Source organism: Peromyscus maniculatus, chromosome 9 (genome assembly GCF_049852395.1).
Source record: "Peromyscus maniculatus bairdii isolate BWxNUB_F1_BW_parent chromosome 9, HU_Pman_BW_mat_3.1, whole genome shotgun sequence".
Taxonomy (NCBI): Eukaryota; Metazoa; Chordata; class Mammalia; order Rodentia; family Cricetidae; genus Peromyscus; species Peromyscus maniculatus.
This window is the reverse complement of record NC_134860.1, coordinates 63,530,917-63,675,095: the sequence shown is the minus strand read 5'-3', so window position 1 is coordinate 63,675,095 and position 144,179 is coordinate 63,530,917. Positions and strand designations below refer to the sequence as shown.

The following is a 144,179-nucleotide window of genomic DNA, read 5'->3' as shown; positions in this document are numbered from 1 at the left end:
AGGAATCTGAAGAACACTGGACAAATGAGACAACTGAAGAAAAGGGACAAATCATCTATCCCAAGAAACAGAGTGAAACGGTGTATGGGTATATATTATCTAAAAAAATTTTATGTCTTCCTAAATGTTTGTTTCTGCTTTTCTCTAAAGATTTAACACTCTTGGTTTTCTAATAGTCCCAGTTCAATTAAAATTTAAAGCTGACTTTGGAGTTGGAGAATGGCTCTCTCCTTCTTTAAAATCAAGCATGTTGTTAAAAGGAAAATGCAAACTCCCTGTATCATGCCAGAATAAGAGCCATCTTCTGCTATGGTACAGGACAAAAGCAAAATTAATTAAGGGACTATTCTATTACTAATCTCAACTCTTTGATTCTATTCTGATTCTTTAAACTTTTCTCAAAGTATAAATTTTATATCAAAATTTACAAGATTAATATATATATACACATTTTAAACTTTGTTAAGATATGAATGGTCACATAGAGTACTAACTAATTCTAGAAAAAAGGCTAGCTGCATATATATGTTTTTGTGTTCGAGTCTCTTATCAGTTTTCTGCAGGAAATCACGGCCTGGCCTAACATCAACTGAAGTCTCCAGAAAGAAGATGGGGCCCCACAACAACAACAATTCCACGTGGACAATAATAATATCATTAAGCTGACAAACATCATCCATAGATCAGCTTTGAACTACAAGGTGCTCAGAGCAAATTTGAGATGACTAGCTGAGATGATCCAGTCTCAAAGACTACTTGAATAAGGACTTGAGATAAACCCTCAACTTTGGCATTATACACAGACTGGATAATGAAGGATATAGTTACCTCTCCTAGAATTTGACAATTAACCTAAAATTTTTCTTTCAGGATAAAGAAAACTTCGCCCATACCCAGCAGGAAGCAATTTTAAGAATACGACGCCCACATTCCCAAAGAGGTGGTGTGGGGCGGGTGTTTTTTTGGTCTTTTTAATGGGTTTTGGGTCTGGGATAATTTTCAGTATTTAGGGGGGGTTGGTTACAAGTTATTGTCAAGGGTTAGGAAAAAGGCTAAGCAAAGGAGATTAGATTTAAGGTTCTTGTTTAAAAAAAAAGAGAAAGAAAGAAAAGAAAAAGACAATTACTAGTTTTAAATACTTTACATTGGATTGAATTGTTTTATATTGTACACAAATTTGAAACTGATATTGTTAGAAAATGCTATATGTATATTTCTAATTGTATTTATTCCATCCATTTAACAATGTAATGCAAATTTCTGATCCTTGAATGTTATTATTATCAACTATTAGGATATAAAGAAATGAAAGCTAGTAGTTAGACATTATCATAGAACTTGTAGTCATATTAGATATGTTTTAAAAATTGAGCAGAGATGTTTTAGACAGGTCATCTTCAAACCCTTCAGAGATCTACAGAATATGGCATTTAAAATGTTTTAATAACTTAGAAAATTTTTCTTTTTTGAGACATGTCGGCTCCTGGCAGTACCAATCTACTTTAGAGAAAATATGGGCATTGAAGAAACTGCATATGGAGTCAACTTTCATTCTGGCAAAAGTTAGCCACTGGACAACAAAGTATCCTCGAATCAACAGGACAAAATGGACAGACAGATCACGAAACAAGGGACTACTGATTCTTGCCAAAACAAGTGTGGTTATGGCTTTATCAAAAGGCATCTTCTGAGGCCAGGACAATATGGCCCCATCCCTGAAGTGGCCTTCGCATCCGGAAAAGGTACGGTGCCCTTTTCTTCGAAGGCAGCTTAACAGGCAGAGGGCCGATGGATTCTGTTGTACAATGGAACAGCAGCTGAAAGCTCATGCCTCTCAAAAGTAGACTGGCATTTAATAGAGGGATGTGGAGAAGAAGGGGATGCTGAGATGAAGCCATATATACACAGCCAAGAAGAGTGGACAGCTGAATTAAAAAACTGTCAACAATTTCCAGAATTTAAAATCCTGAATCATGACAGGACACTAGTGGAATTCAGGTGTTTCTGGTACGTGGACTGCTCTCACCCAATGTGAGGTTGAACTGTTGACCTTGTGTACATCCTACTTCACAAATGAGTCTGTCAGATACACTAAGCCTATAGGCTGAAGATGATGCCCCAACACTGCGGAGAAACCTCAGGTGACTGCCCAGGCAGCTGGCTGTTTCTGTCAACTCACAAAATTTTTTGGAAGTTGCTTTCATGCACTTCCTGTTTTTATTTTTGTTAGCTAATATTATTCCCTTCTTGGGTCTCTGAGGGAGTTGAAGATTAGTTAGTTATGGTTGAAGATTAGTTAGTTATAGTTGAACATTAATTAGGATAGAAAGTACATTAGATACATCTTGGAATTACCAAAATAGGATAGATAATGGAATTATTTTCTCTGATTTGTCAAATACCTGTTTAGGTATTTATTACTTGTATATATTGTATATAGTTATTGTACTTTTGTATATAGTTTTTCTTTTGTTAGTCATAACCTTTTGCTTTCTTTTTCTTTTTATTAAAATAGAAAAGGGGAAATGTGGTGATAATCTAATTGTACTGAATTATTATTTTGATTGTATGTTAATAAATAAAGTTGTCTGGGAGTCAGAGCTATTAGAGCCATAGCAAGAGTGTGGCGGTGGTGGCACACGCCTTTAATCCCATAGATATCTGTGTGTTCAGGGTCAGAGCTATTAGAGCCATAGCAAGAGTGTGGCGGTGGCGGCACACGCCTTTAATCCCATAAGATCTCTGTGTGTTCAGGGATACAGCCAGCATTGGAGACATATGCCTTTAAGACCTAGGGGGCTGTACATTCAGACAGTGACGAGGCAGTCATGTGTTTGGGTTTACAACCAATGAGAAGGCAGAACAACATACTTTAAAAATACGAACCGACAGGAAGTAGGTCTCTTTTCGCGAAGCTGGGACAGCAGGAGGAAGGGTGAGATTTTAGCTCTGAGCTCTGACTTCTCGGCTTTCTCTTTTACATTGTTTCTGTGTTTCTTATTTAATAAGACGGTTGGTTACATCTACAGACGGCCCCGCCTCATATTGGCAAAGTTCATCAATTGCTTTCCTCTGTGTCCTGCAGAATGTCTGGCAGACTCTTTCATGCAGCAGGAATCTCAAAGGACTGCCCTGCCTTGCCTTGGCAAAGTTCAACAGCCTTTTCCCTGTGTCCTGCTTGTGCAGTCTTTACAACATACTGTTAAGCAGTCCAGGCAAGAGCAGTTTCTTACCCAAATGGCTAGCTTTGCCACAATGAAAGCAAACTCCAAATGGAGTTTCTTCAACACCCATCATCCTTTTATGAAGTAAATTGGTGCTGCTGGAAGCAGATATGTCTCATTGTCATGAAAAACCTTTGGTTATTAAACATCTTAAATGCCATATTCTGTAGGCCTTTGAAGTGTATGAAAATCATCTGTTTAAAATATACCTGTTTAACCTTGAAAATACACTAAATGTGACTACAAATTTGATTGTAGATTAACTACTAATTTCATTTCTTAATTATGCATTGCATTTTTAAATGAACTGCATAAGCACGATACCCCAAAACAAGAGTAGAAACATACATTCAGTATAACAAAAATAAATTTGTATCAACATATCAAAATCCATGCCAATGCAAAATATCTGAGATTAATAGTTGTCTTTTTATCCTATTTCCTTATATACCCCTAAGTGATAACAAACATCTATAACCCACCAAATAATCAAAGACCACCCAACCCATCTCTTGGGAATGTGGGCATCCTGTTCTCCAGACTGCTTCCTGTTGTCTGTGGTCCCTGAGAAAATTTCAGATAATGGCCAAGTCCTGGGAAGACCAGCTATAACTTTTGTTGATAAATGTCACCTGTCAAGATTCAAGAGGTTTCCCTTGACCAAATGTGAGTCATATTAACCTGGAACAATCCACACCCTCTTGTTTCCTGTGGAAACAAAAGTAAAATCTCTGCTCCAAAGCATTTTTTTTTACTTCTATTTGACAAATACATTTTTTACTTCCATTTTAAAGTTAAGACATTCTTAAAATATCTATACTGATTTATTTCAGCAGTCCCTTCAATCCCATGTCTCTCAGCAGCTGTTGTTTGCTTATCAACAATCAAAAAATTCAAAATCAACAGAATAACATACAGGATTCAGATTCCTTGTGTATTTCCCATCTTTACACGGCATATATATATATATATATATATATATATATATATATATATATTCCTTTACTTCTCTCTTTAAAGACTTTATTATTTTTAAACTATTCCTTTTTTTATGACTATATCCTTTTTCCTTTTTCTTTTCTTAAGCCTGCACACATTGTTAAATATGCTGTAATCTGTTTAGAGGTTTTTTTGTTTTTTGTTTTTTTTTCCAATCTGGATCTCTCGTACTGCGTACCTTTTAGCCTTTTTTGACAGTGTGAGTAAACCTGAGAGTGCTAAGGTATGTCTGTGCTAAGGTATGTCTGGGACCTCTTCATGACTCTGGGCTGGCTCCGCCTGCTTCTCTGTTCATGAGAACCAAGCCTAAATCTCGGAGTCCGGTTGGAGGTTCATTTCACCAGGAATTGCATTCAACACCCCAACTCTGGAATGCCAGTGCCCTGCACTGTGGAAGGCATTTTTAACTTAGTTTTTGTTTCTATTTAGCATGAAAAAGCTATCTAAGTGCTCTGCTGTACCGCAGAACTTCATAAATAAGCCATATCTTTTCTTTCTTTCTTTCTGTTTTCTTTTCTTTTCTTTCTTTCTTTCTTTCTTTTCTTTTTTTTTTTTTTAACATTCTCAGGCCCTAAGGATATTCGAGCCTCATGTTGGTATGCCAAAATGAAGTTGGTTGTTTTTACTCTTTGTTCTTTGTTTTTCACTCTTTGGGGGCCCCAAATAAATCACACAGAGGCTTATTACTACTTATAAATGCCCAACCTTAGCTTGGCTTGTTTCTAGCCAGCTTTTCTTAAATTATCCTATCTTTTGCCTCTGGGCTTTTATCTTTCTCTATTTCTGTATACCTTTCTTTACTTCTTCGTGGCTTGCTGTGTAGCTGGGTGACCGGCCCTGGAATCCTCCTCTCCTTCTCTTCTCACTCCTTGATCTTCTTCCAGATTTCTCCTCCTATTTATTCTCGCTGCCTGCCAGCCCCACCTATCCTTCCTCCTGCCTTGCTATCAGCTGTTCAGCTCTTTATTAGACCAATCAGGCGTTTTAGACAGGCAACGTAACACAACTTCTCAGAGTTAAACAAATGCAACATAAAAGAATGCAACCCACCTTTGCATCATTAAACAAATGTTCCACAGCATAAACAAATGTAACACATCTTCAACTAATATTCTACAACACTTTCCTCTATGCAAACTAAGTTCCTTGCTCAAGGCCAAGTTGATTCTTCTCTGAAGGCATGGCAGTACTGCTCTTCCCCAAGCCTCTGTGCCCCCATTTCATTGCCCACTGGCCTTGCCCCTCCCTTCAAGTCCCTGACCCATTTCCTACCCTCTTCCTCCAGGACTGAGAAGGTTAAAAAAAAAAGTGGGAAGGCTTCAGGAGGCCAGATAAGGCGTGCCTCCTGTGTGGAAAGCTTCTTTCAAAACACATTAGAAATAAGGACCCACGGGGCTTTTTTTGAAAGCTGAATTAGAGGATTTGTTCCAAAACTCATTTTCATTTAAAAATGTGTGGCATGTTAGCTTGAGGCTCCTTCAGAACACAAGGCAAACACAAAGCTCGTGTTATGAGGCAAACAGCCCATCTGCACAGGTTTGATCTGATCCTCGGAACAAACAATGAAAGATCTCTATACTTCTCCCTCTTTGTACCAGAGGTGACTGGGCATTGGCCCCCAACAGCACCAAGGCCCTGAGGGATGAGGACAAAAGATAGACAGATGGGTGGATAGATTTGACCGAGTGAGGCAAAGAGACATATATCTGTCCTACTGAGTGTCCCTCTGGGAACCCTACCCCATCCTCACCTCAGGCACCAATAGACCCCAGGAGGAAGTAAGCGACACACAGAGTGGGCCTGGACAGCGAAGACGCTGCCACAAGTTAGAGCTGTGACTGAGGGCACCGTCTCCCCACCTACCTCATTCTTCTATCAACCAAAGAACCTTTTCACCATGCCAAGGGTGTTTGCACCATGGCCCCGGACACCATTCTGCTTAGATCGGTGATCATCGCGTCATTATTGACACTGGAGGGAAGGTGGGGGCTCTCCTGAGCAGAGTCAAGCAGCTCCCCTCTTGGTTATGAGGAAAGGCAAAGAAAAGCCCTTGTCCTCCACTGTAGAATGGAGCTAAGGCCAACCCTAGGCTGACAGGGTGACTTCAACGGCAAGACCAACTAGCTCATGCTGCATAAGCTGAATTCCTGGAAGTAGGAGTCAGCCACTCATCATTACCTTAGTCTTTTTTTTTTTCGGGACACCGTTGAAGTGAAAGGGACTCAGCAGGCTGAGAGAAACTAGCAGCCACCCACCTCATATGTACCAACTCATCGATTCTCACGGTGACCCCCGGTGCATTGTTAAACTACCTTTATTTATTTATTTTTTCATTTATATATAAAGAAACCAACCTGAAGTTGAGGCTTGGCCCAGATGCCACAAATTGTAAAGGGGAGGGGGAGGGGGAGGTCCAGCAGAGGTTACGGGACTCTACCTACCCCTTCCCACCCACTGGACCCTTTGCTTGCAACATCTGAAAGTGACCGCTCTTCCCCAAGGCCATGTGAAGTGACAGGGGCCTGGGACCAGGGGATAAGCAAAGAGGACAGCAAGCAGGCCATTTTAGTTCATAAAAGGATAGTTTCAAGGGATGTTCAAGAATGTATAAATTATAATAAAACACAGTTCGGCCTTGCTACAGCACAGCATGCGAAAATCTGCATGTATTTTGAGCTTAGCGTGACACACACACATACAGCTGACAGCTGGACTCTGTGATGAAGTGTCCAACCTCATACCCACGCCCCCAAATCCTGTGACCCCCCAATCCAAACCAAGCCTTCAGGGCAAAGGTAGAGCCACAAGCCCGCCACTGTTCTCTGCTTCCTTTCAAAGAATGAAGTCACGGCCTTAGTCCCCATTGGAGACAGCAGAGATGAGTGCTTTCAAACATGTCCGTGGGCTCAAAGGCTGGGCTCGCTTTTGGAGTCTGGCCTGCTCCTCCTCCTCCTCCTCCTCCTCCTCCTCCTCCTCCTCCTCCTCCTCATCTTAACAGAGTGGGCAGCCCTGCCCTGGGGTCTGGAGTCTCACCGGACCCACTGGGATAAGCTTCTGTGAGCACCTGAGGCGAGGACAGAAGAGAGATAAGGAAAAGCCCGAACAGCGGCGGACGTCGTGATCCAATTTGAAAGTCGGTTTTAATTCCGAGTCTACAGAAGCCAGAGCCCACTGGATGTCAGATTGAGCCGGTAGATTAAGGGTTCAGTCAGAAAAGCACGGATTTGTTGCTGATTAGAGGAGACCCCACAATCACTTGCAAAGAGCAATCACAGCAGCTAGAAAAAATGCAAATCAAGAGCTCCCCCAGCTGAAGCCCCTCCAAGGTACACCTGCTGTAATGAAGAGGCGGGGCTCAAGGCCTCTCTCCCTCTGCAGCGGCAGACTGTTGCCCAGGCTCAAACACCGCACCATGCTCGGTTTCTGCCTCTGAGCATCTGTGCAGAGGGTTCCTCCTGCAGCGTGCTTCCCACCCCCGTAGCCTTGCCTGCCACCCTGTTTAGTTTTCCTGTTCCTTTGTGTGTGTCTCTTCAGGGGTAGTCTGTTCAGCTTCTTTATGATGGTCCTGCCACCCAGAGAAATTCCTGCTAAGGACATTGTCCCTGGGCCACTCTCTTTCCTGATTGTACATTTTGGGAGGGAACGGCTGACAGCCTTGAGTTTCAGACCATCTTGTTGAGGCTGTTTGAAAACAGAACGTACTGCCCCCAGACTAAAGCCAAAGCCACGTGAGCCAACTGGTCCGTATAATGAAGCCCAGTCACACAAGGGAAGCCTCCTGCCCATCGTCGATTAAGCACAAAACAAGCAAATCCAGTCAAAAACAGCAAGTGGTATCCGGGATGCACATTCACTGAGTAGACTCTGTTTTTAAGAAGTCAGGAGATAGCAAACGCGAACGTCATAGTACAGCCCTGATTTGGGCAGAGGGAGGTGTCCTAACTAAGTTAGTTCCTGACTTTGATGTTATCGCTGATCTCCGCCAGTCAGCCTTTCAGCCCCAGATCAAATGCCTCCTTCTTAAAGCCCTCTCCCATGCTCCATGCCATGCTTCAGCTGCCGACAGCTACTGTCTTGCTTGACATCTCTGCCACCCTTCCATCTTGACCCCGTTGCTGGTTTACAACCTTCTCAGGTCAAGGACTGTGTCTTATTCATCTTCGTAACCCCCACAGGCTCTCACTCAGCACCGTGCACATGGTGGACTTTCAACAGGTGTTTATCAAACTGAATGTAATTTAAACTAGCTCATCATTCAAGTCTATTGCTGGAGGGGTGTGTGTGTTACATTCATTCAAATAAGCTGCGGGGATATTTGCATTTTTAGTCAGTCCAAACTGGAAGTACGATCAAAAAATAAATACTTTTTTTATACTAAAGCCAATGTGGTGGTTTGAATGTAATTGGTCCTCATAATCTCATAGGGAGTGGCACTATTAGGAGGTGTGGCTTTGTTGGAGTGGGTGTGGCCTCATTGGAAGAAGTGTGTCACTGTGGGGGTGGGCTTTGAGGTTTGCTATGCTCAGGATACCACCCAGAGTCTCAGTCAACTTCCTGTAGCCTGCAAGATATAGGACTCTCAGCTCCAGCACCACATCTTCCTGCACACTGCCATGCTCCCCTTCATGATGATAGTGGACTGAACCTCTGAAACTGTAATGGAACCACCCCAATTAAATGTTTTCTTAATAAGAGTTGCCGTGGCCATAAAAACCCTAAGCAACAAATAGCAATAAAAATCCTAACTAAGGCAGCCGAAAAGTAATGGATGTTGTTTGGAAATAAGAATAGGCATGACTTTTCTCTCCTGCTTCTCTATGTTTTCCTAATTTTTATAAATAAATGTATGCTTACTCACAATGAAGTTAACTTTGAGATGATTAAGTCAGAAAGCAGAAATCATACATTCATTTGTGACATTCTCTTCCCTGAATTACTAAGGCTCACATACTGGCTTCTCTGACCCGAAAGAATCATTCACCAGTTTCCTGACACTATCAGCTAAGTATTTCATGCAAAAGAAAAGAATAATATATTTTTCAACTCTCTGACACACAGAAGTCAAACATCTAATTGCCAATCAAGATCAGTTGAGTAGCTGAGAGGTAGAGCACTAGTGTGCATGAAATCTTGGGTTCCAACCCCTGAAACACACAGAGAGAGAGAGAGAGAGAGAGAGAGAGAGAGAGAGAGAGAGAGAGAGAGAGAGAGAGAGAGAGAGAGAGAGAGCTAACCAACCTACATGCCCAGCCAGTCAGATACCCTGTCTACAATTTGTCTTCATGGTTTTTTTGTTTGTTTGTTTGTTTGTTTTTTGTTTGTTTGTTTTTTTTTTCAAGACAGGGTTTCTTTATGTAGCTTTAGAGCCTTTCCTGGAACTCACTCTGCAGCCCAAACTGGCCTCAAACTCACAGAGATCCACTTGCCTCCACCTTCCGAGTGCTGGGATTAAAGGCATGCGCCACTACCGCCTGGCTGTCTTCATGTTTTTTATCTTGGTCCCAGATTTACAATTTTTTTATTTTTTATTTTTTTTTTGGTTTTTCAAGACAGGGTTTCTCTGTGTAGCTTTGCACCTTTCCTGGAGCTCACTCGGTAGCCCAGGTTGCCTCAAACTCACAAATATCGGCCTGCCTCGGCCTCCTCAGTGCTGGGATTAAAGGCGTGCGTGCGTGCGTGCGTGCGTGCGTGCGTGCGTGCGTGCGTGCGTGCGTGCGTGCGTGCGTGCCTGCATGCGCCGCCACCGCCACCACCCGGCAGATTTACACATCTTATCTCAACATTTGAATTGCATTCAAAAGTCATTTCAAAATTGTACTTCCCCAAATCCCTCTACTTTTATCTTGGAAGACTTAATCTTGATCTTTCCTTAAGAGAGTCTAAATTTGTCTTTAAGTTGAAATAAGATACTTAGTTAAATCAATGGAACATAAAAATCCTTCCCCTGGTTGAGTCCGCCTGTCAACCTCATCTCCTGGGGCCCCTGAAGTAGTTTCTTGGGGTCAGCTGGAGTGCCCACACTGGAATCTTAAGAGTGATGATGATTACCTAGGCTCCCAGGACCATGGGCTGATCCAGAATTGAGTACGAATCTCCAGGTGACATTGGGACCCTGGGGCTCTCCAGTTCCCAGGTCATACAGTATGACTCATTGTTTTACATCCTGTTCCCAGAACACTCTTCTTTGCTCTGTTTTGATGTCTGCTTGTTTTTCTAGGTTTGTCTCAGATGTCACCTGTCCTCTGAAGTCTTCCCCAACCTCCCAGGCAGAATCAATTAGTTCCTTGAGCAGTTCCCACACTTAGCACTTGACATGGCCACAGGCTGTGCATCTTTCTGCTCCTGAACTCATGTTGGAAAGGAAAGGCTATTATCACCACGTTAAGAGGCAGGTCTAACAGGGAGGGTTTGAGGTCAGAGTTCCACCATAGTGAATGCGTTCCTGCCTCTATCCCTGGATGTGGGCCCTGGCCCCCGACTGTGAGTGGCTGCTGCCTTGCTTGCCGACCTTGACCAGATGTCCTCCCTATGCAGATTTCCTTCTTCCTGAACACTCACCAGAGGTTGTTTGTGTACCCTGTATTTGGTGTAAAAAGCTTAGATGCAAGAATGTAGACCATTGGGTAGTGAACTTCTGCCCTCCGGGGATCCTCCATTGTGCTGTAAGCCTGTATTTAAGGTTTCCTCCCTCTTTCAATAAACGGCATTCGGCATTCTGCTGTGGCGAATGACTTGCTGTCTCTTGTCTCTTATTTTTTAATCTACAGCCCCTCGCTCGGACATGGTGAATGGGTGGCGGTCACCGCAACACCAGGAGCGGAGAGTCATAGCAGTGGGTGCTATGAAAGGCGGCATTAAACATCCTCTTCTCTCCTGCTCTGTGGTATCTTCCACACACAGTCTGTGGATCCAAAGGCCTAAGATGCCAGCATCGCTGACCTGGCCGCTGCAGGACAGGAGCCTCTAAAGAATGAGACCAAGAACTTTGAAATGCTTCAGATGATGCACCTTCTCCCTGGCTGTGGGACTGACTCAACTCCCCATCTTCCTCCCTCAGAAGCCTGGGGTTAGGGCCACCTACTCCCCAGGTGAATAACCAGAGAGAACTCAGGCTGTTTCATTTGCATTTGCATCCAGACAAGTCATCTTTTTAGTACAAGTATGTACAATGCCATATTTGGAACATGCTTTTGTTGTTGTTGTTGTTTTTGGTTTTGTTTTGTTTTTACTATTTATATGACATTCAAATGTAACTGGGCATGTAATGACTTTTCCCTAAGCCTGGCAACCATACCCAGGAGTGTTGCAAGGATGAAAGAAAACGAAGACAAGGTTCTGTCAGTGACATGCACACAGTAGGCGCTCAGTGGTGGCATCACAAAACAACAGGAAATCATTAACATGATTTCAGCAAGAGTCCGACAGAACCATCCATCTCCGAGGTGCTAAATTTAGCTTTGGCCAGAAACAATTACTTGAGATTTCTTACATGCCCGGAAGAAGTAGAAAGCCAAGCTCATTGAAAATACATCACGTACGTAGCTTTCAATTATAACTTTATCTTCCCAGGTTCTGCCTCAGCAACTCTCTAATCTAGCATTTTTCAACTGTCGGGAGAACCTGAGCATAATGAATGAGGATAATCATCCTTTCCCAGAATGCCTTGGCTTTGATGATACAGTGTGTCAGACATAAGGTCTGACTCGAATGACAATTGACTAACTCATTGTTTCTGTTCAATGAACTTACAGCCCTCAGTAGCTGAGCCAGGATTCTGAGCTCAGGTCTCCTGGCAAGCCCCCTCTCCTCAATAAATCTCCCCCAGATCTCAACCTAAGCTTCAGCTCCAAGGATAGGATATAGTTTCTGGTCATAGGTGACTCTTCAGCAAATAAAAATTTATATACATTAACAGAGGAGTTCTTTAAAAAAAAAAAAAAGATGTGTTTCTTTCAGCCTCATGAAATAATAAAACGTGGAGGTTCTGCCAGGTCAGTGCCTTCCCCCCAAACTTTCTCCCTTCCTGTCTAGATATTTGGTTGGGTAACTAGGGATGGATTCTTCCAGGAGAATAGAGGACGATGACGTGCAGCTCTCAGGTGACTTGTTGAGAGTGGCCCTTGACAAGTTAGACCTCCTCAGTGAGGCCATGATGTGGAAGTCACCTCCCTACCCCAAACTAAAACATGAGAGGCATAAACGTCTCTGTACTTGAAGCCGTACACGTCAATGGGTCTTTATTTCAACATCTCAGGCTTCAATCCACATAGACTGCACAACCCAGTGTTCTCAGATCAGCTGTGCACAGAATGAAATCCAAACAGTACCTTGAGCAAGGCCTGTAGGGTTATTAGAAATTGAATGTGCCCCCCCCATCCATATGTTAAAGTCTTAAGCCCCAGTGTCTTAGTTATAGACAATATTTAGAGATCGGGCTTTAAATGTAGGCTCAGCATGGTAGAAGGAGGCTGTTAGGGTGAATCCTAATCCAAAATGGCTATATCATCATCAGGAGAGGTTAGAACATAATATGTACATGGTATAGATGCATGTATAGATGGTATAGATGTATAGATAGGGCCGAGTACCCAGAAGCCAGGGGCTCTCAGCAAAGATCAACCTGTCTATGTTTGGATCTATGATATCCAACTGTGAGAAAGTAACTTTGTCTGTTACTCAAGCCACCAGATCTGTGGCACCATGTTAGGCTCACGTGTGCATCTCATATGATCCTGTGCTCTCCTATCTACAAGGGTGGTACCCACACTTCCTTCGCCCCACCCGCCAGAACTTCTCACCTGGCCTCTGCTCTCCAGTAACTGTCTCATTCCCTGCACCCCTCTTTAACCAGTTCTCTCCTTGGTACTGAGCATATTCTACACTTAGGTTTCTTATCCTTATCCTCATCACCATGGAGACCTCATGAGTGGCAACTATCCTGTCTCACCTGCTCTTGCCCTGTCCCAAGCACCTTGCCTGATGCCCGCAGTGTAGGAGTACCCAGGGATGAAAACAATGCCTTCTTAGTGACTGAGATTCAAGTGTGTGTCTAGAGAATCAGAGCAGACTAGACAGAAGGCAATCTTCAGGGAAGTGGGGAGGCTACAGGGCCAGAAGGAGGAGAGGTTTGTGGTGGCCGAATTTTTCTGTTAGTTTGACTGGGCCACAAGGTGCCTATATTTTTGCTTAATTATTATACCATTTGTCTGTGGGGAGTGCTACAGTTTAAACTCATGTGTCCCTTCAAAATTCAGATCCCCAAGATGAGCGGTAGGGCCTCTTAGTAGGAGCACTCTGGTTCGTTTCGTTTGGTTGGTTTTGCCTCTCAGCCATCCACCGTGGAGGATGGAGCAGGAAGCCACCCTGGAAACAGTGAACATCCCTCACCAGATGCTGAACCTCCTGGTACCTTGGTTTGGGGCTTCCCAGCCTCCGAAAGTACAGTCAGATAAATTTCTCTTCCTCCAGTCTTGGGTTTTGTTACAGCAGCACAGAGGGACTGAGACACAGATTCTTCTGGATGAGGTTAACATTTCGGTTGGTGGACCGATGAGGGCAGTGTGCCCTCCCAGTGTGGTTGGACCTCAGGTGATCCCTAGAGAGCCTGCGTAGAAGGAAAGTCAGAGCGGAGGAGAATTCATGCTCTTCTCTCCCCGTGTCTGCTTCCCGCTCCCTCTGCCTACTGCCTCCTCCCACCCTTTGTCAAGACCTACACCATGGGCTCTCCTGGGCCTCAGCTCCTCAGATTTCGAGCAGGATAAAAATCATTGCTTTGGGCTCTCCTGGGTCTCGAGCTCGCCGCCCCCTTTGCCACATGAGCTAACCACATGAGCTAATCAATCAGTAGCCAATCGATACCACAATGGTTATGCTTCCCCAGAGTGACTTTACTAATACAGTTTAGGGAGATGAGCTGAACCCAGAATGGGCACTTGAGGGGTAGAAAAGAAAGGGTGTAGCTTGTCCTCCAAGCCTCCTGAGCCCAGGCACCTTAGTGTGGATTGCAGCTCCTAGGAGGGTCTGAGGCAAACCAGAGTGGCTGCGTGACGTGAGTGTGGTCAGCAGTTGCCCTGGGACCCTTCCATTGGTCTTCTTTTGCCCTCAGGACAGGGCTGAGGCATGAGAGCAACATGGTCTTCAGGTGAGATGGGGAAGGGACCAGCCACCTCTGGCAGAGCTCAGAACAGCATGAATGGAATCCAGCCTAAAGTTACAGACCTATGGGCCACGATTCCACATGGCGGGACACCTCTCTGTGCACATGAGAGCCCCTCATATTCTGTGAGGATTCCTGGGAAGCCTGAAGGGAAAGGACCTCTTCAGGGAGAGCTAACCTGGGTCAGCTAATGAATTATGTTCATTTTACTCTCCTGGAGACTCAAACCAGGCGAGAGTCCACAAGTATGTGTGATGTAAATCTAACCATCATTTTCCTACAGGGCAGCAAAGATTGTAACAAGTCCCATCACAGACATTAGCCAAAATCCTGTGGAAGGAATAAAGGGAGGCAGGAAACATGGCTAGGAATAACATTCACAGTGTTCTGATAGAAAAAAACTGAATTTCCAGGTGCTAATGATGGGTATCCGTTGGGCCACAGTGACACCAAATTAGCTCCTTCAGGTGATGAAGACAAGCGTTCACTAACAACGGTACCTTGTGTAGTCAAAATACTCCTTGCTGCTATAAACTGTGTGCGTTGAAGTTGTACCTAAGTAGTACTGAGAATGTCTGCATGGCTGAAGAAATTTCACCCTTCGTTGACTCTTCCCACCAAACCTACTGAGGTTGCTGCTTCCAATTTAGAGGCCGAGCAACCAAACTTTGGGAAGAGAGATGTTGACCCAAGCCACAGCTAGTTAAGTAAGAGTGAAGATGAAGCCAACGGCTGCTTGACTCCAGAGTTCTCTCTGTCCTACCGTACGGCTACCCAGGGTCTTGGGTCCCGCCATCTCACCCTACTGATGACCCAACGTGGCCCGTGGACGCACAAGCCCATTTCACAGCTCAGACCGCCAGATCAACACTGTCCCAGGTCCTGAACTACCACCTTAGGCTAGGGTCAGTGTCCTCCAGTCAGAGTTCACTAGGACACACCTGTGGCTGAACAACCTAAGTCTGTCACATGTTATAGAGAGGAAGCACACACACACACACACACACACACACATGTGTGAGGCATTGAAAAGGACTTTGCCTATGATGGGGTTTAAATGAGGTGATCTAGGGAAGGTTTAAGCCAGTAGGGCTTTGCAAGGGATGGATGATGCCAAGGTGCAGAAGTGATTGGGGGCGGGGGGCAGGGGTGTTCTTAGTAAAGAACTAGATGAGGCTAAAGCTGTAAGCAAAACAGAAATTTCTCCTTCTGTGGCTTTATAACAAGTCACCACAAACTTAACTGTAAAATAACCACAAACATTATTTTTCCGTTTCTATAGGCCAGAAGCCCAGGCACAAGACAAGTGATACTCTGGAGTCTCTCAGGCCGGGCTGGAGACATCTTCTGAGACTCTGGGACTCTTTCCAAGCACACTGACAACTGGTAGAATTCATTTCCACATAGCCAAGGGTGACTGTCATCTCCAAGAGATTCTTGCCGCGAGAGTCACCTGAGCAGGACTCTCAACACGCAGCTTCCTTTCTTCCAGGGAAGCCAGAGCATGTCTGTGATGGGTAATTGGATGAGGAATCACCTAGGAGGCTGAGGTGTACCTCTGGATCTGCCAGTGACAGTATTCCCAGCGAGACTCACCTTGAATGAGTATGGCATGATCCTGTGGGATCATGGGGGACCTGGACAGTGGGGACAGGAGGAAGCTAATGGAATGTCAGCAATTCCCATCTCTGCTCGCCAGCCTCCGGGGACATAAGATTCCACCACGCCCTCGTGACCACAATGGAGCAAATCCTCTGAAGTCGTAAACCAAGATGTGCTATGTCAGGAGTTCTGCCACAATAACAAGAGGGTGATTAATACAGTGTCCCCCTTCTGTGACCAAAGAGAGGAAACTCTGCTTCTGAAGGGTTCACGGAGTAAGGCTGAGCCCACCTGGATGAGATCCTTAGCCCAAGGTCATCTGAAATGGATCTTAATGACACCCCTAAGAGCCTCTCACACAGTACCTAGGGTCATGTTTGCTGGGTAACTGAGAGCTGGTATATGTGCACCAGGAGTCTAGGGCATGGAGTCCACTTAGAACTTCACCTGCTCCAAGGGGCTATGTGGTGTTCTGTGCCTTGTGCTCTGTTCAGGTGTTTCTCCAGAAACAGTTGTGAAGTGATTCTTGGATCTTGTGATGATGGCTCTTCATTGTCAAGTTGTCAACGGTTTTAAATCACCCCTGGGCAGGTCTATGAAGAAGGTTCCAGAAAAGTTGAACCAAGATGAAAAGGTACACCCTGAATATGAGTGGAACCATCTCACGGATGGGGCCCAGAATTGAACAAAAAAAAAAGAGAAAGAGGAAAGGGCAAGAGGGGGGCACAAGGGAGAGAGGGAGAAAGAGAGAGAGAGAGAGAGAGAGAGAGAGAGAGAAAGAGAGAAAGAGAGAGACAGAGACAGAGACAGAGACAGAGACAGACAGAGAGAGAGAGAGACAGAGAGACAGACAGAGAGAGACAGAGAGACAGAGAGAGCGCACTGAGCACCAGCACTCATCTTGCCCTGTTCCTGGCTGCAGATGCAGTGTGACCAGTCACTGCACGCCATCCTATCTTCTCCAGGACGGTGGACTATGTCCCCTCAAACTTCAGCCCCAAATAGCCCTTCGTTCCTTTCCTTTGTCGGGTGTTTTGTCTCACCAATGAGAAAAGTAACTACTAACAGACCTAAGTCCTTCACCACCACACGGCAGTCTGTCTGAAGCTGATACTGTATGATACACAAAGGATCCCAAACGCCAGACCTCCCTGGCAGCACCACAGCTCTGGAGTGCGAGGGCTGTTCATCTTTCTCATGTGGACGATGCCAGGGGCATTAAATGGGGAAAAATTAGCTGATACAAAAAACATTCTCAAGAGAGAGAATACAAGTAGCCAACAGACACACGAAAGGACGCGCTGTCTCCAGGCGTGAGGAAAATACAAAGGAAATCAACCGTTGAGTGTCCTCACACGCCTCTGACTGACAAATACTGAAAACTGAAACAAGCAAAGCTTGGCGAGGATGAAGCAAAACAGGAAGTCCCACAGTGCAGAGGAGTTGCTCTAACATCCACTCGACACACCTAGCTAGAATCACCTGGGAAGAGAGTCTCAATGAGGGACTGTCATTAAACTGGCTAGCAGGCATGTGTGTGTGTGTGGGGGGGGGGTCTTTATTGATGCCACTGTGGGTGGCACCATTCCCTTTTCAAGGGATCCTGAACTATATAAAGGTGGAGAAATGGAGCTGCGCACAAGCAAGAGAGTGTACCTGCATGCACTCAGCTCTCTCTGCTCTTGGCAGTGACTGGGATGTGACCAGCTGTTTAACGTTGCAGCTTCCTTGACATCTCTGCTATGGTGGATTGTAACATAAGACAGTGAGCTAAAATAAATCCTCTCTTGCCCAGGTTACTTTTGTCAGGTTATTTTTTATCACAGCAACAGAAATGGAACTAGAACATGGGTCTATGAGGTTATGATGCCCCTATACGTATGTGCATGAACACACAAACACATACATAGACACAAAAAGTTCTTGCACTTGTACACAAAACGACATGAGCCAGAATGTTGATTGTGATGTAATAAAAAATAGAACACAAGTTCCCTCCTTACTCCAGGGTAGTAACCCAACTCCCAGCCACAGGAGGATATGGATGAGTACATTGTACCACAATCCAACGCTGGAGTACCCTATGGCATTTAAAGATGACGGCCCCAAAGCTGCATCCACCCGCTGTAAATAAATCCCTACAACAATGATGAGTGAATGAGTGGGACATTCGCAGCAAAATACTCTTTATACAAGCATTTAAGACAGGCGAAACAATGCTTTAGAGTTCTTGTGGATACATAGCATATGTAGCAAAAGAAAAAGATATATTAAAATGTGGATGGAACTGATAAAATCTGAATGTATGAACACGCTCCCTTCTGGGGAGGGAGGGAAGTGGGGAGAAGAAAAGATTCACGAAGAGCACACAGGAGACCTGGATAGTGTGTCTGTAATGTGTTGTTTCTTCTAAAGAATTCTAAGTCAAGAGTAGCTTAATATCGAGATGATGAAGGCACGCAATGTGTCTGTGGGTGGTTTTTATTATATTCTCCTTTTCATAGCTGTATAATTTGAATCAGGAAAGTTTCTCTTTGGCCAAGTGGGGGAGAGATGAGTTCGTTTTTCCTAAGCAGAAACAATAGAAACAGCGGGGGAGGGACCAGGAGGGCTGCGGTTGATGTGGCGCTGGAGCAGCTGGGGGAGGGGCTAGGAGTAGAGCTATAATGCTTCAGGACAACGCCCCCCACAAAGCCCAGCACACCAAGCAAGCTATTCGTGATGCTCCCCCAGCCTCGGGTCACAGCACCAGCTGTGTTACTTGCCTTTCTCTCCACTGTGACCAAGTGCCCACAAGTCAAAGGAGTAAGGATTTCAGAGGATTAGTGTATCACGATGGAGAGGGTTGGGAGGAGCAACATGTTCAACCCATAGTGGACAGGAAGCAGAGACAAGGAATACAGGCAGGGCTCAGGGCAAAATATAGCACCCAGGATATAATTCTTCCATGTAAGTCCCACCTCCCACCTTCCACTGCTTCCCAACAAGGCCACTCTATCATGAACCCATCAAAGGATCAATCCGTTCTTTCTTTAATCAGAGCCCTTACAATCTAATCCTCTCTGAAGATGTCATTGCAGACCCACTCAGAGGTGTATGCTTTACAAGTCTCCTAGGTGATTCTTAGTCAATGTTTTTGACAGCTGAGATTAACCATCATGTTAACTGTCTCTGGAAGACTTTCTGTTTTAGCACCCATAACAATGTCCTATCTGTACAAATAATTGTTACTTGAAGTGGTTATCCCATGGGAGCAGGGCTGCAGATGATTTCTACTTTCTTTTTCTTTTCTTTTCTTTCTTTTTTTCCCCCAATTTTTAAATACCTCTTTAAAAACCTAAAAGTTCACTGAATGGAAAAGAGATGTTGTGCTGTGACTGTCCTTGGTTTCTGATTTAGTAGTTTTATGTGGACCCTGATAACTTGCCTCTCTCTCTCTCTCTCTCTCTCTCTCTCTCTCTCTCTCTCTCTCTCTCTCTCTCTTCTCTCTCTGTGTGTATATATGTGTGTGTATGCATGCGTACCCATGGATATATGCATGGAGGTCAGAGGACAACTTCTGGAAGATGGATTCTCTCCTGCCACCATTTGGGTTCTGGGCACCAAACTCTAGTCATCAGACCTGGCAGTGAACCCCTTCACTGGCTGAGCTACTTCAACGGCCACAGTTAACAACTCTGATGTGATGCTGATACAGCTGGCCATGTAACCCTATTTTGAACCTTGGCGCCAAGATGTGAAAAAGCTCTTTATTACTTTCTTTGCTTCCTTCTCAGCACTGATCTCACCATATTCTCAAGCACAGAAGTCAAAACACTGTGTTCTCACATATTTCCATAAGGATCCTATGCTCACTCCAGAACATTCTTCGTCACAACCCCATCTCCCCATCACAACCCCAACTCACTGACAGTCACATTCAAGATTCATTGCAAACGTACCTTCAGTCTCTCTTTTCACTGTTTTGTCCTTTTGATCTTGTTTGAACATTCGCAAGTTAAGAAAATACAATATTTAGACCAAACAGAAAAGAATATTTAAGACAGGCTCTCATGAAGTAGCCCAGGCTGGTTTTATACTCAGGCAGGACAGAAGGACTGCATTCTCACAGCAGAGTGGTTGGACAGGATCCCCAGAGTATGACCTGACAACACGAGGGGTATGAGCAAGGAGCAGCTAGTGTCAGAACAAGTCTGCACGGGATGAGGGCGAGGCCACTTTCAAAGGGAAGGGACTTGCCCTACACTCTGCATAGAATACATCGCTCTCTATGTATGTGAGAAAGAGAAAGAAAAAGAGACACTTCTTATACAATTGAATCAAAATAAAGGTTAACAAGCCTTAGACACATACAACTCTGGTGTTGATATCTAACCAAAGCAGGCTAGGGAGATGGCTCAGTTGGTAAACTTTGACTTGCTATCACAATGACCTAGTTCAACTCCCCAGAACTCATGTTTAAAAAAAAAAAAAAAAAAAAAAAAAAAAAAAAAAAAAAAAAAAACAGACATGGCTGCACACACTTGTGATTCTAGTATTGGTGAAAGACAGGTGGATCCCTGGGGTCCGGTAACTTGCCAGCCTAGTCTATTTGGTGAATCCCAGGCCTGAGAGACCCCGTCTCAAAAAAAGCCAAGGTGGACAGCTTCAAAAGAACACCTAAGGCTGACCTTCAACCTCCACACACATGTGTATGCACATGAATGCATACATGCACCCACCCCCAACCCCTACTCACACACACATAGGCACACATGCGCGAGCGCGTGTACACACACACACACACACACACACACACACACACACACACTCACTCAACACCTCCCCAGAGACTCACACCTAGTAAGCCAGTCTCTGAGGCTCCTGAGTCCTGAGACCATGGACAAAAAGCATCAGCTCTTCTGGATACCTGGAATGGCCTCCCCGACAGCCGCCCTGAAGGACCTCTATTTCGCTCTGCCGCATCTTGGCCCACACCTCGGTCCATGTGGGAGTGCTGATTGTTCCGCCGGCTTAAGAAAAGCCAGTGCTCACTCCCCCAACCCTGCAGAGGGAGCTCAGCCTGGAAACTGACCACACAGACCTCTGGGGGAAAGTCCACCATTTCTTTCCCCTGCTGTTTATTTTTCTGTTCGATACCATCGGCAGGGCTATGTTACAGTAAAAAGTTATGCCTGTCTAAAATGAGGATTTTTCTCTCTACTGAACTGCTGCTCTCCAGGTATCCAAAATAGAATCATATCTAAGCTGCAAGGTCATATTGCTCACCCACTGACGCCTTCGGATTTGCTTCCCTGAAAGGAACTGTCTTAGCTATGACCGGCCATAATCAGCCATGGCCTCTCACTCTGCTTCTTGTAGAAGGTGGAGTAACTGAGCTCCCCAAGAAAAATGAAATGTCTCTCTCGCCACACTCAACTCAGGATGACATTTGTCCCTTCAGAGAGACAGGGAGGAAGCACTAATATTCACACTAAGAGCACGAGCAGCTCTTTCAACAGAGATCATTCCTGTCCGTCCCCAGCTCATAGGCGTCATTCAGAGAAACACAAAGCAAGAAGAGAAACAGACACAAGCCTGAGAAGCCTAGTCACTAAAGGAAAGAAGAAAATAACACGGCGGGGGGGGGGGCCGAGACAGCAGCAGAGTGTCGATGGAGAAAGAAGGGGAGAAGTAAAAACAGCTAACCCAGGGAGGATGGGGCTGAAGAGATGGCTACCCAAGTGTCTGTGCTGGTCCTGCAGAGGACTCCAGAGAGGTTATTTGCTTGTAACCCCCTCTCTCTGCCTCAACCATACCTATTAGGTTCAACCATGGCTACCCCAAACTTCAACCATGACCTTCTATAGCTCATTCATATCAATAAAGCTTAGGCACTATCCACTCAACATAATCCCTCACTTGGAGAATTTACAACATGATAAAGTAGTCATTCATACACAGAAAATAAAGGATCTTCCCAGGAACCCTCCAGGAGCAGTAACTAAAGAAGCTCTTCTCTAATCCATGGAGGAAAGCCCAGAAGAGGTTGGTGAGACTCACCCGAGGTCCCTACAATCAGCTACCGTGCGGGTGGCGCCCAGAAGCCTCTCCACCAGACTCCATTTCTTTCCGCTCTAAGACCTTGGCTGTGTCTTTTGAGCAACAGAGCTTCTGCCCATAGACATTCCCTCCTTCATTACAGTACGACATTGCAATAATTGAGTCCAAGCTCAACCTATCATTTTCCCTACCCTGAATTCAGCATTCTCCATGTGTGTGTGCGTATTTAGCAATTTGAGGACCTGTGGGCACTCCCTATGAATACCACATGGAGTTATTTTTGCAGATTTCAAAACCTCATTCTATGACTGGCTTTTTGTTCTTTCTGCCGTGGTGCTGAGTTTTGTCACCCACCCCACCCCGTTAGCTCTGCCCCCATCAGGATGGTTAGTCTACTCCACGGTCTGGCCTTCCGTCCAACAGCCGGAAGCCTGCACCTTCCTTCCCCCTTCCCCCTCAGAACTGAGCATCGGTCTTGGAAGCCAGATGGACCCAGCTGTCCCTGTGGTCCCTCTGGTGCTCCAGTGGACCCATCCCCTGCCACATTACAGCCTTGACTCAGCTCCATCAGCGTTTGTACTGAGTGGTTGGATTAATGAGAATACGGATATAGTCATTTCACCACCATCTTCATAATGAGTTCTCAGTGGAAGCTGTGTGAGTCACGATCCTTCTCAGTGGGAAGAAGGGGAGAGGGGGGAAACGTAGGAATGGAGCCTTTGGAACAACCTGGGACAGGAAATCTGCAACGGGACCTGACGAGTCTATCTCAAAAGAACACGGAGATGAGGTCAATAGAAAGTCAGAGGGAAGTCGTGCTTGGGGCATGTTGGGAACTATGGTTCGGGAAGGTTCATTTTCTCAAAACGTTCTATTCGAATAATTAAGCAATCATTACCTGAACACTCATTTGTTAGGAAAACCTTAGGAACTCGACAGTGGCAGATGTTCTGCTCTTGGGACAGACAGCAGGAGAGATGTTTATGCGCACTGCAGCTGTTGGGTTCCTGGATGTCTTACAAGTCTGTTCCTACAGCCACCAACAGCCAGTGCCAGGACCGGAGGATTCATGTCAGTCACCCCCGATGCTGAGCTCACATCTGATATCCCATTTGTTCAATGAATTGTTTCATGAGTGGAAAGCTAGTGAGTGTGCAGCCCAACTGGCATGTAAAATTCTCCTGGAGGCTGTCTGTGAACAAGAAGGATGGCCCCAAGATGACAGACTTGCCAGGGAGCAAGCTGGACCAATTTGACATCTGCTAAAAACAAGGGGAAGCCAGGCCCCAACACGGCAAGTGCCTTCTGAGCCCAGAACTGGTGTGTGAGGAACAGAGAGCTTCCAGATAGGGGAAGGATTGAGAGAGATGTCTACCAAAGGCCTCAGCTTTCACACTTACAGAGGTGTGGCTGGAAGCACCTACTGCGACTGACCTGGTCAGCTTGGGGTGCAGCCGAACGGCAAAGCACATGCCTGGATCATTCAGGGTCCTAGTTCAACCCTCAGCCTACCACAGACAGACAGACAGAAACAAAGACACGTAAGTGAGCAGCTGGAAGACCCAGGATCAAGGCTCTGTTCCTCCTGGACTTTTCTAGAGAACATGGCATCTTTCCAAGAAAGGAATAGTCCCCACTTTGAGGAGTTTGTGCCCCCCCCCAAAAAAAAGGACTTTTCAGTTTAATAAAAGTCATAATAATCAAGAAGTAACTGTGAACACAACAGATTTCCGTGTTCTTTATGCGCAGGAAAAGTTTGGCCTATTTAATTTTCTCCTCCATTCTCCTTCACCCCACCCATGCTCTCAAAAAAACTCACTTCATCACTTTCATGTCGCCTGGTTCTTCTACCTCAGACACCTATTTTGTGACTTGTGGCCATGTGTAGTAAAGGTTTGTCTTGGGTGGTTTCAATGTTCAGGATGACACCAAATCAGGACCTTTGCCCAACATCTGAGTTGCTTCCAGCCTTCCGAATTTTAGTGGCGGGAGTCCGTCTCCCACATAATAAGCTGAAAGTGCAGCTGGTTTTCTCCTCAGTCCCCCACAGGTAGGCCATGACCCAGCCGTGGGAGCTCTGCACGCTTAGCACACTGCTCCTTGCCTTTGAAACAGGAGCAAATGGGGCAGACGGCGGAAAGACTCCTGCAATGTTGCCTGCAAGGTAAAACATCACAGAGCAAGGGGAGGGGTCCGTGCTGGGGCAGGGCCAGGCGTCCCAGCAGGTCCCAGAGGGCCCATTTGCTGTGGGATGGTCTGTATGTCAAATCTGTTGCTCTGATTGGTCAATAAATGAAACACTGATTGGCCAGTGGCCAGGCAGGAGGAAGTATAGGTGGGACAAGGAGGAGAAAAATTCTGGGAAGTGGAAGACTGAGTCAGAGAAACTGCCAGCCGCCACCATGACAAGCCGCATGTGAAGACGCTGGTAAGCCATGTGGCAAGGTATAGATTCATGGAAATGGATTAATTTAAGCTATAAGAACAGTTAGCAAGAAGCCTGCCATGGCCATACAATTTGTAAGCAATATAAGCCTCTGTGTTTACTTGGCTGGGTCTGAGCAGCTGTGGGACTGGCGGGTGACAGAGATTTGTCCTGACTGTGGGCAAGGCAAGAAAACTCTAGCTACACCCATTCGTTGTTCAGAGGTGTGATGGGAACAGTACCATGACCCCAAGGACCACTCTAAAATGGAATGCACTGGTGTTCTATCCTTTGGTTTGCTGGAACTGCGAGAGAAGGCCAGGGCGTCTGACAGGCAATATCACTTTCTTAAGCTTGAATTTACTGTGCAAAAGTTAAGGCAAGGAGGATTCACAGAAAAGCTTCAAAGCAGTTGAGCGACAAAGCCATGAAATCCCCAGAGCGGCAACACTTGGCTGTGTCTCTTTAAATGCTCCACTGCATATGCACGAACCCCTAAGCGACGGCAATCATCTTCCTCTAAGTAGTGGCACAGCGCACATATCCTTCTGGCTCTCCTCACTCAGCACTGTGATTATGAGATTTCCTCCGGATGATGTATATGGCTGTTTGTTCACTTGGTTTTTGTTGTTGCTGATGTTATTTTTACTGCTGTGATACTATAGACTACTACTAAGCAGAGGCAACACAATTTGTACACACACACACATACACACACCATAGACATATGCATGAGTTATTTCTAATATTATGTAAATATATGCTGCTATACATGCCTTTGTGCATGTCTCCTGGTTTCCCTGCGCAAGATTTTCTGAGAAGTAGAATTGTTGAGTCCTGTCAACGGACTTTTCCATTGTCACTCTCTATGTCCTATGTCACTCCCTGAGTCAGTTCTGTCAGGCCAGCACCAGCTGCCTCCGTGCTTTGTATCAAGAAATCAAGACATTTCCATGAAGGCCTCCGGATCCAGCTAACTCCGTTGCGATTGGTTCTTTGCTGCTGGGAAATTTCCATCTCAACAAAACCAGGTGTAGCTGTTACTTTTTTGTTGTTGCTGCTGCGATAATACACACGGACAAAATGCAAGTTAGGGAAGAAAGGCTTTATTGTGGCTTGCCATTCTGGAGGGAGACAATCCGTAAAGGCAAAGACGCTATGATGGCAGAAACAGGAAGGAGAGAGATCACGTTTCATCCGCACACAGGAGGCAGAGAAAACAGAAAATGCGGCAAGGCTACAGCCCTCAAAATCTGCCCCAAGTAAAGTACTTACTGTCTCTAGCAAGGTTCTACCTCACAAAGATGTCATGATATTTCCAAAGAGCACCAGAAACAGGGGACCAAGTGTTCAAATGTGTGAACCGTGGGGACATTTCTTTTTTATTTTTACTTTTTCTTATTGTGTGAGCATTTTATCTGCATGTATGTCTGTGCATCACGTGAGTGCCTGGTGCCTGTGAAGGCCAAAAGAGGATGTCAGATTTTCTGGGACTGGAGTTTCAGACAACTGTGAACTGCCGTGTGGGTGCTAGAATTGAAACCGGGTTCTTAGGAAAAGCATCCAGTGCTCTTAACCACTGAGCCATCTCTCCAGCCCCTGGGGGGAATTTCTTTCTGTTGGTTTTTTGGTTGGGCAGGATTGGTGTTGTTTTGGTTTTTGGAGACAGGGTTTCTCTGTGTGGCCCTGGCTGTCCTGGAACTACCTCTGTAGAACAGGCTGGCCTCGAACTCACAGAGATCTGCCTGCCTCTGCCTCCCAAGTGCTGGGATTAAAGATGTACACCACTACTGCCTGGCCACACCACGTTTCTGTAACCGATAGAAACAGAAATTTTGTGGCGCACGCCTTTAATCCCAGCACTCGGGAGGCAGAGCCAGGCGGATCTCTGTGAGTTCGAGGCCAGCCTGGGCTACCAAGTGAGTTCCAGGAGAGGCGCAAAGCTACACAGAGAAACCCTGTCTCGAAAAACCAAAAAAAAAAAAAAAAAAAAAAAAAAAGAAACAGAAATTTTTATCAGGGACCCAGCAAAGTCTGCCACAGTCCACCCATGACATTAGACAGTCCCTCTTCCCTAGTCCAGTTACTATACCCAGCTCAAAGTCCACACTGGTGGGTTTAAATGTGCCTTCTCAGGTCTGTTTACCTATCAGATAAAATAATACATCATAAAATTCATCCAGCAAACAATGAGAAAGTAGGAGCAAAGTAATTAAGTCAATACTCAAAAATGAGAGGAATGGCATGTCAATCACCAGCCTAAATCACACACGAGGTCCCAATGGAGCAAGCAGACAGGAGAACCCTAGGTGACCAACCTGGCAGCCCCTGGCTCTGCTCTAGGAATGACCCTTCCGTTTGATCTAAGTGCCCCTCATCCTGGCTCCTGGGAGGAGCTTCACTGCCCACCATGTCAAAATAGCCCCTCTGAGGTGGACACTACACAGGTTACCTGCTGGGAACCATACTATCTTCACCAGCTGCTTTTTATTGGCACAACAATGATTAGGGTTACAGTATCTTTTCTTGGACAAGTGAATGTCCTTCACCATCAGATGAGAAAAAAAAAATCACAAGCTTGATATTGAATTTGTTGGCAAGGTTGCATGGGTAGGCTCTCCAGTGTCTTGCTGATGGGAGCATAAACTTGAATTACTTCAATGGAGACCAATTTGGCTAAATATATTACTCATGGATATATGAGTAACTTTGAGATATATATTTAGGTCTCTATCTATACACATTTGGCTATATTCATATGCATTACTCATGCGATATCTTTGTCAAACTTCACTTCTAGGAACAGATCATACAAATGTTTTCAGATATAAAAATGACATTTCTACAAGATTATTCATTCATTCTTGCAGCTGTACTTCCAAAGCTCAGAATTGGAAACCCTAAATGTCTGTCAATCAGTAAGGAATGGTTAAAGAAAGCGTGGTACATCCATACAACAATATTTGACAAACCTAGGAAAAGAAGACTGTTCACAGAGGTGGAGAGATGACTCAGCCATTAAAGGCACATCCTGCTCTTGATGAGGACCTGGGTTGGATTCCAGGCATCCTCATCAGGAAGCTCACAAACAACTAGAACTCCAATCCAGGGGATCCTAGACAAGTTTCTGGTATCTGCATGTACACAGTGCATATAAATCCTTGTAGGCACACACACACACACACACACACACACACACACACACACACACACACACACTTAGATAAATAAATTATATTTTTAAAAAGAATCTCTTAATTTAGACATCCAAGGAGCATTGTTGAATTAAAAAGATCGAAAGCAGATGAATATTGTAGATGTAACCAACCATCTTATTAAATAAGAAACACAGAAACAATGTAAAAGAGAAAGCCGAGAAGTCAGAGCTCAGAGCTAAAATCTCACCCTTCCTCCTGCTGTCCCAGCTTCGCGAAAAAGAGACCTACTTCCTGTCGGTTCGTTTTTTTAAAGTATGTTGTTCTGCCTTCTCATTGGTTGTAAACCCAAACACATGACTGCCTCGTCACTGTCTGAATGTACAGCCCCCTAGGTCTTAAAGGCATATGTCTCCAATGCTGGCTGTATCCCTGAACACACAGAGATCTTATGGGATTAAAGGCGTGTGCCGCCACCGCCACACTCTTGCTATGGCTCTAATAGCTCTGACCCTGAACACACAGATATCTATGGGATTAAAGGCGTGTGCCACCACCGCCACACTCTTGCTATGGCTCTAATAGCTCTGACTCCCAGACAACTTTATTTATTAACATACAATCAAAATAATAATTCAGTACAATTAGATTATCACCACAGAATATCAGTGTACAACACTGTGTCATCCATGTCAGTAAGGAAATGAAGCCACGCTATAATTGGGAGGATATAGAAGAAACAGAATAGAACTCTAAGTACAGACAGGAACAGGGGGCTGCTGTGGGATGGTCTGTATGTCAAATTGCTCTGATTGGTCAATAAATAAAACACTGATTGGCCAGTGGCCAGGCACGAAGTATAGGTGAAACTAACAGGGAGACACTGCTAGCCGCCGCCATGACAAGCAGCATGTGAAAATGTCGGTAAGCCACGAGCCATGTGGCAAGGTATAGATTTATGGAAATGGATTAATTTAAGCTATAAGAACAGTTAGCAAGAAGCCTGCCACGGCCATACAGTTTGTAAGCAATATAAGTCTCTGTGTTTACTTGGTTGGGTCTGAGCGGCTGTGGGACTGGTGGGTGACAAAGATTTGTCCTGACTGTGGGCAAGGCAGGAAAACTCTAGCTACAGAAGGCTGTGGGAATCCACAGGAGGGAGACTTCTCACTGGGTATCCAAATTTTTATTAAAGTCAAATAAATATACTCACATCAGCTATTTAACATTTTAAGTGAAGGACTTGGTAGGTCAGGGTTGAAGTCAGCATTGGCCACAGTAGCCAAAGGGAGGAAGCCACTACCATCCTAAAACAGGTGAATGAGTAAACAAGGCACGGTGTATTACACAGGATAACGTTTTCTTGAACCCTGAAAAGATTCTGTGTCGGGATCTTTCTGCGGACGTGCTCTGAGGGTATGACGCTAAGTAAAATAAGCAATCTACAAGAAGAACACATACTATAGGACTTCACTTAGAGGAGGTGGCTGCAGTGGTCAGAACCAAGGCAGATGATAAAGTAGGGGTTACAGGGTCTAGGAGTAAGAGGGACAGATGTGAGAGTTCCCTGAGTCTGAAGTTTCAGTGGGGAAATGAGAAGGTCCTGGAGATCAATAGTGGTGATAGTTGTGCATCCATATGAATGTCTTAATGCCAATGACCTATACATCAATTTTATGCATATTTTACTGCAGTAAAAAAAATTTAGCTCAGCAGCCCACATGAAAATCCATTTAATTGTGCAATTAAGTGGATGAGTTGTATCTCAGGAAGGGCATTAAAATAAAAACTCGGAAGTGAAAATTATCAAAGTGTATTATATGCATGTATTAAAACATCATAATAAAACCCATTATTTTGTACAATTAATGTATGCTAATTAATAAAGACTTGGGAGGTGTCTTAGTTAGGGTTTCTATTGCTGTGAAGAGACACCATGACTGAGGGAACTCTTATAAAGGAAAACATTTAATTGGGACTGGCTTACAGTTCAGGTTTAGTCCATTATCATCATGGCAGGAAGCCCCAACCACCTATGTGACTGTATCTACAGATGAGGCCTTCAGGAGCCAAATGAAGTCAAATACGGTCACAACGGTCTAAGGGAGTCCTTCCATGACACTATAGTGTTCTTTCCTCTTCACAATATAAGGACTCAGTTGGGAATTCTCTATTGTTACTTGACTGTGGGAGAATTGATTAGAAGCCTCCTGTGGTGGTTTGGAAGAAAATGGCCCCCATAGGCTTGTAGGGGATGGAACTATTAGGAGGTGTGGCCTTGTTGGAGTGGGTGTGGCCTTGTTGGAGTGGGTGTGGCCTTGTTGGAGTGGGTGTGGCCTTGTTGGAGTGGGTGTGGCCTTGTTGGAGGAAGTAAGTCAATAGGGACAGGCTTTGAATTCTCAAATGCTCAAGCTAGGTCTAGTGTGGCATTCATTTCCTGCTGCCTTCGGATCCAGCTGTAGAACTCTCAGCTCCTTCTCCAGCACCATGTCTGCCCCCATGCTGCCATGCTTCCTGCCATGATGATAATGGACTAAACTCTGAACTGTAAGTCAGCCCCAGTTAAATGTTTTCCTTTATAAGAGTTCCCTCAGTCATGGTGTCTCTTCACAGCAATAGAAACCCTAACTAGGACAAATTGTCAGTGATGAGAGCTGGATTTCTCAGTGTTACAGAGGAACGTTATAATAAGCAAGAGGAAAACGCTAGAGTGAGCCTGTGGCGCTGGATTAGAACCGGGATAGACACGGTGCACACATGGGTGGAGGTGTGTAGATACATATGTTTTCTAGCTCCGCCTGCTGGAGGGAGACTAAAAACAGTGACTCCTGGTAGCGCCACCATCCTCAGATCCAGCTCTTATCTGCTAAGTACCATTCTACCGGACCTGGAGCCAATGCTCCTTGGAGAACCAGCTGACTCCAGGGCTGAGGCAAATGCAGGTGAGTCCGATGATCTGGAAGCAGCACATAGAAAGGCCATGGTCAGAAAAGTAAAGGGATGGATCTGTCTGAGGAACATAAGAGCTGCTAAAACAACAAATGTCCAAAGCTGGAACAATTTGAGCAACAATCTGAATAATACAGAATTAGATTATAACCCAAGGAAATCATAAACAGAAAATAAATAAATAAACAGAAAAGAAGAAACAGACTTCCTGACAGACAGATTCTATAGTTTATATTGGCAATCCTCTGCCTGTCCTCTACAGTATGTATGTCTACCATCTACAGTATGTATGCCTGCCCTCTACAGTATGTATGCCTGCCCTCTACAGTATGTATGCCTGCCCTCTACAGTATGCATGCCTGCCCTCTACAGTATGCATGCCTGCCCTCTACAGTATGCATGCCTGTCCTCTACAGTATGTATGCCTGCCCTCTACAGTATGCCTGCCCTCTACAGTATGCCTGCCTTCTACAGTATGCCTGCCCTCTACAGTATGTATGCCTGCCCTCTACAGTATGCCTGTCCTCTAGTGTGCCTACTCCACCCCCAGCACAGACTGGTTTTAAGACCTGCTTAAAAGAACAAAGTGTGGGGGTACAGCAGGATGAAACATCGCTTTAAAGAAACCTGGCAAATAGTCACCTGTACCAGTCCGTGCTCACAAATCACTTAATGAGCATTTAGAGCACAAATTGTAGGTCATTTCTAAAGAGGTTCATCATGGTTTTAACAATAAAAATAAAATGGGTTTGTTCTGACTCACCACTTTCAAGTCTCCGGTCCTTGGTCATTTGGCCTCATGTTTCCAGGCTTGTGGTGAAAAACCTTAAGGCAGAGGGAGCATGCTTGTCTGGTGTCAGCCAGGAGACGGGGGAGGGGAGAGGAGGAAGGGGAGGGAGAAAAAACCCAGGACAAGGATACCTTTCAAAGGCACACTCCCAGTGGCTTCCTCCAACAAGTCTAGTCATCCACTCAGCTATGAATTTCTCAGTGGATTAACCCACTGACCAAGTTAGAACCCACATTAACCAATCACCTCGAAAAAGGCTATTAGCTAACCAACACACCCTTAACCCACTATGCTTCAGGGGAAATCTTTTAGTGTGTGTGTGTGTGTGTGTGTGTGTGTGTGTGTGTGTGTGTGTGTGTGTGTATGTGTGTGTATAGTGGTTTGTGTGTGATGTGTGTGTGTGTGGTGTGTTCATTGTATGTAGTGTGTGTGTATGTGTGTGTATAGTGGTTTGTGTGTGGTGTGTGTGTGTATGTGTGTGTATAGTGGTTTGTGTGTGATGTGGTGTGTGTGTGTGGTGTGTTCATTGTATGTAGTGTGTGTGTGTGGTATGATTTGGTGTGTGCATGTGTGTGTAGTGTGGTATGTGTATGGTGTGTGGTATGTGATGTGTATGTATGTATGGGTGTGGGTGTGTGGTGCATGTATGTATGTGTGTGGTGTGTCTGTGGTCTGGGTGGTGTGTGTGTGTGGTGTGTGTAGTATGGTATGTATATGGTGTGTGGTATGTATTATGCATATGTAGTATGTGGGGTGTGTGTGTGTGGTGTGTGGTGGGGGGGCAGACACATACCACAGCATGTGTGTGGCAGTCACAGGACAACCTCAGGTGTTGATGTTACCTTCCACCTATTTTAAGACAGGCTCGTCTTCACTGCTGCGTGTGCCAGGCCAGCTGGTCCAAGGGCATCTGGTCATTCTTCTGCCTCTGCCTCCCATCTTGCCCCAGGAGAGCTGGGACTGAAGACACAAACTGTCACATCTGGCTTTCCCTGGGTACTGAACTCAGGGCCTCACACTTCTGAAACAAGCTCTTGACCCACTGAGCCCTCTCCATCGGGAATGGTTTAAAATGCAAGCAGAGGCTAAATCTGAGCTCTTTTTATTTTTTGGACTGATGACACAGTCCTCGCCACCAGAAAGTCACCGTATTTGATTGGCTTCAACTATTTCCATCAAGCATGAAATTTGAAGTTATTGAGTCAAGCGGCAGGAGCCCGGCTCTGTTGGACAGTGATGGATACACAGGTTGAGTGGGGACAGGGCGGTCATGGAGAGTGCGTGACTCACCAAAAACACTCTGCCTCCTATCAGATGCTAAGTCGGTAAGTGTATCGCACATGGGAGCTGCAAGGATGAGTCTCAGCCTGAGAATCAGTGCTGAGTGGATTTCCAGTTCACTCTATGGAAAGCAGCTTCTCCAGCTCCTTCGCTGCTCTTCGGGGTAATCCTAAGATATGGCCAATCATCATTGATTTCTTTCTCTCCAAGAAGAAAAATAATCAGATGCTGGAGGAAAGACCAACTTTCTCTAACTGAGCTATTTTGCACCCCCAGAGAGATACTGTTGTCTCATCTTCAGTATTAAAATTCATGACTGTTCAGCCTCAAGGCAATAGGTTATAAAGACAAGGAACGATAAAGACAAGGAACACATGGCTGGATACATGAGTCAAGGAAAATGCACAGAGTCTCAGAAGTGGAGTTATAACACGACCAGAGTCGTGAGAAATGCTATTATTGCATCCTGATTCAAAATCTCTTGATCGCTGCTTGCTTTTTCACAGCTGGATTGCCTCCATGTGAAGAAGTCTTGGAAAGAGGCCCCTGTTTCTTGACTTAGCCTATTAAAATGATATGCCATCCGTGGATACATTTGTATGGCTTCAGTTTTCACTGTTTTCACACTGAACTTGAATCGAAATCCAGATGCCTGGTCATTCTCAGCACACAGTCAAAGCTACCAGTCAAAGCGACCCTGTGACTGTTCATCAGGAAAGCCCTAGGATCCTCATGAGGCACACCTTTGGGTATGTCAGTGAGAGTATTCCCAAAGAGGGTTAACTGAAAGGGAGATTGTCCTGGTGGTGCACAGCACCATCTCATAGACTGGAGACTCAGACCAACTCAGTTAGAAAAAGGGGGAAAGAGGAAGTCAGCCGAGTGTCAGCATCCCCCTCTCTACTTCCTGCTCCATGGAGATCTTAGGAAGCCACAAGGCCAGTTCCAACCAATCCAATCCCAGCTTCTGTCCCTTCTCTGCCATGACAGACTGTATCCCCTTAAACCATGAGCCAATATAAAGCCTTCTTGCCTTAAGTTGCTTTGTCAGTCTGTCTCAGCACTGAGAAGAGTAACTGATAGAACCCCGACATCTCTCCATATACACAGAGACAGAAAGGACAATGTCCCTAACACCCTCCTGGATATCACACACATCTCACCGGGTCATTCACACTCTGAGCATGATGCCTGATGCTAATTGTGCCTTTGTGTTGCCTAGGATGCCCACCATGTTTTAACATCATTTTTCCAGTGCCCCCTTAACACTGGTTTTTCTTTAGCTTTCCATCAGCACATTTCTCTTCGGTGACTGGCTGATTTGCTAAGCTTCCCGCTCTGCAGTATACCTAGCGCTTGCTTCTTTTTCCTACAGCAACTGCAATCCTATATGGTGTCTCTGTCATTCTTGTGCCTCTTCTACCTATAGCATTAAAATTGGCATGCTGGGAGTTTACTAGGCCGGCGGCTGGGCTAGATGCAGAAATAACACAAGAACTTGGGCGAATCCATACGGGACTTAGAATCCAGCATATCAGTAACCAGAGAGAAACGATGGCCCACCATAAAATCCAATTTCTAACTCATTATCAGACTCACTTGCATTGCTCTTTTAATAAACTGTGCGCTTCCTCTTGTCCCACACGGTCGCATTCCTCATGTGCACATTCTGTATTCCAGCTGCAGCATTTATTTGTCTTTCTGTTCTTACTTCAGAGCCATTGAGCTCTCTTTGTGGACTGGGAAAATAGAACAATACATTTTCAGTCATGAATATGACCATAAATGTTGCTTTCAAGTTTCCAAATGGGTTTTGATTGGGAGTATTTTCATCTCCGTGTCACTGTTTTTCTAGATGTTATGATACAAAGGTGCCGAGAATGGGTACAGATTTCAACCCCCGAGAATGGCATGTAAATGGCATATAAACGCACTCACCTGAAGAACGGAATTCAAATCACCCAAATGTTGCAGATGGTGGCATTGTGAAGCCAAGCACAGCCTTCCTCCCAGTACAGACTCAAGAAGAACAATGAAGCTTAAATCACCATCAGGGGCCAGCAAGATGGCTCAGTGAGGAAAGGCATTCGTGGCCAAGTCTGAAGGCTTGAGTTCAGTCTTGAGAAACCCACATGGGAAGAGAGAATTCATTTCCAAAAGTTGTCCTCTGACCTCCACACACACCATGGCACACACTACACGGGTAAGTAATGGAAAAATAAATCACAGTTGACCTTGCACATGTGTGACCTGTACAGGAATACTGTTGTTCCTTCGGGCTTGTTTATTTTCACAATGCCGGTGACTCGCTGATAGCTGAATGAGGGACCTCATGTAATCAGAGAGCTACTCACTCTGTGTCCCTCCCGATCACTGAATCAACCTTTGTTTCACTTGGTGGCTATTTCAGTTTTTGTAACTGAGACTGCTCTTAGGGACTGGAAAATAACTTAGTAGATAAGAGTTTTTGCTATGAGGGCCTGGGGCCGGAGTTCAAATTTCAGTGTGTGCCTGTAAGACCAGCGCTGTGGGGGCACAGAGGCAGGAAGATCACGGCTTTGGTCATCAGCCTAGCTTCAGGTTCAGTGAGAGACCCTGTCTTAAGGGGATAAGGCGGAGAATGACAGAGAGGGGCACCCTCTACCTCTTCTGCTCTCCCCTCATGCACATACATGCAATGCATGAGCGCTTGCATACCCACACAATAGTAATAGTAATAATAATTATGATTTGGTTTTGCCCCCGGATTTGTTTTGTTTTGTTCTATAACCATCCTTCGGCATAATATTCCAGTGGCCAAAGGATGGTTAGAGGACATCCTTAAGAAGTAAGAGTTGTAAATTTGTGTAATCTTGCTTTTCCTAAATCGAAATAAGAACTCCCAGTTCCGGTTTGATTAGGTTTCCCTCCAAGCTGCCAAGTCCAGCTATGTGTATGTCTCCATGTAGGCCAGGTTGGAGGACTCTTATGGGCCCTGGAGACTGCAGCTCCTGTGAGCCAGAGAGATCAACTTCAGTCAGGAGATACCTGGGCCTCCTGACTAAAGCATCTGAAGGTCCGTCCTTCTCCAGCCACATGGAAAGAGGGCCAACCAAACAGAGAAGTTCCTTAAGGGGACAGGAGTCAATGGAGGCAGAAACCTATGCCCTGAGGAAAGTGAGCACTGGTTGACAGGAAACCTGGCCCCTCCCAGGTCTGTAGGCTTACCTGTCCTCAGCCATACAGAGAACAGGGTTTCTGCCAGCCCACACCCGTGCTTTCTCTTGCACTCAGTGCCCCGGACTCCCGCAGGGAACCACATTGTCACAGGTCCCGTTAACCCAGCAGAGGGAAGGGAACAGGAAGTCACAACGGTATACTTCAGCCAACATCTTCTCAGAGTCCCCAGCATCCTGACTGGCTCCCGCAGAAATCATCCTTTAGGTTTGTCCAAAACAGAAAAACATCCCATCCCAGGGGTACTCTGTGCTTCTCCCTAGCAGAAGGGAAAGCCCACGCTGTGTGACAGGTTGTCCGGCCTTCCACTCCAATCTTCCAGACACACGACAACTAAATAGACAGACTGGGGTCCAGCATCGGTGTGGCACGTGGGTATGGCACCTTCACCCAGCTATGCCTCTCTTCCAATGTCTTCTTACTTGGCTCAGGTTGACAGCTCCTGTAGGAAGCTGTCCCTAGACCCTGAGGTTAGGTTAAACACCCTCCTCAGAGTTCCCACTGCACTTTGTGAGTCCCTGTCACAGCTTCTACCATCCATGAATTGACCTGCTGGCTGTCCTGTGTGCTGTCCTCTGCCAAGCTCTCAGTGCTCATGGCTGGAAGCTTTGACTTGTTTTTTGAGCCCTTGGTGCCCAGCATGATGCCAGGCCACAGTCACGTGGAATTAAATCAAACCTCTGTCACAGTTTCTAACTCCATTGAAATTCCACCCTGAAAATGTTCTAAGAACGCTTAATGAGTTCAATTAAAATGTGTTATTTACACGAAGAATTTTCCATCACTTGACACGCGATACTGCATTTCAGAACCATTTGAAAAATCTTTCATCTCAGCACTAGGGAGGTTGAGACAAAAGGCTCGTGAGTTTAAAGCTAGCCTGGGCTACATAATAAGACCTTGTCACACACGCCATTTAAGATTAAAATATCACCTGGCCTCGGGTTTCTGCAGAGAAAAAGCCTCTGCCAGGTGATCAGAAACTCTGGCTCATCTAGGCCAGAAGAATTTGCTCACATCAAGTTCTTTGAGCTGGTCCTCGGGGTTGTAAAGTCACGTAACACACTGTGAAGTAGGCCAGTGCACCCGCCATCAGCAGAGAAGAGCGTTTATCCTGGCAGAGGACCTGGCCACTTTGCCAGCGGGATCCAGTCAACCAGACTGGTGTCACTCAGTCTCTGAGTAATGCAGACTTTCCAGCCCATTGCTGTGCATCCCTCCCCAAATCCCTTTTCACCTGGCCTGATTAACAGCTGTCGCCTACCAGCGTGAAATTGCCACCACACACTTAGCCCTAATTGTCACGGTTCACAGACACTGGGGTGAAAGAAGAAGAGGAAAAAACAAAAAAACAAAAAACAACTTTGGAGTGTCCAAATAACTAAGTTTGAAGGAAAGGAGAAAATGGAGGGAAGACTTGCTCAGAGTAAATTTTTACCCTTAGCAGAAAGTGTGTTTCATTAAGGTGACCAAAAGCCTCCAAAATTGCTCTGTTTCCTAGGTGATGAGAACTGAACTTCTGTGGGTGTCTGTCTGTCTGTCCGTATAGATACCACCACTTCAGGCCATTGTCAGAGGATCTAGCTGTGACCTGCTCCCCCCAGGCTCTCTCAGGAAGCCCCTCTGATGGGAGAGATGTTCAGATGAGAGGGCCAGAGTCCCTACTGCTGACTTCCCTCCTTAGACACCAGAGCCTGCTTCCCCTGCTCGTCTCCTGCTCTACATGAGGGAGCCTTGTTCATGGAACTCACTAGAATCTTCAACATCAGTTGTCATTGAGCTTGGAAATATTTCCAAGAGATGTCAGTGAAAGGTGACCCCGTTTCGGTTACAAATCTCATTATTTAAGGAAATTATTCACTAGGGGTAAATGTAGAACTAGGTGACTCCGTGACAGAGCACCTGCCTGGCATGTACAAGACCCTGGGTTCAATCCCCCAGCATAGCACAAAAAATTATGTGACATTTATAATAATAATAATAATAATAATATAAAAACTCCTATATGAAAGGACATCTGAGAGACCCACAAACCAAATTAAACTGGTGAGATCAGGGGTCAAAATTCAACAGAGATCTTGGGACAAAAAAGGACATTGGTGTGAAACTGGCGATACCCAAACCCAGTCTGGGGTTTAGTCAATAATTACCAGGATTGATTTCTTGGGATGGGGAAAGGTTATATAAGACACACGTAACGTTGGGGAATTGGGAAAGGTGCATAGACGTCTCTATGACTATTGCAATGTTTCTGTAAATCTGAAACTACTACAAGATAAAACGTTTGTTTCCATTATAAAATGCAGAAGAAGCCTGAAGTCCAGAAGAAAATGCCTCCCCTAAGAGTCTCCTGTGCATTCTCCTTTTTAACAACAAGTCCCTATGCTCACTGTCTTTTTCATTGTACTTTTGCTGGGGCAGCAAGATGGCTCAGCATGTGCAAGCCTGGCAGCCTGAATTTGATCCCCAACACCCACACAAAGGTAGGAGGTGAGACCAGACTCCACAAAGTTGTCCTCTGCCCTCTACGACACCCACCGTAGCAGGCACAGCCCCACCCCACCCCCATACACACACATCATTCACACTATAATAACAATTTAAGAATTAGTATTCAAAACAAACAAAAAGAATGCTCAAAGCCAAATCCTGTGCTGGAGGGCATCAGTTCCATTATCCCGTAGTGTTGCCGTGTTTACTGCCTTGTTTCTCGTGATCCCCGTTTCTCTTTTGCATCAGAAACAAAAACCTCACCTTGCTACGAGTCTACTGCTGTTGTCATAAACCATCTCTAATTCTTTTAGGAGGGAGACTCTGCATTAATCATAGACCTGAAAATTGTCCAAAGGAAGGAAGCGAGATCGTGAAGGCTCAGGAAACTGTGGGTCACGATGTGCGGCTGGAGGAGTCAGGCTCCTTTAGGCAGAGAGATGACTCAGGGGAGAAACGATAGTTATCTTCAAAAGGCTGAACATTGCCCTTGAGCAGGCAGGAGCGGCTTGCTCTGTGCTGCACCAAAAGGCCCAATCGCAAGTCTGGGTGTGCAGCAAGGGACAGAAGACCTCACCTGGGGGAAGGAATCCCTGAAGAGGTCTGAGGGTCACATGAGTGGGATTTCAGGTGTACACACAATGTCGTCCCTGCTGATCAAAAGCCTGTACTAATGGCAAACCCCAAGTCCAGACCATCTGACAGAAAGTCCTCCTTGAAAAGGTTAAAGCACAGGACCGCTGGGCTTTTCCAGCTGCAAATTCTGAGGCAGTCAAGGTACTTCGCCTGACATTCTGAGTGATGGCCATGAAATGCAATGCTTCCTCTAGTCAGGAACTGGAGGCCTTGTGCCCCTTGTAGCGATGACCTCTTTAATCTTTCAACATCTCAGATTGATCCCACAAGGAAGTTCCTATGCCTTCCAACTGCTCTTGCCTACAGCAGAAGGTCTGTCAGCTGATTGCAGTGTGACATCTCAGAGGGAGAGCCTAGAGCACTTCCCAAGAGAGTGATGGGTGACTGAGCCAGGTGACCCATTTAGTCAACAGCCACAGCCCTTACAACTCACTTAAGTGTGTTTAGAAGATACCAGAAGGAAACCCCCTTGCCTGAGTATCCTAGCTTCAAGACCTTCCTCTCCTCTGGGTTTGGGTTAGAGCTGTGTCCTATATCAGTGCCACAGTGTGATCCCCACTAATTAGATGACCTAACCTTTGAGTCATCAAGTATGTCTACACTTTGCATTATCCAGGGAAATTCATGGGTATTCCTGAGGACTCTTAGTTGATGCTGTCTATTATAAATGAAGTTGAATCCATACTCTAACATCTTAAACTCAATAATGAGCCAAGAATCATTTAAATGCTTCTGAAGTGGAGAAGAGAAATAATGGAGGCATGAGGTCTAAGTGGGGGAGGGGAATGTGAAGGTAAGGAAGAGGAGAGATGATTACCACTAAAGATGTTTGAAAAGACAATACAGAAACCTACTATTGTATAAACTTCCTAAGGGGGTGTGTCTGTGAAGCTACATGAGGTACCCTACATGAGAGACAATGCTCCTCTCAGAAGCCATGGAGAGCCAAATATAAAGCCCAGTGCTCCAGTGACCGGCGTAGGGGGTCTGAGAGATCCCCAAAACTATTGCCTAGCCTCTTGGTTTCCCACTAGAACCTGATGGCAAGAGTCTACTGCTGGAGCACTTCCTACTTTGATTACAGGACTGAAATCAAGCTACTACTAATCCGGAAGCTTCCTACCTGCTGGCTAATCTTCATGGTACCAGAAGATACGACACAGGCTGCTAGGGGAGAAAAATCACTGATAGTCTTATCCTGCTAGGGACCCTTTGAGCTGCAATAACGACTGCCCTGGGGAGACAGGCCAATGAAGGCAACAGTGGCATGATGTTATAGGAATAACCAAGTCATTTCTGATTGGCTTTAAGTCCCACGGCACAGGAGGAAACTCATTCCTGGTACTGTGAATTTGGCCAAGAAGTCATGGCTGGGAAGCTCAGAGACCTGAAGGGTGAACCTGCGACTGGGAATTTGGTAAATGGATGCTGTATCGTGAGCTTCAAGCTCTCCTTTATGAAGTCTTCTGTCACCCGAGATCTTATTTTTATCCTTGATATCTCCTGAGAAGTGATTCTTGATTCCCATTTTTAACATCTGCAAAATGGTTCTATGGAATTCACCCAGTGACCTACTCTTGGGATGCTGGTGGGTCACCGTGCTCAGCTACAGCAGACAGGAAAACAACCATGTGTGATCACAACTCCTGCAGCAGAAAAAGGGGTGATGTTATTGACTGTTTGAATAGGTGGAGGGGGAGAGGTCTTGATCCTATGAAGAATCAAAGAGTTTCAGAGAAATGGATGTCAGTCACCAAGAGGAACATACACAGTAGGGAAAAGTAACTGATGTCTGCATTTCCGACAAGTGAGTGATAAGAGGTTTGGCAGTTTGTCCCAGAATGTTCAAGTACCATGTACAAGCTGCTGATGGAGAAGACAAGAAAAAAAAGCAATAAACGACACCTCAGGATTACATGTTATTATAGCATTACAAAGAAATGCATTCTGCTCACAGAACTGTGGGTAAGTTTATTGGACTAGACCTTCAAGACAGCGAGCATTTTATCAATGAGGCCGCAGGGGAAGGCCGGGAAAAGGAGGAGATCTGAATCAGGATGGTGAGTTATAAATAAAGACACAGAAGCAGCAAAATTGGAAGTGACTTTCTGTAGGATTAGATGCAGGAGATCAGAGTGAGAAGGAGGCCTGGAGGGCACAATGCTTGCTAAGGAAGTTCTGTCTGGCTTGGAGACTCAGAAGGGATGGGGGTGGTTCCTCATCCAGAGCAGAAGTCTCCAGGAGCACCGAGGAGGCCATAAGCACCAGAGACATGGAAAGGAAGCTCTTTACAACTGAGTTCATGGTGTTAGGGATTCAATGACCCTGGGGGCAGTAGCTGGAAATGTCCCATTGTGGAACAGTCAGGACGTTACCAGGCTCTGAGGTCCAGTGTCCTTGAAGGTCATGATGACGACATTAAGAATAGATATCACTTTCCTCCATCCTTTCATACCCAGGCTACAACAGTGTCCCTGGAGTGCCAATACCATCCAGTGTCTTCCCTGCCATCAGCCATTCCCCAGCCTCCCTTTCTTCCCAGGCTCACGGACTTCGTGTAGTTCCTGCTTCAGTTCTTCAGGTTCTAGAAAGACAATGAAGAGGAAGTTCATCTGATTACTAGCCACCATTCCATTTCATCAATCCCCTTTTCCATGTGGGCTGTCTTGCCAACCATGTCCTGGTCGCCAACACAGATAAGCCCTGGCTAGATACTGGCCCTGGCGTCTCCTTGTCTTAATCTGCCCTGTTCCTCTGTAGCCTGTCAGGGCCCCTCACATTCCTCAAAATGCCTCACTATGGTTTGAAGTAGGTTCATGTTTAACTTTTGTTCCCTAACTGGTGGCACTCTTTCAGGAGGCCATGGAACCTTGAAGTGGGGCCTATCTGGCAGAAGTATGTCCTGAAGGGTGGGCTTTTTAAAGGTTGTGGACTGGGGACTGGAGAGATGGCGCTGTAGCTAAAAGCTTGCTCTGCTGTTATATAAGACCCAAGTTCAATTCCGTTCCCAGAACCCACATCAGGCATCTCACATCTGGCTAGAACTCTAGTTCTAAGGGATCTGACACTACTCACCTCTGTGGGCACCAGTACTAATGTACACATACTCCCACATAGATACACACACACACACACACACACACACACACACACACAACTGTGAATAAAAGTGAATCTTGAAGGTTGTAGATGGCCTTCTGGTCTACCACTCTGCAAACAGTTTCATCTACTGTGTACTAAGCAACTTTACCATTTGCTATGATGGACTGCAATTCCCTGAAATGACGAGTCAAAAGCAATCTTTCCTCCATTACATCATCTGTATCAGGTATTTTGTTGGTGCAATGCAAAAGTAATTAACAGACCTGTGGTTGATATATTGTGCACCCCAATAAACTTATCTGGGGGTCAGAGAACAGAACAGCCATAATATTAAACATAGAGGGTAGGCAGTGGTAGCACATGCCTTTAATCCTAGCATTCCAGAGGCAGAGATCCATCTGGATCTCTGTGAGTTCAAAGCCACACTGGAAACAGCCAGGCGTGGTAACAAGAGCCTTTAATCCCAGGAAGTGATGGCAGGAAGCAGAAAGGTATATAAGGCATGAGGACGAGGAACTAGAGCTGGTTAAGCTTTTAGGCTTTTAGCAGCAGTTCAGCTGAGATTCATTCTGGATGAGGACTCAGAGGCTTCCAGTCTGAGGAAACAGGATCAGCTGAGGAATTGGTGAGGTGAGGCTGTGGCTTGTTCTGCTTCTCCGATCTTCCAGCATTCACCCCAATAACTGGCATTGGGTTTGTTTTTATTAATAAGACCTTTTAAGATTCATGCTACACAGACCCACCTTGAAACTCACCTCTGGGAACAGCATGTTGGGGGTGACTGCAACTCTAGCACACAGATGATACGAATGACCTAGATGTAAGCTCCCAGTTTGGACTCCTTAGTCCCCTTCTCACTGCTGAAAACTAACAGCCCTAGGGTTGGTCCTACTTCCCCAGAGGCTTCCTTCTAGCTGGTATGCTCACAGCTCTGTCAATCATTTGCCCTGCAGATGGTGGAAGATGAAACTCTGCCTACTAAAGCAGAGGTTTCCACCTCCCCAAGTCTCTGACTCCATCTTCCTACCCATCCTCCAATCAACTAGCAGAATGATCAGAGATGCAGCCTGACTGCCTGGGGGCCCCAGAGTAACCCGCTGTCCTTAATAGCCACAGACTGACAGAAACAGTGAAGGCCCAGATTTCACCAGCAATGCAGAGCAAGATAAATCCTGCCGATAAGTGAAGCCTTGAAACTCCTCGGTGGCAGCCGCTGTTAATGACCTTGGGACCAGGAGATAAGAGGAATCAAAGCTACAGATAACCCCTTAGTTTAATGATTTTTTAAGAAGACTTTGCACATCAAATCTGCCACTCCAAGCTGGCAAGACACAAAGCAGGCCAGCAAAGGGTTTTCAGGAAGAAAGTAAAATTCAAAGGCTAGGAAAGACACAATAGATTCTTGGCAAATGCTAAGGGTGGCCCAAGGCAGTTATTAGCCATAGTTCTGTACATATTTGCTCCCGTTAGTGGGATGGCTCAACTGACATCCCATCTCTCCTCAGACAGTCTCTTCCTTAGCCACTTAACAGTCATAATACATTTTTCTTCAGCTCCCTTTAAAACATTATCCCCCAGGGGGTATTCTAGTTTACTTTGAGCACACGCTATAACAAATATTCTCAGCCAAGAGCTGAAATGGCAGAGAGAAGAGTCTGCCCAGCCTGAGAAACTCGAGACGCAATGGTGGGGTTGGGGTGGGGAGCCAGGCAGGCTCCAGCTCTAACCCCCTCACACTTTTAAGATGAGCACAGAGAGTTCCAAGCTCTCACACCCACTCAATCTGCCAGACTGGGTTCCTTAAGTCTCAGACCACACCTAATGTAAACGATATTCTCTTCCTGTTTTCCACGTGCTTCTAGAATAGCCTGAGTAGTTGGAGGATGTGGCTTCTCCACCACCTGCGTCAAGGAAGGGTCTATATTCATCTGTGGGCAGCATGGCTGGCTTTGGCTGCCAATGATCAGCTGTTTTGTGTTCCGTCTGAACAAGAGGAGTCTGTGCCACTAAGGCCACGCCTTTCCCACACACCCCACAGCCACAGGCAGTGAAGCATGGGTACAGGGTAAATCCTTTCTTCCCACCAAGGGCTACGGAGATCCCTCTGCCCCATCTCTAGGGAGTAGCTTCCTATCTCCTTAGCCCATGATGCAATCCACCGTGGAAGGAGGATGGGATGCCTAGGACAGTAGAACATCTTCTCAGTCTTCTACCCATTTGTTCATAACTGTACACAGTCCCCAGACAATGAGCTGAGTTCCAGAAGTCACTAGGCAATTGCCTGTGAGAACACTGGGAAGCAATGGTCTGCTCTTATCCCAAGGTGTAGTGAACACTTTGATTAAAGAAGTGGGAAGGGGCCATATGTATGTATGTATGTGTGTGTGTGTGTGTGTGTGTGTGTATGTATGTATGTATGTGTGTGTATGTATGTATGTATGTATATGTGTGTGTGTATGTATATATAGCAAGATAGAGCACCTGTGTAGCATATGCAAGGCCTGGGTCTCATTCCCAACCCAGCAAAACATATACATACATACAAACCAGAGAGGGGATAAGTTTGAAAATTAAGAAGCTGGTATACTGGAAAGTTAGAAGATAGTTGGGTTCCAGACAAGTCTGGCTACCTGTGGGGAAGATGACCACAGGTCGAGAGTGCCTGTAACGGTCTTGACTGGTTCCTGTCACCCCCAGGTCAAGATTAACAATGTTGCCTTTTGCCATGGCTGTCTGTCTGTCCATCGCCCTCCATCTCACATACACTGAAATGGCGGCTCTTGGTGTTGAGTGGAAGGCCCACTGTCCCAGACCAGCCTGGAGTGTGACTGACCTCTGGGCCAGCCACCAGCATGGGGCCTGTGGATGAAGTTCTGGGACTTTTATTGCTTCAACTGAAAGGTGGAAGTGATAAAGCACACCCAGCCCCTCATGTGTGGTTGTTGAGAATACCGATTAAAATAATGGAAAAGCATTCACTGGCTCTCCCTTGGTTCAGACTGCCTCCCAAGGGTGTGGGAAGGTAAGCCTGCATCCCCAGGCACCTGGGAATAAATGGCCCTGACCACAGCCTCTGCAGGCAGGCCACCAACAGCACGCAGGTTCTTTTTATGGCCAATTATAACTGTCATTTCTACCTGCACCTTAATCTGAGAACTTCATTTTGCCGATTCTGTCACCTCTTGGGATAACGGTTCTGTCAGCTTCCTCCTATGAAAGTCCTTCCAGGATTTGCAAAACAAACGTGCGTCCTCTTGATCCCCTGCGCTTACCAGTTCAACACGATGACCACATCGCTGCTTCCACTTCAGTTTGCAGCCTAAGGCATCTTGCCCCTAATGGCAAACCAGCATGGTCCTAAACCATCAAGCTCTGCTCAGTCAGTGCTAATGTCCAGTGATAGAGTTTAACCAAGTCGCTTATGTATTGAATGTGAGCAGGTTTTATCCAGCATTGAAGACAGAATGTGGGTTTTAATTTGTGTTGTTGAATGCAAGACCCATTGAAGTACTTTTAAATAAATGTGTACCGCTCTGACTGAATGTTGAAGTTATTGCACCTGATTTCTGTTACACATTCTAAACTAACTTTTCACCTGTGGGAGTAAGTGTCATAATTGTAGCAGAAAGATGCTGGAAAATGTCTGCATAAATCAATGCACCATGCAACCCCTGCTTAAGACCCTTCAGGGGTGCAATAGAGTACCTGCACAGTAGTGTTTGTGGCATTGGATTGACATGTGACCCTTAATCAGACCCCAGACCTGATGTCCCCACTCTCTGCAAAGCACCAGTTATGAGGACTCCGAGTCACCTGCTCACTCCCATCCAAGCATGCCACATTGCATGTCCCTGCTGCACACATTTGCCAGCCCCACTCACCACAACTGTGTGCTCATCTGTCCACTCACTCTGGCAAGTCTCCCAGTTGTGTCTCTCGCTTTGAATTCTAACTCTTCATAAGAAGTGGTATTTATGATTTTTTTTGGTGGGAGATCTTCCAAAGAAAACAGTATTTGCACACATTTTCATTGAATCAAACTTTCATCTTGCAATGACCCTACCAATCCACTGAAACCCATTTCACCCAAGGACAATATAGCTAAGAAATAATAGGCTCACACTGGTCCCTCTTCTCCTAAGTCTTGAAACATCTTACTACTTGGTTATCCTGGAGATTATCATCTTTTACTGTTACAGCTGTGCCAGATGTGGCAAAAGTAACTTTTTAATGGAAGAGTGATGGCATCACTTGAAAAGATGGCAACATGAGGAGGGAGAACATACCTTGCATTTTTCCGAGTGTGTGTGTGTGTTCATGTATGTGAAGGTACACATTTGTGCACACGTGAAGGCCAGAGGACAACGTCAGGTGTCTTCCCTCAGGTGACATCTACCATATTTTCTTTTGAGACAGAAGTCTCACTGGCCCAGAATTGACCAAATAGACTAAGTACAATGGCCAGTGAGCACCAGGGATCTGCCCATCTGTATCTCTCCAGTGCTGAGATCAAATTCAGGTCCTCATGCTTGCCCTGTAAAAGCTTTAGCAACTGCGCTACCTCCCCAGCTCGCCTTCCTGCTTTCCTATTGCCAAAAGAATGACATCATCTTTCATGGAGGTGTGAGAGAAGGCAGGAGATACTATCTTTGTGGTCTACTTTTAGCCTTCATGGAACACAATTAACAATTCAGAATTTTTCATTTTCTACCTTGAAAGGCCAAAAGAAAAAGAAAATGGACAGAGAAAGACTTCTCAAATTATTAGATGAGCCAGAAGATAAGAGGAACAGCACTCTCAATTCTAATAATGGAGGTAAAATGTACTTTATAAGTGAAACCTCAAGCATTGACTATCAGGTGACTCTACCCTGAGTGAATTTCTCAAGCAAAAGAGTTAGTGCATGAATAATACATATTTGTGGAGAGGGAGAGAATATAGGATATTTTACCCTGCTAGACAACAGGAAGGGCTTCATCATGCTATAATTTGGGGCAATAACATGGACCATCTCATCTTGCTGAAAGTCCACGTGACCATTTCACTTTGTATGCTTTTTGCACATGGAAGTTCACTTGATGCGAAGAAGCCTGGACACTTGAATTCCCACCAACGTTTCTAATGGGGTTGTGTTCAATACTCTCTGTTCTCAGTTCTGTGTGATAGTCAAAGAATGAGTTGAAATATAAAAATGAGGAAATTATCCACTGGTCTCTGATGGTAGAATAAATAGCGGTGCTCTGAGGGTTGAAGTCCTGGTATAGTACCATCCACCTTCTGGAACTTTCTGTTGCTGTTCCAGTCCACCTAGAACTTTTATTGTTCCAAGAACCTCCGCCAAAACAAAGGCTTAAGGTGAGCTATATTCTCTCTCCATCTCCTGTGCTATCTCTCTCTCTCTCTCTCTCTCTCTCTCTCTCTCTCTCTCTCTCTCTCTCTCTCTCTCTTGCTCTTAGTCTAGCTTCCTCTCGTGTGTGTGTGTGTGTGTGTGTGTGTGTGTGTGTGTGTGTGTGTTGTACATGCAGAAGCCACGGGAGGATATTGGGTTTCATACTCTCTTTTTCTCTAGCTTATTCCCTTGAGACAGTGTCTCAGACTGGCAGCTCTTGGCCTGTCTCTATCCCACTCTAGCACTGGGGGGCAAAGGCCCGTGTCATGGGTTCTGGAGATTTGAACTCAAGTCCTTATGCTTACATAGTAAATGCTCTTACCCACTGAGCCTCTTCCCAGCCTTTAACAACTTGGTTTCTTAATCTAAGCCGAATCATAAGGCTCTCTAGAGCAAAGATACTCATTCAACAAACATTTAGGGCTATGACCATCCATAGAGACACAATGGTGGGAAAATTAAATATCATCTTCACCCTTGAACCTCTTTCAAAAAACAAAAATCTCCGCCTCAGTGTGACAGACTTATTTCCACACTCTGCCCTCCCACTTCCCCTCTGCAAGATCTTGAAAATTTTCTTCAACTCTCTGAGCTGTGTTCTCTTCTCTGACCAGTGGGGATCCTCCTCGATTTTTTTTGGAGGATGTGTGCTAGTTTGCAAGGTCTGCCATAGCAGACCACTACAGACGTGGGGAGCGAAACAGCAGGCCTTTGCTCTCACAGTTTCGGGGTCTGAAAGTCCCCAGCATCAAGGGGTCAGCAGAGCGCAGCAGCCCTCCTCCAGGCTCACGGACTCTTGGTGTGTCCTCGTGGCCTTTCCACAGCGTGTGTCCCTTCCTCTTTGTATAAACACACCGGCTGCATTGCATGCACTAGGTCACACCTACATGACTTCTTTTTTTTTTAATTTTCCTTAATCACAATTTAAAATAACTATCTCCAATTACAGCCATATCAGAAGCTAAGACTTCAGTGTGCGTGAATTGACACATGGACGGGAGTGGGGGTGCTAAACTCAGTGCACAATAGAGCATATATATTACATATTTACATATATTAATATATATTACATTCATTATACCTTATATAATGTTTTTTAGTGCACCACAGATGCTCAATCTGAAAGTATCTAATTATCACTTGTGTTGATGTCCAAACCAACATTCCTGTTGTGAAATTCTTTGCACAAACGGAAAGAACAAAACATATTCTATTGTCATGTTTGTGAAACCTTCTCGCATTCTCCAAGCTAACTGCAGACATTTCTTCACTTACATCTTTTCCTCTTGCCCCTCACTCACAAATGAGACCATAAAGTTCTGAAACAAGGTGAAGTTTGTCTTTCATTCATTGGCTAGATCAACAAATGTATCATTATTGGCTCATGGTCAGTGCTTGCCAACTACATCTTCGATTTCCTCATACAGCAGTGAACACATAGTAGGTACTTAAGGATGTCTGGTGATGGACTCAGGAAAACAGGTTGTTTTTACACCCAAACGTGCAAAAAATAGGAGGGAAATTGACAGATTTGGAGTCTGGCAAGTTGGATTCAAATAAGAACTCGGCTGCTTACCTGCCTGTGGCTATCTATGAACAGGTTATCCAGTCTGAAACCCCTTTTTCTATCCTTGTAGACAAATAGCAGCACCCGTCTAGCATAGCTGTTTTGAAGCCCCTGTCTTTGAAATCCACTATTCTGGCATGGAGCTGGAGGTCAGTTTTGGCCAAATGTTAAGGTTTATCCAAATATGCAGCTCTTGGGAGGTAAAGGCCAAGAGAAATAAGACTGTGCTGTGCTTTGACTGGATTCAAATGAACAGTAGATGCAAACTTGAAATGGGAAGATGAGGTGTTCTAAAGGAGTGATATGATAAAGGGTTGGACTAGAGACACTTTGTCCTTGTCTTGGTGTCCTGGGGTACTAAACCCTGCAGATTTTTCTAGCATCCATGGAGTGCGCGCACACACACACACATAAATACACACAAGTAGGAATATGTATTCTGTGAGGCCCTTTTCCTGACCCATCCTTCACCACATCCTTTGGAATAATGTGAGTGATGGGGGAATAGAGTCCTGCTGAATCATTCAGGTCCTCTCTTGCAGTTGCCCTCTGATCTGTGGCACTAAAGGTCATGGTAATTCTGAAATATCTTGTGCCAAAAAAACACAGCGTTCCATCTAAGACTAATAGAGTCAGTCTGAGGCACAGGAGTAACTGTAAAATTTGGGGCAATTTGAACATCAAAAATTAATATTGTACTAAGTGTGTATGACCCATGAAGGATCTAAGGGTGGGGCTCATCGCTAGACATCAAACCCAGGGCTTCATACACTCTTCCACGGAACTACATCCTTAGACCGTTGTTGTAAGATCTGTACATCTACAGGGACCATAAAAGTCTGGAGATCATAGCTTGCCTCTAATATGCACATAATCTTGGGCTAGATCCACAGCATTGTATCAAATAAACAAAGACAAACCAACAAATAAATGTACTGATAGAGAGAGAAAAAAAGAAAGAAGAAATGGGGCTGGAGAGATGGCTCAGAGGTTAAGAGCACTGACTGCTCTTCCAGAGGTCCTGAGTTCAATTCCCAGCAACCACATGGTGGCTCACAACCATCTGTAATGAGATCTGAGGCCTTCTTCTAGTGCGTAGGCGTACATGCAAGCAGAATACTGTATATATAATAAATAAATACATATTTTAAAAAAAGAAAGAAGAAATGAAAACCAGAAGAGAAACCATTAAAAAACAAGAAAGGAACCAGAAAAATGATCATTTTGCAAATCTCAAGAAAAACCTCTGATTCAGGTGAAGATCTTTCACCTTTTTTTTAAAATGCCGAAAAAAATGTTATACAATAAGAGATGGCGCTGCAGTTAAGACCACATACTCCTCAGATCCCAACACCCATGTCATGTGGCTCACAACTGCCTGTAACTCCAGCTCCAAGGGCTCTGAAGCCTCCTTCTAGAAAAAGAACCCTTTGAAAGTTATACAGAAACAAAAGATGCTCGCGATCTCCAAGTTATCATCTCACGGTCTCTAAATGACTAGAGAGACATTGTGCTCCATCACACTGGCCGGTCAGCTGCTCCCTCCACTAAAGAATCCTAACAGCAGTTGCTCACTGCACAACGATGCAAGAAATACACAGTGTACGTGTACATAACTGTTTTTGCAAGGAAGAGTTTAATGTGAATCGAATCAAAATGGGGAAGCACCAGGAAAATCCACAGTGATGAGCGTGCAATAAGACAGCTGAGCAAAGAACTTCAGAAGGTCATTGTCAAGCATCAAATCAGACATGACGACCGCTCTAGATTTTGATGATTTAAAAAGTGGCCCCCAAATGCAATATTTAACAATTGGATCCTGGATTTTCTTTTAAGTCGTGAAAGAAATATTGGAGAAGCTCTTGGGAAGCTTTGAATATATATCGGATCTTAGATGACGTTGAATTGCGATTGATGAGGGTGTGGTGTTGAGAAATAGAGTGTGTTAATCTTAGTTGGTACCTGACAGGGAAATCCCATAAGAAATGTGAAAATGCATGATTCCACCGTCAAATGGTTCCACTAGCAGTGAGTAGAGGGGGAGGGGAAGTTGGGAGCAGCTGTGATCAAGTTACATCGTATATGTGAATGGATTGTCAAAGAATAACTTTAAAATATTAATAATAGTAATTATGCAGTGACCACGGGGTTTAAAGATGTATACATTGTTTTAAGTTTAAAATTGATACTACTAATAGCAATCGACTGCCTCTGAGGAAGTCCAAATGATTTTTTTTTCATTTTATAATTGTGTGTAGTTTGAACTTCTTCTCAAAATAAGTATGTATTGGTTGTATAGTTGGAGATAGGGGGACATTCTTATTTGGGAAGAAAATACCATTTTCCGTTCCGTAAGTGATCTTTCCAGCTGAGGGTGCTCCTGGGGCAGTTGTTCTGTGGTGGAATGCTTATTCACTCAGCAAATATTTCAGCACAAAGGAACATCATATTGCTTGCAAAGACTAGCTATATTTTTAAGTCCTTGCTTCCCCTTAGCGTGTTCCAGTTTTAGTGCATAAGTATCACTCTAATCACGTCAAACAAAATTTTGCAAAAAGAGACCACCACACACACGCTTGTATGCACATCTCCTACCAGTCCACATCTGTAACTCCTTCTCCAGCCCTTTTCTGAGTCTATGGCTCATTAATTTAAAACCATCTGGATACTGCTCACATTGGGATGTGTCCTGCTTTGTGTCCCTACAAACTGCATTTGACAAACTCAGAGGGGTCCAGGATGTCATCAGATGGCTCGTGTCTCAGTTTGTGTGCACAGCCCTGGGCCCAGAGCCTGGCACCTGGAAGCCTTGCTGCATATGTATTGATGAACAAAGAAGAATACACAGAATCATGCTGGCAGAGGAGGCTTGCTTGTAGCCTTGCGGAAAGTATACACAGGCAAGAAGCTATGGAATACAAATCAGAATGCTCCCATGCCACCCCTGAGCCCCACACAGAGCCCTCTAGTGCCTTTTGTCTCCAGGCAGCAGGGAATTCAAGCAGAAAATTCACTATTAATGGTTCCATAAAACATTCAGGTCCCAGATGCAGCCCCATGGAGGCCGCGTGACAGCCTAGAATACAGATGTGTTTCCTCAGTGGGGAGCCTGTTCTCAGTCAGTCCTCTGTGTGTTATGGTAGGAGTCTGGCTTCCCAGAGCCGGGCCTGGGGAACCCTGACCTCTTTAGTGGGCAATAGATATGAAGAGACGGAGCCAAGGGACTCTGGAAAAGTTCTTGTCCTGGAGCAGGTGCTGGGTGGTATGACATTCAACACAAGAGATTAATCAGCTTCCTTCCCTTTGATAAACAACCCTGTCATCTTACGGGACCATTCGGCTCCGTGTGGATCTTTGGTGGTGTGCTTATGTGTTTCCACGAGTAAATTCTAAAGATGTCAGCTTGTGTGCATGAGCGGTAAATGCCTTGGAATAATGTGGCCATGTGCCCATGTAGGCAAGTCCATCTATAAGCCTGCAGTGTCCCACAGCGAGAAGAGAACCATGGAGGCCCAAGAAGGTTGCTATCAGATGCTTAAACCATTGACTTTCATTGAAACAGAAAGAAAAAAAAAATGGACTTCAAACCCTGTTGTTTTATATTACAAAGGACTGAAACTACTTTGTCTCTTCTTCCCCAAAAAAATTGTATTTTGTATTTTCCTCTTCAGAACCAGGAAATCGCTTGGGGAAGATGGTTATCTCACATAAGAACACAATTTTGTGAAATGGCACCGTCCCAGCTTTAAGCCAAGCACTGTCTGATGTGAGGCAGGAGGAAGGAGGGTGAGGGCTCTTCCCCACTGAAGCACGGGTGGGTGACGTCACACCTCGGATGAGGGGGAAGGGTACGTTGGAGATGTAGAAATAGGAAATGTCAAGAGAGTCAGAGATCTTTTTTTCCCTTCATGTCAAACTATTTTCAGGAGGCATAGGTAGCTTTGCATGCAGTCCTTGACTATTTGTTTATTCTAGGGAAACTCTGAAACCGCAGGCAACCCCTCAGAGCCAGCCACAAACACAGGAACACACACACACACCCCCACTCTCTCCTGCTCTTTCCAGTCGGTAAGTAGTGTGTGCCCAGCTGAAGGCTCTAATATGTAAAGCCACCTTTTCTACGGCCCAGGAGAAGCCTGAGCTCCCGAGGCCACTCCTCCAGAGTCTGCTGCCTTATCAACACTCAGTGGAGTCCACACCTGCCTGCTCAGGTCTGACCTTGCTCTTTCAGACCCTCTTCACTTCCTCCCTATCCACGATCCCTACGAGAAGGGATCCAAGTCCTTCCAGGGCCCAAGTATCTCTGCAGACACGTTAACTGCCTTGCATTCCTCTGTTACTTCTAGGCCCTTTTCCAAGCCAGACCATGAGCTCTATACCGCATTATACTGGGCCCCCACCCCATCTATCCACTTTTTGTGTATCAAGAAATATTAGGTGGGGCTGAGGGTGTAGCTCAGTTGGGAGAGCACGTGTCTAGCACCTGTGGAGTCGTATTCAGAATCCCCGACTCCACACAAACCAGGTGTGGTGGTGCGGGCTCATGATCCCAGCGCTCGAGTAAAAATGGGAAGGTGGGAAATTCAAGACCACCCCTCATCACATAATTGGTCCTAGGAGAGAATGGGATACTAGAAGCTCCGACAAATGACAATAAAGGTGAATTAATTGCACCAGATAATACCTGGAAGCAAGGATGAAGGAAAGTGACATATATATATTTTAAATACCATATGAGGCTGGAGCAATTGTTGAGTGGTTAAGAGCACTTACTGCTCTTGCAAAGGACCTAGGTCCCATGCCCAACACCCACACAGCAGGTCACAACTGTCCATAACTGCAATTCCAGGGGACCTGATACTCTCTTCTGGCTGCCACAGGTATAAGGCTCACACACAGTGCACATACACATACTCAGGCAAAATACTCAGACACGTGAAATCAACCTTTTTAAACCTGCTATAAGCTAAGGCTGTGAGGACGTGACTGTGGCACAGAAAATTTGGACAGGGGCTCACAGGGGTATGACGTCATTGTGAACGTCAACACTGAGAGCGTCCTGAAGGCACGGGGAAATTTGTGAAGAAGAGACTTGGGATGCCAGAAGAATGCAAAAGTGGATGCTGTATAAAACTTTCTACTAACAAAGGAACAGGAGGAAGTGGGGCCCCTGTGAACAAGGGGAACATGTGGATATTTCTGGAAATATATAAAACCCAAGGATATCCGAAACTCCTCCCTGCCTTCCAACCAACAACATTCCGCAGAGTTTTCCCGGGACCATGCTCAGGCTCTGACATGGCCAGATGCCATCTTATTCTAGACGCCACCAATTCTAATGCTTCCATGGTCTTAGCAGTCAAGGTTCAGTGTGGGGAGTGAGGATGCAGACTGAGCTTTAGTACTGCAAAGTGCAGGGTACAGATCTTGTAGTGACGAGACCACTAATCCAGAGCCACAAGAACTATATGCAGGGCTCCAGGCACACTCTGAAAGAGCCAACCAGGGGACCGTTGGCATTGTCATCTTAGGGCCGGCAGCCCCCAGCTCCTGTGGACAGCAGTGTGGGAGGCGTGGCGGGGCAAGCAATAGGAACGTCACTCTGATCATTATTCAGCCCGTGTCCCACTGTGGACTTCCGTTTCCTCCCAGTGATCGTATCACCATTCTCTGGTGGGCGTGGTTTCATTTTTCCCCATTACAGGATGAACTATATACCCTCCCTCCAAATTCCTGCATTGATCTAGCCCCAGTATTCAGAATGTCTTCGAAGTCAGGACCTTTGAAGATGTACTTAAGAGCAAATGCAATCTTTAAAATAGACCTTAGGACGATATAACTGGGGTCCTTGTGAGGAGATTAGGACAGACAAAAAGAGCAAACGTGTGAAGAGTCAGGGAGAAGAAGGTGGCCGTCAACTCCAGAGCAAACCAACCTGACCTCTAGAACAGTAGGATACTAAATACCTACGGTGGAATCCACTCAGCCAGCAGGCCTCTGCTACAGCAGCCCAAACAAGCGACTACACCCCCTGATCCTGAGCCTTGGCTGTGTTGAAGGCAAGCTGACACTTTTCGGCCCACTGAGAACCTGTGATTTATCTTTAGTATCTTAACATTTGGTTCAGAAATGATAAACATCATGTCATTTCTCTCCTGACTTGAACCTCTGTGTCATCCCCATCCTGAATTACAATCAGAGCCTATTGTGGGCCTTGTAACTCTCGACATCTGAGCCATGGTGGCACAGGCTGTGTGGATCGGCACTCATTAGTGGAATTGTTGTAGCCCAGGTGAGCCTCTCGGGGTAGGATCCCTTCTGCTCTCCCAGCACTGAGCACTGCACTCACTCCCATGGTCAATTCCACACTTTCAAAGGCAATCACTGGCTCTTTGCATGAAAGTTCTACTCACTTAAAATCTAGCGTTTATGTGTTCTATCCCAGTTAAAAGGTCACCAAAAGAGGCGGGGAGTAGAGGGGAGGGGTATGGATAAAAGAGAATTCACCTGACACTATTGGTAGGAGTATAAATTAGTAAAGCCCTTATAGAAAACAGTATTGAGTTTCCTCAACAACAACAACAACAACAAAAACAAAACTGAAAAATAGAATGAATGTATGATCCAGCTATCCATCCCTGGACACGCATCAATGACACTAGAATCAGTATGTCAAAGAGATAAGGAGACTTCCACATTCAGTGTTCGCTGTTCACGGTAGCTAAGATATGAGATACATGTAAATGTTGGTGCACCCATGAATTTGTTTTTTTTAAAGTGATCTATCTCTAGAAGAAAGCAATGGAATCCTGTTGATGCAGCAATGTGTATAGGACCGCAGGTCATCATGTTAAGTGAAACAAGCTAAGCACCGGAAAACAAGCTCCAAATGTTCTCCTTCACATAAAGGAGCTGTAAGCGTTGAACCTAAGGACTGCCAGAGGCTCAGGGGATGAAAGCATCGGCAATGCAGACCTAACCACCTAAGCCTGACCCCTGATTCCATGGTGGAAGAAGAGAACCAGCTCCCGAAAGTAGTCCTATGACCTCCACATGCACACACGTACTACTAATAAATAATAAAGAAACACTTTAGAAAACTGCTAAGTGGAGCTTAGCCTGCTGTGGTGGTGCATGTCCCCAGTCCTTGATACTTGGCCAACTGATGCAGGAAGGTAACTGAAGCCTGAGAGTTTGCAACCAGCCTCAGCAACATAGCAAGACCCCATCTCCACAGCAGAATTGACATCCCAGTAGTAGAAAGCAGAATAGCGATTACCCGAGAGTGAGGAAGGAAGTGGAGGGGACTCGGAAGTTGGTTACGAGGTACAAAAACACAGATAAGAGGACTATGTTCCAGCGTTCTGTGACACCATTGGCAATGATTTAGTGTGTGTTTTAAAATAGCTAGAGCAGAGGGTTGGGGTGTCCACCACAGAGTAACGACAAATCTTTGAAGTAGCAAAGATGATAGCGTCGTTCCACATCATAGACATGAATCATGATCACATGATGCTGTGATGAAGTTGCTAACTACCCTGGCTTGGTCATTCCATATTGTAGACATGACTCTCAACCACTCAGAAAACAGTTGTTTTCTTGTTTGTTTGTTTGCTTGTTTTTGTTTTTTAGTTTTTCGAGACAGGGTTTCTCTGTGTAGCTTTGGAGCCTGTCCTGGATCTCACTCTGTAGACCAGGCTGTCCTCGAACTCACAGAGATCCACCTGCCTCTGCCACCCAAGTGCTGCGATTAAAGGCGTGTGCCACTGCCACCTGGCACCAGAAATCTTAAATATGGACAATTCGTATGCATCAATTAAAAAAAAAAAACATTTGGGGCTAGAGATGTGGTTCAATAGTACAGCACCTTTCCTGCATGTGTAAGGCCTTGGGTCCCATTCTTAGCACCTACATTAATAAACAAACAAACAAGCAAATGAATGAATCCAATGGGGGGGGGAACCTATTTCTTAGACATCTCTGGCATCCACCTTGCCCTCAATACTTCAAAAGCCCATCCTTATTTTGACACAGAGTTGTGGAGAGATGTGTCTATTTTTAATGTCCTCTTATGTTGTAACTTGAAAGAGTCTTAAAATGAGAAGCCGGGTTGCCCTCTTTGGAAAAACAGAAGCAGCTTTTCCAGCCGGGACCCTGCTGCTGTGGTTACTAAGGAGACCAATTGGCTGGAGGCGCCTTAATCCATCAGTAACTCCCAGGCGGCCACGTACCTGGGAGGAAGGTGATTTTGGCCTTGAGAGGGGAAAACAGCTGGGTGGGTGGAGGTTAGTGGAGTTGTCCATAAGAATCAGCAAGGTTCTGAGCTCTTTCTTCCCCCAGCGGATCCTCTCTAGGGTGGGTCCGATGCCTGTTCTAGAAGTTTTCTCAACCCCTCAAGACATACCTATGGGAACCACTGGAGTCCGCTCCCTATTTACCACCTCCTACAGCCCTCAGCTTGGGTCCTTCTGTAAGAGGAAAATCAGCCGCAGAGGCAGGAGAGATGAGGTGAGGTGACCTCCCTCACCAGCTGCATTGGTTGCTTTCTCATTGCTGCAATAAACAGCTGGCGGAACCGCCTTAAGGGAAGATGGGCTGGCTCATCAGAGGGCAGCAGTCCATCATGGTGGAGGTCATGTCAGCAGTAGCATGTGGTGAGCATTCCCCACAAAGATGGTCAAGAACCAGCCCCACCTCCCAAAATCTCCACAGCTTTTCAAATAGCAGGGGACTGGATATTCAAAATAGCCTATGGGGGACATTTCAGACTCAAAACTAGAATATGAATGTGTGTGCACAGACATGTGTAGAAGAAAGGACAACCACGATATCAACCCTCAGTTGCCGACCACCTTGTTTTTGAGACACAGTCTCTCATTGGCCTGGTATTGGTGCTTGCCAAGTAGGCCAAGCTGACTGGCTGACCAGACCCAGGATCTACCTGACTCTACTCCCCAAGGCTGGGATTATAAGTGTACACCACCATGCCTAGCTTTTTTTTCTTTTTAAATATAGGTTCTGGGGTGTCAAATCCAAGTCATCATGCTTACAAGGTAAGCACTTTACTGAGTGATCCTCCCAGGGCGTCTGTTCAGTCAGGAAAACAAAGGACGGCTTGTGACTCTCTAACCAGTCACCCTGTTTGTGCAACAGGAAAGACAAGGACCTCACAGCGTGATGAGTCTGTTACCAGGAACACAGGAGGAAGCCATCGTGGAGTGACAAACACGTACTCTGCTTTCTGAGGGGCGTGTTCCCTCCCCGGGCTCACTCTCTCCCTCAGCTCTGTCTTAGAAATAGCCTGATGTGATGCGCATCTTCATTGACTCCCAGAGAACCTCCAGGCCCTGGCTCCACCTCTCCCATGTGATAAACTAAAAAGAAAGCGTCAGAGGTGGTGACTCTCCACTCTCTCTTTTTCTTTCCTTGGCTATGGGGTAGGAAAGTATTTAGAGCTCACAACATTCTTTTTTGTTTGGTTTGCTTTGGTTTTCTGAGACAGAGTTTCTCTGTGTAGCCTCTGGCTGTCTTGGAACTAACTCACTTTGTAGACCAGGCTAGCCTCGAACTCAGAGATGCACCTGCTTCTGCTTCTGCTGGGATTAAAGGCGTGCGCCACCACCGACCACCAGCATCTCTCAACATTCTAAGAATGAATGGCAGGTATGTTATTCAAGACTTTCCCCTGGGTATAACATGAAATCCAAATCAATGGCTTAAACAAAAGTGTTGGCTGGCTCTATACAGCTGTCCTCTTTGTGTCTTGTGACTGTAGTGTCCAGCCTACCCCGTCCTGGACAGCCAAGACATATGGCAAAATCCATGGAATGCCAGCTCCTCAGTGAGGCCGCCCTTATCTGGTTGGTTTTGTTTACAATGGCATTTCAGTCTGGCTGTGAGATGGTGTGTGCCGGGCCGATGGAGGGTACAGTAAAGAAAGAATTCAGCAGGAAAACTGAGACAATCTCTGAACGCCACCGCCGCCGCCTTGCAGCTGAGAGCGCCACGCTGAGACCGGAAGAACTTCCCTGCTGAGCCAAGCCTGAATCCCTAGTCTGCAGAATTGTGAGACAAGCAAGGGTTCTGTTGTGTTAAGCCTCCACCCTTGGCATTAAACGTAACACAGCAACGTATAACTGAACTCTGGGTGACATTGGAAATGAAGGTTTCAGGGGTTTTTTCCTTTCAAAAAAAAAAAAAACAAAAAACAAAAAAAACAGCAGTCTGATGTTTGGAAGTCTAGGATCGTGACGGCAGGTTCATGGTTATGGGGAACCCAGAACTTTCTATATTACGTTGAATCGCCTTTAGCCTATGAATTTTGTGATGGATAGATAATATTGATTGTCAACTTAATGGACTTTGAAGTCACCATAGAAACAAACCTCTGGGTATGTCTGTGAGTGTTTCCCAACTAGGTGAACTGAGGCCAAAAAAAAAAGACCCATCCCAAGTGTGGGTAACAACATTCCTTTGGCTGGGATCTCAGACTGAACCAAAAGGAGAACCTGAGCTGAGTACCAGCATGCACTGCTCCCTGCTTGCTGACTGTGGCTGCAATATGACCAGCTGCATCAGACTCCACCCAATTGCTTCCTCCCACATGGAAGACTGTACCCTCAAACTGTGAGCCAAAATATACCCTTCCCCCTTGGCTTGTTTTTGTTGGGTATTTGTTTCCCAGCAACAAGAAAAGTAGCCAGGCAGCTTTCAACTCCCAAGTTACCTCAAGATCCAGGACGGCGGCTAACGCTCCAGCGATTGGATTTGTGTTCCAGGAAAGGAGGAACAGGGGAGAGAGAGAGACTTAAAAAGAACTTCCTCAAAATTCCACCTAAAAACCAGTGCTTTGACTTTAACCTGCTATCTCAGCTGCACCCAAAGCCAGGAAAATGCAGGGTTTTCACCTAGCAGGCTGTCACTTTGAATAAAATCAAAGCCCCTGCTCAATAAGGAATAACAAGGGGATGGGAACATATTGGGCAGGCATCCAGCAACATCTGCCACAGCACATACGAGATGAGGCTGCATATCCAGGACCCCAAGGTACAGCACCATGCAAAACTGCCCCCCCTATGCCCTATGTCATACGGAGGGCATGCTGATTTCCCAAAGAGTTTGTACTGGCTGCTTTGACCCGTGGCGAGCAAGTGGACTTCGGAGATCTCGGTGCCGAGTGGGCATGCTGGTTCCCTGGACCTTTTTTCACTGGGAACATGCATGAGTGGGAATTTTATTCTCAGGACTTGTCTTAACCTGGGCAAGTAATGGCCGTTTGCTTTTTGTTCAGATATAATTTCAATAGGACAAAATTCAACCATTCTAAAGCACGTTTCCATCACACTTAAAAGAAATTCTGTGCCCATGAATGGTCAGGGTAGGCGCTTCCCTCAACTCTCGTCTGCCAAGCCCCCAGTCCACCAAGAGCTAGACTTGCCACTTGAGAGGGTGCTTGCTCTCACTGGCTGATGGAAGTCTTGCATCCTAGGATATTTTAAATCTTCTTAGGAAAATGATGAACAGGGTCTCGGGGCAGTCCTCCCGGGGCAAGGAACGGGAATCCATGGGGTTAGGGTAGACTCTGAGCTGCCTGCGAGCCACCTGTCTGCAGGCTGCTCCTGCCTGAGCTAAGAGAAAAAAAACGGGGCTCTGCATCAAGGGCTAGGGTGTCTTCAGCAGCCTCCCATACCCTAAGGTGCAGCAGGAGCTTGGAAAGCCCCTGGACGCTGATGTCAGACTTCAGGTCGTACCCATTAGCGTGAAAAGACAGTGAGACGGGCAAGAACAGGGCACTAGCATTTACTAAAGGCCTGCATGCCCCCAGATTGCAAACAGAATCTCATCACTCTACTCCCGTCTTGCAAGTCGGTGCTCCCATTCTACAGAAGGGAACCTGAGGCTCACAGGAGACGCCCCTGCTCTGAGGGAGAAAACGGAGCTTGTGCTCTGTGATGTGTACTGTGTCATGCTGTGGGCACCTGTGGAAAAATGCCTCCAGAATCACCCTGGTGTGGCCTCGAGCTTGCCAGCCCAGTGGGGCCAGGACGTTAGGAGGGGGTTTGGCTCAGCCCTTCTCTGAGCCAGTGGGAGGTGGGCATGAGCTCCCCCTACCCCACGCTGCCTGAGCCTCACTCCTCAGGCAGAGAGGTGACGAAAGAAGACTCCAGGATTTGGGGTCTGCCTCATCCCTTGTCACCGGGAGTCTGCTTTTCTGAGTGACTTGCCAGCTCTCCCCGGCTGGCCATCCTCACAGTGGCTCTGACAGCAACGGGAGAGGCAGCTGAGGGATCCTGGCTGATCCGGAGTCCAGGTGAAGCAGGCTAGAGGCTGGATGGATGGGGAGGTTGGCATGTCACCAGTCTGGATGCAGAGCAGGGGAGGGGGCCGGCCAGGCAGGACTGTAGTTGGGTTGTTTGGTTGATGAAGGGGGTCAGCGTAGGCATGTGTCATCGTCGAGGTAGGCAGGGAAGGGGAGGGCTGTGCGTGGGGAGAGGATATATAGGCTGGTGTGGCTGACACAGAGGAACAAGCCTCACATCTGAGAGAACCCTGTGACAGACAGCGTCAGGTAGGCAATGCATGTGGCCCCGGCACCAGCCGGCCGGCACTATCTGTCCGGAGCCTCTCGGGAAAACAGGGCAGCCTGGCCGGCTCCTCCAGCTCTGTCTTTTGTCCACTGTGGCTGCTTGCCGGCCTCTTGCGAGATTATGGTTTCATTCATCTTATTCTCGGTGTTCCGATGGCAGAGAAGGGGGAGGGCCGAGGGCTGGCTAATCTCAAAGAGAAACGCGAAGGAAAGCTGAACTTGGAAATGAGGAAAAGTTTTGCTTTCCCAGTTGTGGCCCTTACTGGGTGACAGATACACACGAAAGAGGTGGCTGCAGGAGAGAGGGCAGACCCCGGGAAGGGGCTTGCCGTTCAGAGAAGCCCTAGGAAGCCCCTGGCACACCTTACGGGGATTTTTTCGATCTGTGGCTTCCTGCCCTTTGTGCAAGCTGCTGCTCTTGTATCATTGAATCTGATGTCATTCTGGTCTGAGTTCTCTTACACCTTCACGGAAATTGCTAACAATACGGGGGAAAAGACAGACTCGAGGTTTGAGCTTCACCTGTGTGCATGGCTGAACGCAGTCAGTCGCTGGCTGGGTGGATTTCACGGGCGTTTCTGAAGGCATGACCTTGGTCCTCCGGATCCTGGGGTGTCTCGAGGTGTCCTTTCTTTCTTGACGTCTTTCTCTCCACTGCCCACCCGGAGGTCTCTCTGCCCAGGTCGCATGGAACTCTCTCACACGTCAGAGCATCTGAACTCTCTCTGCCCTCTCTCAGCCTTCTCTTTCTCCTCCTCCTCTCTTTGTGAGTCTCTCCCCCTCCCTTCTCTCCCCAGCCTCTCCTCTCCCCCAGCTCCCTTTGAACACGGGCAAGTTCAGAGGGGAATTTCAAGTAAGGCAGGATGATTCGGAAAGGGGGCTATTTAAAGCATGCTGCTTTGGACTTGAATACCCCAAGCCTGGGCTTAAACATCTGTGTTTAGCTTCCTCCAGCAGCTCATAATTGCCCCAATTATAACCAATAACATTGTTCAGCAGACTAACAAAAGCTGAGCTCCACACGGCATTTGCCAGCAAGCCCAAACGAGAGTTTTCATCACAGGGAGAGAAAAGTAGCTGCCTGGCTTCGTATCCAAACCTCCCAAAGAGAATGCTGTGGTTCCTCGCTGCCTGTGGGTGGATGCCGCGCGCGCACACCCTCCTTTTTCTCATTTATGCAGCCTAGCAGGGAAATATTCCACAAGCTTCCATCAGTGCCATGATACCTTAACAGAAAGGATTCGCTTTCCTTGGGCTTGCTGAGTCTTCTGCAGGGGCAACTGCCCCCAGACGTCACCTGAGTAAAAGGAACAGCCGCACTTTTTCCAGGTGACACCCCGCGCTGTCCGTGGAAGGTGCTCTGTGCAGCTGAGGGTCGTCTTCTCCAGGTGCAGCAGCCCTGCCTTATCAGCTGAAGTCTGAGGGCACTTAGGGCTGCAGAAAACTCAGCAGGTTCTGCATTGCCAGTGAAGGGAGTAATTGCAGGATTAGACGTTAGTGGAGCCTGAGAACGGAGCTGTCACCAAGCAATTCCATCTTCAATCAATCAGGTATTTATCAGCTACACCCCGCCAGGCAAAGGAGGCATGGGGCTCTATAGATTCAGCAGAGGTGCTAATAACAGCACTTTACTTTGTGCAATGATTTACGCGCTTCGCACCCATTATCTCCAGCAACAACCCTGGAAGGCAAAAAATCATTATCTCGGAGTTGCAGGAACAAGACCCTGTGCAGTAAGCAAGCACAGCCCAGGGCAGCCCGTCCTAGGGCTGGTGCTGGCTCCCCTTAAGGTCTGTGGTGCTGGTAAATGAGTAGCAGGCACACAGCACAGACAGACAGGAAGCAATTCGAGATAATGGGATGATACAGGGCTGGGTGTGATCAGTCCTACCCGTGTGGTCCAGAGTGTCGATGCTGGAGGGACTTGAGGAAGGGTACCTCCTCCAGGGATTGAGGAGAGTGGGAAGAGGGCTAGAATCAGGATGGATCGGAGGTTTGAAGGGAGCGAGGACAATAGCACAAAAGAAAGGCAAAGGAATTTATATTTTTTGAAGTCACGAATGGCAGGTAGTAAGCTAAATTGGCTATGTGCTTATACACACACACACACACACACACACACACACACACACACACACACACACAGTGATAATGAGAGAGAGGTTTGCTCCCGTTTTGTGTACCTGCAATGATATGGTTCAAAGACCCTCCCCTCCCTTCCCCCAACTCCTCAGGTCACCCAAACCATAAGAAAAAATTTTAAGTCTCCTGTGCTCTGGGTTACCAGGTATTTAAGGGAAGGATGAACACATCTCAGAAAATGAGAGCCATCATAACCTCAGCTTTTGGGGGCTTTGAGTTCTTGGGATCCCACTAGACAAATGGGATCTCTGAAACACTTCTCTTTCAGTGCCTGTCGTCACCCCCACCATCTCATGGAGACCTTGCATTCTAACCACAAACTCTAGTTGTGAGGCTTGGAGCACACCATTGGTTTTTGGTGGTGGGGGCGGGGAGGGACCACAAGTTGATTTTCGGAGCATCATCCCCCCTCAATAGGCTACACCCGCTTTAATCCTCAACTTTCCGTGGTCCTGGGTCTGTGAAAATCCTGGCAGCCGCTTCGTTAGGCGCTGCAGACGAGCCGAGTGGGAGACGCTGGACTTGCCGCCCTGCCCAGCAGCCAAGGCTCTGCAGCCTGTGGTGTCACGGTCAGCCTCCTCCCTTCTCCTCGTGCTGGTCCTGTGATCTTCCCCCACCCCGTCACCCCATTCATCCTTCCATTCATCCAACCGAGGACGTGCCCGGTGTTCCTGATAGGAGCCGGACAGGGCTCGTGCGGGAAGTCGCCGGCTGTCATCAGCTTTCTCCCAACTCACAGCCAAAGTCTCAAAATGTGAATGAGCCCAGACCAGCGGCCTCCAAAGGGGCTCACCTACCCAGATACCTACTAGGTTACTAGAAACTGAGATGTTAAATTATTTGTTTTTTAATTTTAGCACACACAACACACACATACACACATTCTCCTGCAGGCACATGTGTGTGTATAAGCCAGAGGTCAACACGAGACATCTTCCTCCATTGTTGTCCACCTTACTTATTTGAGCAGAATCTCTCACCACACCTGGAGATCCTGGTTTAGCTAGACTGGCCGGAAGCAAGGCAGCAGGATACACCTGTCTCTGCTCCTAGCCTCAGCACTGGGGTTACAGGCATGCAATACCACTCCTGGCTTTTTATATGGGTTCTGGGGACCTGAACTCAGGTCTTTGTGGTTGTGCAACAAACATTTTATATACTGAGTCATCTCCCCACACCTAAATCTTACCTTTCTTAATTTGCATATTAGTGGAGTTTACATGATGTATGTAACATTCATAAAGAGGTTGGGAATGTATATTCAAAACTGATTCCTAGGTTAATGACAATTAATTATTTATTTCAAAATAACTAGTGTAGAGGATTTAGGATGTTTGCTACACAAAGGAATGGTAAATGTTCGAGGCAATGGATGTACCAACTACCCTAATCTGATTGTCACACGATGCATGCATGTGTGGAAAAAACACACTGTACCTCCATAAATATGTATAATTATGTCAATTAAAACTTTCTTTAGAGCTGGTTGCTAGAGATGCAAAATTAAAGAAGTTGAAAGAGTATGTGAGTCTAGATTTGCCATTCTCTTCCTATCTGGGTTTTCTGATCATTTTAAAAAGAACACAGAGTGATTTTATTAAAGTAAATAAAAGCTTTTAAAAGTCCATTTAAGCTATCTTGACAGTGTATGCGGCAGCATTTGCCAGAATGAGGGAGGTGAACATTAAGAGCATTCCCTGGCGATGTGCCACAGCCAAAAGGACCTGTGTCTGGCTTCCCTCGTGGCCCTTTGTGAAACCCAGATGCATCTTCATGGCTTCATCTGGGGCTGTCTGAAGCCAATGCTCTGTGGTCTCCTCCCCTTTCCTCCTTTCTTCTCTTCCTGGTAGAGAACAATCCTGGCCATTCACAAAATCAAAGGATACTATCAACCATCTCTCGCAACTGCTTTTTATAAGAAGAGAAATTGAGGACCAGGAAAAGAGAGTATCAGGCCCACAAGTAACAACAGAACCAGATCTAGAACCCAGGACCTTGTCTCCAAGCACAGGGCTCCTTCTCATTCACAGCTCTGCCTGGGCACCCTTGGTCCACACAGGGTAGGCAGGTGCCTTGGTCCACACAGGGTAGGCAGGTGCCTTGGTCCACACAGGGTAGGCAGGTGCCTTGGTCCACACAGGGTAGGCAGGTGCCTTGGTCCACACAGGGTAGACAGGTGCCTTGGTCCACACAGGGTAGGCAGGTACTTTGTGCCCTAGCCCCCTAGCCCTTCCCCTTCTCTCTGACTGGAAATTGAGAGCAGGAGAGAGACCTTTAAAGAGCAAATGTATCCATCAAAGGAAAGAAAGCGAGCAGTCTCCCTGGGTAAGAGCAAGCCATACTCTATGTGGAAGTTTTAGCTGTTGCTATTTCAGAGTTGAGTTCCCTGGGCTATGGGAAAGCCTGAGACTCTTTGGTGCTTCTATCAGAGGATGAAGATGAGACTCCTTCCTCCTAGAGGCATGTGTGGCCACTTCCTTTTCATCAGCGCCATATAAAGATTACCTTTCTTTACAGGTTATAGATGACCTTTGTATTCATCTATAACCCTGTACTCTGAAGGTAACGATCTACCTTTCTAGGGCAAATACAAGTTCATGGGGGTTAAGCAGCTTGCCTGGTTAATCAATAGCAGAGTCCTGCCTGTGACGGATCAGAGGACCAGGATGTGAGGAACACCCTGCACCCCTGATGATGCAGAGCCGGTAGTCTGTGGGTGGCGCTTGCTGAACCAGGGGAAGGGACTGAGCCAGTCCTCCAAATGAATTCACATGAAGACAGATCATCAGAGCTTAGGCTTGAGGGTCCCGTCCCAGCTCTGCCCCTCCACAGGACATCCCTCCCTGCCTCAGTCTCCTCAACTGTAAAGTGAAGTGGGCAGCACAGGGTAGAACCTCACAAAGCTGTTGGCTCTCAATGGCTTTCAGTCATCGGGATTCCTTCCCAACAAGATCCCATCACAGTTTGCTACCCTTTTCAAAGCGTAAACCTTGTATAGAGTGTACGGGCGGTCAGAACACAGGTTCGAATACCCAACTTTAAGTCCTAACTCTGCTACTTATCATCTGGATCGTTTTTAGGCAAATTGCTTAACCTTTGTGAATTGATGTTTATGTATCCCGGAAAGGAGGGTAAAATTACCCCCAAATGATAGAGTTGTAGATGAAAATAAGTATCATCTATAGCCTGGAAGGAACAATGTTCCCTGTGTGTCACTGATGGAGAGAGAGCCCCCTCCCTTCTTCACCGATAGCATCTGGGTCACAGGCTTTCTCCTCGGTCAGGAAGTCTCTCTTCAGCCCCTCTTGCACATGTTCTCATCCAGCAGAAAAGCAGCTCATTACGTTGCCCTTGGAGGCAAGAGTACATGCAAGTAGATTAAGACTAAATCACAGTGGTATCTTATCTTTATACACAGCAAGATGCAATCAAATTTATAAGGTGCCATCCCCTAAATAAAAGGTAATTAAACCTTTCTTTATTCAATACAAAACGGCCTGATTATAGAATTGCCACTGTGAGTGGCTGATAGCGGCTGGGCTCCTTTATGAAATGGAAGCCATTAAAAACTCAAACATCCTCAGGTACATTGTGCTTACTGATGGACGGTCAGTCGCTATGTCTGGATAATAAACAAATTGGGGGGGGGGAGGTGCATCATCTTCAAATGAGGGCCTATTCATCATCTTCACCCTGCAGTTGAGAAGACCAAGGCTCTGGGGAATAAATTAAGTTGCCCCAAATCACACAGTTACAAAGTGTACAGTTGAAGCATAACTATGACCCCAGAATTGTCTAAGTACTTGGTTCCCTTCTACTGAACACCTGTGTGTGTGCACAGCTCCAAGCCGGCACACAGGTGGTGTTCAGGCTTCCAGGCTTCTTTTAGTTGTTGTTATGGTTGTGGTTGTTGTTGGTGGTAGTGGGGGGGGGTACTTTTTGGGATAGAGTCTTATCTGTAACCCAGACTGGCCTCAAACTTGTAGCAATCCTCCTGCCCTCCCCCGCCCCAAAGTGCTAGGGGTTATAGGCATATGCCACCATGCCAGACATGTTGTTCAGACTTCTTAAAAACTAAAAAAACTTTCAGAGTTGGGGATGTGGTTCAGGTGGTGGGGTGCTTGCCTGCCATGCACAAAGCCCTGGGTTAGGTCCCCAGTATCACATAAACTGGGTATAGTGGCACATGCCTGTAATGCCAGCACTTGAGAGGTAGGGGTAGAAGGGTCAAAAGGTCAAGGTCATTCTCATAATAAGCTCAAGGGCAAACTGAACTATATTACATGCTATCTCAAAAATAAAATAAATCATTACTTTAAAATTTAAAACTTCGCCGGGGGGTGGTGGTGGCGCACGCCTTTAATCCCAGCACTCGGGAGGCAGAGCCAGGTGGATCTCTGTGAGTTCGAGGTCAGCCTGGGCTACCAAGTGAGCTCCAGGAAAGGCACAAAGCTACGCAGAGAAACCCTGTCTCGAAAAACCAAAAAAAAAAAAAAAAAAAAAAAAAAAGAATTAAAAATTTAAAACTTCTACTAGGCTTTCTATTTTTTAATGTAATTTTATAAAACACATAACTGAACTTGGTATCATGAGGAGTACAAAAGGACAAGATGTCTACTTCAAGATGTATTTCCATAGTTCTTTGCACATTTGTTTATGTTGCTCCGACTTACAACTGGCAAACCACCTGTGAGATGGGATTCTGCTGTCATCCGTATCTCATGGCTTCTTGGACTTGCAAAAAGGAATGGGTACCATCCAGCATGGAAGAATTTCATTTAGTAGCTGGAGCTGCTTTGTTAAAGGGGGAGGCACGGGGGGGGGGGGGTGGCACCCATCTGTGATCCCAGATGATGAGACTGAGGCAGGGAGAATGTGAGTTGGAAGCCAGCAGGGCTACACAGCGAGACCGTCTCAAAAAGGAGGTGCTGCACGCCTTTCATCCCCGTACTCAAGATGCAGAGGCAGGAAGATCTCTGTGAATTTGAGGCCAGCCTGGTCTCCAAAGTGAGCTCCGAGCCAGCCAAAGCTACATAGTAAGACCTTGTCTCAAAAAAAAAAAAAAAAGAAAAGAAAAGAAAAGAAAAAAGGAAGAAAAAGGAGGTGAAGGAAAAGAAGAATGAAGGAGGAGGAGGAAGGGGAGGAGAAGGAAATTGAGGGCAGGAGCAAGGCCATCAAGTACAGACAGGAGGAGAGCCTGACTAAAGCCAGGTAGATACATCTGAGACGTCCTCACCAGACGCCAACCCAAAGGGCTTGTGTTTCCCATGCAGCCAGCAGCAGAGGCTACTTGTCCCAGGACTGCGCCCCTAAATTCCATTTGCCACAAACTGTAAAATGGCAAATGTCAGCCAAACCGCCAACACGTCCTGCACATCGAGTTGCTGATGAAGTCCGTGAGCAGCCTCAGCAAGGGCTTCTCATTAATAATATCTGTCACCACTTATCAACTGGGCAAAGACTTGTATCAAACATTCGAGGCAGGAACTAAAGGAAACGGCACGGACCCTTTCTTCTGTGGCATATATGACCACTGCCATCGTGTGGCGAGAAAGGAAACAGCTGTGCTGTTCTGAATAGATCCAAAAAAAAAAAAAAAGTGTTCTAACTAGAAATGCAAAAGCTGAGTTTCTTATGAAACACAGAAGCAACTATCATATGACAAGAGAGTCATAGAGGCATGAGTAAGACTGCCTTGTGTTCTGGAATATTTATTGTGTATAATAGCTAATGAGCTGCATTTTCACTTCAGAGAAGCATTCTTGTTACTGGTCTACCAACTCCTATTTAAACCTCGCAGACCTAGCGTGGGACACAAGCCCAGCTGTGACCCTTTATGACCAGCAATCTAGCAGACACGCATCAAGATGTCTGATTAGGAGAACGTCTTACCATACTAGAATGGCATAAAACTAACCTCTTCTCCCTGCTCAAACAGGACGATTTGCTAACAGAGCCTCTGTGGGAGGTTCGAGTCCTGAGGCAGCTCCTGTGCCATGAGCATACTGGACCCCTCAGTGAGGTGGTGGCTCCAGAATATTCCTCAGCCTGGAGTTTGCAAAGAAAAAGGAAGGGGGCCCCTGAAATCTTCCACTGTTTTTTTTGTTTGTTTGTTTTAAGGGGGGTTGTCAATTTTTCACTAAGCAGATCCTAAAGTTTGTGTCTTAGCCTGGGTACCTGGCAGACAGAGAGAATGATGGGATTGGATCTCTGTCCCCCAGGCCAGTGGGAGAAACAGACCCAGAAGTGCAAGGATACAATTGATTGATTCCCAAGTGCAGAGATGAGGCGGTGAGGATAGAGTGACATTTCAAGGTCAGGGCTATGCTCTAGCTGTGTTGTATAAAGTGTTTGCCATATGCTGGGTACTGTTTTAACTGTTTACAAACGTAAATCCACTGATGCTAGTATGATCTAGTTCCTAAGATGGTCTTCTTTTCACAATGAGGAACTCCGAGATTGAGTACAGCCAGTAAGTTACAGAACCAATGATCCGAATCCAGGACTCCTCTTCCAAGATGATCAGATAAGAAAACTCACATTACACAACTCTACAGGACCATTCTGGTTAGTCCGTGTGACGTATGGAGCCCTGAGGCCCACTTATTTCACATGGTAGCACATTGCCTTGGGATGCCACAGTAGTAGCCAAGACTGGTCTAGCTCAGGCCAGTCCAGTGATGGCTTTCTGGAGGGGACCTTCCTGACATGGGGATGGGTATTCTGACGGAGGCAACAGTCGGTGATAAGGCATAAAAACACCTGACACAGGTGAGAGTTGTGCTTGCTGGGTCTGGACGAGACACCAGGATGAGTGACAGGGGATGAGGCAAGAGCCAGGGGCCAGCTAAGTCCTTGGAACATCTGACAGCCATGGGCATTATAGAATTATTTTAAGAATGAAGTTGTATCATCCAATGCCTTGGAGGGAGGCCAGATCATTAGGTGGACTAATTAGGAGACGATTAAAATAATAAGGCAATAAATCTCAACTAGACACTGGCTGTTGGGATAAAGAAGGGAAAAAATTGCATTTGAGAGACGCTCATGGATACAGATGACTGGGTGCTTTATTTATTAGTCCAAGACATCCCATCATCTGAAGATAAAGCACAAGCCTCCTAGGAGAGCAGATAAGACCTGCTCCATCTGGACCCAGTCCCCTTTCAGCAGGTGCTAACCTTGAAGAATGTGGACAGATTCCTTAGGCTACCTGTCTGCTCTCCACACTCACAGGCTGTGATCCTATGATCCTGGGTCTCTTGGGGTCCATGTTACCAAACACTCTTTTGTTTGTTTGTTTGTTTGTTTGGTTGGTTGGTTGGTTGGTTGGTTGGTTGGTTGGTTGTTTTTCAAGACAAGGTTTCTCTGTGTAGTTTTGGTGCCTGTCCTGGATCTCACTCTGTAGACCAGGCTGGCCTCAAACTCACAGAGATCCGCCTGGCTTTGCCTTTCAAGTGTTGGGATTAAAGGTGTGCGCCACCACTGCCCACTCATTTTTGACATGCACTTCAAAATGCATTTTGACATGCACTACTATGGTAGCTCACTGACTTAAACATTTACAAAGTGCTGGTAATATAGATCAGTTGGTAGAATGCTTGCCTAGTGTGAATGAAGCCCTGAGTTTGATACCCAACACTGTGTAAACTGGGCTTAGTGGTGTACACTGGAATCCCAGACCTTGGGTAGCAGAAATAGGAGGATCAGAAGTTCAAGGTTATTTTCAGCTACATAGGGAATCTAAGGACAGCCTGGGCTACATGAGACTCTACTTCCAAAAAAAAAAACAAAAAACAAAAAAAAAAAAACAGCAAAGAAAGAAAATCTACTGGATACCCTTCTTACCATCATTCCCTAGGTCTGAAATGCTTCCCTTGGCACACGAGAAGCCAGTGGTCTTCTAATGTGACTCCTTGGTAGCTTCTGTTGCATGAGTCCGCCTTATCCTATGGACTGGCTCCTTCTCACCCACACCTCTCAAACTTGGTCGTGCAGACAAGTCACCTAGGAATATTGATAATGACACAGATCCTGAGGTGATGGTTGTGGGTAGGGCCCAAGACTATGTACTTCTCAGAAGACCCCAGCAGACAGCATTAGAAAGGCAAACACATAGATTCCTCAGAATCATCCCACAAAAAAGCAATGAAAACTGCTGGTTTTTATTCTCCATGCAGAAAATTCACATATAGTAAAATGCGTAGACTCCAAATCTATAATTTGATGGATTTTGGAAAATATATACACCCCTTGCTGGGTGGTGGCGCACACCTTTAATCCCAACACTTGGGAGGCAGAGGCAGATGGATCTCTGTGAATTCAAGGCTGGCCTGGTCTATAGAGTGTGTTCCAGGACAGCCAAGGCTACACAGAGAAATTCTGGAATATCAATATTTCTAGAAAGTTTCCACTTGACCTTCATTTCTGTATGTGTGTGTATATATGTATATGTATGTGTGTATATATGTATATGCATGCATGTATATATTATATATGTGTAAGCATATATGCATATATAATACACACACACACACACACACACACACACACACACACACACACATCCCTATGGCCCCAATAAAGAATGTCAATATTTCTAGAAAGTTTCCATTCAACCTTCAATTCTCTGTATACACACACACACACACACACACACACACACACACCCCTATGGCCCCAGTAAAGAATATCAATATCAATATTTCTAGAAAGTTTCCATTCAACCTTCATTTCTGTTACTATGACAAAATACCCTGACACAAAAAACTTTAGAGGGTTGGAGAGTTAGCTCAGTGCTTAAGATCACTTGCTACTCTGCTTCTTAGCACCCATGCCAGGGAGCTCACAGCTGCCTGTAATTCTGGCTCCAGGAGATCCATTGCCCTCCTCTGGCCTCCGAAGGCACCACCGTACATGTGGAATACACACACATAGATGAAAAAAAAATGTTTTAAAAGCAACTTCTTTAAGCTTACAAGTCCAGGTCGCAGTCTATCACAGCGGAAGAAGCCGCAGTGACAGGGTCTTGCAGCAGCTAGCCACATCCCATTCACATCTAGAGGAGAAGGAGACATGCGCAACCTTGCTACTTGCTTGTTCTCAGCCGACTTTCTCCTCTCTTTTCTCTATTGTTCAAGACCTCTTGCCCAGGGAGTGGTGCCGCCCACAGTGGGCTGGGTCTTCCTACATCAATTATCAATCAAGGCCATCCCACAGACATGCCCCTGGACCAACCTGATCTAGACAATCCCTCGTTAAGACTCTCTTCCCAGGTGACTCTAGGTGTCAAGTTAACTGCTAAAACTAGTTTCCTGTTCAACCCAAAATGAACATAGTCCAAGAAAGTAGTTTTCTGATTCAAGAGTTTTGATCTAAGGTTGTTGTGTTAGTCAAGTTCTCTAGAGGAACAGAACTGATAGGATGAATATATATATATACATATATATGGGAATTATTAAAGTGGCTTGCAGGCTGTGGTCCAGCTAGTCCAATAATGGCTATCTACCAATGAAACGTCCAAGAATCCAATGGTTGTTCAGTCCATGAGGATGGATATCTTATTTGGTCTTCAGTATAAACCAGGGGGCATGTGACACACTTCTTCCAAGTAGACCCCCATCCTATACCCTTCACTAGCTCCCAATAATGTTATCATCTTATGCATTTACCAAGGGTTTAGCCTATTCACTATGTCAGCACCCTCAGGACCTCAATGTTTCTAGAGATGTCGTCACACATGAGCCAGAGGAGTAATTTACGAATATTCTGCATGAAATGTATGTGTGTGTGTGTGTGTGTGTGTGTGTGTGTGTAGTGTGTGGATATGTTTGCAGAGTGTGGGGGTGTGCTGATAGTATGTATGGCAGCCTAAGGTTGCCTTCAGATATATTCCTTAATTATTAACTAGACTATTTATGGAGAAGCAGGTTCTCTCACGTAGACCTGGGGTTCACTTATTTGCCCACCTTTTTCTGGTGACTCCCTGTCTCCACCTCCCGCTGCACTGGCATTGCAGGTGATCCACCAACCCCACGCAGCTGAGTGGGATCCGAACACCAGTCCTCACTTGCACACCAAGCACTTTGCCCCCTGAGCCATTTCCCCACCTCCTCCTGCTCGTTTTTCAATCTGTCCAAGCTGTCTGCCAAGATTTACCATCATAGATTTCAACGTACGGACTCTGAGAAGACACAAATACTCAGACCACAGCAGTAGCTCAGTTCTGAGGTGACAGACAGGAAACACATGGAAGCCTCCTGGAAGAGAGAATTGAGGGACAAGTGTTCCTAGCCAGGCCAGAGAGGATAAGAGGAAGCATTTTAGTTTTTCATCCACCTGCCTCTGCCTCCCGAGAAATGGGATGAGAGGCGTATACCGCCACACTCGGGTACTCATCTGCTCCTTGAAAACCTTGGCCCTAACAGTCTCAGCTTATCTTCCAAACAGGCCTATGGTAAGGCATGGCCATGGAAACTGAGGTTTGAAGAGGTTGACTTAAAGGCACACATTGGTCAGCTAGGAAGCAATGCCTCTGGCCTCCAGAAAAGCTGTTTCCCGCCCCACAGCTCTTCCTGGAAGGGCAGAGGCCAGCCAAGTGGCAGGAATCACAAGGGCTCTCCAGGGATCCAGACTACACGCAGCCTGTGAATGAAAGCAGTCCTGGATGGCAGGACGGAGCCACCAGGGCTCTCTACAATCTGTTCCTTTGCAGGTGAACCTCAGACCTGAGGAATCTCCTCACTGAGGAATGACGCTCGCCTCCCTAGGTCATGGTCCCCCGGGGCTGACTAACCTTCTCTCCACACCGTATTAATTGGCTTGTGTCCCCTGTGTGTTTCAGCCTCCTGCTTCCCACTGCTGCACCATGAAAATCCTGTTTAGTGACGTTCTGCTGCTCAGCCTGCTCTCCAGCGTGTTCAGCAGCTGTCCCAGGGACTGTCTCACCTGCCAGCAGAAGCTCCACCTGGACCCAGACAGCTTCAACTTGAAGGTATGTCCGGACTATCCTCTTCTTTGCCATCTCTTCCCCCTGACTTCAAAGCAGATGCTAAATGAGACGGTCAAGTCTCTCCCAGGACTTGTACAGTGTCGTGTTACTAGGATGAAACAGGTGGAGCTGAGCTGCATCTTCCTACTATGAACCCTGTGGTCCTCCCTCTTTCCAGCCAGACCCCAATAGTCCTCCCTCTCTACCACCAGACTCCTGTGATCCTCCCTCTCTACCACCAGACTCCTGTGGTCCTCCCTCTCTACCACCAGACTCCTGTGATCCTCCCTCTCTACCACCAGACTCCTGTGGTCCTCCCTCTCTACCACCAGACTCCTGTGATCCTCCCTCTCTACCACCAGACTCCTGTGGTCCTCCCTCTCTACCACCAGACTCCTGTGGTCCTCCCTCTCTACCACCAGACTCCTGTGGTCCTCCCTCTCTACCACTAGACTCCTGTGGTCCTCCCTCTCTACCACTAGACTCCTGTGGTCCTCCCTCTCTACCACCAGACTCCTGTGGTCCTCCCTCTCTACCACTAGACTCCTGTGATCCTCCCTCTCTACCACCAGACTCCTGTGGTCCTCCCTCTCTACCACTAGACTCCTGTGGTCCTCCCTCTCTACCACTAGACTCCTGTGATCCTCCCTCTCTACCACCAGACTCCTGTGGTCCTCCCTCTTAATTTTCCCATAAATATCTGTTCATGATGCCCTTGTCCCAGTGTTATGCATAATACATGTATTATATATAAACACAAGTAAAGTCTTCTTCAACCCCATGAATTAATTACTTTTAGCTGTGACAAAAACCCTTGAAACTTAAGAAAGGGTTTGTTTTGGCTGACAGTTTCAGAGCACAGTCCATCATGGGAGAGACAGCCTGGAGGCGAGAACTTGAGGCAGGCTGGGCGGTGGTGGTGCATGCCTTTAATCCCAGCACTGGGGAGGCAGAGCCAGGTTGATCTCTGTGAGTTCAAGGCCAACCTGGCCTACAGAGCGAGTTCCAGGACAGGCTTCAAAGCTACAGAGAAACCCTGTCTCAAAAAACCAAAAAAAAAGAAAAAAAGAAAAAAAAAAGAAAGAAAAAAGAACTTGAGGCAGCTGGTCCCATTGTGTCCACAGTCGGGAAGCATAGAGAGATGAACACTGGTGCTCAGCTCACATCTTCTTTACTCAGTCTTGAACTCCAGCTCTTGGGGTGGAGCTACCCACACTCAGGGTGGGGTTCTCATCTTTAACAAACCCTCTTGAAACACCCTCATCAACTGTGTCTCCTACACAATCCTCACCCCCTCAAGCTGACAATGGAGATCGACTATTGTACTCCAAGAATCAGAGAGAATCTCCCCTTTCCTACTTTCCGTGGTATCACAGGATTAATATTCTCACGTTATTACACACTATTTCAAGTGATTTCCCTTTCTATGAATATATAACTTATTCTCCATTTCCCCATCTGCTGAACATGGATATTGTCATCCATTTTTTATATTGCAAATAATTCTACAATGAGCCTCCAAAATGCTCTCTTGTGTTTTAAATTTCCAACTTGAAGTACAAAACATTAAATTATTATTCATTAAACAAACTGCTTTCTTGCTCCTTTAATTTCAGCTTAGATAGCTATTCTCTCCTATATAATTCAATTATTTATTTTTTCCTTTGAAGTCAATAAAGCTGCTTTCAAGGCACTATGCTTCAAACCCTCTGCCTTTCAAGCGAGTAATGGCTGTTCCTTAAGGCAAATAAATATGCAGACACAAAACCCAGTGTAGCTGGTGCCCAGTACGCCTTGCTCTCTCCCTGCTCCAGGTAGAACTGTGACCTCAGCCCCAGGAGACAAGCACTACACTCTTGCAGGCCTGGACACACCTGTCTTCTGGGCAGGAAGGCACAGTCATGCAATCAGGAAGGGCAGCCCAGATGACCCCTCGAAGGGATGTATTTCTGATGCTCATCCATCCTAGTTTCCTCTAAGGATCTGTCTGCCTAAGAGGATATCTCATCCTTCAGGAAGCATCTCTCGCTTCTCTTGCCTAGCTAATGGGTATCTTCCCTTCCCTCTCTGTCTACCCTTTCCCAGCCTTTTATATTGACCTCTCTTCCTCTGACCAGTCCCTAAACAGGGATGGCAAGATGCCTGCTTCTTGCCTCTCTGTCCCTCTCCTTCTGAGATGCCACTACATACCCTGGCTTTCCTCTCCCAGGCTGCAGGTAACTGGTCAAAGGGACCCCTGACCTTCTCTCTTGGGCTCAAGCCCAGATCCAAGGCACTCTTTACAGCTCCCAGGGTAACCCTGACGCCATTTGTTGTCCTGGCCCCTTCTACCTGCCTCTCTCTCCCTCTACCCACTAACACCATTCATACTTCAGGGCCAAAGTTAAGCTTCACCTCCTAACAAAAAACACGCTGTTCCCTCACAAAGGAAAAAAAAAACTCGAGTGGAGTTTTGATCTGAAAATTCACAGGAGAATCAGAGGGTAAAGCTAAGCAGTACACAGGAAAAAGGAAATAAGAGGCTTCTAGGAGACCCAAACCAAGACAGGAAATCAGGAGGGTGAGGCCAAGTTCAGGACCAGCCGGGAAGAGCTAGAGAGATGGCGTGGTCAGGTTGACGGTCTCCACTAGACACTGTGGTGCTTGAGGAAACGGAGCAGCCGCAGAGAGTTTGTGGCACTCTGGGGTCTGGTTTGGGTATGAGAACGAGCTCCCACGGGGTAGACGACACGTTTAGCCCCACGTGCCCAACCTGCCTGTGTTCCAGGCCGTTGCTGTAGACCACACACAGATAGGAACGGCCACTGTACGTAGGAAGAAAATTAACACCATCCAGGTTTGTTCTCTTCACAGTGACCTTTATTTTCAATATACACGCAGACTTAACCACCTACTCTCCCACCCCCAGTGCCTTTAACCAATCTGACCTTGAACTTCATGAGGAAATGAAATAAAATTCTTTTTCCTGGGTGATACTCATGGGTTGCACTTATTCTGGCTCTTGGTGCCATGGCTACCTCTCCCCCTCCCCCCTCTCTCTCTCCTTCCCTCTCTCCTCCCTCCCTCCCCCCCTTCTCTCTTTCTGGCTAAGGTCTGAGTTCCTTTGCTGACCTATCCAGGTATCCCAGCCTGGGGCCCAGTGTGTGGCCCATAACAGGGCTCAGGTAGCCTGCCTTATGGAAATGGTAAGACTCTCAGAACATTAGGCTCCTTGCTGCGCACATCCTGGGCAGCCACTGTAAGGTCTTACATTTGGTTCTTTCTGGGGTGGTGAAGAACTGAAATCGAGCTTCTACCTCTCCATTAGCATCTCAGATCTTTGGGGTCCAGACAACACTCACTTTACTTCCTAGAAACAAGTCAGAAAATGGATTAGTAAAAGCCTCATAGTCAGAGATAAACGCTTTGCAGTGCTGGCTGCCCCTCCATTCCCCCTCCCAGACCCCTGTTGCTTGCTTGTTTTTCTGTTTCTAGTTCCTGTTTTCCCTTTTAACCCATTTTAAATAGAACCAAATGCCAAGGACGTAAGCAATTATGTCTCATTTTCTGAGACTGCAAATCTTGCCCAGGTCTGTTTTGATGAGGGGAATGATGGAGGGACTCACATTTCAGCCAGGGGCACCTACCAGTCTCTCTCCCGGATTATGTAATCCTGACTTGTTCCCAGGATCCTCAGGACACTTGGCTCCATCAGAAATTTTTCTATTTCTACTCCTGGTAGGTGGCCCAAGTGTTAGACTGTAATTTTGGTCAGCAAATGACTCACCCATTGCAGCGTCCTCTGGTTCTTCAACTAATTGTCAGCGGCACTTATTCCGTCGGTCCAAGTAGAAGAATCTAAATTCGCAGAGTTATTTCAGAGTCCGAGACGAAGACAACACACTCTCCAAAAACGTTTCAGGGAAATGCATTTAAAAGTCCTAAAACTCTTGCATTGGGAGCTGCCTCCTGGCATCTCTACCTGCAGCTAGTGAAAATTCTTTACAGGTGATTGGCCACAGAAGCTCTTCTAATGGACTTTTCCCATGCTATTTATTCATCTGCTTCCCTGGATAGTGTCTGCCTTTGAACACACACACACACACACACACACACACACACACACACATACACACACACACACACACACACACACACACACACACACATACACACACACACACATCCAATATATTATGTATATTCAATGTATATATACATATATATGTATCTGTATACATATATATGGGGAGTATATATACATGAGTGCATTTGCCCATAGAGGCTGAAAGAGGGTGTCAGATTCCCTGCAGCTGGAGGTACAGGTAGCTGTGAGCCACCCATAAGTGCTCGGAACTGAAGTTGGGTCGTCTATGAGAGCAGGATGTATGCTCTTAACCCACTGTACCATCTCTCCAGCCTCCGAATTCATTTTCATAAATGTTGCAGTGGTTAGGATTGAACCTACGGCTCTGTGAATGCCCAGGCAGGTGTGTTATAGCTGAGTTATATCTCCAGTCATGCCTTCAAATGTTTTGGCGAGACCTCCTAGAACAAATAGCTCCTAAGCATAACTCTGCCTGAAACAGGAACCAAACCACACAGTGGCTGTCTTCACTCCCCTCAAAGGACTCATGTGTTTGTTTGATAGACAGAAAGAGGCTAGAAGGCAGGCCTGACCTCTATGGCTAGGTCACACCCTCCGCCTGTACCCTAATCTTTGATCCAGACATCCAAATGGCCTTTTGCGCAGTCTCCTCAGAAGCCCGGCTTGACAAATCAATTTGGCACCATTCTGGAGTCCAGATGCTCTGGCTTAATATAGCGATGTCATCGTCATGACTGAGAAAATGTGTCCAGCTCACTTAATAAGCCACTAGCCCATCCCTGTGAAGCAGCTGATGAGGACCCCAGACCAGAGGCTTAAGCATTAGGCTTGTATGCCCATATGCCTCTAAAAATGTGGTTGTACATTTGGAAACCCCAGATTTGCCTCAAACCTTATTCTAAAACAACCATTGGTGATGATTTGGTCAGTATCTAATTTATCTGGCAGTGTGTTGAATCTCAGTAAAGACTGTGGCATCTGGTTTGATCGCAAAATTTCATTTGCTCTCACTGACACAAAATCCAATTACCATCTGGCATTAGAAGCCCAGGAGTGCTCAGTTCTAGTGGCTTCTAGATGTGTCTCCTCCACCTGTAAATCAAAGGAGCAGAAAGTTCAGCAAGCATTGAGGGTTCCTTCTCTGTGAAGGAAACAAGGGTACCCGAAGGCTGAGCTGCTCCCAGCCCCACGGATCTAGTGACCTTACCAGTATTCCCATACCTCCATGTGCCCCTGTTGGCTCTGGGAAATGCTATTTAAGTGACTCTGCCACCACGGACATGAGGAGCTGGACAACTATTTGTTGCTGGCATCTGTTCTGTGTGCCAAAGGGCTTTTACTAACATCTTCAGCTTCCACAGAGCATCAGAAGACACACATGGACTTAGTTGGTTAAGGAATCCACCTTGCAAGAGTAAGGCCTGAGTTCACACTCCAGAATCCAGGTTGAACCAATGCACATATACATGTTACGGAAATTATTTTCATGCTAAATTATCAGAATGAAAACTTACAATGTTTTGTTTAACATTCATTAACAAATACTTATGATATAAGAATTGCAATCCATTTTATAATTAATTATTTTAGAATGCAGGGAAAAAAAAAGCAGGGCATGGTGGCCTGTGCTTATACTCCCAGCACTGGGACTGTGGAGACAGGAGACTCCCTGGGATTCAAAGCCAGTCTAGCCTAATTGATAAGCTCCAAGCCAATGAGAGACCCTGCCTCAAAGGAAATGGACAGCATTCCTGAGGATGACACCCAAGACTGTTCTCTGGCCTTCACACACACATTCATATACACACACATACATGCACATTAAAAAAAGATACATGTTATGACAACCAAATGTGTCCGTGCACTAGAATGCCCAGAACTTGAGAGAATTTCATTGACTGCCTACTAGTCACTATAAAGAGAAGATATTTACCCAGGACTCAACTATGAACAAGATATGACCCTAACTTTTTAGACTATGCTTTATAAAGTATTGTGAATATCTGTATCTCTCATTAAAATCCCCTTGGGAGGAATGCAAAGTTGGGTGGGAACACAGAGGCAAGACAGAGCACTTCCTTCCAAGGGACCAAAAGAAGATGATAAGATAAAGAGGTAAAATTAGAACATGGCCATGTCCACAAGGATGGGTGCAAAAACGGTCATTCCATCAGAGGGCACATGGTGACAAAAGGCAGGGAGCTTCATGAGGTATAGGAGGAGCCCTGTGTGCCCGGGGGCGGGGGTGGGGGGCTGTGAGGGAGGAGTTAGAAGTAAGACTTAAAGGTAGGCTGGGCCACATGGTACAAGTACTTCTGTGCCCTGCTCAGGAGTCTGGAGATGTTTCCAAGGCAAGACAAAGTACCAGGCAGTTGTGGGCAGGGTGTGATGGAATTAGAAGAATTCTCCTGGACCTGCCAGGGGCCTCACACGGATTTGAATGCAAAAGAGAGATGGGAAGATGGGTGGGAGGCTTCTGTCTTCTGAGACGCACTGAGGCAGTGACAGCAGGCGGGAAAAACGGGCAAATGCCCTAGATGGGGGGTAAGGGGAGAAGGAAGGCAAAAATGTACCCAGAGTTTAGAATCTCACTTAGAGCTAAAGACATGGTTCCCTGGCTAAGGGCACTTCCTAACTCTTCCAGACGACCCGAGTTCAGGTTCCAGCACCCATACCTACCAGCTTACAAATGGCTGTAACTCCAGCTTCAGGGGGTTCTCTGCTGGCCTCCACCGGCACCCACACCCATATGTGCATACACACAAAAATAAATAAATCTTTTTTTTTGAAAATTCAACTTTGGAGCCGGGCGGTGGTGACGCACACCTTTAATCCCAGCACTTGGGAGGCAGAGCCAGGCGGATCTCTGTGAGTTCAAGGGCAGCCTGGGCTACAGAGTGAGTTCCAGGAAAGGCGCAAAGCTACACAGAGAAACCCTGTCTCGAAAAACCAAAAAATTCAACTTTGGGAAAACAAACCACACCCAGAGAGAACCAGAGAAGGCAAGCAAAACGGTGGACTAAAGTGGTGTGATGGTTAACTTGATTTGCCGACTTAACACAAGCTAGGATCACATAGCCCAAGGATCTCAATAAGGGATAGGCTGTATTGGGTTGGCCTGTGAGCATGTCTGTGGGGATTGCCTTAACTGATGTGAGAACACCCAGCCTACTGTGGGCAGCACCATTCCCTAGGCAGGGGCTCCTGAACTATGCAAGAGCTGAGCACAAGCAAGCACGTAAGCCTGCAAACATTCATGTCTCCTTGCCTTTGTCTGTGGATGTGACATGACCAGTTGTCTCTCAAGTTCCTGATGCTCTGACGTCCCTGCAATGATGGACGGTAACCTGGAATCGTACATAAACCCTTTCTCCCCTAAGTTGCTTTTGGTCAGGATGTTTTATCACAGCAGCAGAAACAAAAGTACAGCAAGTGGGGAGAATATAATACATGAGAATTAAATTCACTTGCTGGTATCAAAGACCTAGAGGTAACAGTGAGCCATTGAAACAGAGATTTGGTGATCCACAAGTGAGTTCAGGGCTGGTGTCCGTCCCAGCTCGAGGGTCTTCTGTCTTTATATTCTGCCAGAATATTGTCGCCATGCTCATTTGGCTTCCTGCACAGGACACCACCTCGTGCTTTCAGGACAGCAACAGAAGGACAACCCAAAGTGCCCACCTTGCAAACCAGACACTGAAGGAAAGTGAGAAAGGAGGGAAAGGGTGCCCCTTCCTGCCAAGTCAGCCCCAAGCTCAGTGCAGGCCCTAACTGGTCACTTTCAGGCTTGCCAGCCACCTCTGACTACAGGGAGGTGGGGAGATGCACTATCGCCTTCAGGAAGGAATCCGGTGTTATGTTCTAGGGAAGAGAGATGGCTCTGGGTAGGCAGTGGACAGCCTGTGTACCGAGTTCAGGGAGCCAGGCAAGAGTGCCACAGTTTGATGAGGGGCTCTTGAAACACCCTTCACCACAATGGCAAGGTCAAGGAGAAGGGAGACTTTCTTCTGAGTAAGGCTGGGAACATGTAGCCAGAAATTTCTCCGGTCCTGCCTCGCCCAGCAGTCCAGACGAATCTCTCCCACCCGCGGTCCCACAGCCGCTTATAAAATAACCACTCAGAGGCTTATATTAATTACAAACTGTATGGCCTATGGCTTCAGCTTCTTGCTAGCTAGCTCTTTCTCTTAAATTAACTCATTTCTATAAATCCATAAGTTGCCATGTGGCCATGGCATTACAGTCTGCTGACATCCTGTTGCTCCTTGGGCAGTGGGTCCGAGTCTCCCCCGACTCCACTCTTCTTTGTCTCGTCTTCAGTTTGGATGTACCACCTAACCTTAGCCTGCCCTGCCCTAGGCCAATGCAGCTTTATTTATGGGAGCCACACATATTCACAGCAGACAGAAAGATATCTCACAGCAGTCAGGGGTGAAGCCAAAATGCTCATAGTAAGAAAAGTCAGTAGAGACTTCCAGGAAACCCAAACAGAGACAGAAGGGCAGGACCAAGGTCAGGACCAGCAAGAGGGTGCTGGTAAGATGGCATGGATCCATCTGCTGGTCTTCACTAGAGAATGTGGTGCTTGGGGAGGCTGGCCAGCAGCAGAGAGTTCCTGGGGCTCTGCCTGGCTTGTATCTAAGAAGATACGGGTCCAGCAGATTGCAGGGTTAGCTCCACATGCCCAGCCTGCCTACATCCGGAGTCTCTTGGATATTACTTGCTATAAAGGATGTACAAATAAGAGTAACTAGAATAAATAGAATGAAAATCAGTCACCCTAGGGTTAGTCTTTACACGGTGGCTTTGGTTTAGTTCCCATTTGGTTGTGTACACAGCTGTGTGGTCTATGTGAATGTCTGTGCACCTGTGTGCATCTGTGTCTTCCTCGGTCACTCTCTACCTAGTTTCTTGAGACAGTCTCTCTCAGGGCATCCAGAGCTCATCAACTGATTAGAATGGCTGACTGTAGAGCTCCAGGGAGCTGCCTGTCTCCACCCTCTCACCCCTCACTCCAGGGTACCACCATGCCCAGCTTTCACATGGGTGCTGGGGAACTGAACTCAGGTCCTCAGGCATTTTACCAACCAAGCCATCTCCCCAGTTAAAGAATGACCTTAAAATGCGCCTGCAGATACAATCCCGTGCTTCCCCCGTTTCTGTAACCAGTCTGTCCTTCCCTGGCCCAATGGGAGAGATAGAATTCTTCTACCTGAGTGACACTCATGAGCTATGCCAGGCTCCAAAAGCCTAAGGCTACAGCAGGGTATAATTTGGAAAGCCTCCATTCTGTGTCAACTTGCAGGGTTGCCTGAAGATAAATGAACCACAGCTCTGACCCCTGGTTTCTTTGTTGGATAGATAATGGAGCAGAGTCAGGGGGTTCTCTGTTTCCAACTCTGAAACTGTGCAAATTTGGAGGAGGGAGTAACTGTACGTAAAACTGGGGCACAAAGGTTGAGGAGATGGCTCATCAGTGGGTACTGGATAGTTTTATGTCAACTTGGCACAAGCTAAAGTCGTCTTGAGAGGAGGGAACCTCAATTAAGAAAATGCCTCCGTAAGATCAGGCTGTAGGCAAGCCTGTGGGCCATTTTCTTAATTAGTGATTGTTGTGGAAGGGCCCAGCTCATTATGGGTGGTGTCATCCCTGGGCTGATGGTCCTGAGTTCTTTAAGAAAGCAGGCTGAGCAAGCCATGAGGAACAAGCCAGTAAGCAGCACTCCTCCATGGCCTCGGCATCAGCGCCTGCCTCCATGTTCCTGGCCTGTTTGAGTTCCTGTCCTGGCTTCCTTCCATGATAGACTGTGATGTGGAAGTGTAAACCAAATAAACCCTTTCCTCTCCAGGTTGCTTTGGTCATGGTGTTTCATCGAAGCAATAGTAACCCTAACCAAGACATCAGTAAAATGCTTGCTGCACAGTCATGAGGACCTGTGTTCGATTCCCAGCACCCACGTAAAAGTCAAGCATGGAGGCACATACTCGTGGTCCCAGCACTAGGGAAGCAGAAACAGGAGGATCCCTGAGGCTTGCCGGCCAGCCAGTATAGCCCAACTGGCTCAGGTCATCCAGGTCAATAAGAGATCCTATCTCAAAAAAAATAAACTGGAGGGGCCAGTGAGATGATGGTTCATTGGGTAAAGGTGCTTCTGCTCAAATCCAGTGACCTGAATTTGATTCCTGGAAGCCACATAAAGGTAGAAGGAGACTCCACATAAGTGTCCCCTGGCCTCCACACTCGCACACAATCATATTATAATTATGACTAATTAATAATAATATTATATTATTATAAAAGAAAATTATATTGAAAATCAAGCGGAGAGTGATAAAGGAAGAAAATCAGCGTCGACCTCTGGTCTCTGCACACACGTGCGCATACATACATGCGCACCCCCACGCATACATAAACTGCTGCGCAATATTTGAGGACTAGCACTTCAGAAGCACGTGACTCGGAACGGCTTTAGACGATTCTCTGTCCTGGCTCATCCCTGGCTTTGTCCCCTTTTCTCTCCCTGTGTCTTTGCAGGTGTGCATCCTCCAGTGTGAAGAGAAGGTCTTGCCCAGTCCTCTCTGGACTGGATGCGCCAAAGTCATGACCAGCGGCTCTGGGCAGCTCAGCCCTGCTGACCCAGAGCTCGTGTCGGCGGCTCTTTACCAGCCAAAAGCCTCGGAAATGCAGCATCTAAAGCGAATGCCCCGGGTCAGAAGCTTGGTGCAAGCGACAGAGACCGAGCCCGGCACAGATGATGCCGAGCAGGTGGAGCAGAAGCAGCTGCAGAAGAGGTTTGGGGGCTTCACTGGGGCCCGGAAGTCAGCCCGGAAGTTGGCCAACCAGAAGCGGTTCAGTGAGTTTATGAGGCAGTACCTGGTCCTGAGCTTGCAATCGAGTCAGCGCCGGCGCACTCTGCACCAGAATGGTAATGTGTAGCCAGAAGGAGCCCCTCCCAGCTGCACCGGCCACTGCAACCCATGAGTGAGTTGGGCGCCAATTAGCAGGGGGCAAGAAGTGACCTCATATACCCAGCTGTCCCAGGCCTAAAAACATATTGGCCAGCCCCAAACACACACACACACACACACACACACACACACACCACCCAATCCCTCTCCCTCCCCCGCACCCCATCTCAAGGACTCCAGCCCTCAGGAGGCTTGGTTGGTGAAGAAATTCACATCTCTGCCTCCTACCCATTTCTCCAGGGAGAAAGATTTTTCCCACCATTCTCCTTGAGGCTGACCACTCCCATTCAGGGACTGGTTACCATGGGGATAATAGTAGTATGTTAAGATAACTAATTCCTCTATAGCTCTCCAGGAGCTTAGTTACTATGGGGACAGTTAAGTGGACCAATTCTAACAGCCAGTTACCATAGCAACCATTCAGCTCACCTTTCCTCAGAGACTTTATCTGCAAAAAAACCAATAGCCAGCCCTCCTCTTAGCCATTTGCAAAAGGCTGATTACTGCTCTACTTCAAAGACAGTTTATCCATTTCACCCTACATCTCAAGGTGGCTAAACTCCATGGAAACCATTAATATTTCCCATTTCCCCCTGCCAAAGACTTTTTGTTGGGACCCCGAGTTCTGCTTTTTGCTCTTATTTTTCTTCCACTAACAATTAGGTCATCCTCACACTTTTCCAAGGAAAGACCAATTCTTTATCATTAATGGCATCCTTGCTGAACCAGGCCTCCAGAATCTGAGCCAATGGAGCTAGTAGGTTTTAGAATATGTACTAAGGAAGAGTGAGTCCTTTTTCCTCAGTTTCTTTTTTCTTCATCTCTTCCCAGGATGCCACTTGTGATCTCTTCCTTTTCTTCATTCCCATCCCCCGGGTACACACTTACACAGTCATATAAAGCCTCAGAAAACACACAGCAAAGACCAAGTTACTGCTGGCTGATTCCAAATCCAGCTCTCTCCAGCCATCACCAGTACATAACTAGGGAGTGGCATTAGGAATTAGCACAGTAGATTTAAGAGAAAGTCCAACCGTTAAATCTGTGTCCTTTCATTCATACACGCCAATGAGCAGAGTCTCACACATCTCCCAAGACAGCTTGGAAACACAGCCTCAGACAAAGCACAAGTTAGTCTGACCATATTATGTTGCCCCAACAGAAGCCGCTTCCCAACTCTGACGCAGAAAAGAAAAATGCATGCATCCTCTCTTTTTGCTTCCCACACATCCAAGGTAGCCATGTCATTCATGGTCCTCTTTCGAGATGGAGTCATCATATGCTAATCTTTGGTGCCCACACCCTGGCACGGGGCCAGCCCACAGGGCCCAAGCTGATAGCTGATAGCTGATAGGCCACTTGTTTGCAGCAAGTTTATCCCCAAAGATAAATATATTTATGGGGGGGGGTGCATTTGTCTTAACAGAATGGTTCGTCTCCAAAGGTCCTGAGTGAACTTGCACTCTGCTCTTGACAAGCATTCGATTTCTTTCTAAGCCAGACCTTTCTGATATCCAGTAGTAAATCTTCCAGAAGTGGCAGGAACTCTTCGAAGTCTTAATGGCATTCTTTACAGGAGCCCTTAAGGGACACCAAAGCCCATATCTAATTTTTAAACCACAACAATATTCTTTACCTAAAGACAGTTTAAGATCAGTCCCATTAGCAAGAATCAATTTATTTGGGAAAAAAAAAAACTATCTGAGCCAGACAATTGGCTTTTCTGGTTTTCTATTATACTTCCAGCCGAGAGGTGCTATAACAGGGCTGATAACTGGTTTCTGTCTGCTGCTTTGCTCAACGTGCGAGTTCTTGATGGAAACATTAGCCAGCTCATTTGCGTATTATTAATAGCTGTCCTGTCGCCATGTAACCCGCTCCCTCCCTCCCTCCCTTCCTCCCTCCCTCCCCCCTCATCTGTACATGCATGGTGGTGGGTTCCAGAGAGGATGTGTGTTAATGAGCCAGTCCTAGCCAGCTGAGACCTTGTGCTTATCTGCATGCACACAACCCAGCTTGCCTCGTGCCATTATAGAAATCCTTCCACTCTGGCCAGTGCCCATTGCTGAAGTTGTTCCTGGATTCTTAAGATGTCGATGCCAATCTATACTCAGAAGATTGGAGTCGGGCGAGGGGGCCACCCAACACTGGAGTGGAATAAAGAACCTGTTCAAAAGTGTAGTGGCAGCCTAGGAAGACAGGGTACTGCAATGCAGACCCTGCCCTAGACAGCGCTGTGGTCCTGGGGCCAGCCTCTCCTGCTGTGACCTATGCTTCTGATACTTTCTGCTGTGTCCAGCCTTGAGACACCAGCAGCAGCACATTCTCGATCCCGTATTCCCAGCATCTAGCTTAGAGAGCCTGTGTCAGATGAGACCTGTAAGGACACTGTTTTAACATAGATGCTGAGAGCTGGGGAGGGGAGGAGTGTTACCAGGAAAAGGCTTGTCTGGGAGCCTTTTATGTCACAGCCCATCAGCCTCCCTTTTCTCCAGTGCATCACCCATGCCCGTAGTAGGCAAAAGCAGCAGGTAAGTGGCGGGCATCAAGTGAGGACCCCTTCTGTCACTTGGGGAATTCTTCCTTTCACTTGCTGTGGTGGCCCACTTTGGGTTGCTCTAGTCGCCTGGGCAAACAGGATGGACGGCTGCTCCGCAGACCTACTGGATCTGACATTGTAATCCTTTCTGTCTGTCTCCCCAGGCATCCAGGTGATCCCCCGAACAGCATGTGTCCACGCCCAGACCTGCCGGCCGGGAGTCAGGATCCCTTCCTCCCTGAGGCACTGAGTACCCACAGCACCTCCCTGCCCAGTCGTTACCCTCTTCCCCACGGCATGTTTCACCACCACCCTGTTGCTACATCAGAGTGTATTTTTGTAATTCCTCCAGCTAACATTTTAACGGCCCCACCTCCTCGCGCATCTTCTGCCCTCTCGCAGGGCCAGGTGAGAGGAACATGAAGTCAGACCTGGGGTTTTGCCTCGTCACTGCCATAATCTGTTTGTAAAAGAGCTGTTCTTTTTGACCGGTCGTTTGAACACAGCTCTCTCCATTAAACTTCTACTGAGCAAATGGTTAATAAACGCGTCGGCTGTTTTAAGTGATACAAGGAAGCATGGGCTCTGCGCACGCGCACACACACTGTGAGAGCTGCCTGCCTCTCCCAGAGGCACAGGCTGGAAACTCACAGCTATGTGGGCCATAAATCTGGCGCAAGGAGATGCTGGGACATGACCGCACCAAGGGCAACAGGCAAGGGCATGATGATGCCAGATGTAAACGGCTGTGTGACTGTGGGAGCAGGGGTCGGAGGGGGAGACAGGAGTTCTCAACGTTTGAGTCTCTCCAGCTGCTCTCGGGCCCCACTTCCAGGTCTGGACCCAGCGGAAACTATTTTTTAACAGCTCCCAGGTGATGCAAAGAGCCTGTTGGGTCGGTGCCCGTGGGTTTTGACAGAAGCCAGGGAGTGGCACACTGGCCCACCTACTTTTTTCTCATGTAACACTAAACATGGTAAGGTGTGTGACAGTCGAAGTCCAGGCAGGAAACATGTGGAGAACCGAACTGGAGTAACTGACCAGTTCAATGTCTATGCAGTAGACAGCTGTCACGGTCCATTTGCTCCCGCTGAAATGACAGAGTACAACTGTTTTTCTATAACCTCGGGGAACTAGTTCCAGGACCCCCTGTGAGCTGCAAAATCATCCATTGCACAAAATAGCACATTTGTATATAACCTACATACAAGCCTCTGTATATCAAAATTATTTCTATCTATGCTACCTAATACAACATAAATAGCATGCACACAGCTGTTTTATTGTACTGCTTAGGGAATAATGAGAAAGGTCTGTATTTGGTCGGGACAGATGCAATTTGCGTCTTTAAGATTCTCAGTCTGCCATCTCTGCTGATGCGGAGCCCACACAGACCAGTGGACAATTGTACCACAGAATGGGTAAATTATGAGCAATGGTTCATTTACTCTGCTCACACTTCTTGAGGTCAAAAAGCAAAAGATCAAGGGGCCTTCACTGTCCAGTCATGTCGGGGAGCCTTAGAACCCACCCCGGGAGACAGCTGCTAGGCTCAGAAGCAGCTCTCCACTCCTCTGGGTCTGTCTCTCAGCAGCCACTCACTCCAGCTCCTGCCTTTCCCGAATGGGATGTCAGCTTAATGCAAAAAAAGATCCCAGGTCTCCTTCCTGCACTCCATTCACTCCCATAAAGTCTTCTAAGAGCTGCGCAGGGTGGTGCACACCTGGAATCTCAGCCGAAAGAGGCAGCCATAATGGACTGCATAGAGAAAACCTGGGGTGGGGAGGATGGGGGCAGATAATTCTTACAAGGGCAACACAATTCCCTTCATGCTCCAAATGTCCTTTAAACAGTTAAAAACATCCCCTGGCAACTTCCTGCAGCCTGGTTTGACAGGCTCTTGTGATGATTCAAGTTGAATAAGCCAATGGCGGGGTGGGGGGGGCTGGGGGGTGGGGGTTGCTTTCTGCTTCTAGGACCCTGCCCACAGAGGCCAGCTCAGCTATCATCTCTCTACAACCTGTGAAACCTACAGTCAAAGCTCGCAGGAGCAGACGATACTGAGAAACCCTTCTGTAGACACCACGCTATGGTTTGGACATGTTTCAGGAGGTCCCCAACCTTCATGTGCTTGAGGCAGAGTGGCAGTGGGAGGTGGTGCCTGAGGAAGGGATCCCAGCCTCTCTGGCTTCCTATTTTCACACTGTGACCCCTCTCTTGGTATGAGTTGGAGGTGATGTGTACAAGAAGTCCCTTGCAAGAGTCTGAAAACCATGTTGTTTGGTCTTTCAGCCTCTAAATCTCTTTCTTTAAAAGTCAGCCTGCCACAGGTTATTTTATTATAGCTACAAAAAGCTGATGAATATACAGAATGTGATTTATTTTCTCTTAACTTCCCAGCCCATTCCCCATCAGCATGCCCAAAACATGGCCTCCTTTGAAAATGGATGTAAGCCATAGAAAATACTCACTGCCCAGATTACAATACCAATACCATCGCTCCACCTCACCCCAGTATGCACCCTCGGCAAGACAACCTCCATACCTCACTATCCTCTGCTGTTAAAGCAGCTGTTCTCAACCTGTGGGTCGTGACCCCTTGGGGGAGGTCGCATATCAGATTTTTACATTAAAATTCATAACAGTAGCAAAATTACAGTTATGAATCAGCAACAAAAATAATTTTATGGTTGGGCGTCACCATAACACGAGGAACTGTATTAAAGGGTCAGGAAGGTTTGAGAGCCTCTGCCACACGCACTGGGCCTCATCCGTGGCACATATGACCTCCTTGAATTTGTTTTAGCACTGAACCTAGAACCAGTCATGTGCTCCTCCACTGAGCGACATCCCCAACCAACCTACTAAACCATAAACAAACGAGTGTCCCACGGTATCACCTGCAGCTCATCGCAGGAGCGGGAAAGAACTCAGTGCGGGCACACACGGGATCAGACAATGTACCATTTTATTCCTTATAAAATATATTTCATATCATTGCTGTAAAAACATTACATTTCATTTCACATTTAAAAAAAATCTTAACAGTAAAAATAATACTTGGAAGACAGCGGGGGCCGGGGTGGGGGAGGGGGTAAGCGTCTACGGGACAAATTCACGGATGGGATTCTTCTCCCTTCTTGTTTTGCTTTCATCTTTTTAAATTTTTTTAATTTTTTCTTTTTTTTCTTTCTTTTTTCTTTTTTATTTGCCCCTGGTAAAGTCAGAACCTGGGGTGACCGGAAAGTCACAGAACAGATATCTTCCACCCAATCAGCTTCCACGTCCAATTTCACAGGGTCCTCTAAGGCATCGAGCTTTGCACTCACTGGGACAAGGCAGCCGTTGCTCTCAGGACTGTCTCAAGTGGCAACACGGCTCTCTTTCAGGGCCAGGTTAAAAGCCTCATCCCTGATCCAAGCCTGTTGTTACCCGAGACCTCGGCTGGCCACAGACAGTACCCACGGGCTCGCGGCACCGAGTTGAGAATGCACGGCGCAGACTCACTTGCAGCTGCTCCCACCACGGATCTGAAGGTAACTCCGGGAGCGCTCTGAATAACGGGGACATGGCTAGACAGTTCCCCGAGATAACTGTTCGCACGCTAGGTCCTGTTGCTTTCAAAAGCACACCTGTGGCACCTTCACCCAGTCAGATTCCGAACCCATGGGGCTGGAAAGCAGGGAGATAGGAGAGATGAAGGAAGCGGCGGGCCTGACTGACGGCTGGGTGTGCTCACAAGCCACCCTCGCCCTTCAAACCCAAAGCCAGACCGTGTGTCGTGTGTCGGGAACCAATACGAAAGCATCAAGACATAGGGGAAAGGGGGAGGGGGGGCTGGCCACGACAGTGGGCGGGAGGCTACCAAGGCAGAAAAAAGAGAGAAAGAATGCAGACGTGAAAGGCTGCACAGAAATGGAATACAGAACCGAACAAAATCAAAACGCCCTCAGTTTTCAAACCATCCATCAATTCCTTTTTTTCCCTCTTACTTTTCTGCCCGGCACGCCAATGGCATGGGAAGCCTGCTTCAAATGGAGAAAATCATTACAGTCAGTTACAACCGCAAGCTCCAAACCAAGGCTGGGATTACAATGCCTCTGGCTGAAGTGGAGGCTTAGTCCACGGCGCTGGGATTAAGAAGGGGAGAGGAGAGCCTCCTGGGGGGGTCTCTCCATGTCCAGAAGCTGTCTCGATATTCCCCTCCCCTCTCCAGTAAGATTGGAAGCTGAGCATCGCGGGGAGCAAAGAGAGGAAACAAACTTCTGCTGGCAGCTCAAATCTCCATGAGGTTGGAGGGGCAGAAGGGCCCAGGGTCACCTCTGGCTGGCCTGGTTTGTTATAAACACACACCCCTACCAAAGACACCCGCGTCTCTCCCCTCCATCAGCAGCCCAGGTTACCACTACCCTTCACGCACGTCACACACACATACACACACACAATCTCTTAGGTTCTTGTGTGTACTTAGTGTGTCTCGGACTGAAAAGCAGACGTTGTGTCTCCCATGTAAGGCCACCAGTGGAGCCTCAGTGGTCAGGAGAATGGTCTCCGTGACAAGCTAATGAGTCAATACTACTCAGTCCCTGGAGAGGTGGCCTGGTGGCACTCCCTGAGCCTGTGACACCTGGGACTCCAGTCCAAGACAGCTGGGTCCTGGAAGTCATGCTCAGCAGGCACAGAGGCAGAGTCTGCTAGGATCTCCCAGAGAACCCCCTTGGGAAAGAAGGCTTCATCCTCAAAGACTTCCACATCAGACAAGAGGACAAGAACCTCTGTGACACTCGGGAGGGAAGAGACCTCAGGAAGGACTTTACTCGGGGGAAGCAAAGTTTCTGTGGAGACCTCCACATTTCCTCTCAGTGCTGGAAGGATGCTCAGGGTAGTGTTTCAAGGCCACATTCTCAAACTGAATTCATATTAGCCTTTTGGCTCAGTATTTTGGGGGACAGGCTTTGAGAAGAAGCCATATAATGGTTACTGGCATGCAACCCAACATCTGAGGGGACTCAGATCCCAAAGGTGCCACCGAAGAAGGGTGTCTGCCCTCTTCCATCCCCAGAAGCTGCTCCAACAGAAGTAACACTGCACCTCACCAGGTACAGCCACCTACTCTTCCCAGAGTCCCGCGACTGCTCCCTGGGGCATCCACCTGCCAGAAAGGTCTTACTTTTTTTTTTCTTTTCCTAAGAAAAGGAAACTCATTTTGCTCACAGTCCATTCTGGAATAGCTAAAGGAGCAAAGGATTCACCAGCTCAGCACAAAAAAAAAAAAAAAAAAAAAAAAATGGGCAAGGCATCCTGTCCTACTTTTGATGCGTACAAACTAGTCCCCAAGGGGGTGGGGGAGGGGGTAATTCTTTGGTCTCTGGTTCGCTGCAGAATACCCTTGGTCAATTTTGGCTCTCTTCTATTTTAGGGGGGAAAAAATATTTTCATTTTGTTTTTTCTTTTAAAAATAAAACATTCCCACAAGGGGGAGAAAGTGTTTTTTAAGTGTTAAATCTTAGCCAATGGAGCCCCAGCTGCCCACGTCCACTCCATGCCGCTCTGTGTTCTGCTGATGGCCGCGGGCCTGGAGACCCTCTGGCTGCCAGGCAGGGTGGGGAGCGGGGCTGGGAGAGGCAGGCTCAGTCCAGGAAGCGCTGGCAGGCCTTCTTCCATCGGCAGGCTGTGCACCACTGGTCCCGGTGCTCTATGCCGTACACCTTACGGCACTTCTTGGCTTCGCCGCGGGCTTTCCTGACAAGGAATGAAAACGAGAGGGTAGCATCACACAACGGAGGTTAGACCCAGATCACAGCCAAGCACTAGCTGGCAAACGCGTGCACGGGGCTGGGAAGGGTGGCTTCTGGCAGAAGTCAGTGATGCCCACAGCCGGAGGAGACTCAAGGTGGAGAAGCCAGCTCCACTGAGGGTGGCCTCCCTCCGGGGACTAACCTTGGAGACTGCAGTTGGGCAGACTCAAAGTCTAACATCACCAGTGCTGACAGCGGCGGCGGGCAGAAACCCAAAGGCTAAGGACCAGAGGGCTCACCTGGAGGTGCTCTGCGCCCGGGGTGGGGAGGTGACGATCAAGTGAGATTTCACGGTGGGTGGCGGCTGCTGGGGCTCGCTGAAGCTGAGTGACCGGCTCCGGACCTGGGTTTGAGGGGCATAAGCAGAGCTGTGAGCGTGAGACCTGCCCCCCCACCCCAGGACTGCGAGGCCACCCTGGGCTCCGCCATGCATGCCTCCCTGAGCCCCAGAGCGGGTGCTGGTGCGGGGAACCATGCAGCCTCCCCTAGAAGAACATCCTCAGCAGATGGGGGGGTCAGGTCAGGCAGACAGGAGCCACCCTTAAGGCTTTCGGGGACTTAGATGGAGTTAGCACACAAAGGGTAAATGGAAGCATTGTATTGCCTTAGTGACACCTCCTGTCAACTAGGTTCTGCTGTGTGTGACAGATACTTCTCTGTGGCAGACACTTGAAACGAGAGCCACCCCTATGTGGTTCTAAGGACTTGCAGCGTCTCTCAGTTCAGAGCCAAGGGTACAAGTTCGCGGTGGCCCGAGACTTCTAGCCCAGCCCCCACGGCCTCCGCATGCTCCTACGATCTCCTGTCTTGCTCTCCTCTCTGACAGCCCACATTCCCTCCCTTCCTTCCATCTGGGCATCAGGACTCTGACAAGCACTCGCAGACGCTCACGGTGTCTAGGCACAGTGTCACAGCCCATTTCTAAAGGAGAAAACTGCTCCTTCCTGACTCGCCCTGAAGTGCCCTTCGAGCGGCTGAGAGGAGCTGTAGCCAGACAGAGGAGGCCGTACGGTGATCTTCGTGAAGTATGGCGGCAGAGACAGGCAACACCAGCCAGGTGCTAGGTTGCCAGTGACACGGTCCCCCAGCCCTGCGGGTGCATGCAAGAACTTTGGGGGTACTGGAGTACACACTCACCGGAGAGAGCGGGGAGGTGGCGGTAGGGGCAGCAGCCCAGCTGATGCTGGTGTAGATGTGGGGGGAGACGGGGATCTGGAAGGAGGGCAGAGCCTGCGGAGACAAGAGGGTGTCAGCCTGTGCTCCAACTAAGGAAGCATGTGCCTCAGGTCCCATTTGCAACAGAAGGCATATCTCTGCCTAGTCAAGAGCCTAGAAAACACCAAGACAGCTACACAGGTTTTCCCATGAGCAGCCTCAAGGCATCTAACCCATCATCGGCACTGCCTCCTTCCTCCAGAGAGGCTCCAATCTTACTCTGTAACCCTCCTCTTGGGGACGCTTATGTGCCAGCCTTAAGATTTAGACCTTACAGGGTGTTACTCGGCAGCTGGATCACCTATTGAGAACATGCTTCAGGCAAAAAAGTCCAAAGCCTTCTGAGTCTGAGCAGTATGAAGGACAGAGAACTGCCAGGCGATTCCTCAGGACCGGGGATACAGGCAGGGATGCCTGGCTTCAGTCTAGCCCTAACGGTACCGGCCACAATGCCCAGATGCCACAAAGTCAGCTAAGGCTGAACCTTAGCCAGACACCAACTAAGTGGTCACTAATTCGAGTGAGGAGCGCCTGCTTATTTTGTCGCTTTTCTTACTGAAAGTACCACTGGTTTGGGTTTTGTTTTCTTCGTGTTTTGTTTGCCCTTACTCTGTAGCCCACGCTGACCTTGACCTCCCAGGTGCCAGCAGTACAAGCGTGGACAAGCACACCTGGTTGAAAGCACTACTTTTTTATTTACGGACTTGCAAATCGGTTAAGTCTGCTCAAGTCCAACTACAAACACAGAAAAGGTTTTTGAACCAGCATATGGGAATGGGAACCTAGCTTGCAGGGTGAGGGTCATTCTAAACGAGACCGTCCTCCTCAACATGACAACGTTCCCAGGCCCCTGAGAATAATGCAGCTCTCTCCCTTGGCCTGTGCCATGTCTTCCCGTGTCTTCAGGAAACGGTACTTTGACAACTTATAATTAGCCCTGGCCAAATCCTCATTGCTAACCCCAGGTCCACCATGCACTTCAAGAGAGCAGGGGTCATGCCCTACTCTAACTAGAAGGCTTACCTAACCCAATGTGGACACCTAGTAGGTGCTCAGAGCAGCACCATTCAGTGTAACACACTCCTCGGGGCGAAGAAGGAGTTACCTGGGAAGCCCTACACGATCCTGTCGATTCTTCCAGCCAGTCTTGGAAGTGTCAGCCCTCTCTTCACGTCGCACACCTGACATGGTTAGACTTCTCATTTGCACTGAGTGTTACGGTGTCTGCTGCTGCTGTTTCTGACACAGGGCTTACATGCAGCCCAAGCTGGCTCCAAACTCCCCACATAGGTGAGGATGACCCTGAACTCCTATTCTTCCTGTCTCCACCCTGAGTGCTGGGATCGCAGGTGTGGGCCCCTGCACTGAGTTTATGCTGTGCTCAGGTTCAACCCAGAGCCCTGTGCGCATGTTCAGTACGCAACTCGACCAACCGGCCTACACCCCAGCCTTTCCTCTTCCTTCTCTGGGGAAGTAAGGTCAGCCACTCAGCCAAAAGGCTCAGTCTTCCACCAAGGTGCCCAGAGGCCTGGGCTCTGACAGCCGGTGACCACTGAGACCCCAGGCTGACTAAGGCCCCCCACACACGCCTGCTGCACACGTACCTGGTATGCGTGGTCAGCCTGAATGTGCCAGAAGGAGCCAGGAGCTGACTTGCTGAGTGCGACAGACGGCAGGGGAGACTCCAGGCCAGCGTGTTCCGGGCCAGAGGCCTGGCCTTTGGGTGGGGGCAACGAAAGAGGAGCAAGGGACGGGCTGGTCACGCGGGAGGTGGGGGCCGGCTCGCCGCCGCTGGGTGTCCCAGGGGCAGGGGGGGCAGCCACAGCCAGAGCAGACTCTTCCTTCAGCTGCATCTCTGTGTAGTAAAAGTCTTCCTCCCGCTTGAACTGATCAGAGTCCACCGTGTCCCTGCGTGGAACCGACATTTGGCCATCATTAAGGATATGCTGCCTGCCTCGGTGTGAAGCCAGGGGAAAGAAAGGTATAAGGAGGGCCGGGCGGTGGCGGTGGTGGCGTACGCCTTTAATCCCAGCACTCGGGAGGCAGAGCCAGGCAGATCTCTGTGAGTTCGAGGCCAGCCTGGGCTACAGAGCAAGATCCAGGACAGGCACCAAAACTACACAGAGAAACCCTGTCTTGAGAAAAAAAGAAAGGTACAAGGAGGAAGTGACTGCCTGTGTGATCCAGGAAGTTGGGGGTGGTACCCAAGAAAAGACCCAGGAACCCTGCTCTCAGAGGCTACCATAAGGGATTAGAACATGCCCACCTACGGAAGCTGTTCTTCCCGGCACGAGGGCTCACACAATGGCAACCATGTATGTTGGCGGGAGCCCTCTTGGGGCTCACCCCATCCACAGCATGCTCTCGGGCCCTGGGAGGCAGTTCACACCGGAGGCGCTGCCCTGAGGGTTCTGTACAGAGACTCCCATCGGTGTCACAGAGCTGATACAGACCTAACTCCCACACACAGACGCAGAGGTACAACTTGGCCACTGTGTCTAAGCCGCAGAATATCTCACCGGCGATTACACCAAACTGTTCTATTTCTACCCAGAACTGAACCATCTTGCTTCCTACCCCAGGTGGGAAGATACCACCCCAAGACACACAAGAGATCACTCTCCGGCAACAGCATCAAACCTTGACCACGATGTCAAGAGTCTCCCTGCCCAGAGAAGGCATCGTACATTCTGTGGTCAGGGAGGGGGACTGGGCAGTGCCTGGGGTAAGCCGTTTCACAGAAGCATTCCGGGCTGCGAGGCCTGTGGAGTTAGCAGGGGGAGGCACACCTAAAAGGCACGTTAGGCAAGAGGCACTGAGCTCTGTACCTACCCCAGGTGGAGGGCTTTGACGTGTCGTTTGATGCCCACGATTGAGCGCAGAACCTTGCCACAGCTGGGCCACAGGCACTTGTACATCACCTTCACAGAGTTCTAGGGGAAAAAGAAGTCTTAGTAACTGGTGCGTGTGAATCCTCTCCCCGGGACTCTCTCGTCACTTGATGAGGACGTCAGCTGGCTGCCATCCTCAGACCTCCAGACCCAAAAGAAAAACGTCTAGGGAAGGGGGTTCCCGGAGAGCACAGAAACATGCACAAGAGGACCTGAGAGGTGACCTGGCGGCCACATAAACAAACAAGCAAAAAGACACAGTGGCACACACTTGTGATATCAAGGAGCGGCAGAGACGGTAGATCCTGGACTCATGGGCCGCCCAGCCTAGCCTATGTGGTGAGCTCCAGGCCCGTGAGAGCGCCTATCTCAGAAACTAAGATGGGGTGAGATGGGAGAAATGAACAGCACCTCAAGATAATACCTGAGGCTGACCTTTGTGCAGGCTCACCCACAAACATACACCGCCCCCCAAAAACACGGTAAGGAAAAGAAAGCAGCCTCCGTCTAGGGACTTCACAAGAGGTGCAGCAAAGGAAAACTGGCCACACCTGGGACCCGTGGAGTCCCTGCTCCTCGGGGGATGGCCATCTCCACATGCTCGCCAGTCCCCGGTCACCTACCTTCCTCTTGCGTGGGGCTGGTTCGTCCAACAGGAACGGGTCCGAATCGGTCTCAAAGCCATGATCAGTTTGGGGGGACCCAAAGGCGTCACCCAGGTACTTGGGGCTGGCCCGAGGGTGGGGGGGCGAGGGGGTGGAGATGCCACTGCTCCCGCTCCAGTGCCCGCTGGTAGTGCTACTGCCGCTGTCCGACACGTCCCCGCTCTCCTTCCAGGGGTCACCGCAGGCTGCACGGGAAACTGGCCAGAGAGAGAGGTGAAAGGACACTCAGGGGGCTTATCCCCAGGGACAAAGAAAAAAAAAAAAAAAGGAGTACGTACATGATAAAAATGAAAACATTACTAAATTTTAATTAATAAAGAAATCTCTTCCCGAGCTACAAGATGAGGGAGGGCAGGTGCAAACGCTAGGGCAATTTCTGGTGCTACAACTGCTCTGCCTGGTGGACATTTTCTGCCCCGGCCACATGGGTCATCACTGACCACCGCATGCACACTGCAACTGTATTTCGCGGAGGACGAATACAAAGAGTGTAATTAAAACCTAGTTCATGCTGTACATGCTTAAAGGAGGACCCTTCTTAGCTCCAGCCTGGCCGAGAACCTTCACAGGGCGGTGGCAACACGGGATTCCTTCCTGATGAATTTCCTGAAAAGTGCTTTTCAGTCATTTCAGCTTGGACAAGTGCATGAACCTCTGTGAGTGCAAAGAAACTTCTCAGAACTTTCAGAGGCTCTGGGCTCTGGGCTGTCATTGTAGTGGCCACCTGCCCCCTCAGACTCAAATGTCTAAGAAGGAAGAATACACGTAACAAGTGGAGTTTTTTTTTTTTTTGTTTGTTTGTTTGTTTGTTTATCAAGACAGGGTTTCTGTGTGTAGCTTTGCACCGTTCCTGAATCTCGCTCTGTAGACCAGGCTGGCCTCGAACTCACAGAGATCCGCCTGCCTCTGCCTCCCAAGTGCTGGGATTAAAGGCGTGCGCCACCACCGCCCGGCTAACAAGCAGGATTTTTATGCTTAGTTCTTTCTTTGATTAATTTAAAAAATATTTTAAAATTTAAGATTAATTTAAAAAATATTTTAAATTTAAAATTTTTAAATATTTAATATTTTAAATTAATATTAAAAAAACATTTTACTTTGTTCTCTTTTTTTGTGGAATGGTGAGGATAAAACTGGGAGCCTTGTTCATACTAGGAGAGCACTCTAGCACTGAGCGAAACCTCAAGCCTAGTGGTTTTTTTGGGTTTTGTTTACTTTTTTGATCGTTGGGTCAAGCCGGACTATCGGGCCTTGCCTTCAAATCCAAGCCAATTGATGGCATAAGATGATCTGAAAGTCTAATACATGAGAACAGCAAGAGAGAGAGAAGACACTTCTGCTCCCAGCAGCCCCAGCTTCCTATCCAGACATTCAGAGTCTCCTGACCCAAGGCTTGAAGAGACACTGCCACACCCTGCGTGATCAGGACAGATCTGAAGGCTGGGCCAACTCTGAGGTCCCATGTTTCCAAACAAGGCTCTCTTTACTTCTAGGAGACCCCTGCCCAAACAGGATGCTGGATAAGGAACCCCCTCCTGCCCAGATGCCCTGACCTAGTCTTAAAACTCTCATCACCCCCTCTTCCTGGAAACCGAGAGGTCACCAGAGCTACACACAGAGTTTAAAACAGCGGAACTCAAGAAGCAGCCAAAGCAACCGATCACGGATGCATGCACGTGGGCCCAAGAGGGAACTCCTGCCACGTGATCTCCCCTTCGGCTCCTTTCCTGAATCCGCTGACTCAACGTCTTGGACTCCTTAAACCTACTGAGAACTTGGCACCCCTCCTCTGGGTCTTCCTTGGTGCACAATAAAGAAGGCTGCACTGCTGGGATTGACCACTAGGTGTCCCCAGGTGCGGTGACAGCCTCCGGGTGGTGTAATTAAATTGGCTTTCACTCCAAGAAGCTTACTAGTGAAGGACACTTGTAAAGGCCACTTTCCTCTCAGTGTGAATTAGAATTAACTACAAACTTGTAAATGGCTTCTAGGACTGGCAGATAAGGAATTTCCGGTAAAATAACTCAAGTCACTACCAGTCCTGTCAGAAGACTTACTCTGCAATCCTTCTCTAATGTTTGCCCCCCAAGTACTGGTAAAGTGTTTGGGGATTATAACCAGAAGACTTCTGTTTGCATCTATAAATTTGAAGTCATTCTATTAGGGACTTTTTTTTATTACTGTGTGTGTGTGTGTGTGTGTGTGTGTGTGTGTGTGTGTGTGTGTGTGTGTGTGTCATGGTGCATAAGTGGAGGTCAGAGGACAATTTAAGGGAGTCAGTTCTCTAATCCCACCATGTGGGTCCCAGGGACCAAACACAGGATGTCAGGCTCGGCAGCAAGCACCTTTACCCAGAGTCTTTTCAAAGGCCTATACTATTTGGTTTGTATAAAGCAACCAGATCTGACTTCAGCTCAGGTGTTTGGCCTGTAAGCCCACGCCGATGTATGAGGCTGACTTAGGCGCTCAGAAGTGAGTGCTGATAATGGGAAGCCCCTAGGGGACCACCAAGCACAGTTCTGCTTTTGTGAACTCAATAAATGTTCCTGGAGGCCTTGTCCAGGATCCCACAGACCTCGCTTGAGTGGCCGTCTTGGCTGAGGCGCTGAGTCCAATCACTGCCACAGAGCACCAAGGAGTTTCTGCTCAGAGGAGGAAACTGAGCTCCTGATCAATAGCCCTGAGAGAGCGAGCCTCGGTCGCGGGCCTCTGCCATGCCAGGAACCAGTCCAACCCCACTCGCTCACCAGAGAAGATGGGCTCGGCCCCAGGAGGACTCTGTACCACAGGACTGCAAGACAGAGACGTCAGCACCATTGCGGCCATCATCTCATCCATCTCCACTGCATCCGACTTCCTGGATTCAAACGGGGGGGGGGGGGGGGGGGGGGGTAGGCTTACTTGCCAGGCCGGGCTGGGAAGATGAAGCTACCACATCGGCTTACTTTCACGGGACCTCACCTTACACTGCTGTGCTGTCCGCCCGGAGTCCCCCCCCACCCCCACCCCACCAACCTGCAGGAGCTCTACGTGAAAAGGAAAGCAACAGTCTGTGAGAAGTGCTTCTTCCGGGCGGTGCTTCAGTGAGCCCAGGACATGAGCAGGTGGGGCCCCTGCTAAAACGGGGGGGCTGACACCTGAAGACAGCGGCTCTCCCCAAACTCTCCTCCTAACCCCACAACTTCAAATGGAACATTGTATTTGGGGGCAGCAGAGAGAAGAGTCAAAACGCTAAGCTGAAGCATGGGAACAAATGATGAGGCCCACTGGAATCTAAACACTAAAATTACCTCCTTCCCCTGCCTTATATTCAAATTTAAGAGGAAACAATTACACTAATGGATTTTTCTCTCCCCTCTGCCAAAATAAACACAGCATTCTGTTAGCTTCTGAACGTCAACAGAACCTATTACATAAGCCAGTGAGCAAACAAACCAGGATAAAAGAAATAACCAGATGAAACCACCTCCCACTGCGAAGCTCCATGCTCCAACAGGCTGCAGAGAATTTTACATGTGCTTTTTTTCTCCTTTAAATCCATACAGTTATATGGTTTGGAAGTAAAATATGCACTATCTGAAATCTAAAGTATTTGGGGGAAATTAGAATATAATAAACTGCCAGTGGCCTGCCTATTTCAAAGGACTGTATTCGCCCATTATTTATACACCAGGTCACCAGATCTACCAAACTGTGCACCTGGGTTTGAAGCAGAAGGACCAAGGCCATCAACCTATTAAGGAGTACTTTTACATGATCTTTGTGTTTTTACTTCCCCAGAATAGAAAAATAAGATTTTTTTCTGGCCTTTCACTGGATCCACGGTCAGCAAGGCTGCTCCTCTAGTCTGCAAACACGGGTCTGCTGGGCCAGCAGGGTGGTTCAGTAGGTAGAAATGCCTGCTGCCAAGCCTGACTAGCTGGGGTCGGTGCGCAGGACCCACGGAGCAGAAGAGAACTGGCTCCTGAAAGCTGTCCTCTGGCATCCACAGGTGCACCACAGCATGCACACATACCCCATACATAATCAATAATAAATGTAATTTTAAAAATGTTATGCCACCTGGTCTACCAACAGGCCCCATACCCACGAAAGGGGGTGGAATAGAGTTCAGCCGTTTGCATATCTTACATGCAAAATCATCTCAGCTGGTCAAGTTTCTTGTTTTTAATTTTTATTTATTATTATTATTATTATTATTATTATTATTATTATTATGTTTGTGCATGCTGTGTGAGCATTAGTACACTCATGCCATAGCACATGCGTGGAGGAGGTCAGAGAACAGCTCTGTGGAGTAGGCTCCTCTTTCCACCTTTACATGGGTTCCAGGCACTGAACTCAGGATGCTGGGCTTGCAGAGAAAGTGCTTTAGACACACTGAGCCAGCTCCCAGCTCCAGATTCTCCTTTTAAATCTTAAAAGAACAATACAGATAGACTATAAGGTGTACATCGGGATCTAGAGTCCCAGGGTGACATCATATCATTGAGCTCCAAATCAGAATATCCATTCTTTAGCCAATGGTTCTTAGCACCCAAGGGAAGAATCAGACCAGCTTGTTTCAGACACAGGCCGCCGCCGCCTGTGTCTCCAGTTTTGAGCCAAGAAAGGATGGCTTTATCTTTTTAAATGCTATTTCAGAATCAAAAGCATTTTCCTTCTTGACAGATGCTACATACAAATGATACCGAATCGCACTAAAGTCTGGGGACCCTGGTTAGTTCCCAATGAAGCACGGTGTGCCTCCAGGCTTTTATGTGCACAGCTACCGCAGCAAGTAGCAATGACGGAGTCTGCTTGGCCCACAAGGCTGAACTCACTTCTCTCTGCCCTGTACAGAACCAGCACTGGCACTTGGTCTCATCTCTTCCTGTCTCTTCTCACGAGAAATTAGGAGCTGAGTTTAAACCTTCACCAAACCAAATAGCTGTAACCCCTAAGAGAGTTTTGGATAAGAAAGGATGTTACCTAGGCTTCCTTCCGTATCTAGCCTCACCATCCCAGCCAGTAGGCATCCAAGACCCCCACATTCCTCCCACCAGATCCCAGCCCATATCTATAACCCTCGCCACTCCTACAAACCTCTTTGGGACATCGATGTTCCGAGACACGGGTCTGTAGGCTGGCACCTGGGATGTGGGAGCCTGCAGCTCCGCCAGCCACACCTCTTCCACTTTACAGCAAACCTGTAACTTCTGGTCCAGCAGCCGGACCGTCACCTTGTCCTCAGGCCAGCTGTGCTGCTCCACCAGGCCCTTGCACTCCTGACCCCCGTACCACACACAGACCTGCAGGGGAATGATGGCCAATGGTCAACACTCGGGAGTTTCCACACCCAAGCCCTTATGGATCCCAGTTCCAGGGATCAGGTTATCTGCTGCAGTCTGTGCTCTGATACACTCATCTTTAATCTGTACATGCTGAGATCTGGTAGGCACCCCCGGTGTTCACATGTTAGACACTTAACCCCCAAGACCAGTGTCCGGAAGTGGGGTCTAGTACGTGTGAATATGCCATGAGAACTGCCGCTCTCTCAAATGGCCTGTCCTAACAGGAGAGAATTATCCAGACAGTGGGGCAGGCAGAGAGCGTGTGAAGTGTTAGGAGGGTGAGTGAGGACCCTCATACTCTCCTGTCTTTATCCTCCTCTCGGACTTCCCAGTTTCCAGAAGTTTGAGCAGAACACACTAGTGTCTATACATTTCCCCACCTTGGGTATTCCATTATAGCAGCCTAAACGGGCCAGAAGAAGCAGGCATGTATGCCCAGGCACCTGCTGCTGTCCGCCCAAACACTCAGGCTAGCCACACGGGATCAAATCTTCCTCCTAGAGCTCCCTACACACCTCCCATCCTAGAGGATACTGAGCAGGCCAGCAACTGGGGTTTCTCTGAACCCCAACTCTATATCCATCCTTCAGTTACTCACCACCACCACCCTTGCCTCTGAACTTGCAAACACCTCTTACTCAATGCTTTTCTTCTGGAGAGTTCTAAGTCTCATTCTCCCCAGTACGTACTGGAAAGGGAGAGGCAGACTGCTCTCTCGTCAGGGTACCTGGAAGTTGGAAGGCTACCTTATCTCATGAGGACAAAGGTCTAGGGGGCACCAAGCCTCATGAGAAGCCAAAGGCCAAGTCTGTAGATGGACCCTGGAGAAGGCAATGGCAGGAGCCCATGAATCTGGATCTAGTGATGAATCAGGTCTAGGTGACCATGAGCCCAGCCATGGCAAGGGGATGCAAGGAAAACAAAAACAAAAACAAAACAATTCTTATCAGATTTGGACTACCCCTCCATCTGCAGCTTCTGCAAATCTCTTCTCTGGCGCCTATAGTCTAAGGTCCTTCTCCTTGCTGCCTAAATTTGTGAAGTGAAGCAGACAAAAGGCCACTGAGTTGAGGCCATGCTTTCATCTGAGGTTCTGAGCATCCCAGGATGCCTGGCCACTTTCTCTTCCACAGGACAATCATGGAGATGCCCTGGTCTGAAATGACAGTGCATTCTCTGCCGAGCCCCAGTCTGTAGGACTTCCAGCCTATCACCTTAGGTACTGCTAGTCTGCCAATCCCAACACTCAAGAGACAGGGTACCCGTCCATGTTAGGATCAACCTACCTTCTGTCCGGGCTGAAAGGCCACCTGTGGGGGGCCTGAGGTACCCAGAGCCTTGAGGACCTCCTTGGGCTGCTCCTGGCACATAGGGTCCTTAGAGGTAAGTGAGGGCTTGGGCGTGGCTCCTTCGGGCACTTCTATCTGTGGTTCCAAGGGTAGGCTGGTCCCCAGTGGCACCTCAGAGGCACTAGGTCCCAACACCCGGGCTCCCAAGAGGGAGCGCTTACCAAGGCGTCGGGACAGCATGCTGGATACTCTGTTACGTCTGCTGAGAAGACAAAAGTGGCAGTGAGTAAACTTTCTTTTTTTTTTTTTTTTTTGGTTTTTCGAGACAGGGTTTCTCTGTGTAGCTTTGCGCCTTTTCCTGGAGCTCACTTGGTAGCCCAGGCTGGCCTCGAACTCAGAGAGATCCGCCTGGCTCTGCCTCCCGAGTGCTGGGATTAAAGGCGTGCGCCACCAACGCCCGGCTCGTGAGTAAACTTTCTTTCTCTCTCTCTCTCTCTCTCTCTCTCTCTCTCTCTCTCTCTCTCTCTCTCTCTCTCTCTCTCTCTCACACACACACACACACACACACACACACACACACACGCACACACACACACACTCGCGTGCTCACACGTGAGTTTCTGTGCATGCATGCCTCAGCACATGTGTGGAAATCAGAGAACAACTTGGAGGAATCAGTCCTCTCTCTGCCATGTAGGTCGTGAGGTTAAACTCAGGACCTCGGGCTTGTTGGCAGGCTGAGCCATCCTGCTGGCTTGATCTTTCCTTTCTACAGAAAACTGACACCTATTCCTAGGAGGTCATCTGAAAACTACTGACAAACTCAAAGAAAATAAAATCACTTGTGAACCTGCCTCCCAAAGATCCCCACTCCTGGGTTCGTATTTTTATTGTTATTTTTGAGACTCCCATTCCATGTAGCTCAGGCCGGCGCTTCCTATGCAGCTGAGGATGACCTTGAATTTCTGATCCCCCCTGCCCCCATCTCCTACCACGTGTTCACCACCATGCCCATTTTATGTGGTGCGGGAGGACAAACCGAGGGCTCCCGGCATGCTAGGCAAGTCCCTTCACCAACCGAGCCACATCCCCAGCCCTGACTCCCATTTCCCCCTAAAAACATCCCACCCTCCTTCTTTTATAACTGTGCTCGCATTTTCTGTTCCTGTTTTGTTCTGTTGTTGAGACAAGGTCTTGCTACTGCTGGCCTGGAACTTACTACCCAAGTCAAGCTGGCCTTGGCCCGTGGCAATCCTCTCGCCTGAGCATCCTAAGTGCGAGGATCACAAGTAAGAGCCGATTCCCGCAGTTCTGCCACACTTTATTTCTATAAAAATGAAGTCATTTCTGGTAAGCTGGTTTTCACTTAATACGACAGCTGAGTTTTTCCCTACGTCAGTAAGTGTTGATCTGTACAAATGGCCACCAGTCTTTTCTTAGAAAAGTGAACACTGCTGCTTTAACAAACTCCCCCATTACTTCCTGGAAGTCCAAGTCCCTATTCTGCTCTCTCACCTATTCTGCCTCCACCAGGCACCCCCTGAGCCAACCCCCCACCCCCCCAGCTACCATAGCTTCCTTCCTGAGGTTCCAATCCATGATTGCCCAATGAGCACCGAGGGCGTCTGTTAGATACACAGACTACCAAGCTGGGTTCGCTCCAAAGCTGCCGACAACTCTGGATACCCACCACGAAACTAACAACACCAGGACTGGACAGCTAGCTCCATGGTTGAAAGCACTGGCTTTTCTTCCAGAAGACCACGTCTGTCTGGCTCCAGTACCCACGTGGTTGCTCACAACCATAACTCTAGTTCCAGGGATTCCAATGCCCTATTTCTGGCCTCTGCCAGCACCAAACAGTGCACAGACAGACAGACAGACAGACATGCACGCAAAGCACTTGTATGCACAAAGTAGAAGTAATAAACCATCAAACAGATGAAGAAAGACCAGTCTCTGGCAACTCACACTTCCCTCCTCCTCCCAGGCATCCTGGGCCTCTCAAGCCCTCTCGGTCTCCATGTATACTTCTGGTCTCTGCCGTTCAAGGTCTGTTTGTCCATTCAGCTGATATGTAGCTGAAGAACAGCTAGGCGCGGAGCACATTTCAGTTGTGGTGGGGCCAGGGTAGGCATCAAAACTCTGGGGCTTTCAGAACTGATTCTCACTGCTGCTTCCCCAGCCCAGAACACCATCAGGCTAACCGCACACCGGCTGACTGTCTCAACAAGGCATTCCAGAACATTCATCCTCCTCTCCCTCCCCTTTCTCCTTCCTTCCCAACCCATAACCAGAAGCCTATCAGGGCCATTGAGGTAACTCAGTGGATAAAGTCACTTTCCATCAAGGCTGATGACCCGAGATCAATCCGCAGGACCCACACGGTCGACCAACTCATGTAAGTTGTCCTCTGACCTACACACACACACACACACACACACACACACACACACACACACACACACTATAGTGAACTGCATCTCCTAAATACCCTTCTAATACTTATTAGCATCCGCTGTCTTTGAACGGGTCTATAAGCCTTTACTTTCTGCTCTGGTCCAGAAGTAGCTCAGGGCTGATTTGTCTGGGTCTCACCCCGCCTCCTGCCCCCCCACCCCCACCCCCTACCCCCCACATCTTGCTTCTTTTCCCAACTAGCCAGACAAGTTCTACTAGTAACCATGTCTACAACCAACTAAGACAGGAAAAAAAATAACCATGAAAGAGGCGGCGGAGAGGGTGAAAGAGCCAGAGGGGACGGAGGACACCAAGGAAACAGGCCTCTATAAATCAACAGGAGCAATGCTCATAGGAGCTCACAGAGACGGAGGCAGCATGCACAGGACCTGCACGGGTCTGCACCAGATCACCCCCATATATATGACGGCTTCCAGTTTAGTGTCTTTATAAGATTCCTGGGTGTTGGAACAAGGGGGTCTCTGGCTAGTTGGGAAAGAGCCTTTGGGCTCTTTCCTTTCTGTTAGTCTGTCCTTTCCAATTTCAATGTGATGGCTCTGTTTTATCTTACTGTATTTTATTTTAAATGAATGAATAAAAGCCTAGCCACTAGGGTAAAGGCTAACCACTGAACTACACCTGCTGGGAGAGGAAAAATCAGTTTTCTCCAATGGCGTGACACTGGGTATATCAACTACTCCAGAGCAGCCTCACATGCAGCAGAGGAGCAACATATAATGGACTCAAGTTTGGTTTTTGCTTTTTTTAAAATATTTTATTTGATTACAGGTATTATTTTTTTCTGTTTTGATATTGCTTTGTTTTCTTGGTTCGGAAGCATTGTTTTATTGAGTTTTTATTTACTTATTTTAGAAAGGACTTAAAAGTTGGGGGGTAAAGAGGGGAGGAAACCGAAAGGACTTGGAGAGGGAAGAATATAATCAGACATTTAAACTGAGAAATCATTTTAAGTAATAAAAACATAATAAAAAAGAAAAAACAGCCGGGCGGTGGTGGCGCACGCCTTTAATCCCAGCACTCGGGAGGCAGAGCCAGGCGGATCTCTGAGTTCGAGGCCAGCCTGGGCTACCAAGTGAGTTCCAGGAAAGGCTCCAAAGCTACACAGAGAAACCCTGTCTCGAAAAACAAACAAAAAAAAAAAAAAGAAAGAATGAAAGAAAGAAAGAAAAAACAACAATAACAAAAGGATAATAAAAAAAGTGACAGCCTCAGGAGGCAGAGGCAGGCGGATCTGTAAATTTGAGGCCAGCCTGGGCTACAGAGGGTTCCAGGACAGCCAGGACGGTCACACAGAGAAACCCTGTCACAGGAAGAAAAAAAAGAAGAAGAAAGAAAAGAGAAAAACAAGTGGCAAATACTGAGCACAGTGGAATGGCCGGTTCTCAGCAGCCGCTACTCAAAGGCTGTAATCTGATATCTTGGCAGCTTGGCCAGGAGCCCCCAAGAAACAAAGCAAAGATGTGGCATGCAGAGTCCCCAAGTTAGGTGGCTGGTGCCTTCGCGCTCGCATATTGTAGTCACTCTTTGTGACTACAATTAAAAGAAAGTGTGTATCCCGGATAAATGGCTTTTAAACTGCAGCCACTGGGCCAGGCGTGGCTCGGTGCAGAGTGCAGGCCTGGTGTAGGAGAGGCCCTGAGTTCAATCCCAGGCACAGGCAAGACTGGAGCACAGTGAAGGGAAGCTAGAGTGTAATACCACTTACTGACAACAGGTGGAAGCACTACCACGGAGAAACCACCAGCCCTTTGCCTGGCAAAAAAATAAAAATTAAAAAATAAATGAAAAAAAAAAAAAATCCCAGGAGCCACCCCCACTTTCCTGAGCCGGAAGTTTGGGGTTTCTAGTACTGAAAATGAAGGCAGCGGTGTTTCCAAACCTCCTGGGTTCCTGGTCTTCAGAAAGAACCTGAGATGTTTGGGCAACAAACTCTGATGATGTTTTTGGAAGCCCGTCTTCTTTTTAAAGAATGCTCTTCTGTTGGTTGGGAAGCCCGTACCTTCCAGAGGCCAGAGGCACAAACAGGCACAACTCGCCTACTTCTGGCCCGTTTCCACAGGCTGGCTACTTTCTCAAAGATCCACTCAAAAAACACACATTATGCTTTCAGGGTTCAGAAGTAATGAGGCACTAACAGAAGCTGGCTGGGAAGATGGGTAGAGGGGCAAGGTCGCACCTACTCCGGGGATGCTAGCTGGTCACCGGGCATGGAGGATCTCACCCTGCCCCCTAGCATGCATGCATGCATGCACGCATGCACTCCTCCCACTGGTCTCTTTCAGGCCCCTCTTCCCCAGCCTCTGCTTCTATCTTATTCCTCCCCGGATGCTTTCTTGGATGCTCCTGATGGTTCCTAGACCGGCCATCCCCCGGTTTGCCACGTGGTTCTGTAACAGCAGAGAAAAATGAAGAAACCCGTACTGTAGAGAAACAAGGCCTGGACTTAGAGCGTGTGGCCAAACGCTGCTTTCCGGTTTTACGTTCTCCACTTACAGGGTTCCTGCAGAGGCATCAACTCATGCCAAAGCGGTCTCAGAACGTAAGTAAGGGGGAACTGGGACCCCAAGTGCTGTCACCAATAGGAAAGGGGTGGCTTGTGTACTCTGGCCAATGTCTGGAGATGGTTAGCCCTCGTCCACACTCAGCCAACACATCCTGATGTGCTAATGGCCTTTAATGCAGACATCTGCCGTGAGTTACGTAACTGGACCTGACGGGAACAATAAACTCCATGGTCCAGAGTCACAAACTGCCATTCATCACATGGTGGCTGCTGGACCCCGGCATGTCTCAGCACACGTCTGCAAGTGCACGGAACTGCACACAATGGTTGCGCCTCTCACTACCCAGGGGCATCACACGCGGCATGCCATGACATCACCCACCCGCACTTCTAGGATACAGGTCATAAGCCAGCGATTTATTACACAACTCATGGGACGTCTGTCAAAGGTGAGGAGGGTGAAGTCTGGAGCGAGGCTCCTAACTGCAAAAGGTCTGGTGTTCACTACGTCGTCGTCGTCGTCGTCGTCGTCGTCATCGTCGTCGCCGTCGCTGATGAGTAAGCCACAGTGAAGATAGGCAGCTTCAGCTGAGCCCCAATTTTTGTGCCTTTACAGATCTGACAGCCGGGGAGTCCACAGGAACCTGCATTTCCAGTCCTTAATATCCTGTGTGCTGTCTTCATCCTTTACTAGAGAATTACCAGGGTTTTTTTTTTCCTCCTTTAAATCTTTAATGTTTTAATTCGAGTTGTTTTTCAACGTTATGTTCTAAATTCAACCAGAGGACAAAGGTTATCAGAAAACCGTGTCTCTTATTTCCAGCGGCTCTCCACGGGGACCTATTTCCAATCATGACTACCTAGTCTCTCAGCTGATAGGTGCCGTGTGCACCTGTGTGTTACAGTGATTACGAGCAAATGCATTCCTGATCATTCCGGTTCACAGGCCGCCACCTGCACTTTGCCACATCCCATCGCCACTACCTGGTGGTTCTCAAGCCTTTGGAGGAAAAAAAAAAAAAAAACCACAGAACTTAACATACTTAGGCTTTTTCTGAGACCACAGAGATGGGAGAAAACCCTACCTGGTGTCAGTTAGAAACCCCCGTGAGGGAGCTGGAGAGGAGGCTCAGCAGTCAATAGCAGGAACGGGTCTCGCAGAAGACCCAAGTTCGGCTCCCAGCACCCATCTCAGGTGACACAAACCACCTGCAGCTCTAGTTCCAGGAGAATTCACAGCATTCTCTGGCCTCTTTGGACAGCTGCGCTCCACTGACATGCACATACGGAGCCATACACACAGAATTAGAAACAATAAAAATAAATCTTAAAAAAAAAAAAAAGGAAACTAAATCCCAGTGAAGGCATTCAAGGCCCTAACCCAAAGCCTCCCATCTCCAATATTCACAAGTCCTCTTATGCGTGTACGTGTGTGTGTGTGTGTGTGTGTGTGTGTGTGTGTGTGTGTGTGTGTGTGCTGTGGGGACACACGTAGGTCTGAGGGCATCCTCAGATGTCAGCCCTCACCAGGCTAGCTGGCCCGCAAGCATCCCTGTTTCACTGCCCATCACAATGGAGGATCTACGGTTACAGATGCATGCTGCCACGTTCAGTCTCACTTTGGTTCTTGGGATTTGGACACAGGCCTCCATGCTTATATACAGAGCACTTTCTAACCATCTCCCCAGCTCCTGTGTCTCATCTGTTTTAGGGTGAGGGCATACATATATTTAAGATTTCCATATTACAATGGGGATGTACAGCACTGAACATGTCTGTGTTTTTCTATTTGATATTTCTAAATCCACTGACTGGTGAGCCTCCAAGCCTAACAACCAGCATTTGATGCCCTGGATCCACAGGGTAGAAAGAGAGAACCAACTCCTGCAAGTTGCCCTCTGACCTGGACACGTGTGTTGTGACATGTACACCCACACCCAAAACTAATATAGATAAATCATAATTTTTAAATTTTCAAATCAGCTGTCCAGACAGTAAAAATTTGGGTTCTCGGGGTATTCTAATTGTCTTTTTCTGGAGGTTTTTTTTAAAGTCCAGGTTACGTTATATCAGAGTCCCATAATTTGGAGGACCAGGGAAATTTAAATAAGGTCAGCCAACCCGGAATCAGGGCTGGAACCCTCTCCAGAGCATCCAGGTAACACAGCATGCAGCCTCTTCCCGTTGCGGATAATAGATGTAATAGGATAATAGAAGGGAAGAATAATGGTCTCCAATAACAGAGCCATTTTCATATTCCAGCGGATGGGCCAGAGAAGCAGGTCATCTGATCCGGTTTCCAGCAAACAATAAATGAACCTGATCAACAAATGTGCCTGTGGGTCTCACGGCCCGGCTGTCATTCAACGGGGTGACAGAGGCCGCTCTGTTTGCCTGCAGCAGGCAGGCTGCAGCAGGCGAGGAAGGAGTTCACAGCTCTCCCCAGCAACACACTCTTCCCTCCCCTCACACCTACCTCCTCCTCCTCCCTCTTTCAGAAACACAGCACCCTTTGTTCCGCCCCTGCTTGCTCCATGGACCCCATCAATGCTCAAGCACCCAGGGAGGGCCCTCGACTGAAAACTCAACCTCGGTAAGCTCCAGTCTGGTGCCACAAGGTTGAAAATTCCACACACGACCCCGTATGACAGGTCACAGTGAAAACACAGGCACATTAAAAATCGTGTGCATGGAGCTCCAGAGACGACTTGGCAGTTAAGGGCACTCGCTGCTCTTGCAAAGGGCCAGGTTCACTCAGTTCCCAGCATCCACATGGCAGCTTGCAACCATCTGTAACTCCGGGTCCAGGGGATCCAACACCCTCTCTTGGCCTCAGAGGGCACCAGTCATACATGTGCGGTACACATACATGCAAATATATATATATATATATATATATATATATATATATATATATATATATATATATATATGAATAAGTAAAATTACCTTCATGGTATGCGACTACGGTATGATGAAGCAAACGACTTGTGTGTTTGGACAGGGGTTCCCTATCCAGGATATGTCGTTATGCATTTGCAGATATTCCCAATTTGGGGGCAGGGTGCAAGATCTGATACACTTCTGCCCCCGGACACTTCTGCTGAGGAATACTCGACCTGCAGCAGCGGGACTCCAGAGCCTCTTGCAGATTGTATTTTTTGCTTGTCAGTCCAGGTTTGATATTGTAAACTAGGCTTCCCAGGGTCCCAGACTCGAGGACAGTTAGTTTAGGGCCTGGAAAGATGGCTCAGTGGTTAAGAGCACTTGCTCCTCTCAGCAGAGGATCCTGACTGGGTTCCCAGCACCCACATGGTAATGCAGAATCAACTCCAGTTTTCGGGGATTTGATGCCCTCTGCTGGCCTCTGTGGGCATTGCATGTAAGTAATATACATACACACAGGCAAAACACTTCCTACATATAAAATAAATTTTAAAATGAAACAAAACATAGTTCTAAAAAAAGACCTGCTGTTTTCCCTGACATGCAGACATCAAAGCAAGGCAAAGAGCTATAGAGACGGTCCAACTGTTAAGAACATTTGCTGCTCTTGCAGAGGTGCCAGGTTCAATTCCCAGCACCCACACAGCAGCTCACAACCGCAATTCAAAGGGTTCTGGTGCCTTCTTATGGCCTCTGTGGGTATTGCACACATGCAGTATACAGACAGACAGATAGACAGGCAGGCAGGCAGGCAAAAACACTCATACACCTTTATAGAAAAAGTAAAGCAGTGTTGTTTCGTTTGTTTAGATTTATGTGTTTGAGTGTGTTAGATGTGCCTGGTTCCTACAGAAATCAGAAGAGAGTATCAGATCCCCTAGAACTGAACCCAGGTTCTCTGCAAGAACAACAAGTGCCCTTAACCACTGAGTCATCTCTCCAACACAAGGCAGGGTCTTAAATAGCACTCAAACTCAGTTCTTAGACTGTTTTCATAAAAACAGGCACCGGGACAGGTACAGGGCTGTGATCCCAGCTAGTCAGGAAGTAGATTCAAGAGGATCACAGGTTCAAGGTCTGTCTAGGCTACAGAGTAAGTTCAAGGTAAGCCTGGAAAACTTAGTGAGACTCAGTTTCACTAAGACCTTTTAAAAAGGTTGGAGGTACCCAGGAGGAGAGTCCTTGCCTAGCATGCGTCAAAGCCCTGGCTTCAATTCCTAGCTCTGTAAACATATGCAAAGACAGACAGACAGACAGACAGACAGACAGACAGACACACACACACACACACACACACACACACACACACACACACACACACACACACACACACCAGGCAGTGCACACCTGCAACCTGCAATTCCTATAGTCTTGTGTACTGGGGAGAGAGAAGCACACGGACCTTTAGAACCTAGGAGAACAGCCTGGGCAACATAGTAAGACCCTGTTTCAACTCGCAAATAAATGAAAAACCAGAGAGGGAATGGCATGGTTAAACCTGACTGAAACTGGGCTGAAACTCCTCCGTGAGCCTCCCCGAGGGAGGCAGGGAGATAAAGAAATGCTGACCTGGCATTCTCCCCAGAGCCAGGTCTCGTGGGAGGGGACTAGGAGCCGAGTTTCCCCAGGGAGACAGGCCCCAGACATGGAAGGTTCTGTGGCTTTTCAAGGTAAGTTTGGGAGCCTGGTGCTGGAGCTCAGTGAATGGAGGAGGAACACTCAGGTGGCTCCTTGTCTCCTCTCAATTGAACGGACATTTTCCCGGCTGCTTTCCTCTCCTGACCCCCCACCCCACCCCAACAACTCAGTAAACTACGGAGGATGGCTCAGGGGTAAAGGTGCCTGTCAGGTTGCCTGGCAACCTGAATTCAATCACTGGGACCCACATGACAGGAGGCTGGAACCAACTCTTGCAAGCTGTTCTCTGACCATACTCCACACACACACACACACACACACACACACACACACACACACACACACGTAAATGTAAAACAATTTATTTGTAAAATAACTTTTGACATGAAGGGACAAATAGTACCCCTGTTTTTATGTCTGAGAAAACAAGGTTCCTCACACTATCGGCGGCGGAAGTCAGGTGGGGGGGTGGGGAGGGTAGGGGGGTGGGAGGGTGGGGTTGCATTTACAGCTTTCCTGGCTCCTCCTGGTCTGGTTCTCCCTTCTCCAGGAAGAAGGGTCTACTTGAAACACTTGCAGGACTGACAGGCAGGGCTGGCAAGATGGGCACCCCAAAACATACAGCAGAGACACGAGAGCCCTAAAAACCTAACAAGCCACTGGCGCCTCCCGACGCTCAGTCAGGGTGATGTTTGACTCCTTGAAGAAGGAGGCGGGACACAGGCTATAGAATTCACGGATTTTTCTCGAGGTTAGAGCAAACCTACTTGGGAACTGGGCCATCATTTGAATGAATTAACCTCAGACCCTTGTGATGCCAAATGAATGGGAAAGGTTGATGACCGTGAACCCATTAGGGGAGGAGGCTGCAGGATTCTGACGTCACTCCTGTGAAGTACCACATTTCCAGACAGGGCCAAATAAACAAGAAGGGGGGGGGGCGCTTGGAGGAAGAGCCCAAGTACCTGGAGATGACCCTGGCTGGAATCAATAGGTCATCCAGCAGCCCTGCCACTTCCCTGTGGTGGAGAACCAGGGCACCCAGAGCTCCGGGTGGCCAGTGAATGCACCACCAATTCAGGTACCAGGCTGGAGGGCCAGATTTAAAAGGAAAGATGACAGACACAGGAGACACTGTCCTTGCAAAAACACTCAACAGTGGGGGCGGAAATCAAGGCACCGTACAAGCACCCCTCAGGAATCCATGTCCACTCCAGAAGCCACCAGCAGGCACCCACCTTAGAGCCTGCAGCTCCTCACCTCACCTGTGGACGCGAGAATGCATCCGCCGCGCTGAGCCTGCCAGCACACTGCCCCAGATCCAGGAGGAACATGTTCCTGTCACTGCCGTTAGGTCCAGGCTATAGAACACAGCCAGTGACTCTCAGCCCTGAGCAGCCATGTCCATCCAGCAGCCATCTAGGAACTGGCACCGCACCAAGGTACCGTACCAGAACCTGAAATATGACTACCCACTCTCAAGGGAATCCAGAGGCCTACAATGGATGAGCCACTAATTAACTGAAATCCCAACAAAGCTGACTTCAGCAAGATGGGGGGGAAAAAATCCAACCTCTTGCTGTTAGAGGCCTCCTGGCCAACAACACACCCCCTGGGTTCAGCACTCAGACCACGCTCAGTGCCAACCTAGACATTCAGGGAGTCCGGAGCGAGGTCCTGCCTGTCTTCCACATGACCAGCCGCCTGTCACCTCTCTTCAGCCATGGGTTGCTCCCCTGCTCAGCTCCCCTGTGCCTACATCTGTCTTGGGGCCCTGCCCAGGGTGTTCAAGGCTGACTGCCAAACTTCCCTGGGGTGTGGCTTGGCCGGCCTCGTGGAGCAGATCCGGCCCACACTGGTGCTAAGACACGCTTAAGCACTGACTCACCAGAAACCTGGGGACAGGGGCACCACAGAGCAAAGGCCCAGCCCCAACCATCTGCTGACTTAGCTACACCAGGGCCTCGCTCCTAAAGACAACGCTAAGTCGGAGGTTCCAATCCTGCCTTGAAAAGAAATGTGTGGCCTGCCCCGAGTAGAGGCGCACACAAATCTATGATCCCAGAGGACAGCTGCTCATGTCTCCTTCATTAGAACGGTTGGTTAGAGCAAAAAAACAGGCCATCGCAGAATAGGAAACTTGACACACAAGCCAGAGCCTTTCCGGACCAGTCCAATAGCCGTGCTGATCAAATACCTAAGCACCAGTCGCTTACAAGGCATTTCACAGCCTGTACTTCATTTAATCCTCCCAAAGAACTCACAAGATAAGCACTCTGGTCATCCCCATTTTCCAGATAAGCGAACTGAGTCCCAGGGAGGTTGAGCAATTGTCCAGAACCACAGAAACAGAAATGACAGAACTCAGCTGGGAGCCCAGATGATGATCTGGGTCCCAAAGCCCCGCACTCTCCTCAGTACAACCAGGATGGTCACGCAGAGTGCCGGCTAGGCTGGATAACTCTTCAGGCTCCTTGTTAAAGATCTTAAGTCACATCGAGGTCAAAGTGGCACTGGTAGTTGTGGCAGGAAAGAGGAAATGGGCCCTGAGGCAGCGGTCCAGGAAGGGGCTCCCCCACACACACTGGGGCCACCCACAGAGAAGGCACAATCCAAAAACCCCGGGCTGCCAGCAAATGAGTTCAGACTTCCCAACTATGTGACCTCAGGGGGAAAAAGCCTCTCTTGTTTTATTCCTCAATTACTACACCTGTAAAATGGTACACACACGACAGTTTCTATCCTACAACAATTCGAAGCTTTTGTCTGGTTGGTTGGTTTTGGTTTTTCAAGACAGGATTTCTCTGGGTAGCCCTGGCTGTCCTGGAACTCACTCCGTAGACCAGGCTGGCCTCAAACTCAGAGATCCGCCTGCCTTTGCCTCCCAAGTGCTGGGATTAAAGGCATGCACCACCACCACGGATATGAGGCTTTGATGAGACAATAATGTGTTGGAGTTATTCTGTTTGTTTTTCAAAAATGCCTTAGGGCCTGGGGAAATGGTTCAGTAAATAAAGTGCTCACAGTGCAACTTGTAAGGATCAAACTTTGGATCCCTGAGCCAATGTAAATGCCAGCTAGACATGGCAGCCCACTTGTAAATCCGGCTAGCTGGACTTGGGGTTATCAGCTAGCTAGCTGTAGGTTCAGTGGTGACCCTGCCTAGATGAGTAAGGTGGAGAGGAAGGAAGGAAGAAAGGTTCCCAACGTCGGGTCTCCACAAACACAGGCATCACAAACACGCACACCCATACACAAGCAAACACATATACACATCACACACTCGCACACATGGCGGGGACCGGGGGGGGGGGGGGGGGGGGGCGGGGCTTTTTGGAATCATGGAGCTCCTCTTCCTGGCTATTGATTCCGCAGGTCTGAGAGAGACAATAATGAAAAAGTATGTGTCACAGAAAAGAGCTCAGCCGTGCAACAGGCACACACTGCCCCCATCTAAAAATAGGTCTAATTCTGTTGGTCTATTAAAAATAAAAAGATCTTCTTAACAGAATGAAAAACAGGGTGTGTGTGTGTGTGTGTGTGTGTGTGTGTGTGTGTGTGTGTGTGTGATGTCTGTGCATTAATGAGTAGATACACATACATGCTACAGGGCACACGTGGGGATCAGAGGACGACCTGGGAAGTCAGCCCCTTGCCCTCCACCTGGTTTGCTGTGACCTGCAAACACCAGGCTGGCTGGCCCACAAGCTTCAGGCACTCTCCTGTCACCGTCTACCAGCCCACCAGAGAAGCACTGGGATTGTAGACGGGTTACCGCACCCCCTGTATGTGGGTTCTGGAGAGTCAAGGGTCTTCGTGCTCCTACCATCCCCCCAAAAGAGGCTTCTAACGAAAGAAATGGGGTTGAGCGAGTCTATATCAGGTCTACGACACAGAACTTGGCTAGCATACACGAAGTCCTAAATTCAATCCCCAATGCAAGGGCCAAATAATAGACATCAAAACTGTAGGCAGTGGTGAAGAACCAAATTCACAGGCAGATTATAAGGTAGCACCACAGTGGAGAAAACAATAAACTGTAATACTGGACCAGTGAGATGGCTCAGCAGGTAAAGGCGCTGGCCACCAAGTGAGCCAGACAACCTGAGTTTGATACCCGAGGACCCACATGGTGGAGAGAGAGAGGACGAACTCCTACAGGCTGTCCACTGACCTCTACTCATGCACCATTGCACACATGTGCTCTCCACACCCTCTCCACACGCAATAAATAATCACTAAAATTTAGAAGAGGAAAACAGAATTTACCACTGACAAGGGCAGTGGAGGGCATCTCAAAAAATAAAAAAAAAAAATCAAAATCTCGCCAGTGCAGTGAGGGACATTTGCAGACGAGGACATGTACGTCTTTGTGGATCAGACTGACGTTCTACTCTAGCCACGAAGGCCAAAAGTAAAAAAGCATCCTATGCTGGGCACACACCTGTAACCCAGCACGTGGGAGGCTGAGGAGGTCAAGAGTTCAAGGATGGCTTTGGCTCACATAGTAAGATCTCATCTCAACAAAACAAAACAACAAAGATCCAGGGGGGCTGGAAAGATGGCTCATGGGCTGGAGAGACATACAGATCAGAGGTTGAGAGCACTGACTGCTCTTCCAGAGGTCCTGAGTTCAATTCCCAGCAATCACATGGTGGCTCACAACCATCTGTAATGAGATCTGGTGCCCTCTTCTGGCCTGCAGGCAGGCATGCATGCAGACACTGTATACATAATAAATAAATAAATCTTAATAAGAAAAAAAAAAGCCAGGCGGTGGTGGCGCACGCCTTTAATCCCAGCACTTGGGAGGCAGAGCCAGGTGGATCTCTGTGAGTTCAAGGCCATCCTGGTCTATAGAGCGAGATCCAGGACAGGCACCAAAACTACACAGAGAAACCCTGTCTCGAAAAACCAAAAAAATAAGATAGCTTAGCAAATAAGAGTGCTTGCTAGTCTTCCAGAAGACCTGAGTTCAGTTCCCAGAACCCATTGGGGCAGCTCATGACTACCTAGAACTCTCTAGCTTCGGCCTCAAAGGCTCCAATCCCTTTTTCTGGAATCCATGGGCATTGGAAGACACATCCACACAAGTAAATTCTCTTTTTTTTCCCTTGGTTTTTCAAGACAAATAAATCTTTTTTATAAAGACATTCACTCTGCCTAATGTAGTGCAAATAAAAAAGTTAACTAATTTAAAAAAAAAAAAAAAAAACAGGAAGAAAGAAAAGAAAGGACACAACCCCCATAAACTTAAAAGGCTATCCACCCTGGGAACAGAGGCCACTCCCCTGACAAAAAGACACTTGTAAATCAGCTCTGTGGTGGACTGGGAAGACTGAAGGGGTCAAAGCCAAGAGGATTCTGGGAAAAACTAGCAAGTGGGAGGGGTGAGGGCGTGGCTGATCCTGCCGAAAATCCTGAAAGGACAGAAAAGGTAGGGCCTGCAAACACCTGTAGGAGACCAGAGGGAAAGGCACCCTCTGAGGACCCCAAGCAAGAATGGGAATGCTTTCCTGGGTTTGCACAAATGCAAGACTAGGGGTCCCGGGGTCCCCACAGAAACGGCCTTCACCACCTGTGGAAGGATCTGAAGGCAAGGCCCAGGAACTCCTGCAGACCACAAAGGTTTTTTTGTATGGGTCACCGGTCATATCAGCACACTGCCAGCCTTGAGACAGGAACATGGCCAGACACACTCTCCATTGCTAGTCTGGCTCCAAAGTCCATCACTGGGACTTAATTAACACACTTGCCTTCTAGGAGTTCTGCAGAGGGCAGGCATCCATGGCCGCAGTGCAAAGAGGAGAAAGACATGAGCTTCTTTCTCTAACAGAAGACCACTAAAAACACTTCCCAGTGCCCCACCCAAGCTTGAACAGTGAAGGTATGCTTTGTATTCTAAAGGGGACAAGGAGAAGACCCACAGGTGAGGTGAGTCTCCAGTCAAAGACTAGAGAGCTTAGAATTGCCCATTCTGGGTCCACGGTACTGCTCATCCACCCTGTGACTCTTCACACAAGCACTATCAACATACAGACCAAAGTCCTCAGGGCATGGGACCAGACAGCAACTACCCGGCCCAAAGGGGCCTTTCTCAACACCAGCCTTTCTCACCTACCATCGCTTGGCCTGCATGGCCAATGAGATCCAGAGAACACACGCCTTGCACTAAATCCTAAATCCTGCTCTCAAAGCATAATATGAGCACCTTTCTAAATTCAGAAGTACCCCCCTATCCCATGTCTCATCAGGATGTAGAATCGCCGCCTTACCCTACCACCCAAGAACTCCACCTCTCCAGTGCCTAAGGGAGAAGCTTCCCAAGGGCCGCAAAGGCTGCAACAATGTTTTCTCTACGGACATTGGTAACAGAAAAAGATGAGAAGTAACTCCTGTGCCCATCAATTAGGAAAGAATGAAACAACTGTTCACCCTTCTAAACCTAAGCAGGAAATAATTCAAGGCCACTTTCACACACACCGAGACATGCGGGTAAGGTATACCCACATGCTATACAGTGCATTTGACTCTTACATCCTAGAGGCACAGCTATAAGTATGCAAAGCATCCAAAGAATACCAACAACCCTAGGACAGTGGTTAACCTCTGGGGGGAAAAAAACTCGGATTAGGAGGGTTGTCAAAAAAGTCTTTTTTTCCCCCTGCTTTAAGTCTGAGTTTTCCTTCCCTTATAGAAAGTACGTTCATATATTATTTACGCAATGAAACTCTCACTCGTTTAATTTTTTTTTAAAGGAGAGACTGGGGCCCTGCTCAATACATTTTAACAGCGTGTTTAGCTGAGAGTGATTTCCACTGGAATCCGGCCCCTGCCTGCCCAGAAGGCCACAAGCTCGGCCGTGCACAGGCTGCGTGCGCTGCAAGCCAGCAGCTCGTTTTGCAACTCGGATCTTATTTCAGTCTCACAGGCACAACTCAAGTTAACTCTGTGGAAACTCTGCAGATGGTTAAATTTTATGTCAGCGGGGGTGGGGGTGGGGGTGGGGGTGGGGGTGGGGGGAGCATGTCATGGGGACTTTGGTAATCCAAAGGGACCTCCCTGGAGCCACTCCAGTTCTAACTAACCCATCCTGCAGGGCTCCAACTCAGCAAGCTAAAACACACCCTAGGCACACAGGCAGGCACACGGAACGCACGCACACAGCAGTGAGACAGTTCCCGCCCCCATCATGCTTCCTCTGACTCTTCCAGCTGGGAATCAGTCTAGATCCCCTGGGCTAGTGAAGAGGAAGAACCTAAACAACCCGTAAGAAAAACACTACAGCATTACAACTTACTGGAAACTGAATGATGAACTGATTGACCGTCATACAGGGGGATCCCACCCAGGGCCTCATGCATGCTAGAAAATCTCACCCCAGTGATTAACATCCTCAGCCCCGGGCAGTGTTATTTTTACACACACACACACACACACACACACACACACTTATAACCTCATCATCTTCAGATACCACTTACTGAATCCTCAAGAACACACAAATCTAAGAACTAAGTAAAACTAACCTACAGTAATAGAAATCAAACTTATGGTACTTTCATTAGAATGAGAATTAAGGATTACCTTAAAATAGTCACACACACACACTCACCCATGCACACACACAAATTCTGGGGTAAAAGATGTTTTTGTCAAAACTGATTAAAGAACACTGAGATCTGAAAATTCCACTGCATTTAATTATACCAAAAAATAAAAACAAAACAAACAAAACTCAGCTGAGGTGGCACACACCTTTAATTCTACTCAAGAGGCAGGGTTAAATGGATCTCCGTGAGTTCAAGGCCAGCTTGGTCTACATAGTGAGTTTCAGGACAGCCAGGACTATGTGGAGAGACCCCGTGTTTAAAAACAACAAAAAAAAAAAAACTCAAACACAGCTGAACGACAGGACTCTGAACTGTTTCACAGGACATTGGAAACATCTGTTGAAATATAAGGTGCATGCACAGCACAGTGGCAGTCACATAAAAATAGATGACCAGGAGCCAGAGAGATGGCTTAGGGGCTAGGAGCACTTTCTACTCTTGCAGAGGACTCAGGTTCCCAGCACCCACATGGCGGCTCAAAACTATCCTGTAACTCCAGCACCTGGAGACCCAACGCCCCCTTCTGGCCTCCACAGGCACCAGACACAGACAGACAGACAGACAGACAGACAGACAGACAGACACACACACACACACACACACACACACACACATTCAGGCAAAACTCATACACATAAAAACCAATAAATTGGCCGGGTGGTGGTGGCACACACCTTTAAACCCAGCACTCGGGAGGCAGAGGCAGGCAGATCTCTGTGAGTTCGAGGCCAGCCTGGGCTACCAAGTGAGTTCCAGGAAAGGTGCAAAGCTACACAGAGAAACCCTGTCTCAAAAAAAAAAAAAAAAAAAAAAAAAAAAAAAAAAAAAACAGAAAGAGGAAAGTTTTTTTGTTTGTTTTTTTGTTTGTTAAAGATTTATTTATCAAGTATACAGTGTTCTATCTGCATGTTCGCCTGCCGGCCTGAAGAAGGCACCAGATCTCATTACAGATGGTTGTGAACCACCATGTGGTTGCTGGGAATTGAACTCAGGACCTCTGGAAGAGCAGCCAGTGCTCTTAACCACTGAGCCATCTCTCTCCAGCTAGAAAGGAAAGTTTTATTACTGACTGCATTTAGCAACTGGCTGGCTGTTTTTAACCAAGAGTTTTATGACTTCCCAGTACTCAGAGAACAAAATAAAACCAACAACTGCTGACTCTTACCAGTTCGCTGTTAAGGGGGGAAAAAGTATCTGGGTATGACTATCCACATCTGCAACCCCAGCACCTGAGAGGCTGAGGCAAGAAGCTGGGGTGTTCAAGGTCAGCCTGGGATACAAAGTGAGATATCTCAGGCCAACTGCAACTCCATACTCTGTCTCCAACAAAGGTAAAGAGTAAGGGGCTAGAAAGATGATAGGTCAGAGCCTGAGTTTGATCCCTACAATCCACATTAAAAAAAAAAAAAGTAAAGCCAAGCATTCTGCACTTACAGACAGGCAGATCTCTGGCAAGTTCCAGGCCAAGGAGACCCTGTTTCCAGAAGTTAAAAAAAAAAAAAAAAGGGACAATACCCGAGGAACAACACCTGAGGTTGTCTTATGGGTCTGCGCTGTCTCTCTCTGTCTCTCTGTCTCTGTCTCTGTCTCTCTCTCTCTCTCTCTCTCTCTCACACACACACACACACACACACACACACACACACACACACACACAACGACTAAGAATGTAGCCCTTATGTAGCATGTTTAATGCCTTGGGTTCCATCCCCAACATCACACACACAAAAATTACACGTTCGTCTAACTTTTCTCCATACCCACAAATGTGGACCAAAGAACCAGCTTCCAGCACCCAGGCAAGTACAGACACCACGTAAAGCACAAACAGCATGGAAACGGAGGCCAGCTGGTCCGTCATCTCACATGAGCACCAGCCAGGCTCAGTGGTCCACACCTATAATCCCAGCCAGGCTCAGCTAGTCAGTCCACGCCTGTAATCCCAGAACTCAGCGGACAGACACAGGAGGGACACAAGTTCAAAGCCATCAAAAACACATACTAAGACCCGGGGTCCAAACAAAAGCAAACAAGAGTGCAAAGATTCTTGTTCCAGTTCTGCTCGATCAGATTCTTCCTAATCATTTCACACTCGTCTCAACTGCCGGCCGTTGGTTTGCTGTGCTCCCAAATTACCTTACCCATATGAACACTTCTTGTCAAATAATAATTTTTCAAATGCTAAAATGGGAGCATGAATGGCATGGAGACAGAAATCAGCTTGTGATAGTCCTGGAAGATAAGATCCACCACAACAGTCCCTAAGGAGCGGAAAGTGCCCTGCTCCAAGTTCACCCAAGCAGCATCCACAACGGCAAAAGTCACCCTAAAACATCCAGAGCTGGGTGTTGTGGGTCATACCTGTACTTCTAAGACTGAGGCAAGAAGGTAGCTGGGAGTGTGAGAGTGTGACTCAAAAAAGAAAAGAAGGAAGCCAGGTAAGGTGTCCCAATCCTCTAATCCCAGCACTGGGGAGGCAGAGGCAGGTGAATCTCTGTGAGTTCAAGACCAGCCTAGTCTACAGAGTGAGCTCATGCCAACTAAGGTTTCACATTAAGACCTTTCTCAAAAAAAAAAAAAAATCCAGAGGTTGAGAAGACAGCTCCGTGGATAAAGAGCATGTCTTGAGGGCTGGGTTTCAGACCCACATAAAATCTGGGCAAACATGCTGGCCACCTGTAATTCTAGCACTCAGGAAGTAGAGACAGAGGACCCCTAGGGCAAACTCACTAACTAGACTAGCTAGTCAGTGAGCTCTGGGTCCTGTCAGAGACCCTGCCTCAATAACTAGCTAGTGTGGAGAATGGCTTAAGGAGATACCGGATGGCCACTTCTTGCCTCTACATACATACATGCTTACACACGCATGCCCATATACATGCAAACACAATCAACAGAGTAGAGGGTGGAGTGTTCATGATGATCGGCCATCTCCCCCACTTCCGCTGCCTTTCTTGAGGACCAAATTCAATTTCAACAACCACAAACCAAATCCTAAACCATCTCCAAATGCTAGAACAAGGCTGGATGAGGCTCAGTGGCCCTGCGCTTGTCTTTATGTGAGGTCCCGGGTTCCATCCCCAGGACTGAAAAAACAACAGAGAAGAAACTTTCTTTGAAACTTACATAGTGATCTTGGCTCAAGAGGTACAGTCACTATCCCATGTCATCTTTCCGCTGTGACAAGTCACAGAATAACTGAAAAATCAAAACAGGCTCAAGCTCAGCCTTCTGATCCCTCCCTTCTTTTCTAAGCATCCCCAATCGACATAGCTTGAATCCTACTTGAATGCACCCCAACACTGGGAAGCTCACTACCGCACGGTCAGTCAGGTCCACCGCTGGAAATGACTTGGGCCTACCAACTGGAAAAACTACCTACGTGCTCACTGCCATCTGCTCACCCAGTCTTTGGAGTGAGAGGTGGCCTGAAAGCCTATCAACTTCCTAGGCAGAATCAGTGTGTATTGGTATTCGTGTCATGAGTGCACATCACATCCTTCATCTTCTACCCACTGCTTTTTATTAAACATTTGAGTTCATCTTATAAATGAACCTTTGAGCATAAACATCTTCGATGTTATTTTTTTTTAACTATTCCTAAACATTACTTTCCATAACCTTGTAGTATTCCATCATCACAATTTACAGTTGCACATGCTTGGAATCCCACCATTTAGGAGGCAGAGGCAGGAGGGCAGTTATGAGCTTGAGGCCATCTTGGGCTACATAACCAGATAATTTTTCACTATATATCTTCTTCAGTCTCTGGGTAATCTGGGCACAAAACATCATCTACATTTTGGATATAGTCTCAGCTATACCCTCCGAAGGGGAACTTCCAATCAAAATGCACAAACATCTCAATACACCACAGTTTAATTTTGTTCTAATTTTCCAAGCAGTATTATACCGTATGTGCATGCCTGGCAGGTCACGAATGTGTGCCATGGCCTGTGGATGGAACACTTTGTGAAGAGGACAACTATGAGAAGTCAGCCCTCTCCTTCCTCCTTCGCACGGGTCTACAGTCAGACTCGCTAGGCTAGAGCGAGGTCTTTCCCTCTAATCCATCTTGCTAACCCACAGTTCAAAATGTTTAAAGTCCCTCTTGACATTTATTCATTACTGAATTCCTCTCTAAATCACCCTCGTTCTAGATGATCCTGAACCTTGATTTGCTGTGAAATACGCACTCCCTTCCACCCCTGTGACTCTTAAACTGGATCAACACCGACACCCCCCAACACTGGAAGAACGTTAAACGCATCAAAGGCAGACTCACACAGCTCTTACTTTCAGAGCTCCCTCGAGGCTGACTCGGTGCCAATAATTAAGTTTTTGCATGTGATTGTCAAATTAAATTAATAACACTACCCAGCCTACCACACTTTACCACCTATGACTTAATATGAACAATTATGTCTTTTTTTTTTTTTTTTTTTTTTTTTTTTGGTTTTTCGAGACAGGGTTTCTCTGTGTAGCTTTGCGCTTCTCCTGGGACTCACTTGGTAGTCCAGGCTGGCCTCGAACTCACAGAGATCCTCCTGGCTCTGCCTCCCGAGTGCTGGGATTAAAGGCGTGCACCACCACCGCCCGGCCAATTATGTCTTTTTTAAAAGGGTTAAACACTTTACTAATTGAGTCTAAAAATCCAGAAAAGAAGCCTAGAGATGGCAGTATTAGGTGATGAGGAAAAATGGAGAGGGAGAGGCGAGGACACGTGGGACATGAGAGGGAGTAACCTTGGAGAATGAGGATTCGACAAAGGCAGGGTGGGTAGCAGGGGTGAGGAGATGTGGAAAGGAGAACCACAAAAACACACTTTGCTCAAAAATGGCATAATAGTATCTAACACACTATACGCTGGATTAAAAACAATAAAAATAAATTTTAAAAACGTTTACTAAAGCCAAAATATAGTATAGCTGCTACCCCTCACCCATGATGTAAAACAGGAAACGGATTTATTTGATAGGACCCAGCTGACTTCCGGCTACCCCTGCATCCTATAGACACATTTTCTAAGCAGAACATAGTTAAACAAGCAAACAAAACAAAAAAACTTTTTTCTCCTCAAAGTCTATGTAGCTCAGGCTGGCCTCAAACTTATAATTCTCCTATCTCACCCTCCTAAGTGCTAGGATTACAGGTATAAACCACCAAGCCTAGCTACTAACTCCTTTGTTTTTTTAATGCTATCAAAACAATATTTTTTTAAATAACTGAATGTTGTCCTACTTATACACAAACAAGGTGACTAGTGGTCAGCACCTCTCACCTGTCGCTCATGTGGGAATGCCTCTGAATCACAGGTGACTACGGATTCTTCAGAGTAAACTCGAATGTGCTAGATTACAAAAACCTGAACTTACTTCTGCTGGTCACCAAATCAGACTAGTATTTCTGGAGTCACTTCCTTTGCCACCTAGACTTCAACCAGCTGTTCTGTGGTCTCCCTGAATCCTGGGCTGCCCCAGGGGTAAAGAAACCAGAGAGAGGTGCCTCGGCCCTTCTTACCCCTCCCTCAGTACTCTCTCACAGAGACGCAGCACCTGAGATGCCACTTTCTCATGGCATTGGACGTGGTGACTCACTCACATCTCACAAGTTATCACCAGACATCATTCTTAGACGATATGCCTGGAGTCACCATCTAAGCACGGGAGCCGAAAACCCACAGTGAAGATGCTGGAGAGACCCTGGTATCCGGAGAAACGAGTCTTACCCTAATTCAACCAGTGGAAGTTTGTCTTCAAGAATACCATTATTCCAGCCAGGCAGTGGTGGTGGTGCACACCTTTAAGCCCATCCTTGGGAAGCAGGTAGGTGGATCTCTATGAGTTCGAAGCCAGCCTGGTCTACAAAGCAAGTTCCAGGACGCCCAGATCTACACAGAGAAATCCTTTCTCAAAAAACAAGAGAGGGTGGGGAGAGGGAATACAATTCTAGGGCTGGAAAGATGGCTCAATGGTTAAGAGCACTTGCTGCTCTTGTAGAGAGGACCCAGGTTCCAGGCCCAGCACCCACATGGAGATTCCCAGTCCTAACTCCATGCCAAAAGATCTGGTATCTTCTGACCCACATGAACACACTACACACATGTGGTGTACCCATATACATGCAGACAAAACATTCACACATAAAAAATACATTAAAAAGTATAATTCTGGCTAGGCGGTGGTGGCGCACGCCTTTAATCCCAGCACTCGGGAAGCAGAGGCAGACGGATCTCTGTAAGTTCAAGGCTAGCCTGAGCTACAGAGTGAGTTCCAGGAAAGGTATACACACACACACACACACACACACACACACACACACACACACACACTTCTGACCATATAAAAATATTTCCAGACTCCATCTTCCTCAAGAGCAGCCTCTGATTTGCATAACACAAATTCACTGCACACAAATATCCCAGATTCCATGTCACACCCTTACCAGAACCTTCGGTGGCCAGCCAGAGCCCATGACATACATCCCTGTATCCTTGGCATTCAAGGTCTTGAAATCTGAGGTGCCGATGCCAAATGCCCACAGGCCTCTGCAAAGACGTCGAGTGACTGGTTCAAAGCACCAGGGGACACCGACACCACCACAACTGGGGACTATACGGCCTTTCTTTTGCACTCAGCAGACCGCCATCCCCCAACTTGAAGAGGCAGCCATGTTCGACACCTCAAAGCCCCAAATCCAGAGGTTTTCTGGGTTGCTCCCAATTTCTTAAAACTTTGGTGCTTAGGCATGGTAGTGCACATCTTTAGTCCTCTGCAGAGTTAGGGTCCAGCCTGGTCTATAAGCTAGCCAGGGCTACCTAGTGAGCTCCTGTCTAAAAACACAAACAAACAAAAAGCCCTTCGGCACTTTGCTGTTGTTTAACCTGCCACACATGCACAAGCCCGACACTACACATGCCCTAAACCACCTCTCCAGTCCTCCTTCACAAAAATCTTCTGTCCTCTCTCACACACAACCACAGTATCCATTCCTAGTCCCCGCCCGCCCGCCCGCCCTCACCCATTATGTGCCTTCCCCATGCAGCACTGAGATGCCCCAAACTTCCTCCCAGACTTGATTATTCCAAAGAATCCTTCCTTCTCAGTCCCATCAGCACACACCACTGCCCTGCCCTCCCTCCTCTGCCCACTTCTCTAGCCCTTTCAAGTACCAACTTTTCATCCTGGCCCTCAACGCTCGGCTCTGCTCCTTCTCCGAGGTATATCTTATCTCTCTCTCCCACTAGACCGTAAACCCCCCCACCTCTCTGCTGGGCTTGCAGCTAGCTACCTTCAGCCCCGGGAGGTGTAGTTCTGCACACAGGCAGCTTCATATATACCTGAGGAATGTGAAAGTCTCCCAGTGCATTCAAACTGTGACTGGGTTATGATCTACTGGAGAGTGGTTGGATCCACTTGGTGGGAATCGAGTAACAGAACAGACAATAAAAAATAGACAGAATAGACTATAAAAAAAACAAATCCAAGGCTGCACCAAGAAAAGAGGCTAAGACTTCACAAACGGATATTCAGTTTTTCCATACATGATTAGGTATATAGCATGATATGTTTCCTTCCGTTATTCTACGTCAAGAGAGGGAGAGAGACTCTCGGTGCCTGCACTTGCAGGAGCGATTCTCTCCTTCCACCAGCTGAATTCTGGGAATGAAGTCGGGTCACCAGGCTTGGTGGCACGCACCCTTACCCACCGAGCCATCTTGTCAGCCCTTGACTTTATTTCCTAATGTAGGTCATGGTCACAACTGCGTATGAACCCTGCCCTACAATGAACCAAAGAACTCAACCTCTGTCTGCCCTGCACAATTAATTTTTTTTTGATAGTCTGATAGTCACTATAAGGAAAAAAAAATATCTGTGAAAGCTCCGGCCTTCCGAGGCAGGAGGCTGCAGGGAATCCAAAGCTCCTGAGTTATACGGAGCAAGAAGGATTGGAGAGAAGGATGGACAGAGGGAAGGAACAAAAGAAAAGAGGAAGAAAGAGGAAGGGGGAGAAGAAAAAGGAAGAGGGGAAGGGAGGGGGGAGGAGGGACCAAAGACAGAAGAAAAGTTAAGAGAGGACGAGGCCTCCATCCCTATCCCTCAGCTCACTGATCCTGAATCTCAGAGAAATAAGCAACTGAATGACCGTCCCAGCTCACTCCACAACCTTTTGCAATCATCCTTCAAATGCAGATGTTGCAAGCTGAGGCTTGGGGAATTTGTCCAGCAAATCACCCTGTCACTCTTGCAAAAAAGACAGCAGAATTTAGAGCTCAGGAAAGGAGTGCTAACTCCCTTCTACTTGTCCTGGTCTCCAGAATCCCTGGAAGGGGTAACTGAATGAGACCGGGATAAGCCAGGCCCTACAAAAGGCCCCACATTCCTCTGTCTCTCCTTAGGTCGTCTTGCTGTTCGTCCCTCCCCCTGCGCAAACAGCGCAGGAGACTTCCCTTAATATCTCTGTCAAGAGTAAAGTTCAGCAAGCACCAAAGCCTCATTACTTACTCCCTCAGCAAAGCCCGCTCCATTTCCCTCTCACCCCACCCTCCTGGCTGTAATAAATGGCCCCTTCTTCCTAGAAGCCCACCCTCCAGCACTGATCCTCCTCCACCTTCAGGGTCAACTCCAGGCAATGTCAAGGCACAAAACAGAAGCCCCGGGGTCAGACCTTCAGTTCCACATGAATGATGCCCCTTAGGACCAAGACAACTCCCTGCTTGTTCCCCGAGTTCCCCCTCTACTACCCTTCAGGGTTCCCACCTATCAGAGCCAGAGTTGCCAGCACCTGCATCCCTCCATCACCTGCATCCCTCCATCACTGCATCCCTCCACCACCTGCATCCCTCCATCACCTGCATCCTTCCATCACCTGCATCCCTCCATCACCTGCATCCCTCCATCACCTGCATCCCTCCATCAGATAGCCTGGCAGACACAAGAGACTTCTCTAGAGCCCAAGCGTCAATCACCTTCTCTACAGAACACACATTTCCGATTCCGCTCACCAAGTTCAGCAACTCCCAGGCCCTGGTGTGTAATCAGCTTCCACCAGGAATGAATTCCTATCCCCCACTTCTCTTCGCCCTGCCTCTGTCAACAGATCGTTTCAACAGTAAAGTCTTCCAATAAAACCAAGTCCAAACCCACAACACTCCAAAAGTGCAACAGGCTACTTACTTACTGGTCTGTCTCCTGACATCAGATTCAAAAATCTTTACAAACACTCTCCTTACATCCCTCCCCGGCCTAACGTCTCCCCCGTACACCAGGATAAGAGTCTAACTCCTCAGTCTGACTTTCTAGGACTTTCACAATCTCAGTCATTGTCCCCCCCTCTATCTATCTGTATGTCTTACTGTTCAGGAAACATTCCAAGAGAGCCAAGGCCATCTCCTGGTCTCTGGAGAAACCCACTCATTCCCCACTTGGTGTCCCATCTCCACAGAGTCTCATCCTGCAAGGACACAACACAGGCCTGGCAATCCCTGTCCGGATTGCCAGCTCCTTCCCTTGACCTCCAACAGCACCCATTTCTGCATCTGGCATGTTGACAACTAACTGTGCCCCATCTGGAGTCTTATTTCACATGCTCAAGTCTTCCTGTGTCCGCCAAGGGACTGTAAGCCCTGGACGGAATTATTTGTGTATCTTCCGTCGCCTTTCTCAGTGAGACAACCAAGCCCCTGGAGAGGCTTTTGCAAGCTTGTCACCTATGAACTCTTCCTTCTGACTTTTGACTCTTGCCAGGGAATTTGTCCACAGGTGGAAATTATTCCAAAATGAGTGCTGAGGGCCCCTCCCCACCTTTAACTGCCATGTTTCCTGTGCCCCAACGTTTACAATAACTTCGCAGCCACAGCACATTAATTTAAACTTGAGCTCTTAAATCATATCTCTAGTCTTGCAGCTTCCTAAGACCTTCGACTTTTCACGTGCCTCTAAGCATCACCCAGAAAGCTTGGCAGTGGGAAGAGAACAGAATAAGTTCTCAGAGGTACCTGTGGGTTAACCAATTTCCTTCTGCTCCATTCTTCCAAAGCAAGAACCCCTGTTTACACAGCCCCTTAGAAGGGTGTCCCCAGGCTTCAATACCTGTTGATCGCTCACTCTGAAACCAACTGCCCCACTTTACACCGTTCTCTTAAGGGAGAGTCAAGAAAGCAGTGAAGGACTGTAGATAGCCCCTGTGCCGTGGCCTGGCATCATGGGAACCCATGCCTAGTGGAAGTCCTCCAGAACCACAGGAAAGGGAGGGATGGAAAACAGGGCTTGCGCAGGATTGCTGGCAGGTGGGTCTCTTTAGACCTCCAAGTGGGCCCTAAAGTGAGGGCGCAGAGCCTTCACTCCCAGGCAGGAAAGGAACAACCCTGCCTCGGAATTGTCTGCCCATGACAAACTCCCCTTCTAGGCCCCCATCGGCCACTCCAGAGGCCCAGAGTGCCACGGCCAGGGAGGGACCCGGGATGAGCCCGGCAAGCTCAGAGCCAAGCGGGCGGCGAAGGGGCCCGCAAGAAGGGGGTTGAGAGAGGGTGTGTCGCGAGGCCAGTCCCGCAGCACCGCGCTCTCGGGATCTGGAGAGGGCAGGGGCGCGCGGAGCGCCGGGCTGACGGCCCAGCCGGAAAGGGGGCAGGTTAACAGGTCAGTGTGGGCCCGCGAGGCCACTCCCGGCCACTGCTCAAAGTTGGGAGGGAGATCCGGCCGCAGGACCCGCGACATAAACAAGGCGACGCGCGAGAAAGCGAGCGGCCACCCCCACCGAGCCACCCCGCCACCGCCGCAGCAGCCCTGGTCCCGCCCGGGCCCGCGCGAGCCTCCTGCCCACCCCGCTCCCCCCCCCACCCCGCCCGATGCCGTCCCCAATCCCGGGCTGCAGCCCCCGCGAGGTCCCGCGCGCAGCTCACCTCGGCCGGCTACTGGTCCGGACAGCTCGGCTCCCTGCAGCGGCCGCGGCCCTGCCCGCCACCGGCGCGGCCCCTGCACTGCGCCGCCTCCCGCCGTCGCCGCCTTCGCGCCCACCTGGCCGGCCTGCCCTCCCTCTCCGGGACACTGCGCTCACGTACGCGGCCGCGGCCACAACCCGGCCCGGATTCCCCCGCCCGGGAAGGGAGCGCACCGAGCCGCTCGCAGCCAGTCGGCCCGCGAGCCAGCCAGCTAGACGCGGGGACACACCCCCGGCCAGGCGCGCGCACGGCCCGCGCGCCCCCAGCCCCGGCCGCGCGCCCGCCCGCGCGCGCTCCGCACACCCCCTAGCTGGCGGTACACAGTGGGCGCTCAATAAATGCTGGAGCGACTCCTCTCACACATGCGCACTTGAACCTGACCGAGTTCTGACCCCCCTCCCCCAGCCCCCACCCCTAAATCGGAACGTTCAGCTCGGTCCGGAACCGAACTAGAGTATCTGCTTTCCCCCCCCTCCTTTTTTTCTTTTTTTTTTTTTTTTTTGGCTTTTTTTTTTTTCCCCTCACTGAACTGCAAACCCAGCCAAAGTTTCTGGCTGTTGTTTTTCCAGCGCGCCCCAGGGCGGGAAAGGAAGCCAGAAGCTCTGGGCGCCAGGGACAGGAGTTTGGCTAGGGCGACAGGGACCCGAGGCCGGGTAGCCGGGGGCGGCGCGCAAGGGCGGAAGCGCTTGAAAACCCAACCTTTCCATTTTGCTTTGGACCAAGAGTTTTCTTCTCCGGTTTTATGACATTTATTCGTTTGTAGTTGTAACGCGAGGCGGTGTTTACTGTTTCTAGAATTAAATGGGAGAAAGTTAACTATTAGCCTTCAACCCTTGTGTAAACAATACTGGTTGCTTTTTGGCACCGTTAGGCTCTGGCTTTTGGATAATTTGTAACAGGGAGAATCGAAGCTGTTCCATTGTGTAGTACTGTGTTTTTCCTAGATAAGGCCAAGGACGGTGGAGAGGGGCGTGCCTGCGCGTGTGCATATGTGTGTGTGCTTACAATCAAACAAATTTAATGAGCAAATTTAAAGAATCATAGTCCCCTCCCTTCTCAAAAAAAGAAAGTTTTAGAATATTTTGAAGTTGCGGTTCACCTCCGGTTTGGAGGTCGCTGCCTTTCTAGGAGGCAGTGGGGGGTTGGTCAAGTTTGGGGAGTCATGTGTGATCCTGTTTCAAACGCTGAACGAGCAGCGGCATCTTCAACAGGTTAACTTTGAACATCAGCTTCTTGATCCATAAAATCAAGCCGAGTAACTGGAGATGGTGCCCAGCTCACAGCAAATAAAAAATAGTACATCCTGGGGACTGGCAAGGCGGCTCAGTGGGTAGCAGTACTTGTGGTCAAACCTGATGTCCCGAGTTAGAGCCCCAGCATGCACAAGGTGGCAGAGAGACTCAACTCCAGCAAGTTATCCTTAGACCTTCACACACACAATAAATAAATTAAAATTTTAAAAAAAAAAAGAGTTTCAACTACTTGTTGAAATAAAATTATCCAACTGGAATCAAAATTCTCATGGGAGATGGTTCACTATTAGGGGTGATTTTTGTCTCCTGGGACACTTGATAATATCTGGAGACATTTGTCATTGGTGTTAAGGTGAGGGCTGTTCCCTACTGACATCTAAGCTGCTGAAGGTCAAGGATGCCACCAGTATCCTGCTGTGTACAAGACAGCCCCATATGGATAAATTAACTAGTCTAAAATGCCGCCTGTAGATTGCTCTAGGACAATCCTGCTAGGGTGTGATTCACCCAAGACTGCTTCTCCCTTTTAATTCTCAACCTCAGGAAAGAGTTCTGTTTCGAATTAAGAACAAAGCATTGTAGGGACTCACATCAGTGACTTTAACACAAAGCCCTCCCTAACATGAAAACGTAGGTTGCAGTTGTCTATTTTATTAGTAAAGGAACATACAGTTCATGCATGGTTTTCTGTTCTTGTTTCCAGTTGTCCTCTCATGCCTTTCTTGATCAACCTCAAGTTTGCAATGTAGTCCCTGCCCCAATGAACACTTGGCCTCCTTGGGAGCAGACTGCTGTTCACTAACAATTGAGGAGCAATACAATAATAATAATAATAATAATAATAATAATAATAATAATAAGTGTTAATTGCAGTCCAGGGACTAAGGTGTCTGAGAGGAAAGGAAATGAGTCTTCATAGTAAAACCCAGGGCTCCAGAAATGCTTGCTGAGCTAAACGAAAGTTTCATGCACAGAGTAGGTCCCCAGTCAGAATATGAGCTGCACCACGGGATTTAGACTGCTAAGCCTGATACAAGGATGAGAGTGTCTGGCTTTGGGCTTCGTTTTATTGTGTTTTTTAAGATAGGGGTCCTGTAGCCCAGGCCTACCTTGAACTTGTTAGATTGCTAAGAAGAAACTTCTGATTCTCTTTCTTCCACTTCCCAAGGGCTGGGGTCACAGGCATGTGCCAATACACACCATTTATGTCACACTGGGGACCAGATGCATGACTTCATGCATACCAGGCAATCACTCTGTCAACTGGGCTACATCTCCTGCCCTATTTTTCTTTTTTTATATAATTATTTATTTACTTTAAAAAAAAAAAAAAAAAACAGGGTCTCTGTATAGCCCTGACTGGCCTTGAATTCAAAGAAATCCACCTGCCTCTGCATCCTCGGTGCTGGGATTACAAGGTATGTACCACCATTACTGACTATTTACTTACTAATTTATTTTTGCAATACTGGAGATTGAACCCAGGGCTTTGTGCCTGCTAGGCAACGCATTCTACCACTGGTCTAAATACCCAGACTGAATTTGTTTTTCTTAAACTATTTCACATAAACTTTTAACCAAACATATGCTCCTTACTTCCTAAAATGACTGAGTTTAGCTAAAACTGAAATACTCATTCAGTTGACAAAACATAGGTCCCCACTGTGTGCACAGCCAGCCCATCCTCTCCGAATATGAGCAGAGCCCATAGCATGTTCTGGTTGAAATCTCTTCTTGGAATCAGACTGTTCAGGGACATATGTCCTCTCCCAGCATATGTTAGATGCAAATCCCTTTTTTTTTTTTAACTACAGGCAGTAGGCTGTACATTCCAAAGTTCTGCACATTAGCCCCAACTCAAAATATCCCTTCACAAACACCTGGTCCAAACACACAGACACCCAGCATGCAGAACCTTCTTCCCTCAGAAGCCAACCGCTGGCCCTGAATACTCACAACATACAACATGCCAAGCAGAGTGTGTTTGGAAAGACTGTCATTTTGAATTTGTAGTTCTGTTCTCCTGCCTGTTTCCTCCACGTTAAAGGGCTTGCCCTTTCTGGGGGCTGTCTCATCTTCAGCCTGTCCATCTTCCTTTCTCTCCCACCCTGGTTCCCTACTAAAATGCTAGCACCTTGTACTCCCCTTTCCATTAAAGTATCTCCCATCCGTTGAGATTAAGCAAAGCACACCCAGCCTGCGTCTTCCTCTCCCCTACCTAGTGTTGTATGGACACACTCTAAGTCTGAAATGTCCACCTTCCGCAGACTCTTGATGCTGCTGCTTATAGGTGTGGCTTCTCCAGCCTACCCTTCCTTCCCTGGCCTCTTTCCTCTACCTAAAGCTCCCCAGAGGCTGCCTGTAGCTTTTCTAATGCAGTCCCAGCCCTGCCCATAGAAGCCCTCCTGGCGAGCCTCCAGCGTCCACCTGCCTCTCTCTGCCTGTCTGTCCGCCTCATTCATGCCGCACCCCGGACACCCTCAGTCGCTCACCAGAATGCACGCCTTCCTGTGTCCCCTGCTGCATTCTATGCTTAAAACACTGTTTCCACTCTCTGGTCTACATGGCTCTCCCTACTCACCCCTAAGCAGGAAAGTTAGGGGAGCATGTTCCCTAAGATGCTTTCTCCGGCTTCCGAGACAAGATGAGGTGCCTCTCCCATGGTCCCCACACCCTCAACTTGCTCCCTCCTCACTGTGCTGAAATCTCCGTGCTTTCATCTTAATCTCCTACACGACTACAGATTTATAGGCCAGTCTCATTGTCCATGATGTCTTCTCCCCACCCCCACCCCCCCCACCCCCGGAGCTGAGGACCGAACCCAGGGCCTTGTGCTTGCTGGGCAGGCACTCTACCACTGAGCTAAATCCCCAACCCCCATGATGTCTTATGCCTAATACATAATACAACTCTGCCTTATGTCCAATGTAGCACAGTACCTTAAGCATTGGTTGATGAATGAACTGCTGACTGGATCTGGGGAAAGAGTAGCCGTGTTCTATTGTCCAAGTGACCCTCAGTTCAAAGCATGCTTTAAATGTTGTGTGGGTTCCTGGCCTTTTTTTTTTTTTTTTTTTTTCCAAGACAGGGTTTCTCTGTGTAGTTTTGGTGCCTATCCTGGAACTTGCTTTGTAGACCAGGCTGGACTCGAACTCACAGAGATCTGCCTGGCTCTGACTCCCGAGTGTTGGGATTAAAGGCATGCGCCACCACCACCCGGCTATGAACACCAAACTCTTATTACCAATTTTCTGATTGGCATCCCAACACTAAACCTACAGGGTTTGGTGTCCAGAAACAGACTTCTGATGGCCCTTGACAAATTTGCTCCCTCCCAGCTCAGTAAAGGACAACGTTCTTCTAGTTCTCTTCCCAGAGCACACATCCTTGGAAACATCCTTAACTAATTTTCTTCCTCCATTCCTTCCTTCTTCTCTTCCTCCCTTCCTTCTTCCCTCCCTCCCTCCCTCCCTCCTTTCCTATCTCAAACTCTGTAATACATTTTTTAAACAATCTGTTGGTACTATCTGCCTAACGTCCTACTTCCGGTACGCTTCCCTGAACCAGCCACCATCTCTACTTCCTGCCTCCCTCCTGTCTCTGCTGCCTCTCCATAGTCTATGCAACACCCCAGAAAGCACAAAGATCCTTCAGATCATGTCACTCTTCTGCTCAAAACCTCCAAGGCCTCCTCTATCCACTCACTACAAGGCCATGTGATCTTGGCCCCAAGGAGTTCTGGCCTACCCAATAACATTGGTCCCTTGCTGTTTCTCAAATCAGCCCCCACCTTGGCCTTTCTGAGACTGCTTATTTAGACTCTAGAATGATCTTCCTCTAGACATCTAGTATTTAACTACATCTCTGCTCACACGCATGAGACATTTTCCTTCCAACATATCTAAAACTCCACCCACCACCACCCCATCCCTTTACCGAGGAGTAATCTCTAGTCTTTGCACTCATTACCACTGACAATCTGTCTCCATCTGCTTGGCTACAACTTCAATGAGAACAAAGATTTTATTTGTGCTATGTCCTCAGCTTCTAGGACAGTATTCAGCATCTAGTAGATACCCACTAAATAATCAGAAATCAAGGATCTGGTTAGTCCATCAAAAAGGTACCCCTGGGCTGGGGAGATGGTTCAGTAGTTAAAACACAGGCTCAGCAAGCATGCAGGGTCGAGTCTGGATGCCCAGCACCTATGTAAATGCCAGGTAGAATTGGTGGCCTGCCCGTAATTCCAGCCTCTGAAGTTTGCAGCAGATTTCCCAGAGCAAGAGAGCTAGCAATACTAGCCATATTGGCTAGTTCTGGGTTTGATTGAGAGACCTTCCCTCAGTGAACAAAGTGGAAGAGAGAGGGGAGATGATTCCTGACCAACCCAACCTCAACCTCGGGCCTCCATACCCATGTCCACACACATACATGTGTATTCATGCGCACACGTGTACCAAAACACATACAAATGTACATATACACATGGGCACTTCGCACACACATACACACACATGAAAATGAAAACAAAAAAAACGTGTGTGGCAGGGGACTCATGAGTCAAGCCCATGTACAACTTTGATTTCCTGAACACCCTCCAGAATTTAGCTACCGTAAAGCAGGGCATCTATCAGCTCAGTTGTTTGGGCTTCGGTTCTTATTGAGTCAAAGCAGGAGCCACTACTGCCTCTTCAATACACACTTCTAACACAGCTTCCTTTGCGGTCCCTTCAAAACCAGGCTGTGAGTTTCAGATGGAAAGAATAATGTGCTAGTTTTGCAATTGTAGCATTTTCAGTGCTTTTCTCTAGCAGAGAAAAGTCACAATGTATCTTAGAGGACAAAAAAAAAAAAAAATGCCGCCCCCCCCCCCAATCCCAAACACTTTTCACTCTAAGTGTCAGAAATTCTAAAGAGAGAGTGGTTTGCAGATGCACCTGGGGCAAATGGCGGTTCTCTCTGAACTACTTGTCCTAAGGCTTTTCTGGAGGAAGTAGGCTTCGCATTCCATCGCTGGAGGATTGATAGGTTGTGAGGTTGTTCAAAGCTTCAGGGTATCCCTGAAGTACCTGGCTTAGATCTGTGCAATACACTTTCACTCAGACAAACTCCCACACAAGTAGATAGCTGGAGACACTCCGGGGCACAGACTCTCAGCGCTATGCCTACTTCCTCTCATCTTCGCAACCGGATCTCAGCGAGAATCCGTACTCACTAAAGGAGGGGGGAAAAAATGAACACAAGGCCTAAGAACTCTGGGTAGAAGAGGATGTGTAAGCCCAGGCAGGCTATATATGCACATATGGTTTTGTCATTTTATGCTTCTGCGGTTTCTATGACACAGGAAATCCATTCTGGACAACCCTGCCTGCTTTCTAGTGAGGGCAGAAAACAGAGATGGAAAGTGGAAGGTCTGTTTATCTCAGCGCTTGAAGCACAGTGATAAGATCCAGAACAGGACCGTTTGGAAGGTGGCTGAACTGTGGCTCCCAGGCACATGAAGTCCCTAGGGAAGCAGAGAAGACCAGCAGTCTTCTGGCTATCTGGACAGCTGTCACCCTGGAGCCTCCCAGACACAGGCAAGTGACACGGAACAAAAACACTGATTGAATTCAACTTAATGAATGCCACTGTGTACTTCCCAGTGTCACCAGGGGCTTCTCTGTTATAACCCCTGCAGGAAGAGTCTTCTCAAAGAAGACCTTGGTGAGGCCTGGGGCAGCTTTTCCCACCCACAAGGGAAATAAGTCAGAGCTGTGTAAGGTATCACAACATAAAACAAGACGCCTAGGCCAAGATGCTTCAGCAGGTAGAGGCGCTTACTGCCAGTCCTGGTGACCTTGAATTTAATCCCTGGAACCCAAATAATGGGATATAAGAGAAATGACTCCAGCAAATTGTCCTCTGACATCCACTAACAGGCCATGCCACGTGTTCACAGGCACACACATACAAGGTTAACTAGTTTGGGGTTTTGTTTTACTTTTAAGGTGGCTGTATTGTTTTTGGAAGTGGTTTGTCTCCCAAGCCCGGTGTGCTAGAGCTGAGTTCCCAGTCTGACAATAATAAGAGGTGGGAGAACCTTTAAGGGGTGGAGTCTCCCCTCAAGAAATTTATCCTGAGCTACAAAAAGGGTAGAAACTTTTTCCAATAAGTTATTTAATCTTTAAAAACTGCATTCAAGGGGCTGGAGAGATGGTTCAGCGCTTAAGAGCACCAACTGCTCTTCCAGAGGTCTTGAGTTCAATTTCCAGCACCCACATGGTGGCTCACAACCATCTGTAATGAGATCTGGCACCCTCTTCTGTGTACATAATACATAAATAAATCTTTTAAAAAAATTACATTCAAGGAGAATCTAAGTTTTAGACAACAGAGTTTATGCTTAAACTCAAAATTTAGGTAAGAAAACTGGGTCTTACTTTAGGATTGTTTGAAGATTTTATTTTATTTTTATGTGTGTGTGTGTGTGTGTGTGTGTGTGTGTGTGTGTGTGTGTGTGTGTGTGTGTCTAGTACCTTTAGAGACTAGAAGAGGGAGTCAGATCCCTTGGAGCTGGAGTTACAGGTAGTTGTGAGCTGCTCAACAAGGATGTTGAGAACTAAACTCAGATCATCTAGAAAAGGAATAAGCACTCTTAACCACTGCACCATCTCTCCAGCCTGTTTGTTTCTTTGTTTCTGAGAGTCAAACACTTTCCCAGAAAGCCAAGTCTTAGCTTCCTAAGATAGCTATCACCACACTGATTCTCTTAAACTGCAATTCATTAGACATTAAACCACATCCTGCTTTAGTAAACCTTCTAATACACTGAGATAGAGGCCCTATGAATTATTAAAGTCCTATTCAATTACCCATTCGTATTATCCACCTGGGAGCACTCTGATTTTCCAGAGCTTGTCTCCGGCATGGCCAATCTCACAACGTTCTCACTTCTAAACTGTTGATTTACCAAATCCCAACCCTCCCTCTCTCAGGGCGTAATGAACTGCCTCAGTGCCTCCTGGGGAACAAGGACAATGACTAATAAGAAAGCATTCTCTGCTTTAGCACTTCAGGGTAGGGGTGAGGACTTTAGTCCATTCCAGATGGTTGGAGGGTGTTATCCCTCTCGTATTTCCTATTGTAGGTCCTACTTACCTCATGACCAAAGCTAGTCACCCAAAGGCAACCTCTAAGACTCACTAGCCAACTGGTTTACAACAAATACTAAAAGCCAGGAAAGGACTAGCATATACTTTAGCATTAGCTAGCCCATTTCCAATGAGTAAACCCACCACTTGGTAACTTCAAGTTATTAATGTCTTCCTATGTCTCTCGGCGTGGTAGAGCATAATTCTCCTGGCACAGGATCATCATCTTCTGGAGCTGGAGAGATGGCGCTGCAGCTCAGAGTGCTTTACTGTTCTTCATTTTCCCACCATCATGGTATACACCTGACCCCACTGGGCTGGTCCCAGGTTTCTCTCACCAAGTTTCTGGAGCTGAGTGGTGGCGCACGCCTTTAATCTCAGCACTCAGGAGGCAGAGGCAGACGGATCTCTGTGAGTTTGAGGCCAGCCTGGGCTACAGAGTGAGTTCCAGGAAAGGGTCCAAAGCTACATAGAGAAACCCTGTCTCAAAAAAACAAACAAATAAACAAAACAAAAAACAAAAAGCTCCTGAGTCAAAGGACTGATTCAAGCCAAGACAAAAAAAAGCAAACTGCCCCGTTCCTCAATGGATTCAGATGAAAACTGGTAATAAAGCCAGGTACACTTCCAAGAGCAGACACTGGAAAAATAAGCTGGGTCTATAAGGACTCCCCATGAGCTGGCAAAATAATCGTGATTTACCAGTTATGACCGCCTGACCCCCATCACACTGAAAATGTCACCACTATTCTAACAGCTGACATATTTGGGAACCTGATGTTTCTTTTTCTTTGATCTGCTCTAATCAGTTGGCTCAATAATAAATATGTGAGGCCTTCTTTAAAGGACCATAAGATAACACTATTGCATCCTCTTTTTATTTTTTTTTATTATTTTTTTAAAGATTTATTTATTTATTATGTATACAGGATATGTGACTGCATGCCAGAAGAGGGCCCCAGATCTCATTACAGATGGTTGTGAGCCACCATGTGGTTGCTGGGAATTGAACTCAGGACCTCTGGAAGAGCAGTCAGTGCTCTTAACCTCTGAGCCATCTCTCTAGCACCACATCCTCTTTTTAAATCTGTATTTGTTACTGTGTGTGTGCGTGTGTGTGTGTGTGTGTGTGTGTGTGTGTGTGTGTGTGTGTATATGTGTGTGTTCAGGCATGCACACATGTGCCACCACATGAGTGTGCAGGCCAGAGTTCAACTCTCACAAATCAGTTCTCTCCTTCTACCCCGGGGTTGTCAGACTTGCTGGGCAAGCGCTTTTATTTGCTGATCCATCATGGCCACCCCTTTTGCTATACAAAGTCTCATCTATTCTCATGGTTGTCCTTCATCTCCCTATGTAACCAAGGATGGCTCTGAACCTCTGTTCCTTCCTCCTGCCTCCACCTTGCAGGATGCCGGGATTACAGACCTGCAACATCACACCTGGCTTAGGCAGGCCTAGAGCTAGAACCCCGGGCTCAGTGCCAACTAGGCAGGAGCTCCACCAAGTGAGTTACATCCCCGGCCTCTCTGTTGACTCTTCAGTGGGAAGAAGCCAAGGAGCAGTTCTATTGCACAACACACAACAAACGCTTCCAAAAACCCTCTTTCCAGATTCCTCTCCTCAAAACGAAATCCCCACATCTGCTGCTTCTCTCTGCCTCTCTTCCTTTCTCTCTCCCGCAGTCCTCGGCCTTTCTCTTCTCCCTTGCCCCCCCTCCAGGGACAACCTGCCTTCTGCAGAGAAGCTTTTTCAGGGACCTACTCTCACCAGGCAGAGGAGGCTCCTCCCCCAGAGGAGTAAAGGAGGAGACAGGGCTTAGTATTTTAGACATCTCAGGTGTTCAAATTGATTCATTATTTTTAGATTTATTTATTTGTTTGTTTGTTTGTTTATGTGTCCGACCATTTTGCCTGCATGCATGTGTGTGTGTGTGTGTGTGTGTGTGTGTGTGTGTGTGTGTGTGTGTACCACAGGTGTCACATCCTCTGGCACTGAGGTTTCGGCTGGTTGTGAACCACCATGCAGGTACTAGAAACCGAACCCCTGTCCTTTGCAAGAGCAATAAGCGCTCGTGACCACAGAGCTCTCTCTCTAAAGTCATCATTTCAGCTTTGTTTTCTCTTGTAAACTTTCATGCCAATAG

The 144,179-nt window shown here is 47.4% G+C and overlaps 2 protein-coding genes across 6 annotated transcripts; one reads left to right on the top strand and one right to left on the bottom strand.

Annotated features, from left to right (window-relative positions):
* The first annotated feature begins 61,077 nt into the window (after positions 1 to 61,077).
* Pnoc (prepronociceptin) lies at positions 61,078 to 88,880 on the top strand. Of its 4 annotated transcripts, none has more exons than XM_016007202.3 (4): positions 61,078 to 61,333; positions 74,595 to 74,744; positions 85,364 to 85,754; positions 88,501 to 88,880. In XM_016007202.3, exons 2-4 carry the CDS (start codon positions 74,619 to 74,621, stop codon positions 88,584 to 88,586), a joined length of 603 nt encoding a protein of 200 aa, XP_015862688.1. In that variant the 5' UTR covers positions 61,078 to 61,333; positions 74,595 to 74,618; the 3' UTR covers positions 88,587 to 88,880. The 4 variants fall into 4 exon arrangements, with proteins under 4 accessions (XP_015862688.1, XP_006988845.1, XP_015862690.1 ...); XM_006988783.4 differs by lacking the exon at positions 61,078 to 61,333 and adding an exon at positions 61,489 to 61,591; XM_016007204.3 differs by lacking the exon at positions 61,078 to 61,333 and adding an exon at positions 61,489 to 61,591 and having other exon boundaries at positions 85,364 to 85,810.
* A 2,407-nt stretch (positions 88,881 to 91,287) lies between these two features.
* Znf395 (zinc finger protein 395) lies at positions 91,288 to 133,857 on the bottom strand. 2 transcript variants are annotated; one of them, XM_076545226.1, is made up of 10 exons: positions 133,609 to 133,857; positions 105,525 to 105,789; positions 103,991 to 104,196; positions 101,653 to 101,762; positions 98,864 to 99,102; positions 98,182 to 98,282; positions 96,954 to 97,257; positions 95,272 to 95,364; positions 94,374 to 94,477; positions 91,288 to 94,078 (listed from the first exon to the last, which is right to left on the bottom strand). In XM_076545226.1, the coding sequence occupies exons 2-10, from the start codon at positions 105,765 to 105,767 to the stop codon at positions 93,967 to 93,969; spliced, it is 1,512 nt and encodes a 503-aa protein (XP_076401341.1). In that variant the 5' UTR covers positions 105,768 to 105,789; positions 133,609 to 133,857; the 3' UTR covers positions 91,288 to 93,966. The 2 variants fall into 2 exon arrangements, with proteins under 2 accessions (XP_076401341.1, XP_076401340.1); XM_076545225.1 differs by having other exon boundaries at positions 105,525 to 105,786; positions 133,609 to 133,745.
* Between the last annotated feature and the right edge of the window lie 10,322 nt (positions 133,858 to 144,179).

Excerpts from the sequence above, each read along its gene's own strand:
- Pnoc (XM_016007202.3), top strand. The coding sequence starts at position 74,619 with ATGAAAATCCTGTTTAGTGACGTTCTGCTGCTCAGCCTGCTCTCCAGC. Across the intron at positions 74,745-85,363 it reads CAGACAGCTTCAACTTGAAG|GTGTGCATCCTCCAGTGTGA; the intron begins GTATGTCCGGAC and ends GTGTCTTTGCAG. Across the intron at positions 85,755-88,500 it reads GCGCACTCTGCACCAGAATG|GCATCCAGGTGATCCCCCGA; the intron begins GTAATGTGTAGC and ends CTGTCTCCCCAG.
- Znf395 (XM_076545226.1), bottom strand. The coding sequence starts at position 105,767 with ATGCTGTCCCGACGCCTTGGTAAGCGCTCCCTCTTGGGAGCCCGGGTG. Across the intron at positions 104,197-105,524 it reads CCTTTCAGCCCGGACAGAAG|GTCTGTGTGTGGTACGGGGG; the intron begins GTAGGTTGATCC and ends ATTCCCCTGCAG. Across the intron at positions 94,478-95,271 it reads CCACCTCCCCGCTCTCTCCG|GTCCGGAGCCGGTCACTCAG; the intron begins GTGAGTGTGTAC and ends CCTCAAACCCAG.